The following is a 129,817-nucleotide window of genomic DNA, read 5'->3' as shown; positions in this document are numbered from 1 at the left end:
GTGAACCAAGGACTGGTTCTGGCTTCTCCACACCTTTGTTTGAACCAAGGACTGGTTCTGGGTTCTCTACACCTTTGTGTGAACCAAGGACTGGTTCTGGCTTCTCTACACCTTTGTGTGAACGAAGGACTGGTTCTGGCTTCTCCATACCTTTGTGTGAACCAAGGACTGGTTCTGGCTTCTCCACACCTTTGTGTGAACCAAGGACTGGTTCTGGCTTCTCTACACCTTTCTGTGAACCAAGGACTGGTTCTGGCTTCTCCGCACCTTTGTGTGAACCAAGGACTGGTTCTGGGTGAACCAAGGACTGGTTCTGGCTTCTCTACACCTTTGTGTGAACCAAGGACTGGTTCTCGCTTCTCTACACCTTTGTGTGAACCAAGGACTGGTTCTGGCTTCTCCGCACCTTTGTGTGAACCAAGGACTGGTTCTGGCTTCTCCACACCTTTGTGTGAACCAAGGACTGGTTCTCGCTTCTCTACACCTTTGTGTGAACCAAGGACTGGTTCTGGCTTCTCCGCACCTTTGTGTGAACCAAGGACTGGTTCTGGCTTCTCCGCACCTTTGTGTGAACCAAGGACTGGTTCTGGCTTCTCCGCACCTTTGTGTGAACCAAGGACTGGTTCTGGCTTCTCTACACCTTTGTGTGAACCAAGGACTGGTTCTCGCTTCTCTACACCTTTGTGTGAACCAAGGACTGGTTCTGGCTTCTCTACACCTTTGTGTGAACGAAGGACTGGTTCTGGCTTCTCCACACCTTTGTGTGAACCAAGGACTGGTTCTGGCTTCTCCACACCTTTGTGTGAACCAAGGACTGGTTCTGGCTTCTCCACACCTTTGTGTGAACCAAGGACTGGTTCTGGCTTCTCCACACCTTTGTGTGAACCAAGGACTGGTTCTAGTCTTACCATTGCTTGTGTTGACCTTGGTTATGAACCTCTCCTCTGTCTTCTTGCATTCTGTGGTCACATATTCCATCATTTACTGTTGTTCCCACCAGTTCTCTTTACCACTGTACCTTATGTAGGAATATCTTCATGTCTGTGTAGTTCCCTCTCTTGTAGTTTACCTTCTGCCATCCTACTGTTCCTGCTACACTCTACAGTGTCTGTGTAGTTCCCTCTCTTGTAGTTTACCTTCTGCCATCCTACTGTTCCTGCTACACTCTACAGTGTCTGTGTAGTTCCCTCTCTTGTAGTTTACCTTGTGTCATCCTACTGTTCCTGCTACACTCTACAGTGTCTGTGTAGTTCCCTCTCTTGTAGTTTACCTTCTGTCATCCTACTGTTCCTGCTACACTCTACAGTGTCTGTGTAGTTCCCTCTCTTGTAGTTTACCTTCTGCCATCCTACTGTTCCTGCTACACTCTACAGTGTCTGTGTAGTTCCCTCTCTTGTAGTGTGTGTGTGTGTGTGTGTGTGTGTGTGTGTGTGTGTGTGTGTGTGTGTGTGTGTGTGTGTGTGTGTGTGTGTGTGTGTGTGTGTGTGTGTGTGTGTTTGTGTGTGTGTTTGTGTTGTGTGTGTGTGTGTTGTGTGTGTGTGTGTGTGTGTGTGTGTGTGTGTGTGTGTGTGTGTGTGTGTGTGTGTGTGTGTGTGTGTGTGTGTGTGTGTGTGTGTGTGTGTGTGTGTGTGTGCGTGTGTGTGTGTGTGTGTGTGTGTGTGTGTGTGTGTGTGTGTGTGTGTGTGTGTGCGTCTGTACTCACCTAGTTGTGGTTACAGGGGTAGAGTCACAGCTCCTGGCCCCACCTCTTCACTGGTCACTACTAGGTCCACTCTCTCCCTTCTCCATGAGCTTTATCATACCTCTTCTTAAAGCTATGTATGGATCCTGCCTCCACTACATCACTCTCCAGATTGTTCCACTTCCTGACAACTCTGTGACTGAAGAAATACTTCCTAACATCCCTGTGGCTCATCTGAGTCTTCAACTTCCAATTGTGACCCCTTGTTGCTGTGTCACATCTCTGGAACATCTTGTCTCTGTCCACCTTGTCTATTCCACGCAGTATTTTATATGTCGTTATCATGTCTCCCATATCCCTCCTGTCCTCCAGTGTCGTCAGGCAGATTTCCCTCAACCTTACCTCGTAGGACATTCCCCTTAGCTCTGGAACTAACCTTGTCGCAAACCTTTGCACTTTCTCTAGTTTCTTGGCGTGCTTTATCAAGTGCGGGTTCCAAACAGGTGCTGCATACTCCAGTATGGGCCTGACATACACGGTGTACAGTGTCTTGAACGATTCCATACTAAGGTATCGGAACGCTGTTCTCGGGTTTGCCAGGCGCCCATATGCTGCAGCAGTTATCTGATTGATGTGTGCCTCAGGAGACATGCTCGGTGTTATACTCACCCCAAGATCTTTCTCCTTGAGTGAGGTTTGCAGTCTTTGGCCACCTAGCCTATACTCTGTCTGTGGTCTTCTGTGCCCTTCCCCTATCTTCATGACTTTGCATTTGGCAGGATTAAATTCGAGAAGCCATTTGCTGGACCAGGTGTCCAGTCTGTCCAGGTCTCTTTGAAGTCCTGCCTGGTCCTCATCAGATTTAATTCTCCTCATTAACTTCACATCATCTGCAAACAGGGACACTTCTGAGTCTAACCCTTCCATCATGTCGTTCACATATACCAAAAATAGCACTGGTCCTAGGACCGACCCCTGTGGGACCCCGCTCGTCACAGGTGCCCACTGTGATACATCATTACGTACCATGACTCGTTGTTGCCTCCCTGTCAGGTATTCTCTGATCCATTGCAGTGCCCTTCCTGTTATATGCGCCTGATGCTCTAGCTTCTGCACTAATCTCTTGTGAGGAACTGTGTCAAAGGCCTTCGTGTGTGTGTGTGTGTGTGTGTGTGTGTGTGTGTGTGTGTGTGTGTGTGTGTGTGTGTGTGTGTGTGTGTGTGTGTGTGTGTATGTGTGTATGTGTGTGTGTGTGTGTGTGTATGTATGTGTGTATGTATGCATAGTCACCTACATTTGGTTACAGCTCCTGGCCCCGCCTCTTAACTGGTCACTACTAGATCCACTCCTTTCTCCAAAAGCCTTCTCATACCTCTTCTTAAAGCTATGTAAGCATCATATATACTCACCTATTTGTGGTTGCAGGGGTCGATTCATAGCTCCCGTGTATGTATACACCAACTTAACCTCCCACACACACAATATACACCCAGATATACACAGTATACATATCACCTAACATCACCACACACACACACAGTCACAATTTACGACAATATAACCCGTAAATACCCGAATATTTATCAAATATTCTTCTCCACATATACATTATTTTCCGTTAAATATATTTTATTGTCCAGGGGAACAATAAAAGATTATTCAGAATAAATCTTGTGATTTTAACTTAAATAGCAACACTCTTCTTGCCGAATAAATCAAGCAAAAATTTATGTATGCCATAATTTCCCCAAAAAACCATTCTGAACCTAACCCCAAAAAAATATATATTACCTTTATTGATTACTAAAATATTATAAACTTACCTAAAATAGATTTACACGGATTAAACTAAATTACGCGTGTTATAATAAGGTCAGGTAAGTTTCCTAAGGTGCTTTTGGTACAAAATTAATAATAATATAGACGAGTTCTTAATAAATAACCAGTTTTACCTATTCGGCACGACATACATACATATATATATATATATACATATATATATATATATATATATATATATATATATATATATATATATATATATATATATATATATATATATATATATATATATATATATATATATATTGTTTCTGTTCCTTGAACAAAGACATAATATTTTAGGGGGATTTAGGTCAGGTCAAGTGACCTTTAGAGTCGTACCATCTTCTCTGTGACCTTCAGGAAGGTCATAAATTTTGATTTCTCGTCTTTTGTGGCCAGAATTTGCCTTTTGTCAGGCGGGAAGCTCTCTTCTGGAGCTCTATGTGTGTGTGTGTGTTCAGCTCTCTTTAGAGCTCTGTATGCTGTCACTCCTCTTATAAAGATCCTTGATATAGAGTCAGCTGTCTTATGAAGCTTTATATGGCGTCACGAGAGAGCTTTATAAGAGAGCTGACTCTATCAAGAGCTTTATAAGGAAGCTGACTCTATCTAGAGCTTTATAACAAAGCTGACTCTATCTAGAGCTTTATAAGAGAGCTGACTCTATCTAGAGCTTTATAAGAGAGCTGACTCTATCAAGAGCTTTATAAGAGAGCTGACTATCAAGAGCTTTATAAGAAAGCTGACTCTATCTAGAGCTTTATAAGAAAGCTGACTCTATCTAGAGCTTTATAAGAGAGCTGACTCTATCTAGAGCTTTATAAGAGAGCTGACTCTATCTAGAGCTTTATAAGAAAGCTGACTCTATCTAGAGCTTTATAAGAGAGCTGACTCTATCTAGAGCTTTATAAGAGAACTGACTGTATCTAGAGCTTTATAAGAGAGCTGACTCTGTCTAGAGCTTTATAAGAGAGCTGACTCTGTCTAGAGCTTTATAAGAAAACTGACTCTATCTAGAGCTTTATAAGAAAGCTGACTGTATATAGAGCTTCATAAGAAAGCTGACTCTAGAGCTTTATAAGAGAGCTTTACCGCTCTTCAAGGCAGGGATTCTCAGAGTCATCTAATGAAGCAACGTTACCACGGGCACATAGAGCTTTGATCTAATACGCAGCTTCGAGTCTGGAGGATATGATAACGGGGCGGGAAGCGCAGCAGTTGAAGGTGCAGCCATATGTGGGCGGGGACTCACCCCCCCCTCTCCTCTCACATCAATAGTAAGGGACTGATCACCTTGTATCTACTGCCTAAAGTGTTGCATTCACCTAGACATTATTATTATTATTATTATTATTATTATTATTATTATTGGTTCGTTATCCTCTGGATATTTATTTCACGGTTTTAAGTGGAAGCCGGTTACTGTACTCAGGTTAAGTGTGTATTCACCTATATGTGTTTGCAGGGGTTGATTCACAGCTCCTGGCACCGCTCTGCTGGGTGCTTGGCGAGGCTATCTATCCCATCTACTCTGGGAAATTCTTGTTCTTGTTACTGTTGTAAAGGAAAATCCAATTTTTTTCCATTTATCTCCCCTGTCCAGCTTTGGGGAATTTTGTGACCTTTTTGCTGGGTTGAGAAATTTGGGATCTCCATCTGGATTATTATAATATTAATAATATTAATGTTTATTACTACCAGTACGTGATATAACTTATACAGACCATTGAAATAAATATTGATGATAACTAACTAAATATTGATGATAATTAAATATTGATGATAACTAACTAAATATTGATGATAATAACTAAATATTGATGATAATAACTAAATATTGATGATAATAACTAAATATTGATGATAACTAACTAAATATTGATGATAATAACTAAATATTGATGATAACTAACTAAATATTGATGATACCTAACTAAATATTGATGATAACTAACTAAATATTGATGATACCTAACTAAATATTGATGATAATAACTAAATATTGATGATAACTAACTAAATATTGATGATACCTAACTAAATATTGATGATAACTAACTAAATATTGATGATAACTAACTAAATATTGATGATAACTAACTAAATATTGATGATAACTAAATATTGATGATAATAACTAAATATTGATGATAATAACTAAATATTGATGATAACTAAATATTGATGATAACTAACTAAATATTGATGATAACTAACTAAATATTGATGATACCTAACTAAATATTGATGATAACTAACTAAATATTGATGATAATAACTAAATATTGATGATAACTAACTAAATATTGATGATAACTAACTAAATATTGATGATACCTAACTAAATATTGATGATAACTAACTAAATATTGATGATAACTAACTAAATATTGATGATACCTTACTAAATATTGATGATAATAACTAAATATTGATGATAACTAACTAAATATTGATGATACCTAACTAAATATTGATGATAATAACTAAATATTGATGATAATAACTAAATATTGATGATAACTAACTAAATATTGATGATAACTAACTAAATATTGATGATAATAACTAAATATTGATGATAACTAACTAAATATTGATGATAACTAAATATTGATGATAACTAAATATTGATGATAACTAACTAAATATTGATGATACCTAACTAAATATTGATGATAACTAACTAAATATTGATGATAACTAACTAAATATTGATGATACCTAACTAAATATTGATGATAACTAACTAAATATTGATGATACCTAACTAAATATTGATGATAACTAAATATTGATGATAACTAACTAAATATTGATGATAACTAACTAAATATTGATGATAATAACTAAATATTGATGATAACTAACTAAATATTGACAATAACTAACTAAATATTGATGATAACTAAATATTGATGATAACTAAATATTGATGATAACTAACTAAATATTGATGATACCTAACTAAATATTGATGATAACTAACTAAATATTGATGATAACTAACTAAATATTGATGATACCTAACTAAATATTGATGATAACTAACTAAATATTGATGATACCTAACTAAATATTGATGATAACTAAATATTGATGATAACTAACTAAATATTGATGATACCTAACTAAATATTGATGATAACTAACTAAATATTGATGATAACTAAATATTGATGATAACTAACTAAATATTGATGATACCTAACTAAATATTGATGATAACTAACTAAATATTGATGATAACTAAATATTGATGATAACTAAATATTGATGATAACTAACTAAATATTGATGATACCTAACTAAATATTGATGATAACTAACTAAATATTGATGATAACTAACTAAATATTGATGATACCTAACTAAATATTGATGATAACTAAATATTGATGATAACTAAATATTGATGATAACTAACTAAATATTGATGATTACTAACTAAATATTGATGATAACTAACTAAATATTGATGATTACTAACTAAATATTGATGATTACTAACTAAATATTGATGATAATAACTAAATATTGATGATAACTAACTAAATATTGATGATAACTAACTAAATATTGATGATAATAACTAAATATTGATGATAACTAACTAAATATTGATGATAACTAACTAAATATTGATGATAACTAACTAAATATTGATGATAACTAACTAAATATTGATGATAACTAACTAAATATTGATGATACCTAACTAAATATTGATGATAACTAACTAAATATTGATGATACCTAACTAAATATTGATGATAACTAACTAAATATTGATGATAACTAAATATTGATGATAACTAAATATTGATGATAACTAACTAAATATTGATGATACCTAACTAAATATTGATAATAACTAACTAAATATTGATGATAACTAACTAAATATTGATGATACCTAACTAAATATTGATGATAATAACTAAATATTGATGATAACTAACTAAATATTGATGATACCTAACTAAATATTGATGATAATAACTAAATATTGATGATAATAACTAAATATTGATGATAACTAACTAAATATTGATGATAACTAACTAAATATTGATGATAATAACTAAATATTGATGATAACTAACTAAATATTGATGATAACTAACTAAATATTGATGATAACTAAATATTGATGATAACTAAATATTGATGATAACTAACTAAATATTGATGATACCTAACTAAATATTGATGATAACTAACTAAATATTGATGATAACTAACTAAATATTGATGATACCTAACTAAATATTGATGATAACTAACTAAATATTGATGATAACTAACTAAATATTGATGATACCTAACTAAATATTGATGATAACTAACTAAATATTGATGATACCTAACTAAATATTGATGATAACTAAATATTGATGATAACTAACTAAATATTGATGATAACTAACTAAATATTGATGATAATAACTAAATATTGATGATAACTAACTAAATATTGATGATAACTAACTAAATATTGATGATAACTAAATATTGATGATAACTAAATATTGATGATAACTAACTAAATATTGATGATACCTAACTAAATATTGATGATAACTAACTAAATATTGATGATAACTAACTAAATATTGATGATACCTAACTAAATATTGATGATAACTAACTAAATATTGATGATACCTAACTAAATATTGATGATAACTAAATATTGATAATAACTAACTAAATATTGATGATACCTAACTAAATATTGATGATAACTAACTAAATATTGATGATAACTAAATATTGATGATAACTAACTAAATATTGATGATACCTAACTAAATATTGATGATAACTAACTAAATATTGATGATAACTAAATATTGATGATAACTAACTAAATATTGATGATACCTAACTAAATATTGATGATAACTAACTAAATATTGATGATAACTAACTAAATATTGATGATAATAACTAAATATTGATGATAACTAACTAAATATTGATGATAATAACTAAATATTGATGATAACTAACTAAATATTGATGATAATAACTAAATATTGATAATAACTACCTAAATATTGACAATAACTACCTAAATATTGATAATAACTAAATATTGATGATAACTAACTGAATATTGATGATAAATATTGACAATAACTACCTAAATATTGACAATAACTACCTAAATATTGATAATAACTTCCTAAATATTGACAATAACTACCTAAATATTAACAATAACTACCTAAATATTGATAATAACTACCTAAATATTAACAATAACTACCTAAATATTGACAATAACTACCTAAATATTAACAATAACTACCTAAATATTGATAATAACTACCTAAATATTAACAATAACTACCTAAATATTGACAATAACTACCTAAATATTGACAATAACTACCTAAATATTGATAATAACTACCTAAATATTGACAATAACTACCTAAATATTGACAATAACTACCTAAATATTGACAATAACTACCTAAATATTGATAATAACTTCCTAAATATTGACAATAACTACCTAAATATTGACAATAACTACCTAAATATTGACAATAACTACCTAAATATTGACAATAACTACCTAAATATTGATAATAACTCCCTAAATATTGATAATAACTACCTAAATATTGACAATAACTACCTAAATATTGACAATAACTACCTAAATATTGACAATAACTACCTAAATATTGATAACTCCCTAAATATTTATACTAACTTCCTAAATAAGGCAGGAGAGAGTGAGTCGTCACTCGCCCTTAAAAACCCCAACAACAACAAATTTCGAAGTAACTCTCATATTTTGCAAATTTTACCCTATTTATGGCGCATTTTAGGACGTCATCTTATTTCAGGGTGTATATAAGGGTGTCCTCTCACCCAAGTGTGTCCTCTCTAGGGTGTCCTCTCGCCCTAGGGTGTCCTCTCTAGGGTGTCCTCGCCCTAGGGTGTCCTCACTCAGGTGTCCTCGCCCTAGGGTGTCCTCTCGCCCTAGGGTGTCCTCTCGCCCTAGGGTGTCCTCTCACCCTAGGGTGTCCTCTCACCCTAGGGTGTCCTCTCGCCCTAGGGTGTCCTCTCACTCGGGTGCCCTCTCGCCCTAGTGTCCTCTCACCCTAGGGTATCCTCTCACTCGGGTGTCCTCTCACCCTAGTGTCCTCTCACCCTAGGGTGCCCTCTCGCCCTAGTGTCCTCTCTAGGGTGTCCTCTCACCCTAGGGTGTCCTCTCGCCCTAGGGTGTCCTCACTCGGGTGTCCTCTCTAGGGTGTCCTCTCACCCTAGGGTATCCTCTCACCCTAGGGTGTCCTCTCTAGGGTGTCCTCTCACCCTAGGGTGTCCTCTCACCCTAGTGTTCTCTCACCCTAGGGTGTCCTCTCACTCGGGTGTCCTCTCACCCTAGTGTCCTCTCACCCTAGGGTGTCCTCTCACCCTAGGGTGTCCTCTCACCCTAGTGTCCTCTCACCCTAGGGTGTCCTCTCTAGGGTGTCCTCACCCTAGGGTGTCCTTTCGCCCTAGGGTGTCCTCTCGCCCTAGGGTGTCCTCTCGCCCTAGGGTGTCCTCTCACCCTAGGGTGTCCTCTCGCCCTAGGGTGTCCTCTCGCCCTAGGGTGTCCTCTCACCCTAGGGTGTCCTCTCACCCTTGGGTGTCTTACTGTGTAGGGGGACCCTTTTTAAAGGGGGATTTAGGGGGGAGATACTAGGGGGAGTCAGGGGTTGCTAAACTAGTGAAGGAGATACTGTAGATACTAAATGGGGAATACTAATTTTTAAATTATTATTATTATACTATGGGAGATATAGTTGTGTCAGGGGTTGCTAAACTAGTGAAGAAATTTGTAATTAAATGTAATTATGTAATTTTTAAATTATTATTATTATCTTCCATGAAAATATGTTGTGTAAATTACCTTATATTGTGTAAATTATCTTATTATTTATGTGTGTATATTACCTATGTGTGTATATTGACTTCCCATATGTGTATGTTACTGGTGTGTACATATATGTATTTTACCAGGTCACGAGGCCTGGTCTGAGACTGATCCATGGGGGCGTTGACCCCCAAAACTCTCTCCAGGTATCCACGGTTTTTATATCCACGGCAGATCCTTGGAACATATCCCCCACGGGTACGGGGCTCCTACTGTCTTGTATGGGTACAGACGCTCCTTGACTTACAACGGTGTGACTTACAATATTTCTACATTACGATGGTGCGGCAGCAATTACTTTGGAGATGAACCTTAAGATAATTACCCAACATGAAGGCTGTTAGTCTGTAACTTGTATTCATTTATTGACTTGTCATTGCTGGTATTTAGTTAGTTACAGTAATTATTTGTTAATGTACTTATTCAGTGGCAGTAGTTATTTGACTCACGAAGTCGTAATGACACAACTGCCAGCAAACCATACCACAGGTGGGGTTAGAAACCGCGAACAGAGAGTCGCAAAACTCTAGACCGATGCGTTAGCCATAGTAGTTATTTGTTTACTTGTTTAGCATATCATATTCATATTGGACATACAGTACAGTGGACCCCCGGTTTACGATATTATTTCATTCCAGAAGTATGTTCAGGTGCCAGTACTGAACGAATTTGTTCACATAAGGAATATTGTGAATTAGATTAGTCTATTTCAGACCCCCAAACATACACATACTAATGCACTTACATAAATACACTTACATAATTGGTTGCATTGGGAGCTGATCATAAACCGGGGGTCCACTGTAATTTCAACTTACGATATTAACAACTTATGATATTTTCAGCTTACAATATTAACAACCTGTGATGGGGTCATGGGAAGGCAACCCCATTGCAAGTGGAGCACCATAGTCATGAATTACATTCCTATAACACCATAGAAATATTTTTATCTGTGATTTCTAACATTCCAGAGTGCAGCGAGAGAGAAGATTTAACCCAGACGGGGGGATTGTCTTCCATTTCAAGTCTTGTAGGAAGCCGTGTAGGGCCGGCAAGATCTGGAAAATATGCCTCTTGCTTGTCTCTCTCAGGATTAATAAGGTAACTGCAATAAGGGACAGGGGGAAGGAGGTAAAGGAGGTTTTTGTGAGTGAGGGGCTTGGACTTCCAGCAAGCGTGTGTGTGTGTGTGTACTCACCTATTTGTACTCACCTATTTGTGGCCCCGCCTCTTCACTGAATGCTACTAGGTCCTCTCTCTCCCTGCCTCATGAGCTTTATCATACCTCGCCTTAAAACTATGTATGGTTCCCGCCTCCACTACTTCACTTTCTAGGCTATTCCACGGCCTGACCACTCTATGACTGAAGAAATACTTTCTAACATCCCTTTGATTCATCTGAGTCTTCAACTTCCAATTGTGACCTCTTGTGTCTGTGTCCCATCTCTGGAACATCCCATCTTTGTCCACCTTGTCTATTCCGCGCAGTATTTTATATGTCGTTATCATGTCTCCCCTGACCCTCCTGTCCTCCAGTGTCGTCAGGCCGATTTCCCTCAACCTTTCTTCGTAGGACAATCCCCGTAGCTCTGGGACTAGTCTTGTTGCAAACCTTTGCACCTTCTCTAATTTCTTGACGTGCTTGACTAGGTGTGGGTTCCAAACTGGTGCTGCGTACTCCAGTATGGGCCTGACGTAAATGGTATACAGAGTCTTAAACGAATCCTTGCTGAGGTATCGGAACGCTATCCGTAGGTTTGCCAGGCACCCGTATGCTCCAGCAGTTATCTGATTGATGTGCACCTCAGGAGATATGCTCGGTGTGTGTGTGTGTGTGTGTGTGTGTGTGTGTTAGGATTGAGTGGAGGCAGCCCATCAGGGGAGGTTCCTTGATGCTGGTGAGGGGCTTTTGATCTAGGGAATTGGATCTGTGCTCCAGTTTCCTGAATTAAGCCTGAATACCTTCCACATCCCCCCACAGGCACTGTATAATCCTATGGGTTTAGCCCTTCCCCATGCTCATAATACTAACAATGAGTGGAGGCAAATGGTTTTTATGACTTGATGTGCTGTTGGAGTGCAAGTAAGGTAACATGAAGGGATCCAGGGAAACCGGTTAGTCAGACTTGAGTCCTGGAGGTGGGAAGTACAGTACCTGGACTCTGAAGGTGTGGGGATATATTACAGCCCGGTGGCCTGGTGCCCAAAGCTCCCGCTTCACACACGGAGGGCCCGGGTTCGATTCCCGGCGGGTGGAAACATTTCGACACGTTTCCTTACACCTGTTGTCCTGTTCACCTAGCAGCAAATAGGTACCTGGGTGTTAGTCGACTGGTGTGGGTCGCATCCTGGGGGACGCACTGACTTTCTTGGGTTATCCTGGGTGGCTAACCCCCCGGGTTTAAAAATCCGAACGAAATCTTATCTTATCTTATCTTAACTATAGTGTAGGTACGCCTCTGGCAAGACAGTGATGGAGTGAGTGATGATGAAAGTGTTTCTTCTTCATCGGGTCACCCTGCCTTGGTGGGAAACAGCCGATGTGTTAATAAAAACCATCAATAAAGTCACTGACTTTATTTTTATTGGGGTTTGGCAACTGATTCACACCCACCTCAGGAGACATTATTATAGGGGGAAGTGCTGAACCCGTAGGGGCCACAAAGCACCTAGGGACATGGGAAGTAATCAGGGTTGATCCAAGGAAGGGGAATATTAGGTCCAGTTCTCCACTGTAAACCAACACTGGCGTTCTTGACAAATTAAACATCACCGACCCTCACAGTGCCCTAGAGCAATAAGTTTGATCCCATGGGAAAGGAGGCCTCCACTCCCTTGGATCAAGAGACCCTCACCAGCATGCCTTCCCAAATTCCTCCACCAACCTTTGCAACTTCTCTTCAGAATCTCCCAAGAGATCCATCCGTCATTATCACAGAACAAGTGTGACAACTTTCACTCTTGTATAAGATTCATTATCTTCTAATTCACACAGGCTTAAAAACTTAATAATAATAATCATAATTAATAATAATAATGATAATATTGGCAGACGATGAACCATCCCCCCAATGAAAAGCAGGGGTGTCACTAGCACGTTAAGAGACCATACAATAAGTGTCAGGGGCCCGAGACTGTTCAACTGCCTCCCAGCACACATAAGGGGGATTACCAACAGACCCCTGGCAGTCTTCAAGCTGGCACTGGACAAGCACCTAAAGTCAGTTCCTGATCAGCCGGGCTGTGGCTCGTACGTTGGTTTGCGTGCAGCCAGCAGCAACAGCCTGGTTGATCAGGCGCTGATCCACCAGGAGGCCTGGTCACAGACCGGGCCGCAGGGGCGTTGACCCCCGAAACTCTCTCCAGGTAAACTCCAGGTAAACAATATTTGTACAGTGACGGGTGACATTTAGTTATACGTCCAGAAAGCCCATAGTTATTTAGAGTATTTTCTTGATGGGAGAGAAAGCAATACGAAGTGTTTCCTTAGATGATGTTTGAAGTCTCACCCTACATTTGAAGTCTCACCCTACATTTGAAGTCTCACCCTACATTTGAAGTCTCACCCTAAATTTGAAGTCTCACCCTAAATTTGAAGTCTCACCCTACATTTGAAGTCTCACCCTACATTTGAAGTCTCACCCTACATTTGAAGTCTCACCCTACATTTGAAGTCTCACCCTACATTTGAAGTCTCACCCTAAATTTGAAGTCTCACCCTAAATTTGAAGTCTCACCCTAAATTTGAAGTCTCACCCTAAATTTGAAGTCTCACCCTAAATTTGAAGTCTCACCCTACATTTGAAGTCTCACCCTACATTTGAAGTCTCACCCTACACTGATACGCTTATGTTTAATAATAATCAGAGAGAGACAGGTTTACTTCTGCCTTGTCGCTTCCTAATTTTTTTGAGGTAGCAAGTGTGTTGAAAAAATAAACACATCGGTTGTTTCTCACCCAGGCAGGATGACTGAAAGAAGAAAAAAACGCTTTCATCATTATTTGCTCCGTCACTGTTTTGCCAGAGGTATACCAACACTACAGTTCAAGAACCGCAACAATAACACCCCTCCTAAAGAGTGCAGGCACTGTACTTTCCACCTCCAGGACTCAAGTCCAGCTAACCAGTTTCCCTGAATGCCTTCATGTTACCTTACACTCCAACAGTACATCAAGTCATAAAAACCATTTGTCTCCACTCGCTCCTATCTAACACTCACACGTGCTTGCTGGAAGTCCAAGCCCCTCGCACACAAAACCTCCTTTACCAACCCCTATCCCTGCCTTCCTTCTGCTATAGATTTATATGCCTTCCATGTCATTGTATTTTGTTAGATCATCTCTAAATGTCTGGACCACCTCAACAAACCTTTCTCAACCCTCTAGATAATACCTTTAGAAACCCTGCACCTCCTTCTAATGGAAATATAAACACATAAGCAGTATAATGTGATCCTTTATTGCCAATAAAGGATCACATTATGTTAGGGGTGTTAATGTTGCAGTTTAAAAACTGTTGTGTAAAGCACCCTTCTGGCAAGACAGTGATGGAGTGAATGATGGTGAAAGCTTTTCTTTTTCGGGCCACCCTGCCTTGGTGGGAATCGGTCAGTGTGTTAATTAATAAATAATAATAAATTACACTGTTTATGTGTTTATATTTCCACTGTGTCGGTATTTTATACCATTTATTTCCACCTTCTAATATCCAAACTACAGACTCTCTGCATTATATTCACACCACACATTGCCCTCAGACATGACATCTCCACTGCCTCCAGCCTCCTCCACTCCACTGCCTCCAGCTTCCTCCACCCCACTGGCTCCAGCTTCCTCCACTCCACTGCCTCCTGCTTCCTCCACTCCACTGCCTCCAACCTCCTCCACTCCACTGCCTCCAACCTCCTCCACCCCACTGCCTCCAGCCTCCTCCACCCCACTGCCTCCAACCTCCTCCACCCCACTGCCTTCAACCTCCTCCACTCCACTGCCTCCAGCCTCCTCCACCCCACTGCCTCCAACCTCCTCCACTCCACTGCCTTCAACCTCCTCCACTCCACTGCCTCCAGCCTCCTCCACCCCACTGCCTCCAACCTCCTCCACTCCACTGCCTTCAACCTCCTCCACTCCACTGCCTCCAGCCTCCTCCACTCCACTGCCTCCAGCCTCCTCCACTCCACTGCCTCCAGCTTCCTCCACCCCACTGCCTCCAACCTCCTCCACTCCACTGCCTCCAACCTCCTCCACTCCACTGCCTCCAACCTCCTCCACTCCACTGCCTCCAACCTCCTCCACTCCACTGCCTCCAACCTCCTCCACTCCACTGCCTTCAGCTTCCTCCACTCCACTGCCTCCAGCCTCCTCCTCCACCACTGCCTCCAGCCTCCTCCACCACTACCTCCAGCCTCCTCCACCACTACCTCCAGCCTCCTCCACCACTACCTCCAGCCTCCTCCACCACTACCTCCAGCCTCCTCCACCACTACCTCTGGCCTCCTCTACCACTGCCTCCAGCCTTCTCCTTGTTACAACATTCACCACCCATGCTTCACACCCATATAAGAGCCTTGGTATAACTATACTCTCATACATTCCCATCTTTGCTCCCATGGATAAAGCTCTGTATCTCCACAGACTCCTCAGTGCATCACTCACCTTTTTCCCCTCATTACTTCTATGATTCACATAGTCTTTCGTAGATCCATCTGCTGATAAGCATGTTAAAAAAATGACAAAATATCGTAGATGCTCTACGTTAATGTGATATTTCTTCACTTTTGGAAATTCCCTCTCCCCCCCTTTTTTTTTTAAATAAACTTTTATGTGTGTATGATACTTTTTTCAGTATATTTGCTGTAAAGTATTTTTTTCAGTAATTTTCCTACTGTACTGGTATTTTAAAAAAGGTTATCAGAGTATTTTGTCATGTGATTTTATTTTTTTGTGTAAAATTATTAAAAAATTTTGCCATTTAAATTTTTCTTCATAGGACGTGAGAAAATTTGCAGTTAGGACATTCACCAAAGTAACAAAATACGATGAATGTTTTGGTGAAAGTCAGTCACCATTGTGACCGATTGTATTTTATGACTTTAATAAATGGACTCGGAAATTGTAAGTTTTTTCACCTGCTATGAAGTAGTATTCTTTAAGGTCTTTTAGTATTAATTTCAATACATTTTGCAGGAAGAGTTGTGCAGAGAGGAACTTGTGAAGTATGAAGGTACTTGCGTTACAGAAGCTGTCGTGGGATGTCGTCATTGAGTGGTTGCACTCGTTCCAGCTGGAAGACAAGGCTAAGGTCCTCGCAGTGTATCAGTACCTGTTGCCAGCTGCCCCACTCTTGGCAAAGTTGGCCGCTTCCTGCCAGTACTACGATAACCCTCACCTCACCCAGCTCTTTCTACCGATCCTAGTACTCAAGGGGAAAATCCACGTCACTACTTACAACATTAAACAGGTTCTGAGCTACTGGGAGGATTCCCTACATAACAGTGGTGTGTCTCATATTACTCACCTCAAGGTGGAAGATATTACCAGTCAACAGTACTTATCATTCCTGCCTTTATTGGGGCACTTAACCAACCTACAAGTGTTGGTTATTGGATCTTTTGTGGGAGATGACCTCCTAGCTGTTTTAGGAATGAACTGTCACCATCTGGTGATTTTCGATGTCCGGGAGGAGGATATGGGAAATCTTATTACTGACGTGGGGCTGGCTTTTCTGGCTCACTGCAGGAAGCTGAGGCGGGTGTACTTCTCGGAATTTGCCGACGAATACGATTGCAGTGATGAACAGTTGAGGTTCACGGGAAAGGGAGTGTCCCTGTTGCTCTTGTTACCAGAGATAGAGCACATTCAGTGTTCTGAGTATATTCTGCGGGACGCTCTGCACTTCCTCTATCAAGCCACCTACAATAAGCAGACTATTGCTGTCCAACACTTGATGCTTGATCACGAAGAGGTTACTGTCAACACTCTGCAGACACTGCCAATTCTCTGCCCTAAGTTGGAAGTGCTGGCACTGCGCTCAGACCCAGGTAACGAAACAACCATTGGAAGGTCGCTTAAACTGCTCCCGCATTTGAAAATGCTCATCATGACAGTGGGAAGCGTGTGCAGGTTTCAAGATTTGATGTTCTCTAGCTATGGACCCCAGTTGACATTCCTGTACCTTACCAGTTACCTTCTAGAGAGTCAGGACTTGATAATTCTCAGCCAATCCTGTACTCAACTCAAAACGTTCGTTTTGAAGATGCACAGCTTTGGTTTTGATATATCCAATTCCAACAGTATAGATTCTTTATTCCCAACAGTTGAAAAGTTGGAACTCATGCAAAACATTTCTGTTCGGCTCTTCAAGATTTTAAACGCTAAAATGAAAAATTTGCAAGAGGTTCACTGCATGTGGGCTACAATATACAACTTGAATGAAGCCTTGGAGGTGGTAATTGAAGGTGGTGGCTGGAGAAACGTACAATTACTTGTGCTTCCAGTGTCTTGTGAAATCAAACTCCAGACTGCACAGATGGTCGCCACTGCTCTTCCGAACCTCAAAAGTTTGGCCGTCAGTGTGCACCAGCCCGATGAACGCAAATTCTGGAACTTTGTCGAAAAGAATTTTCCCAACCTGGAACGCATCAACCTCTATCCCGTATTGCCGCCCAGCTCAACTGGAATATTCTCACAGGATCCCTGGAACTCATCTTGGGTTGATAATATCGGCAAGAGGAGCTGAAGGCGTTCTTGTATGTTCAGATTCAAAACTCATTTTATACATAATATACAATGTGTGATTTACATATTATAAAGTATTGCTAAGCACAAAGAACTCCATGGGGAATTTGGAACAGAATTCTTCCTTTGTAAGCCATGCGTGTTGTAAGAGGCGACTAAAATGGCAGGAGCAATGGGCTAGAAATCCCTTCTCCTGTATACATTACTAAATTTAAAGAGAGAAACTTTAGTTTTCCTTTTTGGGTCACCCTGCCTTGGTGGGATATGGCCAGTTTGTTACAAAAAAAAAAAAAAAAAAGCCACTAACATGGCTGAGCATTTCAGGTAGACTAATATTACTGCTTATACATTAAAACTAGACAGGTTATGGAGGAGCAAATTTTAATTTTTCATTATTGTACATTATTACCTTGTCTTCAATACTGTATACAGTACAGCTCCTCTATATAATGTGATTTTTTTGTAAATATAATATGTAAAAGGAGAAACTTTTGTTTTTCCTTTTGGGCCGCCCCGCCTCGGTGGGCCACCCCGCCTCGGTGGGCCACCCCGCCTCGGTGGGATACGGCCGGTGTGTTGAAAGAAAGGAAAGAATAATAATAATGATAATTTCATCACGATACAATGTTTGTATGGGGACGGGTGACATATAGTTGTACATACATAAAGCCCATACTTATTCACAGCATTTTGGGCAAACGTAAGCCTAACTTCAGACTACAATGACAATAACTAATTGCTTATATTTAAAAACATTAAGGGCTGATAAACAGTAAATTTAGAAGTTACAAGGAGAACAAACAAGCAGACAGTTATTATAGAATTATGGTTACAAGTAATGAGAATAAGAATGTATTGTTCCTCACTTGTTTGTGATTGAGACAATTGTTTAGCATATTTAATACATTTAAAGTATTTAACCCGTAAACGGTCCAAACGTATATACAGTGGACCCCCGCTTTACGATCACCTCCTAATGCGACCAATTATGTAAGTGTATTTATGTAAGTACGTTTGTATGTGTATGTTTGGGGGTCTGAAATGGACTAATCTACTTCACAATATTCCTTATGGGAACAAATTCGTTCAGTACTGGCACCTGAACATACTTCTGGAGTGAAAAAATATCGTAAACCGGGGGTCCACTTTATACGTTTTTTCAACATTTGAAAGTACAGTGGACCCCCGGTTAACGATATTTTTTCACTCCAGAAGTATGTTCAGGTGCCAGTACTGACCGAATTTGTTCCCATAAGAAATATTGTGAAGTAGATTAGTCCATTTCAGACCCCCAAACATACATGTACAAACGCACTTACATAAATACACTTACATAATTGGTCACATTCGGAGGTAATCGTTATGCGCGGGTCCACTGTATGTAAAAAAAAGTAGATTTTTTTTTTTTTACATTTGAAAACGTGTAAAAAACTTTGATCTCCGTTTTTTGTTGTATTTGAAAATATGTAAAAAAAACGTAGGTCTACTTTTGTAGCACTACACATGTGAACGTAGATCTGCTTGGACCGTTTACGGGTTAATTGTTTGTTAGGATATATTACGAAAATGAGGTGTTTTCTGCAGTAGTATTGAGGACACTGGCAGATACTGAGTCTCTGGAGATTTCTAGCAGAGAGTTCCAGATTTTTGGGTCCTTTATGCACATTGAGTTTTTACATATGTTAAGTCAGACACTGGGTAGGTCATAGAGATTTTTATTTCTAGTACAGTGGACCCCCGGTTTACGATATTTTTTCATTCCGAATTTGTTCCCATAAGGAATATTGTGAATTAGATTAGTCTATTTCAGACCCCCAAACATACACGTACAAGCGCACTTACATAAATACACTTACATAATTCGTCGCATTGGGAGGTGATCGTAAAGCGGGGGTCCACTGTACTATGTCTATGGGTTCTGTTGCAACTGTCAGGGAAGCACTTCAGGTCAGGATTAATATTAGAATTTATTGTTCTGTAAATGAAGGTTGCACGGTAGAAGAGTGAATGTTTGATATAGTAAGTAGATTTAGGTCTTTGAAGAGTGGGGGCGTGTGTTGTCTAGCAGTGGACTGTGTGATTACTCGTACTGTAGCGTCTTGTTGAGTTATTAATGGCTTAATTTGCTGTTGTAGATCTCCAGGTACATTCAGCATAGGTGAAGTAATGGTAGATCACTTGGCATGCTGCTCGTACCTGTATTTTTTGTACCTCTGTTTGTATGCTTAAATTACTAAATAAATAAATAGTATAGTGTAAGTAGTGCTGTTTGTGGTATATAATAATGTATGTTTGAAAGGATGTCAGCTGTTTTGGACACTTTTTTTGTTATGTGGTGGATATTGGTGTTGAATTTCAAGTTGTTGTCAAGGTGCAGAGCCAGAAATTTTTCCTGGTTATGTTTAGCAATAAGAGTACAGTGGACCCCCACTTTATGATCACCTCCCAATGCGACTAATTATGTAAGTGTATTTATGTAAGTGCATTTGTAAGTGTATGTTTGGGGGTCTGAAATGGACTAATCTGATTCACAATATTCCTTATGGGAACAAATTCGTTCAGTACTGGCACCTGAACGTACTTCTGGAATGAAATAATATCGTAAACCGGGGGTCCACTGTATTGTTAATCACAGTGTTTAGTTGGACATCACTTGCTGTGTTCACAAACATAATATAGAAGGTTTGTCACTGTTAAGTGTAAGTTTATTGGTAGTCATCCAGGCTGGTATTTTCATGAGCTCTTCATAAACAATGTTGTTGAGTGATGCTAGATTTGGGTGGGAGATGACGAAAGATGGGTCATCAGCAAATAGAATAGGTCTAAGGTGTGATACATTTGGAAGGTCATTGATGTATAAAAGGAGAAGCAGAGGGCCAAGGACGCTTTCCTGTGGAACGCCAATGTCCAAAGGTCTTGTTGAGGAGGTTGTGTCTTTAATAGAGACGTATTGCTGTCTATTATTAAGGTAAGACTTTATACACCTACCATCCGACTTACGACCGAGTTCGGTTCCGAGAAACCGGTCGTAAGTCGAAATGGTTGTAAGTCGAACTTTACTACTGAATATCAGCAAAACATTTTTGTAATGACTTTATTTTATTGTTTTATTTTGGTATTTCATGTTTTACTTTACTTTTTATGTTGTTAGTACTGTGTTTTATACTGTAAGGTTTAGGATAAACACTGTGTACAACACAAATACTGGTTTATTTCCCAGAAATTTGGCATAAAAAATACGGTCGTAAGTCGAGTGGTCGTAAATCAGATGGTAGGTGTATATGCAAGTGCATGGCCTCTGATACCATAATGATCAACTTTATAAAGTAGGATGCTGTGATCTGCTGTATCAAAATCTTTCCTTGGTTGACAAAGAGGCCTAGTCAATATTCATTATTTTCAAGAGCTATGTAAAGGAAGTCTATTATTTTTATGATTGCATCATTTGTGTTTTTGTTTGATCTGAAGCCGAACTGGCAGAAGTTGAGAATATTTTGTGATGTTATAAAGGAGTATATCTTGCGTATTAGTTTTTCAAATTTTTTAGATATCATTGGTAAGTTTGATATTGGCCTATAATTACTTACATCAGTTGGGTCTCCACCTTTGTGTGTTGGTGTAACTCTTGCCGTCTTGACTAATGTCAGCAAAGTGCTGGTTTCTAGTGATTTCTTAAAAAGTAATGTGGTGGTGGGTGAGAGGACATACCTGGAGTGTACCTGGAGGGTGTTTTGGGGGTCAACGCTTTCATGGCCCAGTCCATGACCAGGCTTTGTGGTGGATCAGGACCTGATCAATCAAGCTGTTATTGCTGGCTGCATGTAAACCAAAGTAGGAACCACAGCCCAGCTTGTCAGGTACCGACTTTAGGTGTCGAGCTCGTAACATAGATGTACATGAGCGACACTGGCGTCAATGATGTAGAGAGAAAGTGAAAGGGGTTAACCAGTGTGGGGTAGTAATAAGACCATTTTGCAGTTTTTTAAACGGAGTCCCACATTTCTGCTTTATGTATATGATGGCATTTTGCTTGTATGGGTTAGCCCTTGGCCCCTTGATGAGTTTGTGTATTCACTCATCTGTATTCACTCCATTAATACCGAAAATATATTTCAGATTGGAAACTGCTGGAGAACATGGTGACCTTTGTGTGTGACTCGTGTGGAGCATGTCTGAAGAAGAACCAAATGGATACTCGCTGGAATAGAAGATGCTTCAATAGAACCGTCTCACGTATGGACTGTGGCAAAACATTTAGGTTAGTAGTGTTAATTTTTTGCTCTATACACAAAATATGCTAATCATACATGGGATGTTTAATGTTTATTTTAATAATGTTAAACAAGTATTTTGTTTACAGCTTTTAATGTGGTGTAGCATCGCTAAGCTATCTTAAGTATGTATAAGTGCTGTATTTCGTGGCTTTTAAGATGCGGCTTATAAAATGTAGCTTATAAGACGTGGCTTATAAGACTTGTTTTAGTTTTAATGGCTCAGCATTGATCGTAACTTGGAGAGCTGCAACCCACGTCACACCCCAAACTTATAGCTCCCGTCACTGACCTTCAGTTTATAGGACGCAGGCTGGTTTTTGGAGACATTTTATAGAAAAAAAAAATATGTCTTATAAGCCGCAAAATACAGTAATTATTTTGGGTATACAGTGGACCCCCGGTTAACGATATTTTTTCATTCCAGAAGTATGCTCAGATGCCAGTACTGACCGAATTTGTTCCCATAAGGAATATTGTGACGTAGATTAGTCCATTTCAGACCCCCAAACATACACGTACAAATGCACTTACATAAATACACTTACATAATTGGTCGCATTGGGAGCTGATCGTTATGCGGGGGTCCACTGTATTGCCGAGTGACATTTTCATCTTATAGTAGTTAAAATGTTGTTGTTCAGTTTTACATTTTATGTTTATGATATATGATATATGATATATGATATATGATATATTGTATTGCATCTGTTTACAACTTTTAGATGCTAGGCAGCTAACAAGTGATCATAACTCATCCTACACCACAAGAATAGAGGTAATCCAAGCTATTATCTTAATTTCAAGATGCCTATAATATCCTTAAAATTTTGAAATAGAAATGAAACCTAGAATCAACATGTACGTGTATTGTTTTCTTGCGAGAATTTATACGCTATATAATACGTTTGTATATGCTTCATAGTGCTATGCTTTCCAGCCTTATTATGTTGGCCCTTTATTATAAATGCCATTATTCCATTGACTGGGTGTTTAGAAGGGTCAGTTGTCCAGAAAATTAGTACAGTATAAGCAGTAATCTGGTAAATGGTCAGCTCTTTAAATTTCCTGATACAGTGGACCCCCGGTTAACGAACTTTTTTCACTCCAGAAGTATGTTCAGGTGCCAGTACTGACCGAATTTGTTCCCATAAGGAATACAGTGGACCCCCGGTTAACGATATTTTTTCACTCCAGAAGTATGTTCAGGTGCCAGTACTGACCGAATTTGTTCCCTTAAGGAATATTGTGAAGTAGATTAGTCCATTTCAGACCCCCAAACATACACGTACAAACGCACTTACATAAATACACTTACATAATTGGTCGCATTTGGAGGTGATCGTTAAGCGGGGGTCCATTGTACTTTTAACCCATAAACGGTCCCAGCAGATCTACGTTCACATGTGTAGAGCTACAAAAGTAGATCTACGTTTTTTTTACATATTTTCAAATATAACAAAAAAAAAAGTAGATCAAAGTTTTTTTTACACATTTTCAAATGTAAAAAAACAAAAAAAAGATCTACTTTTTTACATACTTTCAAATGTTGAAAAAACGTATATATACGTTTGGACCGTTTACGGGTTAAATAACTGAGTCTTTTGTCTATGTCCATGTTAGTACATTGTACTTAGAAAGTGCAGATATCCAACATTATTTGTCAAACAAATCTTGTACTGTGTTTATTGTTTAGATACAGTGTTTATCTGTACTGCTGTGGTACCGCTACATGTATATTAGTAATGATAAGTACAATAATAATAATACAGTGGACCCCCGCATAACGATCAGCTCCCAATGCGACCAATTATGTAAGTGTATTTATGTAAGTGCGTTTGTACGTGTATGTTTGGGGGTCTGAAATGGACTAATCTACTTCACAATATTCCTTATGGGAACAAATTCGGTCAGTACTGGCACCTGAACATACTGCTGGAGTGAAAAAATATCGTTAACCGGGGGTCCACTGTATAATATCTTTATTTACTTCAAGTACATGTACAAGGTATACAGACCATAGTTGACATCAGTGACATACTGCTATATAGAAAGTACCTTGTTATGCTGAGTATTTCCTGCAAATCAGGTCCTTGTCTCAGGATGTGAACCACACCAGTTCACTAACACCCAGGATGTGACCCACACCAGTTCACTAACACCCAGGATGTGAACCACACTAGTTCACTAACACCCAGGATGTGAACCACACTAGTTCACTAACACCCAGGATGTGACCCACACCAGTTCACTAACACCCAGGATGTGAACCACACCAGTTCACTAACACCCAGGATGTGAACCACACCAGTTCACTAACACTCAGGATGTGACCCACACCAGTTCACTAACACTCAGGATTTGAACCACACCAGTTCACTAACACTCAGGATGTGACCCACACCAGTTCACTAACACCCAGGATGTGACCCACACCAGTTCACTAACACCCAGGATGTGAACCACACCAGTTCACTAACACCCAGGATGTGAACCACACCAGTTCACTAACACCCAGGATGTGAACCTCACCAGTTCACTAACACCCAGGATGTGAACCACACCAGTTCACTAACACCCAGGATGTGACCCACACCAGTTCACTAACACCCAGGATGTGACCCACACCAGTCCACTAACACCCAGGATGTGACCCACACCAGTTCACTAACACCCAGGATGTGAACCACACCAGTTCACTAACACCCAGGATGTGACCCACACCAGTTCACTAACACCCAGGATGTGACCCACACCAGTTCACTAACACCCAGGATGTGACCCACACCAGTCCACTAACACCCAGGATGTGACCCACACCAGTCCACTAACACCCAGCATGTGACCCACACCAGTCCACTAACACCCAGGATGTGACCCACACCAGTCCACTAACACCCAGGATGTGACCCACACCAGTTCACTAACACCCAGGATGTGAACCACACCAGTTCACTAACACCCAGGATGTGACCCACACCAGTTCACTAACACCCAGGATGTGACCCACACCAGTTCACTAACACCCAGGATGTGACCCACACCAGTCCACTAACACCCAGGATGTGACCCACACCAGTCCACTAACACCCAGCATGTGACCCACACCAGTCCACTAACACCCAGGATGTGACCCACACCAGTTCACTAACACCCAGGATGTGACCCACACCAGTTCACTAACACCCAGGATGTGACCCACACCAGTTCACTAACACCCAGGATGTGAACCACACCAGTTCACTAACACCCAGGATGTGACCCACACCAGTTCACTAACACCCAGGATGTGACCCACACCAGTTCACTAACACCCAGGATGTGACCCACACCAGTCCACTAACACCCAGGATGCCACCCACACCAGTTCACTAACACCCAGGTACTCATTTTACTGATGGGTTAACATAGACAACTGGTGTGAAGAAACATGCCCAGTGTTTCTACCCACGCTGAGAATCGAATGCAGACCCATGTGAAGCGAGAGGTTTAGTGACCAGCCCACAGGGCACCGTGGGGATGTGTTGTTATATGTTAAAAAAAAGGGAGACTGTATGATGGTAGTAACATATTTGTAAAGTGTGAAGCATAAGTGGAGGCCGGTGGTAGTGGAAATGTTATGTCTGAGTTCAGTGTGTAATGTGAATACAGTGGACCCCCGGTTTACGATATTATTTCATTCCAGAAGTATGTTCAGGTGCCATTACTGACCGAATTTGTTCCCATAAGGAATATTGTGAATTAGATTAGTCCATTTCAGACCCCCAAACATACACGTACAAACACACTTACATAAATACACTTACATAATTGGTCGCATTGGGAGGTGATCATAAAGTGGGGGTCCACTGTATTGTACTGAGAATAAATTAGGAGATTAGAAGACTTGTGGTAGTATACAAGGTATAATTCAAAGAGCATAGAAAGGGTTGTTAAGAAAGTTTGGTCATTTAAGATGATGTGTGAAGGGATTTAGGGAAACTGGTTGGCCAGAATAGAGTTTTGGGAGTGATTACAGAGCCTGTACTCTGAAAGATGGGTGGGAATGGTGATGTCTGCATATTTGTGGCAAAGCAGCTTTTGAGCGAACGATGGGCTCTGGTGGCCTGGTGGCTAAACCTCCCGCTTCACACACGGAGGGCCCGGGTTCGATTCCCAGCCAGGGTAGAAACATTGGGCATCTTTCTTTACACCGGTTGTCTATGTTCCCTATCAGTAAAATGGGTACCTGGGGCTTAGTGGGCTGGTGTGGGTCGCATCCTGGGACAAAATGACCTAATTTGTAGGAAATGCTCAGCATAATAAGTGACTTTCTATATAGTAGTATGTCATAGATGTCAGCCATGGTCTGTATACTTTATACATGTTTTTTTTTTTTTTCAACAAGTCGGCCGTCTCCCACCGAGGCAGGGTGACCCAAAAAAGAAAGAAAATCCCCAAAAAGAAAATGCTTTCATCATCATTAAACACTTTCACCACTCACACATTGTCACTGTTTTTGCAGAGGCGCTCAGAACACAACAGTTTAGAAGCATATACGTATAAAGATACACAACATTTACATGTACTTGTAGTAAATAAAGATACGTATTAATGTGTTTCCTGTTTTGACTCTTCCTATCTTGGTGGGAAATGACCGATGTTGTGAAAAAGAATTAGTCAGCAAATTTTTGCCACTGTCTTCATTTAAAATGTCATATATTTATGCCCATAGGGGACAGGAGTATGCAAGTCATTTGAAAGGTATAACTGAAGCTGAGAAATGTGGTGGGAGCCGGTATATGGCCAAAGAGATGAAGGACAAGAAGAAACAAGAAACCTGGATAGCAAAAGTCAGAGAGAAAGTGACCAAAACTCACAACATGGAGCCACATCTGAAGGAACTCCTCGACCACATCACTACCTTTAACCCTTAAACTGTCCAAACGTAGATCTACGTTTGCGCACGTAGCGCTCCGACATTAATTTTCTCCATAAGAAACAATGTAAAAAAAACATAGATCTACGTTTGGAGTGCTACGCGAGCAAACGTAGATCTACGTTTGGACAGTTTAAGGGTCAAAATATTCCTCACAAGAAGCCAGAATTCAGGGTAAGAAACGGACGAAAGTCTTTCCATTATAAACCCTGGACGGAGTATTCCTGAAGGGTGTTTCGGGGGTCAGCGCCCCAGTTGCCTGGTCCATGACCAGCCCTACAGTATTTCTATAGATAACTCCTAAACACTCATCAGCATGGTCAAAGTCCCACTTGTACAAGACAATATGTATGAGAAATGACTCACAAAATCATATAACACAATTGTAAACAAACCATGGTACAGGTGGGGGTTAGAATCCATGGCAAGTGAGTCATATAACTACAGGCCAGTGTGTAAGCAACTAGGCCAGCTGGCTATAGTAAGTTTCATCCAGCTAGGGAGGTTAGCATGGCCCACCACTGTAACCACAAATAAGGAATAAATTTATTGTGTATATACACTGTTAAATACATTTTGGTTTAGATTTACCATCTTTATACATGTAGTTTGAAAACAAAGAAAGATGGAGATGAATGGTACAAAATACAAACACAATGGAAAAGTAGACATAAATACAGTGGAACCCCGCTTTACGATCAGCTTCCAATGCGACCAATTATGTAAGTGTATTTATGTAAGTGCTTTTGTTCGTCTATTTTTGGGGGTCTGAAATGGACTAATCTAATTCACAATGTTCCTTATGGGAACAAATTCGTTTGGTAACGGCACCTGAACATACTTCTGGAATGAAATTATATCGTAAGGCGGGGGTCCACTGTACAGTCACAACCAGATCTGTTTAAAACTGACAGGTTGAAGATTGAGACACTTATGCAACATATGGGAATCTTTATTAAAGAAATGCTTTGCCACACAGTGGCTTCATCAGTCCAATACAAAGTAGAAAGGTGTAAGGAGTTTGAGGTAATCAATCCCTCAGCCTGGAGTCGAGTGATGGACTGAACACATCGACTCCAGGCTAAGGGACTGATTACTTCAAACTCCTCCTCTCCTTACATCTTTCTGCTTTGTATCAGACTGATGAAGCCACTGTGTGGTTTATCTGGAGTTTATCTGGAGAGAGTTCCGGGGGTCAACGCCCCCGCGGCCCGGTCTGTGACCAGGCCTCCTTAGGTCAGTGTCCCAGGATGCGACCCACACCAGTCGACTAACACCCAGGTACCCATTTTACTGATGGGGAACATAGACAACAGGTGGAAAGAAACACGTCCAATGTTTCTACTCTGGCTGGGAATCGAAACCAGGCCCTCACCGTGTGAAGCGAGAGCGTTAACCACCAGGCCACCAGAGCCTTTGGTGGTGAAACGTTTCTTCAATAAAGATTCCCATATGTTGCATAAGTGTCCCAATCTTCAACAAACAGATGTGTTTGTGACTTGACAAAGCCCACTGTGTGAGGCGGAACATTGTTAATAAAGACTCGCATTATACTGCATTTGTGTCTACGAAAAGAGATAAATAAGTAATGAAACACTGTAAGCCGTTTATACTAGGATAATGTGGCCAGTACTAATGGCTAAATACAGTGGACCCTCGCCTAACGAACGCATTGCATAACGTTAAATTCGCCTAACGATACATTTTAACGCTAACATTTTGCCTCGGCTAACGCTAAAAAACTCGCCTAACGATATTCGTTCTCAGGTACCAATTAATATCGTTAGGTGAGGGTCCACTGTATTGTAGTATTTAAAACTCCTTTATAGTGAAGACTGTCAAATGAAAGATAAAAATATTCTTGACATTTTTTAGTTAACATTGAATTATTTTTTCATCATCTAACATTAGAGCTTTGATTCACAAAATCATAATAACACTATTGTGAAGAGCTCACTGAATGAACAAGATTCAAACCCGTGGCAAGCTTGTCCTAAAATTGACAGGCCACCACTATAACGACTCCACTGTGCTGGCCTATTAAGGTTCATCCTAACATAAGATAAGATAAGAATTGATGAGGGAAAAAGGGTGAGTGGTGCACTTAGGAGTCTGTGGAGACAAAGAACTTTGTCCTTGGAGGCAAAGAGGGGAATGTATGAGAGTATAGTTTTACCAACGCTCTTATATGGGTGTGAAGCATGGGTGATGAATATTGCAGCGAGGAGAAGGCTGGAGGCAGTGGAGATGTCATGTCTGAGAGCAATGTGTGGTGTGAATATAATGCAGAGAATTCGTAGTTTGGAAGTTAGGAGGAGGTGCGGGATTACCAAAACTGTTGTCCAGAGGGCTGAGGAAGGGTTGTTGAGGTGGTTCGGACATGTAGAGAGAATGGAGCGAAACAGAATGACTTCAAGAGTGTATCAGTCTGTAGTGGAAGGAAAGCGGGGTAGGGGTCGGCCTAGGAAAGGTTGGAGAGAGGGGGTAAAGGAGGTTTTATGTGCGAGGGGCTTGGACTTCCAGCAGGTATGCGTGAGCGTGTTTGATAGGAGTGAATGGAGACAAATGGTTTTTAATACTTGACGTGCTGTTGGAGTGTGAGCAAAGTAACATTTATGAAGGGGTTCAGGGAAACCGGCAGGCCGGACTTGAGTCCTGGAGATGGGAAGTACAGTGCCTGCACTCTGAAGGAGGGGTGTTAATGTTGCAGTTTAAAAACTGTAGTGTAAAGCACCCTTCTGGCAAGACAGTGATGGAGTGAATGATGGTGAAAGTTTTTCTTTTTCGGGCCACCCTGCCTTGGTGGGAATCGGCCAGTGTGATAATAATAAAATAATAAGATTTCGTTCAGATTTTTAACCCTGGAGGGTTAGCCACCCAGGATAACCCAAGAAAGTCAGTGCGTCATCGAGGACTGTCTAACCTATTTCCATTGGGGTCCTTAATCTTGTCCCCCAGGATGCGACCCACACCAGTCGACTAACACCCAGGTACCTATTTGCTGCTAGGTGAACAGGACAACAGGTGTAAGGAAACGTGTCGAAATGTTTCCACCCGCCGGGAATCGAACCCGGGCCCTCCATGTGTGAAGCGGCAGCTTTAGCCACCGGGCCACCGGGCCACACTTAGGTCACTTGAGTGCTAATTTTAGGTCTAGCTCGCCATGGGTTAGAATCCTGTCCATTTCATTAGAACTTAATATTATTCTTTGGTTGAGCTACAGCTACAGGATATAAACTAGTGCACTCCCACTATCTTAAATTTAGTGAGATAAAAAATGCATTACTTTTGTGGATATAAAATTATATAACACCTATACAGTGGACCCCTGGTTTACGATCACCTCCCAATGTGACCAATTATGTAAGTGTATTTATGTAAGTGCGTTTTTACGTGTATGTTTGGGGGTCTGAAATGGACTAATCTAATTCACAATATTCCTTATGGGAACAAATTCGGTCAGTACTGGCACCTGAACATACTTCTGGAATGAAATAATATCGTAAACTGGGGGTCCACTGTATTAAGTTATTCTGCATGTGTATTTTGTTCATCATAATTTAATACGGAACTTCAATTTTTGTTTCACCTACCAGCTACAGTATAAAGGATTAATATTTTCCAAAGTATTTTTTATATAGATATACACCAGGACCCAGTTTTCTTTTCTGTGATAATACGTTTAATTTTGGTGTTCAAGAAGTTCCTGTTCAACAGCGCCAAGATCCATAGTGGCGTCCTTGTGGATAAAGCTTGGGAAGTATTCCAGTCTGTGAACAACACCTGGAGTTGGAATGCTAAGAACCAGGAAGCTGAGGAACCTTCTACAACTGCACCACAGAACAGCGATAACCCTGAACCCTGTACAGTGGATTGCAATGTTTAAGTTAGTTTAATATGTTTATTATGCACCCCATACCCATCCTGTGGGCGGTAGTCAAAAGATTACAGAGGTACATAATTGGTCCAGGGACTGGACTTCAGAGTTTTGATAGCTGAGCAAGTTACAGAGGTAATGAACTCACAATTTACAAAGGTAATGAACTCCAGGTAGGTCTGGTCACAATCATGACAAGTGGCAACAGCAAGATAAACAAGAGAGAGAAAAAGACAGAAAGGCAAAAAAAGCAGAAAAAAAAGAAAGGATAAATCTGTAGAGAGTACCGGAGAAGCAAGTAAACCACCTGAAAGGAAATCCGAGGAAGATGAAGTTATGGAAGAAGGAGAAGACAGAAAAAGAGAATTGCAAAGGTGTCAGCATCTCAAGATATTCAAAAAAAGATGAAAAATGAGGTTTCCAGCTCACTGGAGATCACATTCAAAATGGAGAAGATAAAAATTATAAATTAGAGAGTACAGTGGACCCCCGGTTAACGAACTTTTTTCATTCCAGCAGTATGTTCAGGTGCCAGTACTGACCGAATTTGTTCCCATAAGGAATATTGTGAAGTAGATTAGTCCATTTCAGACCCCCAAACATACACGTACAAACGCACTTACATAAATACACTTACATAATTGGTCGCATTTGGAGGTGATCGTAAACCGGGGGTCCACTGTATAGCAAAGCCTTCAGGTGTTTTCAAGTGGAAGTTGGCAATCTCGCAGGTATTGGAAGATGCCGCAGAAAAGGGCATGAAAATCACAAAATTGCAGAGGACAGTACCGTCTCTTTTATACAGCCAATAGTGACACAACTCGTGTGAAATTGGAAAATGAAGTAGCTGCTATACTGAAAAAAAAAATGGAAACAAGAAATGACAGATATATAGTTTGTAATGATTGAGGCACGCCGAGGACTGTGACTTAGAGCATTGTCTTGATGTTTTTATCATGAAATGTATAATATTACTCTGAATAAAACTATACAGTAGTCAATTTAAGGACTACCATCAAGGACGTTGCAGTCCTCCTGCAATAGATAATGGCTTTGCATTTTCAAATTAAACGAGTTAATGGTTTTGAGTGGTCAAATAATGGCTTCTATAAATTTACACAATTTATGAGGTTTTTTAAGATGAATTTATTTGCTTTCAAATATGGTAATGTATTTTTTGTAATAAACCTTAAAACTTTACAAGTTTCACAGTTAATGATTTCGGCAGCGTCACAACCACTCCTGGGTGAACGAGTATGTCCATATATACTGATAAGGTATATATAGGTTTTTGATCATATACATATCTGCTACATAAAGGATAAAGGGATGGCTACCCCCTCCCCTTCTCTGATAGTCTGGTCATGGACAAAATTTCCTAAATTTGAAAGCAAATTTTACAAGAATAAGAATTTCCTTTTAACACACTGGCCAACTTCTACCAAGGTACAGGAACCTGAAAATAAAGAAACACTATCACCATGTTTCACTCCATCACCATCTTGCCAGAGGGGCATCGACATCACAGTTCTGATGACCCTCCAGACTGCAATATCTCCAGCCTTCCTTCAGAGTGCAAGCACTGCTTCCCACCTCTAGCACTCAGGTCTAGCTAGCCGGTTTCCCTGAATCTCTTAATAAACTAATCCAAAAATTTGGAATGGAAAGTCGGTGACATTATGGCTTCATTCTGGACGATTGTCCAGATGCAAGTGAAAAAGAAATGGGAAGAGAGCAAATACAGTGGACCCCCGGTTAACGATATTTTTTCACTCCAGAAGTATGTTCAGGTGCCAGTACTGACCGAATTTGTTCCCATAAGGAATATTGTGAAGTAGATTAGTCCATTTCAGACCCCCAAACATACACGTACAAACGCACTTACATAAATACACTTACATAATTGGTCGCATTGGGAGGTGATCGTTATTCGGGGGTCCACTGTAATTCAGGTCTGGACAGAAAGATGAGGCAGTTAAGATAAGTAAAGTTACACGTTCTTAAGAAAAGAGCATTTTACTGTGTATTTTACTGGTAGTAGTAAGCATCTACAGAAACAAAATTGGAGCCAAAATTCAGAGATATGTTGTGTATAAGGTCCAATTCAACAAGACAGTATCTGTGAAGGCTTGGGAAGGATAATTAATTTTGGAAAAGGATCAGCTGTTGCATGACATTGGCCGTTAAAATGACAAATTTGTTCCAGCCATGGTATTGCAACTTGTCTTGATGCTAAGGTACATTTTCATTTTCATTTTAAGCTCATTTCTCTAATTTGTTATTCAGTTTAGATTATCTGCTAACAAAACCAAATCAGTTATAAAAATACAATGATACAAATATAGTGGACCCCGGTTTACGATCACCTCCGAATGCGACCAATTATGTAAGTGTATTTATGTAAGTGCGTTTGTACGTGTATGTTTGGGGGTCTGAAATGGACTAATCTAATTCACAATATTCCTTATGGGAACAAATTCGTTCAGTACTGGCACCTGAACATACTTCTGGAATGAAATAATATCGTAAACCGGGGCTCCACTGTAAATGGGTTAGTACATAACGGCATAAGTGATTACCTGTTTGAATAGATGATCTACCAAGTGAACTGTAAAATAAGGTACATTATTACATTATCACATCTACATTTTAGTGTACAATGTTTACTTTAGAGGATAGGCTGGGTATCGAGGTTTTGCAGTCATGTTACTAAATTGGCTATTTAGTAGTCACTCATATTAAAGACGACTTCATGTGAACATTTATTTATAACATGTAATAAACTCGTGATTTACTGCCCATCAAAACTGAAATGCTGCTTTTCTTGTGATAATTTGCAACTGCTTCATAGAACTGTCTTCACCTGTTAGCGCTGACACCTTGATAATTCAAATTATTACTGGACTGAAAGTTAATATCCTGGAATATTTTAGGATTAATGAACTGCATCTTTACACCAGAAAGAATGTGAAAGCCTACATAAGCCTTGGTACGTGTCAGTATTTTGTGGTGAGTACCAATGCAGGGCTGGTAGGAAAAACATATACTTACAGCAAAAGCCCTTTTATTTAATACAACTCACCTATAAGGAGGCCTGTTATAGGTGGAATGTTGCATTTAAGAAAAGATCTGCTTTTGTTGTGTGTGTTTGCTTTTTTCAGCACTTGTTAGTGTACCGCCTTACTACAACTACCCAGACTCACAAAATCATAATGACACAATTGCAAACAAACCATACCAAATGTGGGAATAGAACCCTCAATCAGTGACTCATAAAACTCCAGACTGATGTGCTAGTCACTGGCCCAGTGGCTAGTGTGTTGGTCTGGAGTTTTATGACTGACCGCGGGTTCTATCCCCGCCTGTAGTATGCTTTTTTTTACAACTACCCAGCACTGCACGATGCTGTCTCATAATTATATATATTTACAAAGTAAAGCACCCGCAAGTGTATACACCTGTGAATAATTATCCATCCATACATCACCTGCCTTAACCCTTTCAGGGTCCAAGGCCCAAATCTGGAGTCACTCACCAGTGTCCAAGAATTTTCAAAAAAAAAATTTGTTATTTTTTCTTATGAAATCGTAGAGAATCTTTTTGTGAAGGTAATAAAACAAAAAGTACGAAATTTGGTGGAAAATTGACGAAATTATGCTCTCGCGAATTTTGATGTGTCAGCGATATTTACGAATCGGCGATTTTGCCGACTTTGACTCCCATTTTAGGCCAATTACATTATTCCAATCAACCAAATTCTTAGCTATTTCACTAGTATTACTTCTATCGATTGAGCACAAGAAATCGCCAAGTCAACTGTTTCAACTACAAAATAAAGTGATCGGAAATTGTTAATTTGGCCAATTTAACACAAAGTTCAAAATATTCCAATTTCAAAATAGGGTCCAGAATGAACAATGTAGGCATTCCTGGCACTAAACTAACATTTCCTCTGTTCATTAGTTATGTTTTGAGGCTTTACAAATAAATTCCATTTTGATTTTTTATTCACATAATGAATTTTTATTCACACCAAAAAATAGAAGATTTACTGTTATGCAATACTGTAATAATTGTATAAATATCATCACCATATTTGTGAATGTATATTACACCCACCAGCTGATGTGTATTAGACGTGTGAGGTCGTTTGTTTACTCTTGAATATCGGCAAAAATTTAACATTTCTGCTACTTTGAGCTCAGTTTCAAGTCATTTCCAGTGCTAAAACCAATCAAAATCATCTCTATTTCTGTAATATGTCTTCCATTCTATCAAATGAGACCAAGAAATCGCAAATACAACTATAAAAAACATACGAAAAAACACTGCAGAGTTGCTGTTTTAATCGAAAAATCATGATTTCATTTTTTTTCTCTCATTATACACAGTGTGCTGCAGGATCTGTTTTATGTGGTGCACACATACCACATAGATGTATTCTCTCATATCTAGGCCCAAATGTACCACTCACAGTTTATCAGAGTGAGCTGAGCTCATGGCGTAGATCTACGGTTTGGACCCTGAACGTAAAGCCGTAGATCTACGGGACGGACCCTGAAAGGGTTAAACTACACTTGTTATCAGCATATGATAACTTTATTATAGTTAACATTGTTAAACATTTGCTATTGATACAGCTGTATTCTGTTTTTCATTATTCTTAAATTTGTGGGAAAGTGCGAGACCCATAGGAATGGGAGGTGATCAGGTTTGATCTGAGGAAAGGGAGAGTAGCTCCAAGTCCTTGGATCAATAGCCCTTCATTCCCCCTCCTTGAAGGGATTATAGATATAACAAAATGTGACAGGTTACCATGATAACCTGGAATATTACTACTGAGAACCTAACTTCTTGTTGTCTCCACTCAGTGTACCAGTGAAGGGCTCTTGATCCAAGGGATTTGTGCTAATCCTCCTGTTCACAGATTTAATCTAATTACCTTTGATTCTGTAAGCACTGTATGGCCCATACAGATTTACCTCTTCCTTGTGAATATCACTATTATTATTATACTGCATATCCATATTAAAGTTCTAAATCCACAAGGGTCGTACAGCACCTGGTGAATGGGGGTAATCAGATGTGTTCGGAGGAAAGGAGGAGTAGATCCAAATCTTTGGATCAGAAGCCTTTTATTTATTTATTTATTTTTATTTATTACCAATTTGAGCACACATACAGAGGTACAAAAAAATACAGATAAGAGCAGCATGCCAAAGCCACTTATACTATGCATAGCATTACGGGCTGGCTTAAAATTAACTTAAGATTAACTAAGCAATGATGAAATCAGTGATAAAACATTAATGTAAACAGATAACTATAAAGCACAAGTGAGTATTACAAAGACAGGTCATATGGTTGCATTCAGTCATATGAAGGATTCTGTTAGGTAGTGTATTTAAGGCACCTCATTTGAAAGGCATGTTTCTGTTGGTTCCAAATCTTTTTGCTTCCTGGCACTGAGCTGCTGGAACAGAAAACTAGCTGTCCTGGGATCCTTAGTTACCCTGGAGTATACCTGGAGAGGGTTTTAGGGGTCAGTGCCCCTGCAGTGTGGTCTGTGTCCAGGCCTTGCATTGGATCAAGGCCTGATCAACCAGGCTTTTACTGTTAGCTTCACGCAAACTGACGTACGAACCACAGCCCAGCTAGTCAGGTACTGACTTTGGGTGCCTGTCCAGCACCTTCTTAAAGACAACCAGGGGTCTGATGAGTCCTTTTGCCAGGCTCCTCGAGGAACTTGGATATGTACACACTTTCTCCATGGGCCGAGGGCATCTGAACCTGCAGAAACAAACATCTGATTGGAAAGTTTGCCATATTTTCTAGACTTTTGTGACTAAAACAGCATTGCCGCATTGGAGTGTACATTTTGTTTTGTATTTCCGTTGATTGCACTTTTCTGGATCCATCTATAATAGATTTGTAGTTAATACTGTAAATATACAGTGGACCCCCGGTTAACGAACTTTTTTCATTCCAGTAGTATGTTCAGGTGCCAGTACTGACCGAATTTGTTCCCTTAAGGAATATTGTGAAGTAGATTAGTCCATTTCAGACCCCCAAACATACACGTACAAACGCACTTACATAAATACACTTACATAATTGGTCGCATTTGGAGGTGATCGTTAAGCGGGGGTCCACTGTATACCTTATTCTGATATGAAGGGCAATTCACATTTTCTTTAAGATTTTACATAAAATTTTGTGGAATAGATAATTGTATAATGATTTGGTTAATGCTGAGGTTATTCAGCCTTCATTTCTAATTACAACATAAGGAAAAGTAGTTACGTATTTATTACCTACATACATGTATGCAGAATTATGCTTAGATGGTACAATGGTGATCCTTAGTCATGCAGCTTGAGTCTTGATCAAGTTATTTGTTAAAACAAAATTAAAAAGATTAAAAAATATCCAGAAATCTGCCTCCATCTTGCAAGTAATGTTGCAGCCGGAGTGGTGACTGATATTTGTATCTGTTAAAAGCTCCGCAGATTACTGCCTCTGCTTGTGGGGGTAAGTGATGTGTGCTGACCAGTTTTACTGGTACTGTGCTCTTCATATGATATACGTACGTATATTTATTACTGGTATAGTACTTTCATAAGATATACTTAGTGTGATGTAATACGTCTTTATACATATATACATTCTGATGGTAACTGTGAAAATGCTGAATGTGGAACATAAACATGTTTAATTAAATGGCGAACCATTTTAATGTACTGCGCCTGGAGAACAAGAGGTAATAAGAATAGATCCAAAAGGAGGGATTGCTCCAATTCCTTGGATAAAGAGCCACTCTTGAGAGGCTGAAGAATCAGTTACGATCCCATTCCCCCAAGTGCTATATGATCATTAAAAGTCATTATTCCAGGTGTTGTATAACCCCTGTGGGTTTAGCACCTCTTATGAATGTTAAGTGCTGTATAGGTTAAGCATTTATCTGTTGGGTTTGGTGCTTTTCCATCAATATTATCATTATATGCCAGACATATTTTGTATTACCAGACACAAACATTACTTCTGTCGGAGGTTTTATTATCACAAGTAACTCTCATTAACCCTTACAGCTTTAGCTCTTATGTGGATTATATTATTCTTCGACCCTTGTGGGTTTAACACTTAGTTTTGATTATAATAATCCCCTCACGGAAGGTTAGTTGATGTTAGTGAGGGGCTCTTGATTTAGGGAATTGGATCTGTGTTCTAGTTCCCAGAATTAAGCCTGAATACCTTCCACATCCAACCTCCATAAAGGCACTGTATAATCCTACGGGTTCAGTGCTTCCCCTTGATTATAATAACCTCCCATTATTAAAGTGCTGCATGATCCTAAGAGTTTAGCACTCTCCTTTGCAGGCACTCCTTTTGCCAAGAAATGCCAGGAAGGGCTCATGGTCCAAGGAATTGGAGCAATCCTTCCCTTGTACTCGACCTGATTCCCTTTCTAGGAAATATTCCTTCAAGGGAGGTTCCTTGATGCTGGTGAGGACTCTTGATCTAGGGGCCCTCAAGGGAGGTTCCTTGATGCTGCTGAGGGCTCTTGATCTAGGGGCCCTCAAGGGAGGTTCCTTGATGCTGCTGAGGGCTCTTGAGCTAGGGGCCCCTTGAGGGAGGTTCCTGAATGCATTTGAGGGGCTCTTGATATAGGGGCCCTCAATGAAGGTTCCTTGATGCTGCTGAGAGGCTCTTGATCTAGGGGCCCTCAAGGGAGGTTCCTTGATGCTGCTGAGAGGATCTTGATCTAGGGGCCCTCAAGGGAGGTTCCTTGATGCTGGTGAGGGCTCTTGATCTAGGGAATTGGATCTGTGTTCCAGTTCCCTAAATTAAGCCTGAATACCTTCCATAACCCCCTCACATGCGCTGTATAATCCTACGGGCTTAGCGCTCCCTCATGATTATAATTAACAAAGGTTATTACCTTGATGTTGAAGGATCTTGATCAAAAAAAGTGAATTATCTAATAGATTATTTACTCTTATTGAAATAATTTATTGGTTGATCGTCTTATAAATAAAAAAAAATTAAAGTTGTGATGATAATCTTTACCGCCATAAACCCCATCAACTATGTTTATGTTATCAAAACCAACCAATCAGCAGTCAGGTTACAAGACTTTCAGGCATTCACGTGACTGTCATACAATGACTGTGATTGGTTGTTCTGCTTTGTTTATAAATAGTTTCTACCAATGAGCTGCGAGATCTTGAATGACGTCACTTGGAAGTTGGTTACCATAGCAACCTTCTCTTATGAGTTGCTGTTGACAACTTCTTACTTATATTAATGCCAATAGATGGCGCTGAATGTTTATTATACAGAAAGTGTCCAGCAGCAAAATAATATTCAGCGCCATCTATTGGCATTAATATAAGTAAGAAGTTGTCAACAGCAACTCATAAGAGAAGGTTGCTATGGTGACCAACGCACTAGCAGCTCATTGGTAGAAACTATTTATAAACATAAGCAGAACAACCAATCAGCATTCATGTTACAAGTCCTACAGGCATTCATGCATCTGTCATACAATGACTGTGATTGGTTGTTCTGCTTTGTTTATAAATAGTTTCTACCAATGAGCTGCGAGATCTTGAATGACGTCACTTGGAAGTTGGTTACTATAGCAACCTTCTCTTATGAGTTGCTGTTGACAACTTCTTACTTATATTAATGCCAATAGATGGCGCTGATTATTATTTTGCTGCTGGACACTTTCTGTATAATAAACATTCAGCGCCATCTATTGGCATTAATATAAGTAAGAAGTTGTCAACAGCAACTCATAAGAGAAGGTTGCTATGGTAACCAACTTCCAAGTGACGTCATTCAAGATCTCGCAGCTCATTGGTACAAACTATTTATAAACAAAGCAGAACAACCAATCACAGTCATTGTATGACAGATGCATGAATGCCTGAAGGACTTGTAACGTGACTGCTGATTGGTTGTTCTGCTTATGTTTATAAAGTTTCTACCAATGAGCTGCTAGTGCGTTGGTCACCATAGCAACCTTCTCTTATGAGTTGCTGTTGACAACTTCTTACTTATATTAATGCCAATAGATGGCGCTGAATATTATTTTGCTGCTGGACACTTTCTGTATAATAAACATTCAGCGCCATCTATTGGCATTAATATAAGTAAGAAGTTGTCAACAGCAACTCATAAGAGAAGGTTGCTATGGTAACCAACTTCCAAGTGACGTCATTCAAGATCTCGCAGCTCATTGGTAGAAACTATTTATAAACAAAGCAGAACAACCAATCACAGTCATTGTATGACAGTCACGTGAATGCCTGAAAGTCTTGTAACCTGACTGCTGATTGGTTGGTTTTGATAACATAAACATAGTTGATGGGGTTTATGGCGGTAAAGATTATCATCACAACTTTAATTTTTTTTTATTTATAAGACGATCAACCAATAAATTATTTCAATAAGAGTAAATAATCTATTAGATAATTCACTTTTTTTGATCAAGATCCTTCAACATCAAGGTAATAACCTTTGTTAATTATAATCATGAGGGAGCGCTAAGCCCGTAGGATTATACAGCGCATGTGAGGGAGTTATGGAAGGTATTCAGGCTTAATTTAGGGAACTGGAACACAGATCCAATTCCCTAGATCAAGAGCCCTCAGCAGCATCAAGGAACCTCCCTTGAGGGCCCCTAGATCAAGATCCTAAGCAGCATCAAGGAACCTCCCTTGAGGGCCCCTAGATCAAGAGCCCTCACCAGCATCAAGGAACCTCCCTTGAGGGCCCCTAGATCAAGAGCCCTCACCAGCATCAAGGAACCTCCCTTGAGGGCCCCTAGATCAAGATCCTCAGCAGCATCACGGAACCTCCCTTGAGGGCCCCTAGATCAAGAGCCCTCACCAGCATCAAGGAACCTCCCTTGAGGGCCCCTAGATCAAGATCCTCAGCAGCATCAAGGAACCTCCCTTGAGGGCCCCTAGATCAAGAGCCCTCACCAGCATCAAGGAACCTCTCTGGATGGGATAATGACAAGTAATCGGGTTTGATACAAGGAGAGGACACCTCCAATTGCTTAGATCAAGAGCCTGTCACCAGACGATACATTATTAGATATACCCAATAGTTACTCATGTGTTGTTGTTTGCTACTCTCCCTGATTCCCTGCTACTCTCCCTGATTCCCTGCTACTCTCCCTGATTCCCTGCTACTCTCCCTGATTCCCTGCTACTCCCTGATTCCCTGCTACTCTCCCTGATTCCCTGCTACTCTCCCTGATTCCCTGCTACTCTCCCTGATTCCCTGCTACTCTCCCTGATTCCCTGCTACTCTCCCTGATTCCCTGCTACTCTCTCTGATTCCCTGCTACTCTCCCTGATTCCCTGCTAATCTCCCTGATTCCCTGCTATTCTCCCTGATTCCCTGCTACTCTCCCTGATTCCCTGCTACTCTCCCTGATTCCCTGCTACTCTCCCTGATTCCCTGCTACTCTCCCTGATTCCCTGCTACTCTCTCTGATTCCCTGCTACTCTCCCTGATTCCCTGCTACTCTCTCCGATTCCCTGCTACTCTCCCTGATTCCATGCTACCATCCCTGATTCCCTGCTACTCTCCCTGATTCCCTGCTACTCTCCCTGATTCCCTGCTACTCTCCCTGATTACATGCTACCATCCCTGATTCCCTGCTACTCTCCCTGATTCCCTGCTACTCTCCCTGATTACATGCTACCGTCCCTGATTCCCTGCTATTCTCCCTGATTCCCTGCTACTCTCCCTGATTCCTTGCTACTCTCCCTGATTCCCTGCTACTCTCCCTGATTCCCTGCTACTCTCCCTGATTACATGCTACTCTCCCTGATTCCCTGCTACTCTCCCTGATTACATGCTACTATCTCTGATTCCCTGCTACTCTCCCTGATTACATGCTACTCTCCCTGATTACATGCTACTCTCCCTGATTCCCTGCTACTCTCCCTGATTCCCTGCTACTCTCCCTGATTCCCTGCTACTCTCCCTGATTCCCTGCTACTCTCCCTGATTCCCTGCTACTCTGATTCCCTGCTACTCTCCCTGATTCCCTGCTACTCTCCCTGATTCCCTGCTACTCTGATTCCCTGCTACTCTCTCTGATTCCCTGCTACTCTCCCTGATTCCCTGCTACTCTCCCTGATTCCCTGCTACTCTCCCTGATTCCCTGCTACTCTCTCTGATTCCCTGCTACTCTCTCTGATTCCCTGCTAGTCTCCCTGATTCCCTGCTACTCTCCCTGATTCCCTGCTACTCTCCCTGATTCCCTGCTACTCTCTCTGATTCCCTGCTACTCTCTCTGATTCCCTGCTACTCTCTCTGATTCCCTGCTACTCTCTCTGATTCCCTGCTACTCTCCCTGATTCCCTGCTACTCTCTCTGATTCCCTGCTACTCTCCCTGATTCCCTGCTACTCTCTCTGATTCCCTGCTACTCTCCCTGATTCCCTGCTACTCTCCCTGATTCCCTGCTACTCTCCCTGATTCCCTGCTACTCTCTCTGATTCCCTGCTACTCTCTCTGATTCCCTGCTACTCTCTCTGATTCCCTGCTACTCTCCCTGATTCCCTGCTACTCTCTCTGATTCCCTGCTACTCTCTCTGATTCCCTGCTACTCTCCCTGATTCCCTGCTACTCTCTCTGATTCCCTGCTACTCTCCCTGATTCCCTGCTACTCTCTCTGATTCCCTGCTACTCTCTCTGATTCCCTGCTACTCTCCCTGATTCCCTGCTACTCTCTCTGATTCCCTGCTACTCTCTCTGATTCCCTGCTACTCTCTCTGATTCCCTGCTACTCTCCCTGATTCCCTGCTACTCTCTCTGATTCCCTGCTACTCTCCCTGATTCCCTGCTACTCTCTCTGATTCCCTGCTACTCTCTCTGATTCCCTGCTACTCTCCCTGATTCCCTGCTACTCTCTCTGATTCCCTGCTACTCTCCCTGATTCCCTGCTACTCTCTCTGATTCCCTGCTACTCTCTCTGATTCCCTGCTACTCTCTCTGATTCCCTGCTACTCTCTCTGATTCCCTGCTACTCTCCCTGATTCCCTGCTACTCTCTCTGATTCCCTGCTACTCTCTCTGATTCCATGCTACTCTCCCTGATTACATGCTACTCTCCCTGATTACATGCTACTCTCCCTGATTCCATGCTACTCTCCCTGATTCCCTGCTACTCTCCCTGATTACATGCTACCGTCCCTGATTACATGCTACTCTCCCTGATTCCCTGCTACTCTCCCTGATTACATGCTACTCTCCCTGATTCCCTGCTACTCTCCCTGATTACATGCTACCGTCCCTGATTACATGCTACTCTCCCTGATTCCCTGCTACTCTCCCTGATTACATGCTACTCTCTCTGATTCCCTGCTACTCTCCCTGATTCCCTGCTACTCTCCCTGGTTCTCTGCTACTCTCCCTGCCTCCCTGCTAATCTCCCTGATTCCTTGCTACTCTCCCTGCCTCCCTACTATTCTCCCTGATTCCATGCTGCTCTCCCTGCATCCCTGATGCTCTCCCTGCCTCCCTGCTACTCTCCCTGGTTCCCTGCTACTCTCCCTGATTCCCTGCTATTCTCCCTGATTCCATGCTGCTCTCCCTGCTACTCTCCCTGATTCCATGCTACTCTGATTCCCTGCTACTCTCTGATTCCCTGCTACTCTCCCTGATTCCCTGCTACTCTCCCTGATTCCATGCTACTCTCCCTGATTCCCTGCTACTCTCCCTGATTCCCTGCTACTCTCCCTGATTTCCTACTACTCTCCCTGATTCCCTGCTACTCTCCCTGATTCCCTGCTACTCTCACTGATTCCCTGCTACTCTCCCTGATTTCCTACTACTCTCCCTGATTCCCTGCTACTCTCCCTGATTCCCTGCTACTCTCCCTGATTCCCTGCTCCTCTCCCTGATTCCCTGCAACTCTCCCTGATTCCCTGCTACTCTCCCTGATTCCCTGCTACTCTCCCTGAATTCTTTTTACTCTCCCAGATTCCGTTACTCTCCCTGACTCCCTGCTACTAAATTCTGTGCTACCCTCCCTGATTCCCTGTTACTCTCCCTGATTCCCCGTTACCCTCCATGATTCTCTGCTACCCTCCCTGATTCCTTGTTACTCTCCCTGATTCCCTGCTATTCTCCCTGATCCTGTTATTCTCCCTTATTCTGTTACCCTCTCCGATTCTGTTACTCTCCCTGATTCCCTGCTTCTCTCCCTGATTCCCTAAGTTTAGAAGTCGAAGTTTATTTCACAAGTTCATAAATTTATAATGATAACGAAGTGCTAAACCCAGAAGGGTCATACAATGCTGCCCAAATTCCTGCAAAGGAGGTTCCTTGATGCCAGAGAGGTTCTTGATCTATGGAATTCAAATAGTGGGTTGCAATGCTTGCCATTCCCCCAGATGCTGTAATGCTTGCCATTCCCCCAGATGCTGTGACCCCTACAGGTTTAGCACCCTCTTCCCCATGAATGTAAACTAATAATCATTTCTCCGGTTCAATAATTATTTTTTTTTGTATCTTGAAAAGGCTTCACCAGATCAACTTTGTAAATTTTAATCCTGGTATACTGTAATGTTTGTAGGCCATTATTATTACATTCATGGGGATTATAATGATCAAAATTAAGCATTAAACCCATAAGGGTCATACATTATTATAATCAAAGAGAAACACTAAACCTACAAGGATCGTACAATGCAGCGGGGCAAGGGACAGTGTGGAATAATGAAGTAGCAAGGGTGGAAATAAGGGTCATACAGTGCTGACATTCATGGGGAGTGTTAAACCCATATGGGGCCATAGAGCACCTAGGGGAATGGAAGACGTGAAGAACTGATGGAAACAATTGAAGTACTGGTCCACCGAGATGAAGAGTTCCTCACCAGCATCACGGAACCTCTCTTGAGGGGTACAGTAGGACAACACTCGTACAGCTATTATGTCCCCTATGGTTTTTTATCGTAAAACCCACTCCAAGATTTGGAATGGATCCATTAATTTTCAAAAGTCAAATCTGCTTGACTTCAAACATTAACACGAGGGTATCCAACCAAGATGGAGAGTGTAACTTAAATGTGTAGCTGCACGTACGCCAACTTTGTGTGAAACTGTTCTTACTGTTATATTTACGAGGGGAATAATTATTATTACAATAAAAAATAAGTGCTAAACCCAAAAGGGTCATAACAAGCTGCTCAGGAGGAAGAGGTAAACATACAGCACCAGGGAGAATGAGAGGCACTAAGGTTTGCTTCAAGACAGGAAGCATAGATGCAATCCCTTACCTCAAGAGCCCCTTGAAAGGATTAAGGAACCTCTTGTCAGGAATTTAAATCATTAAATATATTTGAGTGTACCTCTTCTGAATGTTTCAATACTGAATGGTTGATGCGCCATAGGAACAGGATAATACCCGATTAAATTAGTCCGTCAACAAACATTTGTTAATTTTTTTTAATATGCTGGCTGTCTCTCACAAAGGTAGTGTGACCCAAAACAAATGAAACACTTTCATCATCATTCACACTATCACCATCTTGCCAGTAACACGCAGATACAACAGTTCAGATGTCCCTCCAAAACAGCAAATATTGCAAACCCCTCCTTTAGAATGCAGGCACTGTACTTCCCACCACCTCTAGCTAAAGAACACTGCTTCTGTCTGGCTTCAAACCTTCAACACTGATGCACTTGATACAAATGTTACCCTATAAGTTTGGGCTATATAGGTGTAAATTTGGTAATATTAAAATTTTTAAAAGTCTGGACTCCTTGAATTCAGTGATAACTGGAAAATTATTTCTGATCTGCATTTCAACGTGCAACATTAATATGATTACTGGCTGTCAAGCTAAAAAATTCAACACGCCTTTTTTTGTTATTATTACTGCATGCATTGGGCAGAAGGGAAAGGAAGCACTAAACCCATACAGGTCATACAGTACCTGGGAAAAATGGAAAGCATTCAGGTTTAATTCAAGGAACTGGAGAGCATCTGATCAGCATCAAGGAAACTTTTAAATAACAATAATAATACAATCCGAACCAAGAGTTAGACCCACAAGGATCACAAACCGCTTCACAAACCTTGAGAACATTTTACGCTACGTAAATTTTTACACAATTCCATTAAGCCATTAAGGGATTTATGTCTATTGTTGGTCTTTTTTTTAGTAAAGCAACTTACATGTTTGATTAAGATCAGTCTATTAGTTTCCACGACAAATGGGACAAAAAACCCCCTGAAAAACTTTTTAAACAATATTACTACTCAGAATAACAGAATAACTTCAAGAGTGTATCAGTCTGTAGTGGAAGGAAGGCGGGGTAGGGGTCGGCCTAGGAAAGGTTGGAGGGAGGGGGTAAAGGAGGTTTTGTGTGCGAGGGGCTTGGACTTCCAGCAGGCATGCGTGAGCGTGTTTGATAGGAGTGAATGGAGACAAATGGTTTTTAATACTTGACGTGCTGTTGGAGTGTGAGCAAAGTAACATTTATGAAGGGGTTCAGGGAAACCGGCAGGCCGGACTTGAGTCCTGGAGATGGGAAGTACAGTGCCTGCACTCTGAAGGAGGGGTGTTAATGTTGCAGTTTAAAAACTGTAGTGTAAAGCACCCTTCTGGCAAGACAGTGATGGAGTGAATGATGGTGAAAGTTTTTCTTTTTCGGGCCACCCTGCCTCGGTGGGAATCGGCCAGTGTGATAATAAAAATAAAATCAAATTACAGTACTACTCAGCATGTATACTATACAACACTATGGGAAATGCCTGCCATGTATAGCTGAAAAATTCTCATTAAATAATTAATAATAATAATAATATTTAAATTCCAACGAATCTTGATAAAATATGAGTTAATATAAATAATCCTGAATATAAACTAAGTTGTTATATTTGTTGTGAATTAATTCATGTCTGTATAAATAATGCATTAAAACTGTCCCTTGTTTATAATAATAATAATAATAATAATAATGATAATAATAATAATAATCTAGACAAAGTGCTATACTGTGCCTGTAGATATAAGGCATAATAAGCATGACTTAAAAGTACAGTGGACCCCCGGTTAACGATATTTTTTCACTCCAGAAGTATGTTCAGGTGCCAGTACTGACCGAATTTGTTCCCATAAGAAATATTGTGAAGTAGATTAGTCCATTTCAGACCCCCAAACATACACGTACAAACGCACTTACATAAATACACTTACATAATTGGTCACATTCAGAGGTAATCGTTATGCGGGGGTCCACTGTACTACACTGTACTACACTTGTTCAGAGATCAGATGTGACGACTCTGCATCATTATACCAGTTGGTTAATGAGTGGTGCTCTCTCCGAGACAGAAAGAGAGACAAGCAGAGACACACACAGGCAGACAGAAAGACAGATAAGCAGAGACAGAGCTAGACAGAAAGACAAACAGATACACTGATAGATAGACAGACATGTTTATATGTAAGAGTGAAAACAAGCAAAGCCAAGGCAGTGCACGATCATTAAGTGTCACTCCACTTGTGAGGCCTGGTCTCAGACTGAGCCGCGGGGGCGTTGACCCCCAAAACCCTCTCCAGGTAAACTGCTGCACCGACAGCAGTGGCGTGACATTCGTCTTACACCATGCTTCAAGGAGTTTCATATATACTCCAGCATGTCTAAAACATTTCTGGGACATATAAATACTCTATATATATTTCTAGATAATAATAAATAACCAAAGTAGGTGAGAATGTACACCTGTAGTTGTGTTTGTAACTATCTAAGTGCTATTTCAGTACCTAATATTAGTGTCAGAACAAAGATTGGCTATGAAATCACAAGAACTATTATAAATTGTAATTATCAGACATAAAAATTATATAAATTAATATAAAAACAAGAAAAAAGGTATATTGGCAACACTTCTGCAAGCAGTAGGACTCCATGTTGCCGTCAGGTGAGCATACAGCGCCAACTTCAGTCTTATACCTCAGTAAGTACAGATCCTAAAAAAATTTTTTGGTCTTATTACACACAGAAAATTCTTTCTTCTTTAATTAAAAAAAATCAATATTCGGAGCGCTGGCAATGAAAACGTAAATCAACGTTTGGACAGTTTAAGAGTTAAAGTTGACAATTGTTGCCTGTGTGTCTTATCAGCTACAATAAAACAATACTTGAAGTAAGTTACAAGATCTAAAATATATAAATTTCCATCACAGAAGAAACTGGTCAGATTTATGGTGGGATCAAAATTTTCTGATCTCCAACTAATCAACGTCGTTAATTACGACACTAATCAACTGGCTTTGACCTCACTGCTGTTAAATCGAGTATCGTAGATAAGAATATAATAATGTTGGTAGAATTACCGACAATATGTAAAGTAAAAGGACACAAGTGCAACTAATGTGACATTTTATTGTGGCAACGTTTCGCTCTCCAGGAGCTTTATCAAAGCTTGATAAAGCTCCTGGAGAGCGAAACATTGCCACAATAAATGTCACATTAGTTGCACTTGTGTCCTTTTACTTTACATAGATAAGGATAGTTGTGTTGACAGATATAGTAATATACAGAGCAGTGGTAACACTTGCATTGATACCAATCATTGTGTTGCTGTAAAGTAAGTTATCCTAGCTAATAACTATCATCCACAAATACCAATTATGTTGCTTTAACATACAAGTTATCCTTCCTCAGGTAATATCTATCCTTTTAACAAGTTATCTTAGCTGAAATAATACCTATCCTTTTAACAAGTTATCCTTCCTCAGGTAATACCTATCCTTTTAACAAGTTATCTTAGCTGAAATAATACCTATCCTTTTAACAAGTTATCCTTCCTCAGGTAATACCTATCCTTTTAACAAGTTATCCTTGTGTAGATAATACTTATCCACAAATACCAATCATTATGATACCAATCATAGGTATTATTAGACTTAGGATAACTTACGTCATCCACAAATACCAATCATTATTATATTAAAATTCTTATAAAATTCAGATCTTATTCACTACATTATGAAAGATCAATAATATCTGAAATTAAAACCTAAATGTACAGGAATTTTTAATAAACGTACGCTTAAAAAATAACTAATTTCAATCATACAATTGCAGAAATATTGCCACGGTTGTTCATGGATAATTTGCACCATTCTTCAGATATTGCTGCAAGCCTCATGCACAGATATTGCCACAGTTTCAAGGTAGTCTTAGTTTAAATTTTTTTGGTTTTCAAATGACCATGGTTACAAAATCCAAAATTCATCGATAAAAGTTCAAAGTGTTATATACAGTGGTACCCCGAATTTTGGCCGAAATTCGTTCCAGAAGGCTGTTCGAGTGCCGTTACCTAACGAATTTGTTCCCATATGGAATAATGTAAATTAGATAAGTCCATTTCAGACCCCAAAAAACATATTTACAAAAGCACTTACAAAAATACACTTACATACTTGTTCGAGTTGGGAGCTGTTTGAAATTCGAGGTACCACTGCATTCATGTTCATTACCCTCTAGTAAATTTTTTTTTCGAGATCACATCGCTATCGTGTATCGATACATAATACATTAAATCACTTGTTTCAAAAGATATTACAAAACACTGATTTATATAAGAAATTTGAAATACAAATCAGAAATGCCCACCAAGCCTTTAACAATGTCCATTATTACTATTATTACACTCAAAACTAAGCGCTAAGCCCACAAGGGCCAAACAGCGCTGGAACAGTTTCCATTAAGTTGTTTCAATAAATTAACAAAAGCTACAGTATTGTATATACAATTTAAGTTATTTCTTACATTCTATGAAGACTGTATGGCATATAAAATTTGTGTATACTTAACATTACAAGAATCTCTTGGTATAATTACCTGCTCTGTAATTATGAATTTTTAATTACCTATCTGTAGCTACAGGATTATTAATATACAGTAGGACCCCTTGTATCCACGGGGAATAAGTTCCAAGGACCTGGCGTGGACACCAAGGCCGTGGATAGTAGGAAACTCTACGTATAAGTCCTATACATACTTGTTAAAAAGTTTGATAAATTATGCACAATAAGTAGTGAATTTTCACGTTTTCAGTGATGGGAAGCACTTCACAGCTTCTCTTAGGCTTGGAAGAGCTGCCAACTTCTCTACTTTTGTGCTCTGGGGCCATTATTATGCAAAATTAGTTATTTTTGGGCCAGAGTTAACTGTAGATAACTGAAACTGCGGATACTGAATCAGTGGATACAGGGATTCTACTATATAACAATTAAGAAAAGTAAAAATTGCAGTGACAGAGATTCCAAGTGAACTGACATCATGATACAAACCATACCCCCGGCCGGGATTGAACCCGCGGTCATAGAGTCTCAAAACTCCAGCCCGGGGGTATGGTTTGTTTGCAATCGTGTCATTACGATTTCTTGAGTCATCATGATACAAGAATCAGGTTATAGCAAGTTGATAAATAAAGATAAACTATGACAATGTCAAAAATACAAATAAATATAAAGAAAAAATAAACTATGGAAATCTTGCCAAAATATTAATAAAAATATGAATACAAAGCCAGATGATGAGAGGGTTAAGTGTGATGTCCTCGGAGCGATTATTTTACACGTGGAAAATTTGAGAGGTTTGGTCATGGACCAGGTTGTGGGGGGCATTGACCCCCACAACAACCTCCAGGCATATCCTACAATGAGATCTTGAAGTTTCGACAAGATCGACTGGTCAAACTGATGAAGACCTGGGTCATGTGACCACAAGCCACACCAAGTAGCTCACCATATTAGATCCATGCCAGGATTTTTTTATATTTTTGGCAAAAAAAACAAAAAAAAACTGGTACTTATCAACCATGGTATAGGTGGGGTTAGAAATCATGGCAAGTGAGTTGTAAAACTCTAGGCCAGTGCAATCATGTTATTATGATTTCGTGAGTCGTGACCGACTTACTCTTGCAGTGCTAAAAATTTAAATTTCCCGACACCCCACTCTCATACCAGGTTTCCTAGGTTGTAACATGTTAATAGTTCTGGTAATATTAACTTCCCCAGTGCCCAATCTCAGACTAGAAAAGAAATGTTACAGGATTACAAAATCATGAAATGTTAAAGATTAAGATATTGTGCAACATTTCGGAATGTTTAGTGAGGAAACATTTCACCAGCCAGTCGCTTCTTCAGTCCAATGCAGAGAATAGTGGAAGATGAGGAGGACTTTGAGGTAATCAGTCCTTCAGCTTGTAGTTATGTGCTCAATCCATCGATCTTTTCTGAAGATTGATGGACGGAACACATCAACTCCAGGCTGAGGGACTGATTCCCTCAAAGTCCTTTTTTTCCACCATTCTTTTCTATATTAAACTGAAGAAGTCACTGGCGGACAAAACATTTCCTCAATAAAAACTCGAAAATGCTGCACGAGTGTGTCATTCTTCAACATTAATTTCATTTCTCTAAACATTTTCACATTTTTGACAGACTTTAGCACTGTTAAAAACTATAGATTAACATCTCGCTAACCAACTTACAATAATTGTAACACGGAAGAATTGGAATTATTTAAAAGCTATATGAGACTTTTTTTTTCATTACCCAGTAAATATATGCTCTAAAAACTAAGAAGCTTTCAAGAAAGAAGTTTTGCGGTCAGTAACTAGCCACTGTTAAATTACCTGCTCACAGAACCTGACTCGCAATACAATGACATCGGTAATCTCATCGCTCGCATAATATTAGACACCATAGAACTCAAGTAACCTCATCACTCACACAACACTCAACACTACAGAACCCAACTCATAACACCAACTCCAGTAGCCTCATCACTCACGCAACACTACAGAACCCAACTCATAACACCAACTCCAGTAGCCTCATCACTCACGCAACACTCAACACTACAGAACCCAACTCATAACACCAACTCCAGTAGCCTCATCACTCACGGAACACTGCAGAATTCAACTCATAATACCAACCCCAGTAGCCTCATCTCTCTCATAACACTAAACCAGTTAGCAAAATTCTTTGGTATACAATATATCAATACAAAAAGTCATTTTTTGACCAGGTTCACTAACACTGCATAACATACTAAGTATATCTCACTAGAAGTGTATGCACCTAGAGCAGCAATACACATGGTGGACGTATATCTCTCAGTGTGTATATGTTGTGTTTGCTGTAATCTCTATTTTGACGAATCAAGACAAAAAGATGACCCAGGATTTTTTTTTTTCGAGTTAGGAGACTCCACACACCACCCTGTTGCAGAATGTGGATAATGGTACACAATACTCTAATAAAGCTCCTTTATATACAGTCAGTTCTTTTATAAAGTTCCTCTATAAATAGACCCCTGGTTGCCTTCAAGAGGGAGCTGGACAGATGCAAAATCAGTACCTGATCAGCCGGGCTGTGGTTCCTATGTCGGTTTACGTGCAGCCAGTAGTGACAACCTGATTGATCAGGGCTTGATCCACCACGAGGCCTGGTCATTAACTGGGCCACGGGGGCGTTGATCCCCAAAACACCCTCCAAGTATACTCCAAATCTAAGTAATGACCGGATAGGCCTACACATCACGTGATATTCAATTATGAATTAACCCTTGCAATCCCGTTTGTGCTACATAGTGGAGCTTCATAACAGAATTGACCCTATGCATAGATAGATATATTAATAACTTATTTAAATCACAATGAACACCTAAAAAATTCATTATAAAATGTGAACATCAATATATCTACAGTACAGGAAGCTGAAACAGTGAAAATATTAAATGACGTAGTTTGGAATAGTATTCAGAGGTGACTATCAGGTGTTTGCAGGATAATTTTGAACAGTATTCAGAGGAGACTATCAACTGTTTGCACCATAGTTTGGAATAGTATTCAGACACTATCAAATATCTGAAGGATACTTTTGGATAGTATTCAGAGGACACTATCAAATATTTACAGGATAGTTGTGAATAGTATTCAGAGTAGACTATCAAATGTCTGCACAATATCCCCTAAAACATTATATACCTTGTCAATGGTGTCTTCCCTCTTTAGTGGCTTCTCTGACGGTCTTGGCGTACTGTCTCCAGAAGATGTGCAGCTCCTGTTGTCCGTCCTGGAGGTTGTGGGGAGGAGAGGTGGCGGAAGGGGGAGCTGGGGGCCTTCCAGCGGAGGCGAGAGTGGATCAGGTGGAGTGGAGAACAGGTGCATGTTGCCAGTGTCGCACGGAATGCTGGGGATTCGACCGCCCTGGATGGTGAACCCAGAGTATGATTGAGGGCAGGGACGGGGAGGTGGTCGAGACGTGTGGGCTGTATCACGGGTCGATGCAGCGCCACTAGCCCGAGTGACGATGGGTGGTTGGCCGACGTGATGTCTGGGGGGTAATGGAGGTGGCGCTGTCGAACTGCTAGGCTGGATGAAGGGATTTGTGAGTGACACTGTCGAGTCGAGGGCCGGCGGAACGTGCACAGGGCTCCTCTTTGATCCATCACCTTCCAGCGGACTGAATGAATCTAACAGATCAGGCAGAGATGACAAGTTGAAGGGTGGGGAATCATCCAGGAGGGTCTTATTTTCTTCGGGTTTTGGCGCTTCTATGCTGGCAGTGCCTTGCTCGCTGCCTTTATCATTACTGTCTAAAGATGACAGCAGCCCAGAGTCCAGTGCTGACAGTCCCTGCAGGAATGACAGACTCTGCTGGGCAGCCAATATGTCTGGGCTGAGAGGGACTTCCAAGGTTGGAGGAGCACTCAGGCTGGCATCTTCTACCTGATTGTTTCCATCAGCAACTTGCGGCTTTCCACTTTCCATCGTCTGTGTAAAGTAAACAAATATGAAATCTATCCCGAATTTAATTGATCAAATTATAATTTTTTTAACACATCGACTATCTCCCACCAAGACAGGGTGACCCAAAAAAGAAGAAATGCTTTCATCTCTCACTTCATCACTGTCTTGCCAGAGAAGTGCCAACATTACAATTCAAAATTGCAACATACAGTGGTACCCCGAGTTTTGAACCCCTCCAACTCGAACAATTATGTAAGTTTATTAATGTAAGTGCCTTTGTAAGTGTATTTTTGGGGGTCTGAAATGGACTAACCTAATTTACATTATTTCTCATGGGAACAAATTCGTCCAGTAACGCCACTTGAACAGTCTTCTGGAACAAATAAAGTTCGAAACTCGGGATACCACTGTATTTCCACTCCTTCAGAGTGCAAGCACTGTACTTCTCACCTCCAGGACTTAAGTCTGGCTAACTGGACTTGAGTCTGGTTAGTCGGACTGGTGGTGATGGTGACGATGATGTGAAAATGAGTAAAAATGACTAGGAAAACATCAAACTACCAGTGATAATGACTAATAATGATTGATGGTGACAATAATGAGGAAGACATCAAACTACCAGTAATAATGACTGATAATGATTGATGGTGACAATAACCAGGAAAATATCAGACTAACAGTGATGACAGAGGAGACGACACCCTACGCCAGGTCACACACCTGCGGCGTCAGGGGCGGCGGCAACAGCTCCGACGCCGGAACTTCCTCGTCGATATCCGCTTTCCGTGGGCGGATGGTCAGAGGTGTCCGCTCAATAACGCCAGCTACCTCTTTACTCACATTCTCCTGCCGTAAATTATTATTATTATTTTTTTAACACGCTGGCCATTCCCCATAGAGGCAGAGTGACCCAAAAAAGAAAAAACACTTTCATCATCACTCACTCCATCACTGTCACTACAGTTCAAAACTGCAACGTATCTCCACTGCACCTCCCACCTCCAGGACGGAACCCCTTCATAAATGTCACCTTGTTCACACTCCAACAGCACATCAAGTCATTCAAACCACTTGCCTCCATTCACTCCTAACACTCAAGCATGCTTGCTAGATGTACAATATACTGTATAATACTTAGACTCTTGGAAGCAAGGGGCTGGCTAGTAACCCCTTCTAATGTATATACAGTGGACCCCCGCTTAACGATCACCTCGAAATGCGACCAATTATGTAAGTGTATTTATGTAAGTGCGTTTGTACGTGTATGTTTGGGGGTCTGAAATGGACTAATCTACTTCACAATATTCCTTATGGGAAAAAAATTCGGTCAGTACTGGCACCTGAACATACTACTGGAATGAAAAAAGTTTGTTAACCGGGGGTCCACTGTATTACTAAAGTCTTCAAAACATTTTGACAAGCTTTTATATCATTATAGATTATTATACACAATTCTGGAGGTCCCCAAGTGTTTGTTAATTGAAGAATTCCTGTATTATGAATTTTTTTTTTTCAACAAGTCGGCCGTCTCCCACCGAGGCAGGGTGACCCAAAAAAGAAAGAAAATCCCCAAAAAGAAAATACTTTCATCATCATTCAACACTTTCACCACACTCGCACATTATCACTGTTTTTGCAGAGGTGCTCAGAATACAACAGTCTAGAAGCATACACATATAAAGATACACAACATATCCCTCCAAACTGCCAATATCCCAAACCCCTCCTTTAAAGTGCAGGCATTGTACTTCCCATTTCCAGGACTCAAGTCCGACTATATGAAAATAACCGGTTTCCCTGAATCCCTTCACTAAATATTACCCTGCTCACACTCCAACAGATCGTCAGGTCCCAAGTACCATTCGTCTCCATTCACTCCTATCTAACACGCTCACGCACGCTTGCTGGAAGTCCAAGCCCCTTACCCACAAAACCTCCTTTACCCCCTCTCTCCAACCCTTTTGAGGACGACCCCTACCCCGCTTTCCTTCCCCTATAGATTTATATGCTTTCCATGTCGTTCTACTTTGATCCATTCTCTCTAAATGACCAAACCACCTCAACAACCCCTCTTCTGCCCTCTGACTAATACTTTTATTAACTCCACACCTTCTCCTAATTTCCACACTCCGAATTTATATACAATTCCAGAGGTTCCCAATGTGCAAATTGAGGACTTGGGAATAAATGATATAAAATACCGACACAAAGGAAATAAAACACATAAGCAGTATAATGTGATCCTTTATTGACAATGTTTTGCCCACACAGTGGGCTTTTTCAAGTCACAAACAGATCTGTTTGTGACTTGAAAAAGCCCACTGTGTGGGCAAAACGTTGTCAATAAAGGATCACATTATACTGCATATGTGTTTATATTTCCAAATTGAGGACTTACTGTAAATGTGAAAATTTTTATAAGGTTTTCTTATTTTTTGAGTCATTCAGCCTCAGTGGGTATTACCCCACAACAAAATTATGTACAGCAAAAATCCCCACTAGATTTGAAAGTCCACAGGATCAGGGAAAGACAGTGAGCATTCAAATTTAAAATAGTTTATTGAATCCATTTCTATGGAGAATACAGTCAAACAAGCTGGAAAGTATTTATTATATGTGATAAAGCAACTTTAACCCTTTGACTGTTTCAGGCCCCTCTCTGAAACTGTCATTCTATGTCGCTCAATTTTTGAAAAAAAAAAATTATTTTTTCTTATGAAATGATAGAGAATCTTTTCCCGATGGTAATGACACCAAAAGTTCGAAATTTGGTCGAAAACTCGTGGAATTATGCTCCCGCGAAGTTAGCGGTCTCGGCGACATATGCGTATCGGCGATTTTGCCGACTTTGAGCCCTATTTTCAGCCAATTCCATTGTTCCAGTTGACCAAACTCGTAGCTATTTCTTTAGAACTCCATTTTATCTATCAGCGGAGTACAAGAAACCTCCCATTTACTAATTTGGACTACCCAATATGGTGGTCAGAAATTGGCAATTTGGCCAATTTCATGCAAAATAAAAAAGATGCCAATTTCAAAATAGGGTCCAGAATAAACAAGGTAGACATTCGTGGCACTAAAATAACATATGCTCTGTTCATTAGTCACATCTCTAGGCCCCTCTTATATTATTATTGCTTTCTATTTTGATTTTTTATTCATACAAAAAAATACAAAATTTACTGTTATGCAGACGACTGCATTATTGTAAAAATGGTATAAATAATATCAGTGCACTAGTGAAAGAATATTAGACTCCCCAGTTGACGTGTATTGGACGTGTGGTGTGATTTATTTACTCTTGAACATTGGTAAAAATCGAACATTTCCGCTACTTTGAGCTCAGTTTCAAGGTCGTTTTCATCGTAAAAGTAATGAAAATCATCTCTATTTCTGTAATATGTTTTCCATTTTATCACCTAAGACCATGAAAACGCGAATACAACGATAAATACTATACGAAAATACACCTCAAAGTCAGCGTTTTATTCCAAAAAAACGATCAGTTTTTTTTTTCTCATTACTCAATGTGTGCTGCAGGATTTTTTTTATGTGGTGCACACTGACCACACAGACCCATTCTCTCACATGTGGGCCTACCAGCTTTCTCCCACTTGATTTGAAGCCGCTAGAATTATTGAGTATATATACGTCAGAAACATTGGCTCGTAAGACGTATTTATACGTCGAAAACAGTCAAAGGGTTAAAAAATAAAACACAAAATTAACAAATAAAATGAAAAATAAAGCATGAAATAAAAAAAATAGAGAAATTTAATAAACACCTTATTAGGGAATTAAATAATGTCAGTGAAAAATTTTTCACTTCAAGTTTTTGAGATATGATTTTTGATACATCACAATTATGGTTTTTTGACGATTATTTTTGCCTCGCTTAATAAATAATAAATTTTGTGCAATTTTATTTATGTTTTCTGAGCATTTATTACCCCTGAGATTCTCGTTGTTACCCCATTTTGGGTAATTTACCGTGATTCCCTGACCTCTGCTTTAGGAGTGAGGCTGCAGGATAAGACTCACCTGGACATCATCCATCTCCTTCATAAGAGCATCCGACTCAGTCAGAAGGCGATCCATGCGTGACTGGAGGTCATCCAGAGTCTTCAGGTTCTGTTGCATTATCCGCATCCCCTGCGGAGAGGAAAATACACTGATACGATATTGAACCTGGAGTGTGGTTTGCTTGCAGGTTCGAATCCTGCTGTGGAATGACAGATAATGTTTATAAATAATTCCGTCTGTGCATTTCTAAGTACATATACAGTAGTCCCCATGAATCCATGGGGATACGTTCCAAGACCTGCTGTGGAAACCCAAAACCACAGCCCAGCTGGTCAGTACCTGACCAGCTGGGATGTGGTTTGTACATCAGTTTGCGTGCAACCAGCAGTAACTGCCTGGTTGATCAGACCCTGATCCAGCATGAGGCCTGGTCTCAGACCGTGCCGCAGGGACACTGACCCTCAAAACCCTCTCCAGGTATACTCCAGGCATACTTGAAACCGTGGATAGCAGCTACCTCTATTTGTAAGTCATTTTTCGTTTACATACAAACCTACGATAAAGCTTAATTGATAAATTAAACAAAATAAGTCTAGAATTAGCACTTTTTCACTGATAAGAAGCACTTCACACTTTGTCATCACTACTTTTGCACTTTGGGTCATTATCAAGCAAAATTAAGGGTTATTTTCAGGCCACAGTAAATCGTGGATACCAAATCCGTATCCACGTGGGATGGACATCCTCAGTTCATCCTGCATTAAGATCGTTGCTCCAATGAACCCATCTTGGGTAGAAAATATCATAAGCTGAATATCAAAGTGATCTTTCTTTCTTTCAACAAACCGGCTGTATCCCACTGAGGCGGGGCGGCCCAAAAAGAAAAACAAAAGTTTCTCTTTTCAAATTTAGTAATTTATACAGGAGAAGGGGTTAATAGCACCTTGCTCCCGGCATTTTAGTCAGCTCTTACAACACGCATGGCTTACGGAGGAAGAATTCTGTTCCACTTCCCCATGGAGATAAGAGGAAATAAACAAGAACAAGAACTAGAAAGAAAATAGTAGAAAACCCAGAGGGGTGTGTATATAAATGCTTGTACATGTATACATGTATGTGCAGTGTGACCTAAGTGTAAGTAGAAGTAGCAAGACATACCTGAAATCTTGCATGTTTATGAGTCAGAAAAAAAAGACAGCAATCCTCCCATCATGTAAAACAATTACAGGTTTTCGTTTTACACTCACTTGGCAGTACGGTAGTACCTCCCTGGGTGGTTGCTGTCTACCAACCTACTACCTAGAAAGTGATATGATAAATAAATAATTACTGTCAATGAATAAATAAATAAACAAATAATTACTTTAACTAAATACCAGTATTGAAAAGTAAACAAATGAATACAAGTTATGGACTTGTTACCTTCATGCTGGGTAATTATCTTAAGTTTCATCTCCAAAGTAATTTCTGCCACACCATCGTAAAGTCAAACTATTGTAAGTCGAACCATCACAAAGTCAAAATATTGTAAGTCATAATACTGTATGTCAAAATATCATGAGTCAAAATAATGTAAGTTAAGGAGCACTGGTATAATAGTTTGAAAGGAGGATAGATTATTTCAAGTTGTAATAATGACCAGAAATGAATCTGCTCACCTCACACAACCAGACACCGCCGTCCAGGGCGTTGGGCGGCAGTGCCACGCCCGACATGTAGCGCTCGAATTCGTCTGCCGTCAATCCCAGACTCTCTGCTGTCATCTTCTCAATGAAGGCGACCGCACAGCACTGCAAGAAAAATAATGATTGTAAACTGCCCAGTACCACTGAGGTGACACCTCACTCAGAAAAGGTGGGGTTTGAGAAAGACCTGCCTAGTATGGGCCAATAAAAAGCACAAATTTAACATGATATCAGACAAACGTGTGTGTGAGTTAGCTTTGTGTGGGGTGAAGATATGTTGCAGTTTTTTAACTGTAGTATAGTTGCACTTCTGGCAAGACAGTGATGGAGTGAATGATGATGAAGAATGTTTCTTCAGTTATGGGTCACCTTGCCTCGGTAGGAAATGGTTGATGTGTTAATGATAAAAAAGAAATATTTGAATAAGCAAAGATCTTTTTTCTTCATGCTTAAAACTTACCAGGTTGGTGAAGAAATAGCCGGCCTCTCCACTCTGGAGACTGCTTTGCTGCGCAAAGTTTGTGATGTAAGCAATGTTACTGTGGAGGAGCGGTGGACTGGCCTGCAGCACGCAGTAGATGAGTGCTGGCAGGAAGTCGTCCGCCGAGGCTGGGGAGCCACCCCTCGACTGCTTCAGCAGATTGAGCACGTGGTGGCTGGAAGACACCAGGCACTTCAATTTGTCGGACGGAACGCGCCTGCTGTTCATTTCTATCAACTCTGTGAGGAGGGCAATGTTTAGACATCTTACTAACTCTGTGTGGAGGGGCAATGTTCAGACATATTCAGACATCTTAATAATACATGTACAACACCAGCCAGTGACTATATTAGTTCAATACAGAAAACACATTCAACGAGAGTAGAAGATAATGTTATGTAGAAGATAATGAAGACAAAAATACAGTGGACCCCCGCATAACGATTACCTCCGAATGTGACCAATTATGTAAGTGTATTTATGTAAGTGCGTTTGTACGTGTATGTTTGGGGGTCTGAAATGGACTAATCTACTTCACAATATTCCTTATGGGAACAAATTCGGTCAGTACTGGCACCTGAACATACTTCTGGAGTGAAAAAATATCGTTAACCGGGGGTCCACTGTAATCTTACTTTCTACTCTCATTGTATATTATCTCTCTAGTGAACTAATACTGCCACAGGTTGGCAAAACACCTTCAAAACATGACACCCAGGTGTTGCACACATGTCTAATTCCTCATTCTATCAGTATTTTGCACCATAACTGTCACGAACCCTATTACTGCTCTCTAAGATCCGTACCAATGAGAATTTATACAGTTTTCCTGCCACACATTGCTATGATGTCCACTTCAACTTGCATAATTGTAAACCGTACTAAATTTGATATTTCCTAAATCTCTTTATAATAATAATAATAATAATAATAATAATAATAATAATAATAATAATAATAGTGATAATAATAATAATAGTAATAATAATAGTAATAATAATAATAATAATAATAATAATAATAATAATGATATCTATTTCTATAAGTACATGTACAAGGTATACAGACCATAGTTGACATCAATGACATACTACTATACAGAAAGTCCCTTGTTATGCTGAGCATTTCCTGCAAATTATGTCAGTTTTGTCCCCAAGATGCCACCCACACCAGTCCACTAACACCTGGGTTCAACCCCCAGTATGGCTGGAAACACTAGGATGTTTCCTTAAGACACCTGCTGTCCATGTTCACCTAGCAGTAAAATAGGTACCTGGGTGTTAGTGGACTGGTGTGGGTCACATCCTGGGGACAAAGAACAAGAACTAGTAAGAAAACCCAGAGGGGTGTGTGTATATATGCTTGTACATGCATGTGTAGTGTGACCTAAGTGTAAGTAGAAGTAGCAAGACGTACCTGAAATCTTGCATGTTTATGAGACAGAAAAAAAAGACACCAGGAATCCTACCATCATGTAAAACAATTACAGGCTTCCATTTTACACTCACTGGCAGGACAGTAGTACCTCCCTGGGCGGCTGCTGTCTACCAACCTACTACCACAGGATGGTAGTACCTCCCTGGGCATTTGTTGTCTACCAACCTACTACCACAGGATGGTAGTACCTCCTTGGGTGGTTGCTGTTTACAAGCCTACTACCTAGGAAAAATAAAAAAATTTTGATTATTATTGTTACATGTATACCTGGAGTATACCCAGAGGGGGTTTCAGGTGTCAACTACACTTTGCATGCTACACAATATTGTTTGTTTGTAAAATGTGTTTCAAAAGTTCAACGCCAGTAAAAGATGTGATGAATGGTTTGAAAAACCGACAGTGGCTTCATCAGTCCAATACAAAGAGGAAGGCGTAAGGAGATTGATTGATGGACTGAACACATCGACTCCAGGTTGAGGGACTGATTACCTCATTCTCCTCCTCTCCTTACGCCTTCCTCTTTGTATTGGACTGATGAAGCCACTGTGTGGCGAAACGTTTCCTGAATAAAGATTTCCATATGCTGCATAAGTGTCTCAATCTTCAGCCAGTAAAAGACTCACGGAATCATAATGTCGTGATTTCGAACAACTCATGGAATGGATGGGATCTGAACCTATAGTGAGTGAGTGGTAAAACTCACAGGAGAATATGCAGACAAAAGATAATGGAGAACATAAGAAAGGAGGAACAGGAGGCCTACTGGCCCATACTAGGAAGGTCCTTCTCAAACCCAAACCCACTAAAAAACATTGGCCCAACCCATTATCAGTGTTACCCAAGGAATAAGCTTTGATAACATTACTTACTCATGTGCAAGTCCCACTCTAATCCAACCCTTCTCACTCATGTACAAATCCTACTCCACTCCAACCCTTCTCACTCATGTACAAATCCCACTCTAATCCAACCCCTCTCATGTATTTATCTAACCTATATTTGAAGCTAGCCAAGGTTTTAGCTTCTCTGACCCCACTCCCTATACTAGTAAGTAATAGAAGTGCATACTAGCACCAAGCATAGGATCGACTAGCATGATACACTAAGTCCTCAACTGACAAACACGTTGGTGAGCTTCTAAATTGTGCATAATAATATATAGCAATATTAACTATTTTTCATCCACAAAGTGGGTTTTATTAAGTCACAAACAGGTCTTATGATGTTTTGGTCTGACTTTGACCATTGGCCAGTTGCAGAGGTCCAAGTTGAGCCGAAATTCATCACACATTTCTCTCTCCTATTGTGGGCTATTTGTGTACTGTTCCAGTCATGGTATTATTTATTTTTGTTCTTTATATACTGTTAAAATGGTGAAATATAGCCTAGCCTGGTCAACTACGGTGAAGCACAGCCTAGCCTGGTCAACTACGGTGAAGCACAGCCTAGCCTGGTCAACTATGGTGAAGCACAGCCTAGCCTGGTCAACTATGGTGAAGCACAGCCTAGCCTGGTCAACTATGGTGAAGCACAGCCTAGCCTGGTCAACTACGGTGAAGCACAGCCTAGCCTGGTCAACTATGGTGAAGCACAGCCTAGCCTGGTCAACTATGGTGAAGCACAGCCTAGCCTGGTCAACTAGGGTGAACATCCATGACACTCACCAGTTATAACCAGGTCCAATGTTTCTCTTACTTCTTCACAGGAGTCCTTAACTCCGCACTCCAGGTGCTGACTGCTCACCCATGCCAAACTCCGGATTCTGAAAGAGAAAAATGGAGTATTTGTGAAGCGATTCAGGGAAACTGGATGGCTGGACTTGAGTCCTGGAGGAGGGAAGTACAGTGCTTGTGCCCTGAAGGTTGGGTGGGACTGTTACAGTTCTGGAGGTGGGAAGTACAGTGCCTGCACTCTGAAGAGTGAGTGAGGATGTTACACACCAACATAATCACTATACACACCAACATAATCACTATACACACCAACATAATCACTATACACACAACATAATCACTATACACACCAACATAATCACTATACACACCAACATAATCACTATACACACCAACATAATCACTATACACACAACATAATCACTATACATACCAACATAATCACCAAACACATCAGCCTTGAATCAGGAATAACAAGAGGCCACAGTTGGAAATTCAGAAAAACAAAAATGAAGCCAACGGATAACCAAAATTTATATTCCACGGGACAGTTGACCAATGGAACAATTGAAAAGTTGTAGTAGTATTAACTACTACAACCGCTGGGAATGTTAAAAACTACACAGAAAACAAATTACTGAAGATGGGATAAAAAAAGCCTAGAAATTGGCATTTTTTTACAAAAAGGTATTTACAAAAAGATATTTAAAGAAAAGTTACTACAAATCAGTTACCCCAAGCAATGTAACTGAGATCCAGGAGTACCTAATATTCTCCAGTTTTGACTGGTGTTACCTGTTTTGACTGTAGTGTTACCAGTTTTGACTGTAGTGTTACCAGTTTTGACTGTAGTGTTACCAGTTTTGACTGTAGTGTTACCAGTTTTGACTGTAGTGTTACCAGTTTTGACTGTAGTGTTACCAGTTTTGACTGTAGTGTTACCAGTTTTGACTGTAGTGTTACCAGTTTTGACTGTAGTGTTACCAGTTTTGACTGTAGTGTTACCAGTTTTGACTGTAGTGTTACCAGTTTTGACTGTAGTGTTACCTGTTTTGACTGTAGTGTTACCAGTTTTGACTGTAGTGTTACCAGTTTTGACTGTAGTGTTACCAGTTTTGACTGTAGTGTTACCAGTTTTGACTGAAGTGTTACCTGTTTTGAATGGCCAGATCCTTCTCCTCGTTGACGGCATTTACGGCGCTGATAAGCGCTTTGTAGAGTCGTGTTGTCACATAGCGCTCGGTCAGCTCATTGATCTTGTCCACTTGTTCTTGAGTTAAGTCTGGGCAAAGTCAGCATAAAATACAAGTATATTAAACAATATATACTACAGCCTCTCCTCACTTAACGAGTTCCGTTCCTAAGTCTACATCGGTAAACGAATCTGTCGCTAAGTGAACATAAGAACATAAGAATGTAGGAACACTGCAGAAGGCCTACTGGCCCATGCGAGGCAGGTCCTTATCAAAACGACCTCTACCTAAAGCTATCCAAGAAATAACTCCCGTACACCAATGGCATCATTCTCCTCCTGCTCTTCAAGTCTCTCCCCTTCATGGACCGATGAAGCCACTGTGTGGCGAATCATTTCCTCAGTGGTTCTATGAATGTTAGTGGGTTTGTGTCATCTTTGATGCTGTTTTAATGTCACCTCTGCACCATTTATAACCTTTCTGGTATATTTTTAAATGTTTATACAGCAGTGTACTGTATATTGCAATAAAAAAAATAAGAGGAAATCAGCTCTAATATACATTATTCAGGTATGTATACTGGTCAGAGAGCCCGTCGTAAGCCCGAGTTGTTGGTAAATGAGTACGTTGCCGAGTTGTATTTTTTCACTCCAGAAGTACATTCAGGTGAGTACGACAGAATTGCTAAGAAATATTGAAGGCTTTCAGTATAAAACGGATTCGGAACATGCGGGGGTCCACTGTATAAGGAAACACACCCAATGTTTCCACCCGTGCCAAAGATCAAACCATGAACACTCGGTGTGTGAAGCGAGAGCATCAGGAACCTAAGAACCACACAAACGGGGCTCTTCTGTATTATTAATAATAACACCAAGGCTGGGTGACCCAAAGAAGAAAGCATTCGCTCTACGATTATTATAATTCTTGTTATTATTATTATTATGATATAGGATAGACAAGTTGTAAATAGTGAAATATATAGCACAAATACAGTATTAAGATAATGTTTAGTTGATAGCATTTTACTGAGATGTTGCTTAATGTAATGCCATAGAGCACATAGTAACACTACCAAGCAACCCATGTGTACAAGACACACGTGTACATGTGTACAAGACACACGTGTACATGTGTACAAGACACACGTGTACATGTGTACAAGACACGTGTACATGTGTACAAGACACACGTGTACATGTGTACAAGACACACGTGTACATGTGTACAAGACACATGTGTACAAGACACACGTGTACATGTGTACAAGACACACATGTACATGTGTACAAGACACACGTGTACATGTGTACAAGACACACGTGTACATGTGTACAAGACACGTGGGTAGCTTGTTAAGGAATGGGTTGATTAGGAGTTATGGTGGAGGGAAGTATAGGGAGAATGAGTGGGAGGGTAAGACAGAGAGAATGAGTGGGAGGGTAAGACAGGGAGAATGAGTGGAAGGGTAAGACAGGGAGAATGAGTGGAAGGGTAAGACAGGGAGAATGAGTGGGAGGGTAAGACAGGGAGAATGAGTGGGAGGGTAAGACAGGGAGAATGAGTGGGAGGGTAAGACAGGGAGAATGAGTGGGAGGGTAAGACAGGGAGAATGAGTGGAAGGGTAAGACAGGGAGAATGAGTGGAAGGGTAAGACAGGGAGAATGAGTGGGAGGGTAAGACAGGGAGAATGAGTGGGAGGGTAAGACAGGGAGAATGAGTGGGAGGGTAAGACAGGGAGAATGAGTGGGAGGGTAAGACAGGGAGAATGAGTGGGAGGGTAAGACAGGGAGAATGAGTGGGAGGGTAAGACAGGGAGAATGAGTGGGAGGGTAAGACAGGGAGAATGAGTGGGAGGGTAAGACAGGGAGAATGAGTGGGAGGGTAAGACAGGGAGAATGAGTGGGAGGGTAAGACAGGGAGAATGAGTGGGAGGGTAAGACAGGGAGAATGAGTGGGAGGGTAAGACAGGGAGAATGAGTGGGAGGGTAAGACAGGGAGAATGAGTGAGGGTAAGACAGGGAGAATGAGTGGGAGGGTAAGACAGGGAGAATGAGTGGGAGGGTAAGACAGGGAGAATGAGTGGGAGGGTAAGACAGGGAGAATGAGTGGGAGGGTAAGACAGGGAGAATGAGTGGGAGGGTAAGACAGGGAGAATGAGTGGAAGGGTAAGACAGGGAGAGAGTGAGTGGGGAGAATGAGTAAGACAGTGAGAATGAGTGGGAGGGTAAGACAGGGAGAATGAGTGGGAGGGTAAGACGGAGAATGAGTGGGAGGGTAAGACAGGGAGAATGAGTGGAAGGGTAAGACAGGGAGAATGAGTGGAAGGGTAAGACGGAGAATGAGTGGGAGGGTAAGACAGGGAGAATGAGTGGGAGGGTAAGACAGGGAGAATGAGTGGGAGGGAGGCAGAGATGAAGTAGGGAAGAAGGAAAGGGGAGAGAGATAGAGTAAGGAAAGAAAGGAAGGAGGCAGGAAGAGTATAAAGGATGTACAAGCAGTACAATACAACACCTGCAAGAGTCAATGGTTCAAGATTTCATTTGGTGGACTAATAAGAGGTAATTTGGTGGACTAATAAGAGGTAATTTGGTGGACTAATAAGAGGTAATTTGGTGGACTAATAAGAGGTAATTTGGTGGACTAATAAGAGGTAATTTGGTGGACTAATAAGAGGTAATTTGGTGGACTAATAAGAGGTAATTTGGTGGACTAATAAGAGACAATGGACTGCAGGTAATAGTGACTGTGGAAGACAGAAATAAGATTTCCATGACTGTAACAATAGAGGACAATTCTATAACCAATGGACTTGTCTGCTGTTTCCAAATCAACCAAGTGGACTTTATCCTGTGTTTCCATGGGGATTCAAGGTAGCCAGTCAGTGGGACTTGAGTCCTGGAGGTGTATATTAGTGCCTGTACTCTGAAGGTGGTGTGGGGGAGGCTGCAATTATAGGGTCATCTCAACTGTGATATCAGTGCCCTTCTGGCAAGATAGTGATCATGTGACAGTGAAGGTGTTTCCTCTTTTCTGGGTCACCAATGTTGGTGGGAGATGTCCAATGAGGTCAAAATAAAATTACAAAGTCCGTCAAATCGAGATTTTACTCCTGCAAGGCTACTCTGGTCTCTTACATCAGCAGGTAAAACAAATGCCAAAGAATTTACCATGATAGGCGCTCTGCATTGAGACCATTTCGTTCATGGTGTTGTAGAAGTCGTGGACCTGCTCGCCGGACTCGTCCACAGACTGGAACTCCACGCACCGCAGCATCTTGTCCACGAACATGTTGATCTGCTTGCTCACACGCACTTGCACGTCCTTGCTCAGAGTCTGCAAGTACCACAATTCTGATTTGTGTCAATGTGGGAGAGAAGCGCCAAACTTGTCTGTTGTCCGGTGCGAAGAGTGGTAGATACACTGTACAGCCTGGACAATGGTTCAGCCTAGACAATGGTCCAGCCTGAACAATGGTCCACCCTGAACAATGGTCCAACCTGGACACAGGGCCAGCTTAAGCTTAACTTCAGACCAGTTCTTAAGCAGTATGTAAGCCCTGAATGCACTGCCTGTTAATGGCTTTCTTTATGCCTATCAATATTTTAATACAGTGGACCCCCGGTTAACGATTTTAATCCGTGCAAGAGGGATAATTGTTATGCGAAATAATCGTTATGCGAATGAATTTTCCCCATAAGAAATAATGGAAATAAAATTAATCCGTGCAAGACGCCCAAAAGTATGAAAAAAATTTTTTTTTACCACATGAAATGTTAATTTTAATACACACAAACTGAAAAAGGCATGCACAATTACATGACACTTACTTTTATTGAAGATCTGGTGATGATTGATGGGATGGGAGGAGGGGAGAGCATTATCTTCTTACTGTTTAGAAGGGGAATCCCCTTCCATTACGACTTGAGGTAGCAAGTCCTTTTCCGGGGTTACTTCCCTTCTTCTTTTAATGCCACTAGGACCAGCTTGAGAGTCATTGGACCTCTGTCGCACAACAAATCTGTCCATAGAGCTCTGTACCTCCCGTTCCTTTACGATTTGTCTAAAATGGGCCACAACATTGTCATTGAAATAGTCACCAGCACGGCTTGCAACAGCTGTGTCAGGGTGATTTTCATCTATGCAAACTACATTACCTATATGCTGCAGAAAAGAAAGAAATGAACCATACCCCCGGCCGGGATTGAACCCGCGGTCATAGAGTCCCGGCCGGGGGTATGGTTTGTTTGCAATCGTGTCATTACGATTTCTTGAGTCAAGAAAGAAATGATCTGTAATCGTACGGAAGAAATCACAATAAAACACCAGAGTGCAAATATAAAGAAATCAGGCTGGGCCTTTTATGTCCAAGGTCAAGGGTTGGTTTTGTCCTAAACTTTAGCAGTTTACTACTGTTACATTACAACTGCTTGGAAACATTGTCTTATGTGCCACAAAATACGGTAATTCACAATTTTGTAAATTTGCACACACACACAAGATTAATCCCAGAGTTAAGGGCTATGCCCTATGAGGAGAAGTTAAGGGAACTCAACCTGACAACAATGGAGGACAGGAGAAATAGGAAGACATGGCAATGACACATAAAATCCCGAGAGGAATTAACAAGATGGATATGGACAGGATGTTTCAGAGATGGGACACAACATTGGGACACAGCAACGAGGGGACAGCAACAAGGGGACAGAGCAACAAGGGGACAGAGCAACAAGGGGACAGAGCAACAAGGGGACAGAGCAACAAGGGGACAGAGCAACAAGGAGACACAGCAACAAGGGGACACAGCAACATGGGCACACAGCAACAAGGGGACAGAGCAACATGGAGACACAGCAACAAGGGGACACAGCAACAAAGGAACACAGCAACAAGGGGACACAGCAACAAGGGGACAGCAACAAGGGGACACAACTGGAAGTTGAAAACTTATATGGGTACAGGGATGTTAAGAAGTATTTCTTCAGTCACAGAGTTGTCTGGAAGTGGAACAATCTGGAGAGTGAAGTAATGGAGGCAGGATCCATACATAGCTTTTAAAAATGTATGATAAATTTCATGGAGCAGGGAGAGAGACTGGACCTAGTAGCAACCAGCGAAGAGGCAGGGCCAGGAGAAGTGACTTGATCCCTACAATCACAAGTATGTGAGTACAAAAAGGTGAGTATATATATACACACAAAAAACAAAACAAAAACAACAAAAAAAAAAAATTCCCCATTAATACAAGTCAGATCAAGGTTCAGCATTGTATGAGTGTAATGCCAACTGTAGAATGAGTCACATTACCTTCAGAAAGTCATTAAACTCTTGTCCAACACACTGCGATTCGATGCTGAGTTGTCGGTTTGGCTTAGGGTGTTCCACTTTGTTGACGTCTGCAATATTATCATTTTTATTAATTGTTAACATCTTCAATATTATTATTAGTTAAAGAATTAAACGCCATGATTTTGGGCAGGATCATCTCAGAATAAAATGCCACACGCACCTTTGCTCTGCGACTTGCGGAAGATGGACTTGACCGCCTTGGTCCGCTTGTCGAGCTGCTGCCGCCGCTTCTCCTCGAAGCGGTCGAACTTGCGACTCATCATGGAGGTAGCGGTGGAGGTGAGTTCTGACACATCGCTCACCGAACGACTCACCTTGCTGCAATGTAAACATTACAATGTAAACAATTTAATGAGTACAATGACCAAGCCTCGTTTCTCTGGGGCCTATTCTCAAAGCAGGCCTGCTGGTGGATCAAGGCCTGATCAACCAGGCTGTTACTGCTGGCCACTGCTATCATATGGTAATGTATCCCCTATACACTTTTTAAATGGTATTACCATACACACACACATACAAAAATACATTCATGTATACATACATGCACATATATGAAATATAAACAAATACATGGATGTGTAGTAACCTGTACATGCATACATATACACACACATACAAATGTATACATATATATTTTTATATTTTGGTGGGTGATATCAAACATACATATACATAGTACGTATTAAGATAAAATAAAGATTTATTAAAATGTTAACCACTCTTATCTTGTCTAGACTTAAGTACAGCCTCTCCTCACTTAGCGACGTACTTGTTTACCAAAGTCTCGGACTCATGACGGGCTCTCTGACCAGTATGCATACCTAAATACAGTGGAACCTCAAAAATCGAACGTATCACATATCAAACGTTTCGAAAATAAGACCATTTTTTCGGACAAACTGTGTCCCTATTATCGAACGCTCCCCTATTTTCGGACCGCCGGGTACGGGACCTGTCCGCTGGCCCGCTCTGTCCGCGTCCCCGCGCAGGCGCCGTGAGCAGTCTAGCTTTGTTTATGCTTGAGTGAACACTAACCTGCAATCTCATTCACACATTTTACGATTATTTAAATGTGTTTAATGCTTGTGGGGCTGTGAAATAAGCTGCCATGGGCCCAAAGAAACTTGCTAGCGGTACCCTTGTGGTAAAGAAAGTGAGAAACACCATAGATGTGAAGAAGGAAAAAATACAGAAGTATGAGATTGGAGTGAGACTTGTTGAGCTTGCCAGGATGTACAGAGGACTGTGGGCAGTTATTTTGTGAGACAGAAACAGACGACTGTGGACAATTATTTTGTGAGACAGAAACAGACGACTGTGGACAGTTATTTTGTGGGACAGAAACAGACAACTGTGGACAATTATTTTGTGGGACAGAAACAGACAACTGTGGACAATTATTTTGTGGGACAGAAACAGACGACTGTGGACAGTTATTTTGTGAGACAAACAGACGATTGTGGACAGTTATTTTGTGAGACAAACAGACGACTGTGGACAGTTATTTTGTGAGACAAACAGATGACTGTGGACAGTTATTTTGTGAGACAGAAACAGACAACTGTGGAGTTATTTTGTGAGACAAACAGACGATTGCCCATCACCTCCCGCCCTCACCCACCCGAGGACTACACACGCCCACGCAGCCTAGCGCATTCCACGGAAGGGCGCATTCCACGGAAGGGACACGGAGACACGCCGGTCCGAGCTCGGTTCGGGAGGCAGCCGCAGCAGCAGCAGCAGCAGGAGCAGCAGAAGCTGTTGTGACACACACCTCTGACTGGCTGACTGACTAACTGACTGACTGAAGACTGCCTGATGTTCCTTCGCCTCGCCCAGTCCTGCGCCCGAGCCCAGGCCCGCTTCCTGCACAGGCCCGACTGGCCCGACCCTCAGAGCCAATCCTTATCCCGAAGTGATAAGGCACCTAAAATGGAGAAATATAGCAAATAATATTGTTGCAGTAATAACACCAGGAGGCAGCTCTGATGAAAACTCACACTCACACGAGCTTTTAAATCTCTGCACAAAATTCAATTTAAACCAGCAAATAATAGAGCCTACTAGACTGGAGAATACACTAGACCTCATCTTCACTAACAATGATGATCTGATAAAAAATGTCACCATATCAAAAACAATATACTCAGATCACAACATAATTGAGGTTCAGACATGTATGCGCGGAGCCCCAGACCGACATAATGAGATTAGTCACGAGGGTGCATTCACCAAATTCAACTTCAATAACAAAAACATAAAGTGGGACCAAGTAAACCAAGTCCTAACCGATATAAGCTGGGAAGATACACTAAGCAACACAGACCCCAACTTATGCCTAGAACAGATTAACTTGGTGGCACTCGATGTATGCACAAGGCTTATTCCTCTAAGAAAAAGGAGGAGTAGATGTAAAATAGAAAGAGACAGGCGCTCCCTTTACAGGCGACGGAAAAGAATAACAGAGTGGCTAAAAGAGGTCAATATATCTGAAATGCGTAGGGAGACACTGGTCAGAGAAATAGCAAGCATCGAACTTAAGCTAAAGGAATCTTATAGGAGTCAGGAATCACGGGAAGAACTAAAAGCCATAAATGAAATCGAAAGAAACCCAAAGTATTTCTTCTCCTATGCCAAATCAAAGTCGAGAACAACGTCCAGTATTGGGCCCCTACTTAAACAAGATGGGTCCTACACAGATGACAGCAAGGAAATGAGTGAGCTACTCAAGTCCCAATATGACTCAGTTTTTAGCAAGCCGCTAACCAGACTGAGAGTCGAAGATCAAAATGAATTTTTTATGAGAGAGCCTGCACTCTGAAGGAGGGGTGTTAATGTTGCAGTTTAAAAACTGTAGTGTAAAGCACCCTTCTGGCAAGACAGTGATGGAGTGAATGATGGTGAAAGTTTTTCTTTTTCGGGCCACCCTGCCTTGGTGGGAATCGGCCAGTGTGATAATAAAATAAATAATAAAGCCTATCCGATGTTATCCTGACGCCAAATGACTTCGAACAGGCGATAAATGACATGCCCATGCACTCTGCCCCAGGGCCAGACTCATGGAACTCCGTGTTCATCAAGAACTGCAAGAAGCCCCTATCACGAGCCTTTACCATCCTATGGAGAGGGAGCATGGACACGGGGGTCGTCCCACAGTTACTAAAAACAACAGACATTGCCCCACTCCACAAAGGGGGCAGTAAAGCAACAGCAAAGAACTACAGACCGATAGCACTAACATCCCATATCATAAAAATCTTTGAAAGGGTCCTAAGAAGCAAGATCACCACCCATCTAGAAACCCATCAGTTACAAAACCCAGGGCAACATGGGTTTAGAACAGGTCGCTCCTGTCTGTCTCAACTATTGGATCACTACGACAAGGTCCTAGATGCACTAGAAGACAAAAAGAATGCAGATGTAATATATACAGACTTTGCAAAAGCCTTCGACAAGTGTGACCATGGCGTAATAGCGCACAAAATGCGTGCTAAAGGAATAACAGGAAAAGTCGGTCGATGTATCTATAATTTCCTCACTAACAGAACACAGAGTAGTAGTAGTCAACAGAGTAAAGTCCGAGGCAGCTACGGTGAAAAGCTCCGTTCCACAAGGCACAGTACTCGCTCCCATCTTGTTCCTCATCCTCATATCTGACATAGACAAGGATGCCAGCCACAGCACCGTGTCTTCCTTTGCAGATGACACCCGAATCTGCATGACAGTGTCTTCCATTGCAGACACTGAAAGGCTCCAGGCGGACATCAACCAGATCTTTCAGTGGGCTGCAGAAAACTATATTAAGTTCAACGATGAGAAATTTCAATTACTAAGATATGGTAAACACGAGGAAATTAAATCTTCATCAGAGTACAAAACAAATTCTGGCCACAAAATAGAGCGAAACACCAACGTCAAAGACCTGGGAGTGATCATGTCGGAGGATCTCACCTTCAAGGACCATAACATTGTATCAATCGCATCTGCTAGAAAAATGACAGGATGGATAATGAGAACCTTCAAAACTAGGGATGCCAAGCCCATGATGACACTCTTCAGGTCACTTGTTCTATCTAGGCTGGAATATTGCTGCACACTAACAGCACCTTTCAAGGCAGGTGAAATTGCTGACCTAGAAAATGTACAGAGAACCTTCACGGCGCGCATAACGGAGATAAAACACCTCAATTACTGGGAGCGCTTGAGGTTCCTAAACCTGTATTCCCTGAAATGCAGGCGGGAGAGATACATGATTATATACACCTGGAAAATCCTAGAGGGACTAGTACCGAACTTGCACACGAAAATCACTCACTACGAAAGCAAAAGACTTGGCAGACGATGCAACATCCCCCCAATGAAAAGCAGGGGTGTCACTAGCACGTTAAGAGACCATACAATAAGTGTCATGGGCCCCGAGACTGTTCAACTGCCTCCTAGCACACATAAGGGGGAATACCAACAGACCCCTGGCAGTCTTCAAGCTGGCACTGGACAAGCACCTAAAGTCGGTTCCTGACCAGCCAAGCTGTGGCTCGTACGTTGGTTTGCGTGCAGCCAGCAGTAACAGCCTGGTTGATCAGGCTCTGATCCACCAGGAGGCCTGGTCACAGACCAGGCCGCGGGGGCGTGACCCCCGGAACTCTCTCCAGGTAAACCATTATAGTATGCTCCTCACTTAGCGATGAATTCGTTTAATGGTGTGGCCTTACGAACAGAACTCCGTCGTTAAGTGAGGAGAGGCTGTAATTATTATGTATACTAGGATTAGTCTGCCTGAAATCCCCCAGCATGATAGTGGCTTTCTTTGTATTTAAGAAATTAAAATTGTAATTACACATTGTAACCTTTGCAAATAAACAAAGTTTTTATTCTTTTATTCTATTATACAAATACAGTGGACCCCCGCATAACGTTATTATTTCAATCCAGAAGTCTGTTTGGGTGCCATTATAGACCAAATTTGTTCCCATAAGAAATAGTGTGAATTAGATTAGTCCGTTTCAGACCCCCAAAAATACACCTACAAAAGCACTTACAAAAATACACTTACATAATTGGTCGAGTTGGGAGCTGATCGTTATGCAGGGGTCCACTGTACATGGGTAAGCAGGAACTCGTGTGAATAAGCAGGTAGTGATACAGGTACAATAGATACAAATGTAGTTAGCAAGAGAAGTGAGAACATAGGCAAGAATACAAGTACAGTGGTACCTCAAATTTCGGCTGAAATTCGTTCCAGAAGGCTGTTCGAGTGCCGTTTCCAAACGAATCTGTTCCCATAAGGAATAATGTAAATTAGATAAGTCTGTTTCAGACCACCAAAAATACACTTACATAACTGTTCGAGCTGGGAACTGTTAGAAATTTGAGGTACCACTGTAGAAGGGATAAGACAATACCAAAATGTTTGCCGATATTAATGATCAGTTTCAGGCCGGTACCAATACCATCAGAACTACCTGATACCCGTGCCTTGGCACGTCCCTAATAAGTAGGTAAGCAGGCAGAGAGGGACACAGGAAAGCAGGCAAATAAGACAGATGAGTAGGTACAGACAAGAGATCTAATAATAATAATAATAATCAGGCAAGAGAAATAATAATAATGATATTAATAACCCCCCCAAACACAAACGGGGCTAACTACCGGTACTGAACAATGTCAACATCCATAATGAGGGCGGTCGATGTGCTTGTCAGTGGCTCAGTGACTGCTTCGACGATGGCCAGTGACAGGTCAAAATTTCTGTTTGAAAACTGCTAACAAAGATTTTAAGATTACAGTTAGGCCTTTTATAACTTGTGTACAGTTAGGCCTTTTATGAAACTTCTGTACAGTTAGGCCTTTTATAACTTCTGTTCAGTTAGGCCTTTTATAACTTCTGTACAGCTAGGCCTTTTATAACTTCTGTACAGTTAGGCCTTTTATAACTTCTGTACAATTAGGTCTTTTATAACTTTGTGCAGTTAGGCCTTTTATAACTTCTGTAGTCAGGCCTTTTATAAAAATTCTGTAGTCAAGCTTTTCATAACTTCTGTAGTCAGGCCTTTTATAAATTCTGTAGTCAGGCCTTTTATAAAAATTCTGTAGTCAGGCCTTTTATAAATTCTGTAGTCAGGCCTTTTATAACTTCTGCAATCAGGCCTTTTATAACTTCTGTAGTCAGGCCTTTCATAACTTCTGTAGTCAGGCCTTTTATAAATTCTGTAGTCAGGCCTTTTATAAAAATTCTGTAGTCAGGCCTTTTATAACTTCTGTAGTCAGGCCTTTTATAACTTCTGTAGTCAGGCCTTTTATAAAAATTCTGTAGTCAGGCCTTTCATAACTTTTGTAGTCAGGCCTTTTATAACTTCTGTAGTCAGGCCTTTTATAACTTCTGTAGTCAGGCCTTTTATAACTTCTGTAGTCAGGCCTTTTATAACTTCTGTAGTCAGGCCTTTTATAAAAATTCTGTAGTCAGGCCTTTTATAAAAATTCTGTAGTCAGGCCTTTTATAACTTCTGTAGTCAGGCCTTTTATAACTTCTGTAGTCAGGCCTTTTATAAAAATTCTGTAGTCAGGCCTTTCATAACTTTTGTAGTCAGGCCTTTTATAACTTCTGTAGTCAGGCCTTTTATAAAAATTCTGTAGTCAGGCCTTTCATAACTTTTGTAGTCAGGCCTTTTATAAAACTCTTCTGTCTTGTGTTTTCATGAAAGAAATTGAAAAACTGCATCCAAAATTGATCAGCCCATAGTATTAAAGGCCTTCTCATAAGGTGTTAAAGAGAAGAACTTGACACAAGAATTGAGTGTTCATGGAGGTACCAGTTGAGTGTATGTTTGCTGCCACCGTGGTTGAATACACTGAGAGCAACGTCAACTTAGCGGTGCTTGTGTTCAGGAGCGTATCCCAACTATTGTTCTGTGGGTTATCTGTAAGCACAATGGACAGGTTTAGATAAGAAAAAGATACCTAGTTACGACCCACTGGCTGATATCCAGACACGGAAGCAGTGTTCAAACGACTGTCCTGTCCACTGTCTGTCTACCTAGAGACTATCTGGATTCCACCTGGAGTCAACTTGGAGTCTAACTGGAGTCTACATTGAACTAAGCCCCGGAACACCTGGAGGATGCTCCGGGGGTAGATGCCCCCTCATGGCCCGGTCCACGACTAGGCCTCGACCCCCTAGTGTGGAAATAAGAATAGAGGAGCACTACAGTAAGCCTACTGGCCTATACTATGCACATTCTTCTCAAATTCAACTCTCAAGAACATAAAAGACAAATGAATACAATGAACTTCTCTATAAAGTGCAAATTCTCTGTGAATAACAAAAAAAGGCACAATACCGTGACTGGAACGATACACAAATAACCCGCACATAGAAGAGAGGAGCTTACGACGACGTTTCGGTCCAACTTGGACTTTGCAAATGGTCCAAGTTGGACCGAAACGTCGTCGTAAGCTCCTCTCTTTTATGTGTGGGTTATTTGTGTATCTTTGTGAACGAGATTGAAAAATTATAGATCCCAAATTGAATAAGGTGTAGAATACCCTTCAATGTTTGTGCTATTCAATTTTTAATGCATTTTTTGAACCACATCTATGAAAAAAACACTAAAAACAGGAGATTTATAAGAGTGAAGGTACTGGTGGCCTGGTTGATAGTGTCCTCAGCTCTCACACACAGTGTCCAGGATCAATCCTGGGCACGGGTGAAATGCTGGGTGTGTTTCCTTACACCTGCTGTCACTGTTCTCCTAGCAGTAAGTAGGTACCTGGGTGTTAGTTCCCTTACACCTGCTGTCACTGTTCACCTAGCAGTAAGTAGGTACCTGGGTGTTAGTTCCCTTACACCTGCTGTCACTGTTCACCTAGCAGTAAGTAGGTACCTGGGTGTTAGTTCCCTTACACCTGCTGTCACTTTTCACCTAGCAGTAAGTAGGTACCTGGGTGTTAGTTCCCTTATACCTGCTGTCACTTTTCACCTAGCAGTAAGCAGGTACCTGGGTGTGTTTCCTTACACCTGCTGTCACTGTTCACCTAGCAGTAAGTAGGTACCTGGGTGTTAGTTCCCTTACACCTGCTGTCACTGTTCACCTAGCAGTAAGTAGGTACCTGGGTGTTAGTTACCTTACACCTGCTGTCACTTTTCACCTAGCAGTAAGCAGGTACCTGGTTGTTAGTTCCCTTACACCTGCTGTCACTTTTTACCTAGCAGTAAGTAGGTACCTGGGTGTTAGTTACCTTACACCTGCTGTCACTTTTCACCTAGCAGTAAGTAGGTACCTGGGTGTTAGTTACCTTACACCTGCTGTCACTTTTCACCTAGCAGTAAGTAGGTACCTGGGTGTTAGTTACCTTACACCTGCTGTCACTGTTCACCTAGCAGTAAGTAGGTACCTGGGTGTTAGTTACCTTACACCTGCTGTCACTTTTCACCTAGCAGTAAGTAGGTACCTGGGTGTTAGTTACCTTACACCTGCTGTCACTTTTCACCTAGCAGTAAGTAGGTACCTGAGTGTTAGTTCCCTTACACCTGCTGTCACTTTTCACCTAGCAATAAGTAGGTACCTGGGTGTTAGTTACCTTACACCTGTTGTCACTGTTCACCTAGCAGTAAGTAGGTACCTGGGTGTTAGTTACCTTACACCTGCTGTCACTGTTCACCTAGCAGTAAGTAGGTACCAGGGTGTTAGTTGTTCACCTAGCAGTAAGTAGGTACCTGGGTGTTAGTTGTTCACCTAGCAGTAAATAGGTTATGTAATCACCTATTTGTGGTCATGGAGGTTGAGTCACAGCTCCTGGCCCTACCTCTACCTCTGTACTTAGTCTTAGGATGACAAAGGAAAAAAAAAATGTGTGAGGGTCCACTTACTTGCGTATTTTTTGTGTGGGGTCGAAGACGGTTTTACGTTGTTGTGTTTTCTGGACCATTTCTTTGTAGCATTTGGAGCAGTGGCCGTCCCAGGCCGGGTTCCCATAGTATCCGCAACCCGTACGGCACATCAGCTCTGACTCATTGATGTGCAGCCGCGCCCCCGTCCAGGCCGAGTTTGAAGACATGGTTAAATGGTCTAAAATAAATGGGTGTTAGTTCGAAGACATGGTTAAATGGTCTAAAATAAATGGGTGTTAGTTCAAAGACATGGTTAAATGGTCTAAAATAAATGGGTGTTAGTTCGAAGACATGGTTAAATGGTCTAAATGGGTGTTAGTTCGAAGACATGGTTAAATGGTCTAAAATAAATGGGTGTTAGTTCGAAGACATGGTTAAATGGTCTAAAATAAATGGGTGTTAGTTCGAAGACATGGTTAAAAGGTCTAAAATAAATGGCTACATATTTTACACAATAATCATTGCCTATAATTCCACAAATCAACATCAATCATAAAAATTCAGAGAATTATCACAAGTCATTTGTCATCGAACTTAGAATTTGTTCTCGTCTTCATAACTGTCACAACACTTAGGGGTTGCTGCGTGGCCCTTGTGGGTTTAGTGCTTACTTTTAATTACAATAATAATAATTATAATAATAGTAATAATAATAATTAGTAATGAGCAAGAAGAAAGAAAGAAGAGGAAAGAGGAAGAAAGAAGAAATAAGAAAGAAATAAGAAGAAAGAAGAAGAAATAATAATAATAATAATAATAATAATAATAAATAATAAATAATAATAATAATAATAATAAATAATAATAATAATAATAATAATAATAATAATAATAATAATAAGAGTAATAATAATAATAATAATATAATAGTAATAATAATTATTATTATAATCAAGGGGAAGCGCTAAACCCGGAGGATTATACAGAATAATAATAATAATAATAATAATAATAATAATAGAGCTTTTCCATGTTTTCTTTTTTTTTTTATTATCACACTGGCCGATTCCCACCAAGGCAGGGTGGCCCGAAAAAGAAAAACTTTCACCATCATTCACTCCATCACTGTCTTGCCAGAAGGGTGCTTTACACTACAGTTTTTAAACTGCAACATTAACACCCCTCCTTCAGAGTGCAGGCACTGTACTTCCCATCTCCAGGACTCAAGTCCGGCCTGCCGGTTTCCCTGAACCCCTTCATAAATGTTACTTTGCTCACACTCCAACAGCACGTCAAGTATTAAAAACCATTTGTCTCCATTCACTCCTATCAAACACGCTCACGCATGCCTGCTGGAAGTCCAAGCCCCTCGCACACAAAACCTCCTTTACCCCCTCCCTCCAACCTTTCCTAGGCCGACCCCTACCCCGCCTTCCTTCCACTACAGACTGATACACTCTTGAAGTCATTCTGTTTCGCTCCATTCTCTCTAGATGTCCGAACCACCTCAACAACCCTTCCTCAGCCCTCTGGACAACAGTTTTGGTAATCCCGCACCTCCTCCTAACTTCCAAACTACGAATTCTCTGCATTATATTCACACCACACATTGCTCTCAGACATGACATCTCCACTGCCTCCAGCCTTCTCCTCACTGCAACATTCATCACCCACGCTTCACACCCATATAAGAGCGTTGGTAAAACTATACTCTCATACATTCCCCTCTTTGCCTCCAAGGACAAAGTTCTTTGTCTCCACAGACTCCTAAGTGCACCACTCACCCTTTTCCCCTCATCAATTCTATGATTCACCTCATCTTTCATAGACCCATCCGCTGACACGTCCACTCCCAAATATCTGAATACATTCACCTCCTCCATACTCTCTCCCTCCAATCTGATATCCAATCTTTCATCACCTAATCTTTTTGTTATCCTCATAACCTTACTCTTTCCTGTATTCACTTTTAATTTTCTTCTTTTGCACACCCTACCAAATTCATCCACCAATCTCTGCAACTTCTCTTCAGAATCTCCCAAGAGCACAGTGTCATCAGCAAAGAGCAACTGTGACAACTCCCACTTTATGTGTGATTCTTTATCTTTTAACTCCACACCTCTTGCCAAGACCCTCGCATTTACTTCTCTTACAACCCCATCTATAAATATATTAAACAACCACGGTGACATCACACATCCTTGTCTAAGGCCTACTTTTACTGGGAAATAATTTCCCTCTTTCCTACATACTCTAACTTGAGTCTCACTATCCTCGTAAAAACTCTTCACTGCTTTCAGTAACCTACCTCCTACACCATACACCTGCAACATCTGCCACATTGCCCCCCTATCCACCCTGTCATATGCCTTTTCCAAATCTAAATACTGTTCACTTATATGTTTCACTGTAAACACCTGGTCCACACACCCCCTACCTTTCCTAAAGCCTCCTTGTTCATCTGCTATCCTATTCTCCATCTTACTCTTAATTCTTTCAATAATAACTCTACCATACACTTTGCCAGGTATACTCAACAGACTTATCCCCCTATAATTTTTGCACTCTCTTTTATCCCCTTTGCCTTTATACAAAGGAACTATGCATGCTCTCTGCCAATCCCTAGGTACCTTACCCTCTTCCATACATTTATTAAATAATTGCACCAACCACTCCAAAACTATATCCCCACCTGCTTTTAACATTTCTATCTTTATCCCATCAATCCCGGCTGCCTTACCCCCTTTCATTTTACCTACTGCCTCACGAACTTCCCCCACACTCACAATTGGCTCTTCCTCACTCCTACAAGATGTTGTTCCTCCTTGCCCTATACACGAAATCACAGCTTCCCTATCTTCATCAACATTTAACAATTCCTCAAAATATTCCCTCCATCTTCCCAATACCTCTAACTCTCCATTTAATAACTCTCCTCTCCTATTTTTAACTGACAAATCCATTTGTTCTCTAGGCTTTCTTAACTTGTTAATCTCACTCCAAAACTTTTTCTTATTTTCAACAAAATTTGTTGATAACATCTCACCCACTCTCTCATTTGCTCTCTTTTTACATTGCTTCACCACTCTCTTAACTTCTCTCTTTTTCTCCATATACTCTTCCCTCCTTGCATCACTTCTACTTTGTAAAAACTTTTCATATGCTAACTTTTTCTCCCTTACTACTCTCTTTACATCATCATTCCACCAATCGCTCCTCTTCCCTCCTGCACCCACTTTCCTGTAACCACAAACTTCTGCTGAACACTCTAACACTACATTTTTAAACCTACCCCATACCTCTTCGACCCCATTGCCTATGCTCTCGTTAAAGGACCCCAATGGAAATAAGTCACTCTGTCTGACTTTTTTGGATTATCCCAGGTTCTCTACACATATGCTGCTATGTATGATAATTCTATGTAACTGTATTTGTGTATACCTGAATAAACTTACTTACTTAGCCCATCTATCCTCCAATAGCTGTTTATATCTTACCCTAACTGCCTCCTCTTTTAGTTTATAAACCTTCACCTCTCTCCTCCCTGATGCTTCTATTCTCCTTGTATCCCATCTACCTTTTACTCTCAGTGTAGCTACTTTTTCTCCCTTACTTCTCTTCTCTTCTCTCTTCTCTACACATGTATGAATCATAATTATAATTAAGCACTAAACCCATAAGGGTCAGAATGACATATAAAGTAATACAATTTAAAGCCACAGAAAACTTTACTTATGGAGATTATTATTATAGTCAAAAAGAAGCGCTAAACCACAAGGGCTATACAGCGCTTATGGAGAATAACTCAATAAAATCAAGCAAATGTAACACTAACACTGGAAGGTGTGATCCATGGATCACTCCATTCCCCTGGATCAAAAGCTCTCACCAGCATCAAGGAACTACTCATTTAAAGGCAAATTGACTTAAAAAAATCTTCAAAAAGTAGTCAGGGAAAATCCTTACGTTAAAAAATCGCGGATTTCACTGAATTACGAGACGAATTGGATATATATGGCGCCTCTAGGTGACTCTCAGCAACCCTGAGGTGTTCCAGGGTGATAATTCACCTAAATTGAGCTGAGACAAGGACGCTGAGGTGAAATAATTAGGTGAAAATAGAGGGAGTTATGACTGAGTCAGCTGAGTTTGTTGTTGTTGGCGGCCATCTTGACAATCGTCTCTGGCGCCCAAACTATCGTTTCACTATTTTTTCGTTATTTTACCCCCAAAAAGCATTAATCCCCCAATTACCATATTATACACTATGAAAAACTACTCAGTAAATCCATATATATATCAAATATAACTCAAAAGCTATATTATTATGAGTATTTACTTAATTTGACACTGGCCAATAAAATGATATTATCACATTTTCCTATAACTAGCTACTGAAATTATATAATAAAGTAAAATGTCCTCATTATCGCTGTCTTTATTATGAGGGTGTATAATAAAGAAGACAGGCATTAAGCGGAGAAACAGGATTGGAGAGATAGGAATTATCATACCCTGGTGTGTGCCATAACAGTGGGACCCCCTCAATAGTGCTATTATCACCTCAATGGCACCATTGACGGCACCACCATGACTGCCCAAGTGCCAACCATTTCCTCAATGAAAGACGTATTCATTCAGTATTCACTCACTTCCTTCATACCCACAATAAACATCAATGAAAATAAGACGATATTTGATACTTTGACCCCAGTGGAAATCCCAAGGACCCTAATGGAAATTCCAAGGACCCTAATGGAAATTCCAGGGACCCTAATGGAAATTCCAAGGACCCTAATGGAAATTCCAGGGACCCTAATGGAAATTCCAAGGACCCTAATGGAAATTCCAGGGACCCTAATGGAAATTCCAAGGACCCTAATGGAAATTCCAGGGACCCTAATGGAAATTCCATGGACCCTAATTGAAATTCCAAGGACCCTAATGGAAATTCCAAGGACCCTAATGGAAATTCCAAGGGCCCTAATGGAAATTCCAGGGACCCTAATGGAAATTCCAAGGACCCTAATGGAAATTCCAAGGACCCTAATGGAAATTCCAGGGACCCTAATGGAAATTCCAAGGACCCTAATGGAAATTCCAGGGACCCTAATGGAAATTCCAAGGGCCCTAATTGAAATTCCAAGGACCCTAATGGAAATTCCAAGGACCCTAATGGAAATTCCAGGGACCCTAATGGAAATTCCAAGGACCCTAATGGAAATTCCAGGGACCCTAATGGAAATTCCAAGGACCCTAATGGAAATTCCAAGAACCCTAATGGAAATTCCAAGGACCCTAATGGAAATTCCAGGGACCCTAATGGAAATTCCAAGGACCATAATGGAAATTCCAAGGATCCTAATGGAAATTCCAAGGACCCTAATTGAAACTCCAAGGACCCTAATGGAAATTCCAAGGACCCTAATGGAAATTCCAAGGACCCCAATGGAAATTCCAGGGACCCTAATGGTAATTCCAGGGACCCTAATTGAAATTCCAAGGACCCTAATGGAAATTCCAAGGACCCTAATGGAAATTCCAGGGACCCTAATGGAAATTCCAAGGACCCTAATGGAAATTCCAGGGACCCTAATGGAAATTCCAAGGACCCTAATGGAAATTCCAAGGACCCTAATGGAAATTCCAAGGACCCTAGTGGAAATTCCAGGGACCCTAATGGAAATTCCAAGGACCATAATGGAAATTCCAAGGATCCTAATGGAAATTCCAAGGACCCTAATTGAAATTCCAAGGACCCTAATGGAAATTCCAAGGACCCTAATGGAAATTCCAAGGACCCCAATGGAAATTCCAGGGACCCTAATGGTAATTCCAGGGACCCTAATTGAAATTCCAAGGACCCTAATGGAAATTCCAAGGACCCTAATGGAAATTCCAGGGACCCTAATGGAAATTCTGAGGACCCTAATGGAAATTCCAAGGACCCTAATGGAAATTCCAGGGACCCTAATGGAAATTCCAAGGACCCTAATGGAAATTCCAGGGACCCTAATGGAAATTCCAAGGACCATAATGGAAATTCCAAGGACCCTAATGGTAATTCCAAGGACCCTAATGGAAATCCCAAGGACCCTAATGGAAATTCCAAGGACCCTAATGGAAATCCCAAGGACTCTAATGGAAATTCCAAGGACCCTAATGGAAATCCCAAGGACCCTAATGGAAATTCCAAGGACCCCAATGGGCATTCCAAGGACCCCAATGGGCATCTCAAGGACCCCAGTGAAATATATCACAGAGCAGTCTCAACCCCTGCCAGTTTGGTTTTGCAAGAAACAAAAGCACAAATGATGCAATTATAAAAATGCTAGACCACTTTACAAAGCACTTGAAAAAAAAAATGAATATCCACTATCCTGTATTGCCCCAAGGAAAGCTTCTGATACAGTAGACCACAGTATCCTACTCGACAAACTTGATCATTATGGTATCAGAGGCCATGCACTTATATATGGTACCTTACTAACAGACAGCATTATGTCTTTATTAAACCCTGGTATGGTTTGTTTGCAATCGTGTCATTACGATTTCATGATTCATGTCTTTATTAAGGACACAACCTCCTCAACAAGACCTCTGGACATTGGTGTTCCACAGGAAAGCATCCTTGGCCCCCTACTTTTCCTTTTATACATCAATGACCTTCCAAATGTATCACAACAACTTAGACCTATTCTATTTGCTGATGACCCATCTTTCGTCATCTCCCACCCAAATCTAGCATCACTCAACAACATTGTTTATGAAGAGCTCATGAAAATACCAGCCTGGATGACTACCAATAAACTTACACTTAACATTGACAAACCTTCTATATTATGTTTGTGAGCACAGCAAGTGATGTCCAACTAAACACTGTGATTAACAATACAGTGGACCCCCGGTTTACGATATTATTTCATTCCAGAAGTACGTTCAGGTGCCAGTACTGAACGAATTTGTTCCCATAAGGAATATTGTGAATCAGATTAGTCCATTTCAGACCCCCAAACATACACTTACAAATGCACTTACATAAATACACTTACATAATTAGTCGCATTGGGAGGTGATCATAAAGTGGGGGTCCACTGTACTCTTATTGCTAAACATAACCAGGAAAAATTTCTGGGTCTGCACCTTGGCAAAACTTGAAATTCAACACCAATATCCACCACATAACAAAAAAAGTGTCCAAAACAGCTGACATCCTTTCAAAGATACATTATTATATACCACAAACAGCACTACTTTTTTTTTCTTTTTTTTTCAAAAGTCGGCCGTCTCCCACCGAGGCAGGGTGACCCAAAATGAAAGAAAATCCCCAAAAAGAAAATACTTTCATCATCATTCAACACTTTCACCTCACTCACACATAATCACTGTTTTTGTAGAGGTGCTCGGAACACAACAGTTTAGAAGCATATACGTATAAAGATACACAACATATCCCTCCAAACTGCATTATATTATTCAGTGATCTACCCCCCTACTTCCCTACTTCACCTACACAATTTATGCCTGGGGATCTACAACAGCAAATTAAGCCAATAATAACTCAACAAAAAGCTACAGTACAAATGAATGATGACACAGTCCACAGCTAGACAACACCCCCTCCCCCTCTCCAAACATTCACTCTTCTACTGAGCAACCTTCATTTACAGAACAATAAATTATAATAGCAATCCTGACCTGAAGTATTTCCTCAATAGTTGCAACAGAACCCAAAGACATAATACAAAACACAAAAATCTCTATGATATGTCCTGTGACCAGCTAAATCTCTGTAAAAATTCAATGTACATGACTCAAGAAATCGTAATGACACGATTGCAAACAAACCATACCCCCGGCTGGGATTCGTCTGTAAAAACTTGCATTTGTGGTCACAGTGGTGCCTGTGCTAACCTTCCTATGGTGTAGAAATATACCTAGTTGGATGAATCTTATTGTGGCTAGCTGGTCTAGTGGCTAACGCGACGGGCTGGAGTTTTGAGACTCTATGACCGCGGGTTCAATCCCGGCCGGGGGGTATGGTTTCAATGTACATAACAGAACTCAAAATCTGGAATTCTGTTGGAAATCTCCAGAGCCACTGTGGCTTCAAAACTATCATTAAATGATAGCTTCAAAACTATCACTAGCTTCAAAACTATCATTAAAAAAACCTTCTCTCGCTAACATACATCCGCCAAATATGTGAAAATTATACATCTATATTCTGATTGTCGCTAACATATGGTAAAAACATAATCTTATTCTCAATATGTGTAATCCTCACAACATTAAAACATTGATTGTGTTTCCATTATATTAATGTCTAGTTTTAGAAGGCCTGGGTCATCATCTAAGACCTGCGTCGGGACACAATTGATCTGTTTCCTGATTGACCTTACTTAACCTAGTGTGTAAGAAGTTGTATTTGTGCCAGAAATACTCAGGCATGTTAGTGGCTTTACTTATAATTAACAATATACTTTAAAAACATGTCAACCACACATTGCAATCTTTCCAAAGAAATAAAAATTTTAATTTTAATTTTAAAAAATACATTTTTTAGTGCAGTGAAGAAGAGATATACACAACTCAATGCATTACTTCTGCTTTCATTGCATATACTCTCTTCAAATACAAACTGATGATGAATACATATATTCATAATGTCAGTGAAGAAAGGGAGGCAGTAATTTCATGCACTGGCCAGGGAGGTATACCACCTTTTAGGAGTGAAGAAGAACAGGATGTGAGTGTGGGAGAGGTACGTGAGGCATTACATAGAATGAAAGGGGGTAAATCAGCTGGAACTGACAGGATCATGACAGAAATGTTAAAAGCAGGGGGGGGGGGGTTACAGTGTTGGAGTGGTTGGTATTTTTGTTTAATAAATGTATGAAAGAATGAAAGAGGGGAAGGTACCTAGGGATTGGCAGAGAGCATGTATAGTCCCTTTATATAAAGGGAAGGGGACAAAAGAGATTGTAAAAATTATAGAGGAATAAGTTTACTGAGTATACCAAGAAAAGTGTACGGTAGTGTTATTATTGAAAGAATTAGAGGTAAGACAGAATGTAGGATTGTGGATGAGCAAGGAGGCTTCAGAGTGGGTAGGGGATGTGTAGATCAAGTGTTTACATTGAAACATATATGTGAACAGTATTTAGATAAAGGTAGGGAAGTTTTTATTGCATTTATGGATTTAGAAAAGGCATATGATAGAGTGGATAGGGGAGCAATGTGGCAGATGTTGCAAGTATATGGAATAGGTGGTAAGTTACTAAATGCTGCTAAGAGTTTTTATGAGGATAGTGAGGCTCAGGTTAGGGTATGTAGAAGAGAGGGAGACTACTTCCCGGTAAAAGTAGGTCTTAGACAGGGATGTGTAATGTCACCATGGTTGTTTAATATATTTATAGATGGGGCTGTAAAAGAAGTAAATGCTAGGGTGTTCGGGAGAGGGGTGGGATTAAATTATGGGGAATTAAATACAAAATGGGAAGTGACACAGTTACTTTTCGCTGATGATACTGTGCTTATGGGAGATTCTAAAGAAAAATTGCAGAGGTTAGTGGATGAATGTGGGAGTGTGTGTGTAAAGGTAGAAAGTTGAAAGTGAACATAGAAAAGAGTAAGGTAATGAGGGTGTCAAATGATTTAGATAAAGAAAAACTGGATATCAAATTGGGGAGCAGGACTATGGAAGAAGTGAATGTTTTCAGATACGTATTTGGAAGTTGACGTGTCAGCGGATGGATTTATGAAGGATAAGGTTAATCATAGAATTGATGAAGGAAAAAAGGCGAGTGGTGCGATGAGGTACATGTGGAGACAAAAAATGTTATCTATGGAGTCAAAGAAGGGACTGTATGAAAGTATAGAAGTACCAACACTCTTATATGGGTGTGAAGCTTGGGTTGTGAATGGAGCAGGGAGGAGGTGGTTGGAGGCAGTGGAGATGTCCTGTCTAAGGGCAATGTGTGGTGTAAATATTAAGCAGAAAATTCAGAGTGTGGAAATTAGGAAAAGTATTAGTCAGAGGGCTGAAGAGGGGTTGTTGAGGTGGTTTGGTCATTTAGAGAGAATGGATCAAAGTAGAATAAATACAAATACCAACAACAACAATAATAATAATAATAATAATAATAATAATAACCATCATCACCTGGGAGGATGAATTATCCTGGCAGGATTCTTTCATCTCCTTGAGGAGAATCTCCAGCTCCTCAACATCCTTGCTGGCTTGGTACAATCTAAAGATGATTCCCAGAACAGGCCAGGAGTTTGGTGCCCACCAAGAGCTCACCTGCCTTCCATGGAGCTGTAAGGGGGTATAATTATCACTATTAAATATTATCCCCATCCCAGGGATCCCACAAATTTTCTGGGAAAATGATTCACAAGCCCAGGAGGCTTCCTGGACCTCCATTTGGAGTCGCATCCGGTCCTCTTCCAGCTCCTGGGCCCACTCATCAAAATAACAATATAGTCCGACAAAAATCATGATAACGTCCAACACCATGACGAGATACATCAATTTCTTGTAAAATTCCATAGTTAAGGATTTCTTTTTTAGTGTAAACTAGGAAAGAAGATAATAATAATTTATAATATCTCCAGCCACAATAATGGTCAAAATATAATATATGAGAAATATAGTGACCCTCGAATGTTGTTGTTCTGTCCTTGTGTATAGTGGTGGTGATATATGTGATGAATAGTGATAGTGAAAGATGTATAATGATGGTGATAGATGTGGTGAATAGTGATAGTGAAACATGTATAGTGAGGATAACAGACATAGTGAATAGTGAGATGTATAGTGATAGATTTAGTGAATAGTGATGGTGATATATGTGGTGACACTGGGAGATGCTCAAGTCCTTGTTTATATACTGACATTTACATAAAATAATAATAATAATAGATAATAATAATAATAATAATAATAATAATAATAATAATAATAATAATAATAATAATAATAATAATCACTAATTGTCCTCTTATAACTCTTACGAGTTTAATGCTCTGATATCGAAAAATAAAACTAATTTTTGACCAACAAAAAAAAAACACTTGACTTAAAGGGTATAAGGTCCTAGGAATCAACCAAAGTTCTATGGGACTTGTGTCTTTGATGTTGACTTTGATCTTGGTAGCTGGGAGGCCTAGACTTGGAGGTAGCATGAACTTGGTAGCTGGGAGGCCTAGACTTGGAGGTAGCATGAACTTTGTAGCTGGGAGGCCTAGACTTGGAGGTAGCATGAACTTGGTAGCTGGGAGGCCTAGGGAGCAGGAACTTGGTAGCTGGGAGGCCTGGTCTTGGAGGGAGCAGGAACATGGTAGCTGGGAGGCCTGGTCTTGGAGGGAGACTTGGAGGGTAGCTGGGAACTAGCTGGGAGGCCTAGACTTGGAGGTAGCATGAACTTGGTAGCTGGGAAGCCTGGTCTTGGAGGGAGCAGCAAGGGTGTTCACACTACCCAATACCCTTTAGTATTATAATGTTTTAAAACACACTTCTTATTACCCAGAATTTGTGGTTTTCCATGTTGTTGTGCATTCTGGACTGGTGGTTTTACTTTGGGTTTTGCATCATTATGAATATTTGCTTGTATGCTGGCTCAACTTCTATTTTCTGTGGGGTCTCACCTGTTGGACCAGTCAACACAGGGCCGTTCAGCATCAGTGCTCGTCTTTCGTAATCCTTATTTTTAAAAATTGCAAAGCCATACCCACGATGACCTCTGAGTCTTCGTGGCATCATGAATTTGATTAAACCGCCGGATTTTTTCAGAAGCTGTTTCACAGTCCTGTACCTGCACAAAGTGGGTACATTGGCTACAAAAACTCCATACCCTGTAGGGTTGGGGATGGTGGGTTTGGGGATGGTTATGGGTTTGGGGATGGTGATGGGTTTGGGGATGGTGATGGGGTTGGGGAGGGTGATGGGGTTGGGGAGGGGTGTTGAGGTACCAGCATCATCAGTGGTAGCAGGTACTATCTCACCACTCACCACTGTGTCACTGGTGCTGGTATGTGTTAGTGGCTTGAGAAGTCTGGTACGGAAGAATCGCCAGGTGTAGTACGAAACTCCTAACACTGTCACAACGACCCACAGATGAACCAGCATCACTTGGGAGGATGAATTATCCTGGCAGGATTCTTTCATCTCCTTGAGGAGAATCTCCAGCTCCTCAACATCCTTGCTGGCTTGGTACAATCTAAAGATGATTCCCAGAAGAGGCCGGGAGTTTGGTGCCCACCAAGGGCTCACCTGCCTTCCAGGGAGCTATAAGGGGGTATAATTATCACAATTAAATATTATCCCCATCCCAGGGATCCCACAAATTTTCTGGGAAAATGATTCACAAGCCCAGGAGGCTTCCTGGACCTCCATTTGGAGTCGCATCCGGTCCTCTTCCAGCTCCTGGGCCCACTCATCAAAATAACAATATAGCCCGACAAAAATGGTGATAACGTCCAACACCACGACGAGATACATCAATTTCCTGTAAAATTCCATATTTAGATATTTCTTTTTTAGTGGAAACTAGGAAAGAAGAGAATAATAATTTATAATATCTCCAGCCACAATAATGGTCAAAATATAATATATGAGAAATATAGTGACCCTAGAATGTTGTTGTTCTGTCCTTGTGTATAGTGATGGTGATATATGTGATGAATAGTGATAGTGAAAGATGTATAATGATGGTGATAGATATTGTGAATAGTGATGGTGACAGATGTGGTGAATAGTGATGTGAATAGTGATTGATGTATAGTGATAGATTTAGTGAATAGTGATGGTGATATATGTGATGACACTGGGAGATGCTCAAGTCCTGTAATGAATAGTTTGATATACTGGTGACACTGGGAGATGAACAAGTCTTGGTGTTTGTACACTTTCATGTAATAATAATAATAATAATAATAATAATAATAATAATAATAATAATAATAATAATAATAATAATAATAATAATAATAATCACTAATTGTCCTCTTATAACTCTTACGAGTTTAATGCTCTGATACGAAAAATAAAACTAATTTTTGACCAACAAAAAAAAAACTTGACTTAAAGGGTATAAGGTTCTAGGAATCAACCAAAGTTCTATGGGACTTGTGTCTTTGATGTTGACTTTGATCTTGGTAGCTGGGAGGCCTAGACTTGGAGGTAGCATGAACTTGGTAGCTGGGAGGCCTAGACTTGGAGGTAGCATGATCTTGGTAGCTGGGAGGCCTAGACTTGGAGGTAGCATGAACTTGGTAGCTGGGAGGCCTAGACTTGGAGGTAGCATAAACATGGTAGCTGGGAGGCCTAGACTTGGAGGTAGCAGGCCTAGAAGGGAGCATGGTAGCTGGGAAGCCTGGTCTTGGAGGGAGCAGCAATGGTGTTCACACTACCCAATACCCTTTAGTATTATAATGTTTTAAAACACACTTCTTATTACCCAGAATTTGTGGTTTTCCATGTTGTTGTGCATTCTGGACTGGTGGTTTTACTTTGGGTTTTGCATCATCAATGAATATTTGCTTGTATGCTGGCTCAACTACTATTTTCTGTGGGGTCTCACCTTTGGACCAGTCAACACATGGCCGTTCAGCATCAGTGCTCGTCTTTCGTAATCTTATTTTTAAAAATTGCAAAGCCATATCTACGATGACCTCTGACGTCTTCGTGGCATTATGAATTTGATTAAACCGCCGGATTTTTTCAGAAGCTGTTTTACAGTCCTGTACCTGCACAAAGTGGGTACATTGGCTACAAAAACTCCATACCCTGTAGGGTTGGGGATGGTGGGTGTGGGGATGGTGATGGGTTTGGGGATGGTGATGGGTTTGGGGATGGTGATGGGGTTTGGGAGGGTATTGGGGTTGGGGAGGGGTGTTGAGCTACCAGCATCATCAGTGGTAGCAGGTACTAACTCACCACTCACCACTGTGTCACTGGTGCTGGTATGTGTAAGTGACTTGAGAAGTCTGGTACGGAAGAATCGCCAGGTGTAGTACAACACTCCTAACACTGTCACAACAACCCACAGATGAACCAGCATCACTTGGGAGGATGAATTATCCTGGCAGGATTCTTTCATCTCCTTGAGGAGAATCTCCAGCTCCTCAACATCCTTGCTGGCTTGGTACAATCTAAAGATGATTCCCAGAAGAGGCCAGGAGCTTGGTGCCCACCAAGAGCTCACCTGCCTTCCAGGGAGATATAAGGGGGTATAATTATCACAATTAAATATTATCCCCATCCCAGGGATCCTACAAATTCTCTGGGAAAATGATTCACAAGCCCAGGAGGCTTCCTGGACCTCCATTTGGAGTCGCATCCGGTCCTCTTCCAGCTCCTGGGCCCACTCATCAAAATAACAATATAGCCCAACAAAAATGGTCATAACGTCCAACACCACGACGAGATACATCAATTTCCTGTAGATTTCCATATTTAGATATTTCTTCTATAGTGGAAGCTAGGAGAGAAGAGAATAATAATTTATAATATCTCCAGCCACAATAATGGTCAAAATATAATATATGAGAAATATAGTTAACCTCGAATTTTGTTGTTCTGCCCTTGTATATAGTGATGGTGATATATGTGATGAATAGTGATAGTGAAAGATGTATAATGATGGTGAATAGATAGTTGTGATAGTGATGGTGACAGATGTGGTGAATAGTGAATAGTGATGATGATATAGTGATGTAATGATGATAGTGAATAGTGATGGTGATATATGTGGTGACACTGGGAGATGCTCAAGTCTTAGAGTTTGGTGATATACTGAGTGACATAAAGATGTACAATAGATGTATAATAATGAATAATAATAATAATTTCATGTATAATAATAATAATAATAATAATAATAATAATAATAATAATAATAATAATAATAATAATAATAATAATAATACTAACTGTCCTCTTATAACTCTTACGAGTTTAATGCTCTGATACAAAAAAAAAACTCATTTTTGATCAACAAAAAGGACTTGACTTAAAGTGTACAAGGTCCTAGGAATCAACCAAAGTTCTATGGGACTTGTGTCTTTGATGTTGACTTTGATCTTGGTAGCTGGGAGGCCTAGACTTGGAGGTAGCATGAACTTGGTAGCTGGGAGGCCTAGACTTGGAGGTAGCATGAACTTGGTAGCTGGGAGGCCTAGACTTGGAGGTAGCATGAACTTTGTAGCAGGGAGGCCTAGACTTGGAGGTAGCATGAACATGGTAGCTGGGAGGCCTAGACTTGGAGGTAGCATGAACATGGTAGCTGGGAGGCCTAGACTAGCCTTGGTGGGAGCAGCAATGGTGTTCACACTACCCAATACCCTTTAGTATTATAATGTTTTAAAACACACTTCTTATTACCCAGAATTTGTGGTTTTCCATGTTGTTGTGCATTCTGGACTGGTGGTTTTACTTTGGGTTTTGCATCATCAATTAATACTTGCTTGTATGCTGGCTCAACTACCATTTTCTGTGGGGTCTCACCTCTTGGACCAGTCAACACATGGCCGTTCAGCATCAGTGCTCGTCTTTCGTAATCCTTATTTTTAAAAATTGCAAAGCCATATCTACGATGACCTCTGCGTCTTCGTGGCATTATGAATTTGATTAAACCGCCGGATTTTTTCAGAAGCTGGTTTACAGTCCTGTACCTGCACAAAGTGGGTACATTGGCTACAAAAACTCCATACCCTGTAGGGTTGGGGATGGTGGGTTTGGGGATGGTCATGGGTTTGGGGATGGTGATGGGTTTGGGGATGGTGATGGGGTTGGGGAGGGTATTGGCGTTGGGGAGGGGTGTTGAGCTACCAGCATCATCAGTGGTAGCAGGTACTAACTCACCACTCACCACTGTGTCACTGGTGCTGGTATGTGTAAGTGACTTGAGAAGTCTGGTACGGAAGAATCGCCAGGTGTAGTACAACACTCCTAACACTGTCACAACAACCCACAGATGAACCAGCATCACTTGGGAGGATGAATTATCCTGGCAGGATTCTTTCATCTCCTTGAGGAGAATCTCCAGCTCCTCAACATCCTTGCTGGCTTGGTACAATCTAAAGATGATTCCCAGAAGAGGCCAGGAGCTTGGTGCCCACCAAGGGCTCACCTGCCTTCCAGGGAGATATAAGGGGGTATAATTATCACAATTAAATATTATCCCCATCCCAGGGATCCTACAAATTCTCTGGGAAAATGATTCACAAGCCCAGGAGGCTTCCTGGACCTCCATTTGGAGTCGCATCCGGTCCTCTTCCAGCTCCTGGGCCCACTCATCAAAATAACAATATAGCCCAACAAAAATGGTCATAACGTCCAACACCACGACGAGATACATCAATTTCCTGTAGATTTCCATATTTAGATATTTCTTCTATAGTGGAAGCTAGGAAAGAAGAGAATAATAATTTATAATATCTCCAGCCACAATAATGGTCAAAATATAATATATGAGAAATATAGTTAACCTCGAATTTTGTTGTTCTGCCCTTGTATATAGTGATGGTGATATATGTGATGAATAGTGATAGTGAAAGATGTATAATGATGGTAATAGATGTCGTGAATAGTGATAGTGACAGATGTGGTGAATAGTGATAACATATATGATAGTGATAGTGAAAGATGTAATGTATAATGATAGATGGTGAATAGTGATGGTGATATATGTGGTGACACTGGGAGATGAACAAGTCTTGGTGTTTGTACACTTTCATGTAAAAACAATAATAATAATAGTAATAATAATAATAATAATAATAATAATAATAATAATAGTAATAATAATAATAATAAAATAATCACTAATTGTCCTGTTATAACTCTTACAAGTTTAATGCTCTAATTCAAAACAAAAAACTCATTTTTGATCAACAAAAAGGACTTGACTTAAAGTGTACAAGGTCCTAGGAATCAACCAAAGTTCTATGGGACTTCTGTCTTTGATGTTGACTTTGATCTTGGTAGCTGGGAGGCCTAGACTTGGAGGTAGCATGAACTTTGTAGCAGGGAGGCCTAGACTTGGAGGTAGCATGATCTTGGTAGCTGGGAGGCCTAGACTTGGAGGTAGCATGAACTTTGAGTTTGAGCTTTGAAGCATTGGCAGGGAGGCCTAGACTTGGGAGGCCTAGACTTGGAGGTAGCATGAACATGATAGCTGGGAAGTCTAGCCTTGGTGGGAGCAGCAATGGTGTTCACACTACCCAATACCCTTTAGTATTATAATGTTTTAAAACACACTTCTTATTACCCAGAATTTGTGGTTTTCCATGTTGTTGTGCATTCTGGACTGGTGGTTTTACTTTGGGTTTTGCATCATCAATTAATACTTGCTTGTATGCTGGCTCAACTACCATTTTCTGTGGGGTCTCACCTCTTGGACCAGTCAACACATGGCCGTTCAGCATCAGTGCTCGTCTTTCGTAATCCTTATTTTTAAAAATTGCAAAGCCATATCTACGATGACCTCTGCGTCTTCGTGGCATTATGAATTTGATTAAACCGCCGGATTTTTTCAGAAGCTGGTTTACAGTCCTGTACCTGCACAAAGTGGGTACATTGGCTACAAAAACTCCATACCCTGTAGGGTTGGGGATGGTGGGTTTGGGGATGGTTATGGGTTTGGGGATGGTGATGGGTTTGGGGATGGTGATGGGGTTGGGGAGGGTATTGGGGTTGGGGAGGGGTGTTGAGCTACCAGCATCATCAGTGGTAGCAGGTACTAACTCACCACTCACCACTGTGTCACTGGTGCTGGTATGTGTAAGTGACTTGAGAAGTCTGGTACGGAAGAATCGCCAGGTGTAGTACAACACTCCTAACACTGTCACAACAACCCACAGATGAACCAGCATCACTTGGGAGGATGAATTATCCTGGCAGGATTCTTTCATCTCCTTGAGGAGAATCTCCAGCTCCTCAACATCCTTGCTGGCTTGGTACAATCTAAAGATGATTCCCAGAAGAGGCCAGGAGCTTGGTGCCCACCAAGGGCTCACCTGCCTTCCAGGGAGATATAAGGGGGTATAATTATCACAATTAAATATTATCCCCATCCCAGGGATCCTACAAATTTTCTGGGAAAATGATTCACAAGCCCAGGAGGCTTCCTGGACCTCCATTTGGAGTCGCATCCGGTCCTCTTCCAGCTCCTGGGCCCACTCATCAAAATAACAATATAGCCCAACAAAAATGGTCATAACGTCCAACACCACGACGAGATACATCAATTTCCTGTAGATTTCCATATTTAGATATTTCTTCTATAGTGGAAGCTAGGAAAGAAGAGAATAATAATTTATAATATCTCCAGCCACAATAATGGTCAAAATATAATATATGAGAAATATAGTTAACCTCGAATTTTGTTGTTCTGCCCTTGTATATAGTGATGGTGATATATGTGATGAATAGTGATAGTGAAAGATGTATAATGATGGTGATAGATGTGATTAGTGATGGTGACAGATGTGTGATGGTGATGAATAGTGATAGTGAAAGATGTATAGTGATAGTTAGTGATAGTGAATAGTGATGGTGATATATGTGATGAATGACACTGGGAGATGCACGAATAGTGAAGTGTAGTGAATAGTGTTTATATGTGATGAACTGACATAGTGAAAGATGTAATGTATAATGATAGATGTAATGAATAGTGATGGTGATATAATGGGAGATAATAATAATAATAATAATAATAATAATAATAATAATAATAATAATAATAATAATAATAATAATAATAATAATAATCATTAATTGTCCTCTTATAACTCTTACGAGTTTAATGCTCTGATACGAAAAAAAAACTAATTTTTGACCAACAAAAAACACTTGACTTAAAGGGTACAAGGTCCTAGGAATCAACCAAAGTTCTATGGGACTTGTGTCTTTGATGTTGACTTTGATCTTGGTAGCTGGGAGGCCTAGACTTGGAGGTAGCATGAACTTGGTAGCTGGGAGGCCTAGCACTTGGAGGTAGCATGAACTTGGTAGCTGGGAGGCCTAGACTTGGAGGTAGCATGAACTGGTAGCTGGGAGGCCTAGACTTGGAGGTAGCATGAACTTGGTAGCTGGGAGGCCTAGACTTGGAGGTAGCATGAACTTGGTAGCTTGGGAGGCCTAGACTTGGAGGTAGCATTGGTAGCTGGGAAGTCTAGCCTTGGTGGGAGCAGCAATGGTGTTCACACTACCCAATACCCTTTAGTATTATAATGTTTTAAAACACACTTCTTATTACCCAGAATTTGTGGTTTTCCATGTTGTTGTGCATTCTGGACTGGTGGTTTTACTTTGGGTTTTGCATCATCAATTAATACTTGCTTGTATGCTGGCTCAACTACCATTTTCTGTGGGGTCTCACCTCTTGGACCAGTCAACACATGGCCGTTCAGCATCAGTGCTCGTCTTTCGTAATCCTTATTTTTAAAAATTGCAAAGCCATATCTACGATGACCTCTGCGTCTTCGTGGCATTATGAATTTGATTAAACCGCCGGATTTTTTCAGAAGCTGTTTTACAGTCCTGTACCTGCACAAAGTGGGTACATTGGCTACAAAAACTCCATACCCTGTAGGGTTGGGGATGGTGGGTTTGGGGATGGTTATGGGTTTGGGGATGGTGATGGGTTTGGGGATGGTGATGGGGTTGGGGAGGGTATTGGGGTTGGAGAGGGGTGTTGAGCTACCAGCATCATCAGTGGTAGCAGGTACTAACTCACCACTCACCACTGTGTCACTGGTGCTGGTATGTGTAAGTGACTTGAGAAGTCTGGTACGGAAGAATCGCCAGGTGTAGTACAACACTCCTAACACTGTCACAACAACCCACAGATGAACCAGCATCACTTGGGAGGATGAATTATCCTGGCAGGATTCTTTCATCTCCTTGAGGAGAATCTCCAGCTCCTCAACATCCTTGCTGGCTTGGTACAATCTAAAGATGATTCCCAGAAGAGGCCAGGAGCTTGGTGCCCACCAAGGGCTCACCTGCCTTCCAGGGAGATATAAGGGGGTATAATTATCACAATTAAATATTATCCCCATCCCAGGGATCCTACAAATTCTCTGGGAAAATGATTCACAAGCCCAGGAGGCTTCCTGGACCTCCATTTGGAGTCGCATCCGGTCCTCTTCCAGCTCCTGGGCCCACTCATCAAAATAACAATATAGCCCAACAAAAATGGTCATAACGTCCAACACCACGACGAGATACATCAATTTCCTGTAGATTTCCATATTTAGATATTTCTTCTATAGTGGAAGCTAGGAAAGAAGAGAATAATAATTTATAATATCTCCAGCCACAATAATGGTCAAAATATAATATATGAGAAATATAGTTAACCTCGAATTTTGTTGTTCTGACCTTGTATATAGTGATGGTGATATATGTGATGAATAGTGATAGTGAAAGATGTATAATGATGGTGATATATGTGATGAATAGTGATAGTGAAAGATGTATAGTGATAGGTGATAACATGACATAGTGATATGAGATGAGATGTGATAGTGATGGTGATAGATGTAGTGAATAGTGATGGTGATATATGTGGTGACACTGGGAGATGCTGAAGTCCTTAAGATGTTTGTATACTGATAGATGTACAAATGATAATAATGTAATAATAATAATAATAATAATAATAATAATAATAATAATAATAATAATAATAATAATAATAATCACTAATTGTCCTCTTATAACTCTTACGAGTTTAATGCTCTGATACGAAAAATAAAACTAATTTTTGACCAACAAAAAAAAAACACTTGACTTAAAGGGTATAAGGTCCTAGGAATCAACCAAAGTTCTATGGGACTTGTGTCTTTGATGTTGACTTTGATCTTGGTAGCTGGGAGGCCTAGACTTGGAGGTAGCATGAACTTGGTAGCTGGGAGGCCTAGACTTGGAGGTAGCATTTGGTAGCTGGGAGGCCTAGACTTGGAGGTAGCATGAACTTGGTAGCTGGGAGGCCTAGACTTGGAGGTAGCATGAACTTGGTAGCTGGGAAGGAGACTTGGAGGTAGCTGGTGGTAGCTTGGAGGGAGCAGCAAGGGTGTTCACACTACCCAATACCCTTTAGTATTATAATGTTTTAAAACACACTTCTTATTACCCAGAATTTGTGGTTTTCCATGTTGTTGTGCATTCTGGACTGGTGGTTTTACTTTGGGTTTTGCATCATTATGAATATTTGCTTGTATGCTGGCTCAACTTCTATTTTCTGTGGGGTCTCACCTTTTGGACCAGTCAACACATGGCCGTTCAGCATCAGTGCTCGTCTTTCGTAATCCTTATTTTTAAAAATTGCAAAGCCATACCCACGATGACCTCTGAGTCTTCGTGGCATCATGAATTTGATTAAACCGCCGGATTTTTTCAGAAGCTGTTTCACAGTCCTGTACCTGCACAAAGTGGGTACATTGGCTACAAAAACTCCATACCCTGTAGGGTTGGGGATGGTGGGTTTGGGGATGGTGATGGGTTTGGGGATGGTGATGGGGTTGGGGAGGGTATTGGGGTTGGGGAGGGGTGTTGAGCTACCAGCATCATCAGTGGTAGCAGGTACTAACTCACCACTCACCACTGTGTTACTGGTGCTGGTATGTGTTAGTGGCTTGAGAAGTCTGGTACGGAAGAATCGCCAGGTGTAGTACAACACTCCTAACACTGTCACAACAACCCACAGATGAACCAGCATCACTTGGGAGGATGAATTATCCTGGCAGGATTCTTTCATCTCCTTGAGGAGAATCTCCAGCTCCTCAACATCCTTGCTGGCTTGGTACAATCTAAAGATGATTCCCAGAAGAGGCCGGGAGTTTGGTGCCCACCAAGGGCTCACCTGCCTTCCAGGGAGCTATAAGGGGGTATAATTATCACAATTAAATATTATCCCCATCCCAGGGATCCCACAAATTTTCTGGGAAAATGATTCACAAGCCCAGGAGGCTTCCTGGACCTCCATTTGGAGTCGCATCCGGTCCTCTTCCAGCTCCTGGGCCCACTCATCAAAATAACAATATAGCCCGACAAAAATGGTGATAACGTCCAACACCACGACGAGATACATCAATTTCCTGTAAAATTCCATATTTAGATATTTCTTTTTTAGTGGAAACTAGGAAAGAAGAGAATAATAATTTATAATATCTCCAGCCACAATAATGGTCAAAATATAATATATGAGAAATATAGTGACCCTCGAATGTTGTTGTTCTGTCCTTGTGTATAGTGATGGTGACAGATGTGGTGAATAGTGATAGTGAAAGATGTATAATGATGGTGAAAGATGTTGTGAATAGTGATGGTGACAGATGTGGTGAATAGTGATAGTGATAGTGATGTGATGAATAGTGTATGTAGTGTATGGTGATGGTGGTTTATGTAGTGTATAGTGATGGTGATATATGTAGTGTATAGTGATGGTGATATATGTAGTGTATAGTGATGGTGGTGTATGTAGTGTATAGTGATGGTGATATATGTAAGATAAGATTTCGTTCGGATTTTTAACCCCGGAGGGTTAGCCACCCAGGATAACCCAAGAAAGTCAGTGCGTCATCGAGGACTGTCTAACTTATTTCCATTGGGGTCCTTAATCTTGTCCCCCAGGATGCGACCCACACCAGTCGACTAACACCCAGGTACCTATTTGCTGCTAGGTGAACAGGACAACAGGTGTAAGGAAACGTGTCGAAATGTTTCCACCCGCCGGGAATCGAACCCGGGCCCTCCGTGTGTGAAGCGGGAGCTTTAGCCACCAGGCCACCGGGCCTGTAGTGTATAGTGATGGTGGTGTATGTAGTGTATGACGAGGAATTATTGGGGCTGTGACTGAGGTGTATAAATGGAAAACAGGAATAAAGGGGATATAAATAATGTGATCAAAGTACGTGGCCCGGTGGCCCGGTGGCCTGGTGGCTAAAACTCCCGCTTCACACACGGAGGGCCCGGGTTCGATTCCGGGCGGGTGGAAACATTTCGACACGTTTCCTTACACCTGTTATCCTATTCACCTAGCAGCAAATAGGTACCTGGGTGTTAGTCGACTGGTGTGGGTCGCATGCTGGGGGACAAGATTAAGGACCCCAATGGAAATAAGTTAGACAGTCCTCGATGACGCACTGACTTTCTTGGGTTATCCTGGGTGGTTAACCCTCCGGGGTTAAAAATTCGAACGAAATCTTATCTTATCTTAACCAGGACAGGGCTCGCAGCCATGGTATCAAGTTGGAAATATTTAGATTCAGAAAGGTTAAAGGACAGCAATGGTTTGGTAACAGAGTTGTTAATGAGTGGAACAAACTCCAGAGCACCGTCATCGAAGCTAAAACCTTGTGTAGTTTTAAAAATAGGTTAGATAAATATATGAGTGGGTGTGTGTGGGTGTGAGTTCGACCTGACTATCTTGTGCTAGTAGGACTGCAGTAGTGATGGTTTTTCCTTATGTTCTTAAATTCCAAGGACGCTAATGGACATCCCAAGGACCCTAATGGAAATCTCAAGCACTAATGTACATCCTCAAGGCCACCATATCCTAGGATCATAGTGACCCAACAACTTAAGGGTTCAACCAGACGGTCCTAGGACCGTGGTGGCCCCACAATGTAAGTGTTCAACCAAACGGTCCTAGGACCGTGGTGGCCCCACAACATTAGTGTTCAACCAGACGGTCCTAGGACCGTGTTGACCCCACAACATAAGTGTTCAACCAAACGGTCCTAGGACCATAGGGTCCCACAACATAAGTGTTCAACCAGACGGTCCTAGGACCATGGTGACCATACAACATAAGTGTTCAACCAGACGGTCCTAGGACACTTGTGACCACACAATATTAATGTTCTACCAGACGGTCCTAGTACCGTGGTGACCCCACAACATAAGTGTTCAACCAGACAGTCCTAGGACCGTGGTGACCCCACATTAGTGTTCAACCAGACGGTCCTAGGACCGTGGTGGCCCCACAACGTTAGTGTTCAACCAGACGGTCCTAGGACCATGGGGCCCCACATTAGTGTTCAACGATACAGTCCTAGGACCATAGTGGCCCCACAACATAAGGGTTCAAGAAGACGGTCCTAGGACCGTGGTAGCCCCACAACAAAACTGTTCAACCAGACGGTCCTAGGACTGTGGTGACTACACAACATAAGGGACCGGCCAGACGGTCCTAGGACCGTAGTGACCACACAACACAAGTGACAAGACGGACAGCGCTGTATAGCAGCGCTTCTTTTTTATTATAATAAAATCAGCAAGACGGTCCTAACCATAGTGACCCCACAACATAAAGGACCAACCAGACGGCCGTAGGACCGTTTAGACGACACAACATAAGTGTTCAACCAGCCGGTAGGACTAGTGACGTGTTCAACCAGACGGCCCTAGACCGTAGTGACCACACAACATAATGGTTCAGCCAGACAGTCCTAGGACCGTGGTGATCCTTCAACCCAACAATAACAACAACAAAGACTCACGAGGGAGGTTGTCCATTACGGCGTATGCCGCAATCAACATTTGCACCAATAACTCACTACAGTTGTGACCGGGTGTGGAAGTGTGAATTGCTCATTACTCTAAAATTTGTTCATGATTGCAGCCATGTATACACGTAAGTAACCATTCTTACAGTATTCATTACCTTTGTAACTTGTGAGTTCATTACCTTTGTAACTTGTGAGTTCATTACCTTGTACCTAGTTCAGCCATCAAAACTTTGGAGCCCGGTCTCTGGACCCATTGTGTACCTCTGTAATCTGTAAATACCTTTGTAACTTGTAATGATTGTGACTAGACCTACCTGGAGTTCATTACCTTTGTAAATTGTGAGTTCATTACCTTTGTAAATTGTGAATTCATTACCTCTGTAACTTGCTCAGCTATCGTCATCGAAACTTTGAGTCCCCCAGGATGCGACCCACACCAGTCGACTAACACCCAGGTACCTATTTGCTGCTAGGTGAACAGGACAACAGGTGTAAGGAAACGTGTCGAAATGTTTCCACCCGCCGGGAATCGAACCCGGGCCCTCCGTGTGTGAAGCGGGAGCTTTAGCCACCAGGCCACCGGGCCACTTGCTCAGCTATCAAAACTTTGAGGCCCAGTCCCTGGACCAATTATGTACCTCTGTAATCTTTTGACTACCGCCCACAGGATGGGTATGGGGTGCATAATAAACATATTAAACTAAACTAACTGCTGTCAGTCGCCCTGAAACCCAACAGAAGAAGAAGAGGTTGTTCATCTTCACTAAATCACCTCACTCGTTGCAATCTTTGCATGATAGCTGTGATCATGTACTAGCAGGAACTTGAGACAACTGCAGCTGCAACACAGTGAAACATTGCAAGTGTTGTGTTGAAAATTGAGTGGAAAGCTGACATAAATAAGGGCCCAGAGGGAATTTTTTTTTTTTTTGGGCTGGTGGTAACAGTAGCCTCATTCTCATACTGTAAACTACTATCAACAACGCTCAATGTTATACATATTTCCATAATATAATTTAAATATTTACTATTGATATACACAACCTATAAAATACTTTCAACTTGTCCAAATGTAATATCCCCAGATTGTAATTTGAGTAAACTTAATGTCTACTATAAATAAAAACAGATGTACAACTTAAAAAAAACTATGATCAATTTATCTAGTATTAAGTAGTCTGTAAGCCATTAAATATAATCTGCCCATAATGCCATGGAATGATAGTGGCTCTCTCTGCATTGCAACTCATTATTGTAATTACATAATCTCAATGTAAACTTGCAAGGAAATAAAAATTTTGTAATTTTTTTTTTGTATGTCATTGATGTCAGCTAGACCTGTATACCTTGTACATGTACTTGTAGAAACAAAGATACAATGTACTGTATTATTATATTTGTCTGACTTTTTTGGGGTTATCCTAGGTAACTACACTTGTGCTGCTGTGTATGATAATTTATGTAACTATTTATGTGTACATGTACCTGAATAAGCTTACTAGTTACATCAACCCTCCTGACTTCTACCTTTAACACACTCCCCCCCCCGCACTTGATGTACAGCATTAAATGACCCACATGGGTTTAGCTTTTTAGTTTGAATATAACACCACATTAAGCTTCAATAATATCTTTATTTACTACAAGTACATGTACACGCCTAACTGACATCAGTGACATGCTACTATACAGCCTGTCCTCACTTAACGATGGAGTTCTGTTCCTAATACCACATTAGTAAATGAATTCGTCGCTAAGTGAGGTGCATACTATAATGGTAGTGGGTTTGTGTCATCTGTCTTTCATATTGTTTCAGTGTCACCTTTGCACCATTTATAACATGCCTGGTATATTTTTAAATGTTTATACAGTAGTGTACTGTATATTGTAATAAACAGAATAGAGGAAATCAGCTCTAACATACATTATTTCGGCATGCATACTGGTCAGAGAGCCTGTGGTAACTCCGAGGTGTCGGTGAACAAGTACGTTGCTAAGTGAGTAGAGGCTGTATAGAAAGCCGCTTGTTATGCTGAGCATTTTGGGCAAGTTAGGTCAGTTTTGTCTCAGGATGCGACCCACACCAGTTGACTAACACCCAGGTACCCATTTTACTGATGGGTGAACATGGACAACCGGTGTAAGGAAACATGTCCAATGTCTCCACCCCTTCACCGGGACTCGAACCCAGACCCTCAGTGTGTTTAGTAGTTTAATATGTATGTTTATTATGCACCCCATACCCATCCTATGGGCGGTAGTCAAATGATTACAAAGGTACATAATGGGTCCAAGGAGTGTGAAGCAAGAGCTTTTGCCACCAGGCCATGGGGCACGTTAGCTAGGTTAACATAACTGGATTTGATGTGGAAGAGTATTATTAACTTTGAGTATGACAAAGGAAGAAAGCAGCTGTGATTTATTTATCTAATTTTGGTAATTCTACCATTATTACTAAAGGTAATACAGTCTAGATAATCAAGTGTCCCATAGCTTGGTTGGTAGCATGCTCAGCTCACATATTGAGGTCCATAGCTCAATTCCTGGTATGATTGGAAACATTAGTTTGTGTTTCCTTAAGACACCTGCTGTCCCTATTCACCCAACAGTAAAATAGGTGTTAGTCAGCTGGTGTGGTTTGCTTCCTGGGGACAGAATTAACCTAATATGCCCAAAGTGCTCTGCATAACAAGGAGCTTTCTATATAGTATGTCATTGATGTCAGCTAGGTCTGTATACATTGTACATGTACTTGTAGAAATAAAGATTACCCTTTTTATTGTAAGTAGTAGATGCAGTTACAGGGTAATGTGAATAATAGGTAATGTTAGATACTTCTATAGTGTGATCAGAGAAAGACTCCTTTTCTTCATAAATCTGTATTTGTGACACTCACAATTCAGTATGATAATAAGGTAATATAGTATTACATTTTAACTGGAGAAATTTGGAAAAATCTGGTACAGGTATACATACAGTTATTAAAATAATAAATCATAATATAATATCTGCATGTATTTACTGTAAATAAACAGAAGAGGCCTTGCAGAGAAATAATCAATAAACTGTATACATGTATTAACATTCAAATATAACACTAATGAGAAAATAAAAAGAACTTATAAATATTATTTAAATGGAGCCCTTCAAGGAGAAGTTTTGTGTGTCAGATTCTTTGTTACATCAAACCACTGTACTATAATTGAAAGAAAATATAGTGACCATTCTGCTTTATGTGAAAAACATACATGAAGTGAATTTACATTGTTGATATATCATTTCTTCATTAATCTGTATGTATGTATCTTCTGTCCTTCTGGGCAGTGTAAACATATACATGTATACCAGAGGTCCAAACTTTACAGTGCTTCTCTTTACAGCATTTTGTTAATTCAGTGGTTTTCAATTATACCCATTCTTCCAACAATAAATGTATTCATCACTCAGTATAAGTTAAGGATGAAAATATTTTAATGTAAACAGTGTGAAGGTATATGCATTTTTTAGGCCTGGCACTCTTGCTCACTTAATATGGGATAGTAAAAAAAAAAAAAGGCTCTGTCTCGCTTTACAGCGGTAGCTGGACCCTAACCTGCTGTATAAGGGAAGCCCTCCTGTAGTATTGTACTGTATATCTGAACATTAATCTTACCAAATACCTGTCCTCTGAAAAACTAATGTGCAAGAATCTGAGTTAACAAAACTATGGCGGTACATGTATATGTGCAAGTATAAACCTGTTTTTTTAAATCACATGCACTGATTTAGAGCTTTAACCCATTAACGGTCCAGACGTATATATACGTTTTTTCAACATTTGAAAGTATGTAAAAAAGTAGATCTTTTTGTTTTTCTACATTTGAAAATGTGCAAAAAACTTTGATCTACTTTTTTTTTGTTATATTTGAAAATATGTAAAAAAACTTAGATCTACTTTTGTAGCACTACACATGTGAACGTAGATCTGCTTGGACCGTTTACGGGTTAATGACCTAGTCCCACTAAGATTATTAAAATCACCATTGTCTATACTGATATATTTCCAAAACAATAATTGATTGATTTGGAGGGCATCTCAAAAGTAAAGATCCTTAAAATCAAAGAAATGCATTTTTAACGTCAGTTTTATATATTTTATTAAAATACCCTGATAGCTCACTATATCAATCATTAGAAGGTGGAACTGGCACTCATATATATATTTTAGAAAGAACTAAGAGGAAGATGTACAAATTATTTAAAAAATATACATACCAAGAAGCCAAAAGTGGCCGATTGAGTCATCACAAAGATGATGTTTGCATTCAGTATGTATGCTCTCACCTTAAGGCTTTTTGCCTTAAACATTAAAAGAGATTTTTGTTCAAAAATTTATTTTTAATATCACTTAATTTAAATAACTCATGTTTAAAGAAAAATACATGGGTCCAGACTTATGGGACATCCTATATAATATAGTTCCTAAGCACAAGGATCAATATAGTATTTCATGCTAACGTCAAGGTTTCGAGCTCTGGATACTAGTAATATTGATTTCAATGTTACTGCCCTTTTTAAGAATATATTGATGCTGTTTAGAAAAAACTGAATCTATTTGCAATAGGTTATTAATTTTTTTCTTGAATATTGTATTGTAATAGCAGTGGTTAATTATCTTAGCTTTTACTTAATATTCTAACCAGAAGTTTAGCACCTGGCTGAATTGAGTAGCTTAATATAGATGAGATATCATTATATTCATGGGACAGCATTAAACCCATAGAGGTCATGCAGTGCCTGGGAAATGAGACTTAATCAAGCATGATGTTAAGAAGGTGAGGGCAGCTTTAATTCATTGGATCAAGAGCTTTTCTACAGCATCAAGCCACAATCTCAAAAGAATTAAAATGGAGAATCATGAAACATTGTAATAAGATTGACTATTATCCTGTTGGCATAGTTGGTTTATTGCTTATGTAACAACCCTCTTTCACAGCCTGTGAAGTGTCCTTCCTTCATGGGAAAAGCTGGTTCCATAAGGTGGGGGCCAGAGGTACTAGGTACAGGACAGAACTTTTTTTTTTTTTTTTTTTAACAAGTCGGCCATCTCTCACCAAAGCAGGGTGACCCAAAAAGAAAGAAAATCCCCAAAAGGAAAATACTTTCATCATCATTCAACACTTTCACCTCACTCACAAATAATCACTGTTTTTGCAGAGGTGTTCAGAATACAACAATTTAGAAGCATATACGTATAAAGATACACAACATATCGCTCCAAACTGCCAATATCCCAACCCCCTCCTTTAAAGTGCAGGCATTGTACTTCCCATTTCCAGGACTCAAGTCCGGCTAAATAAAAATAACCGGTTTCCCTGAATCCCTTCACTAAATATTACCCTACTCACACTCCAACAGCTCGTCAGGCCCCAAATACCATTCATCTCCATTTACTCCTATCTAACATACGCACGCTTGCTGGAAGTCCAAGCCTCTCACCCACAAAACCTCCTTTACCCCTCCTTCCAACCTTTTTGAGGACGACCCCTACCCCACCTTCCTTCCCCTACAGATTTATACGCTCTCCATGTCATTCTTCTTTGATCCATTCTCTCTAAACGACCAAACCACCTCAACAACCCCTCTTCAGCTCTCTGACTAATACCTTTATTAACTCCACAGATTCTGCTAATTCCCACACTCCAAAATTTCTGCATAATATTTACACCACACATTGCCCTTAGACAGGACATCTCCACTGCCTCAAACTGTCTCCTCGCTGCAGCATTTACAACCCAAGCTTCACACCCATAAAAGTGTGTTGGTACCACTATAGTACTTTCATACATTCCCTTCTTTGCCTCCATAGATAACGTTTTTTGTCTCCACATATACCTCAACGCACCACTCACCTTTCTTCCTTCATCAGTTCTATGATTAACCTCATCCTTCATAAATCCATCCGCTGACACGTCAACTCTCAAATATCTCAGAACATTCACTTCTTCCATACTCCTCCTCCCCAATTTGATATCCAATTTTTCTTTATCTAAATCATATGATACCCTCATCACCTTACTCTTTTCTATGTTCACTTTCAACTTTTTACCTTTACACACTCTTCCAAACTCGTCCACTAACCTTTGCAGTTTTTCTTTAGAAACTCCCATAAGCACAGTATCATCAGCAAAAAGTAACTGTGTCAATTCCCATTTTGTATTTGATTCCCCATAATTTAATCCCACCCCTCTCCCAAACACCCTAACATTTACTTCTTTTACAACCCCATCTACAAATATATTAACCCTTTCAGGGTCGACAGGCCCTCTCCGAGACTTGTTCTCAGGGTCGGCCAAATTTAAAAAAAAAAAAAAAAATTCTTATGAAAAGAGAGAATCTTTTCCCGATCATAATGACACCAAAAGTATGAAATTTGATGGAAAACTTACGGAATTATGCTGTCGCAAAGTTAGCGGTCTCGATGATGTTTATGCATCGGCGATTTTGTCCACTTTGAGCCCTATTTTCGGCCAATTCCTGTGTACGAGTCGACAGAAATCATAACTATTTCTCTAGAACTCCATTTTTTCTATTGAATGAGTACAAGAAACCACCCATTTACTGATTTCAACTATCCAATACAGTGGTCAGAATTTAGCAATTTTGCCAATTTCACACAAATTTCAAAAGATGCCAATTTCCAAATAGGGTCCAAAATAAATAAGAAAGACATTCCTGGCACTAAAATAACATTTCCTCTGTTCGTTAGTCACATCCCCAGGCCCCTCTTATATTTCTTTAGCTTTCCACTTTTAATTTTTATTCTTACAAAAAATAGAAGATTTACTGTTATGCAGACTACTGCATTAGTGTAGAAATGGTATACATAATATCAGCGCACTTGTGAAAGAATATTAGAATCACCAGTTAACGTGTATTGGACGCATGGCATGATTTGTTTAGTTTTGAACTTTGGTAAAAATCAAACATTTCTGCTACTTTGAGCTCAATTTCAAGGTACTTTTCATTGTAAAACCAGTCAAAATCATCTCAATTTCTGTAATATGTCTTCCATTCTATAAAATGAGACCAAGAAAACTAGAATACAATAACAAATACCATACGAAAATACAGTGCAAAGTTGCTGCTTTATTCCAAAAACACGGTCAAAGTTTTTTTTTTTCTCATTATGCACTGTGTGCTGCAGGATTTTTTTTATACTGTGCACACTGACCACATAGACCCATTCTTTCATATATATGCCTACCAGCTTTCTCCCACTAGATTTGAGGGCGCTAGAATTTAGGTGTACTAGTACGTCAAAAACCCTGGGTCGTAAGCCGTACTAGTTCGACCGAAACCCTCAAAGGGTTAAACAACCATGGTGACATTACACATCCCTGTCTAAGACCTACTTTTACCGGGAAGTAGTCCCCCTCTCTTCTACACACCCTAACCTGAGCCTCACTGTCCTCATAAAAACTCTTTACAGCATTTAGCAGTTTACTACCTATTCCATATACGTACATGTACTTGCAACATCTGCCACATTGCTCCCCTATCCACTCTATCATATGCCTTTTCTAAATCCATAAATGCAATGAAAACTTCCCTACCCTTATCTAAATACTGTTCACATATATGCTTCAATGTAAACACTTGATCTACACATCCCCTACCCATTCTAAAACCTTGCTCATCCGCAATCCTACATTCTGTCTTACCTCTAATTCTTTCAATAATAACCCTACTGTACACTTTTCCTGGTATACTCATTAAACTAATTCCTCTATAATTTTTACAATCTCTTTTGTCCCCTTTCCCTTTATATAAAGGAACTATACATGCTCTCTGCCAATCCGTAGGTACCTTCCCCTCTTTCATACATTTATTAAACAAAAGTACCAACCACTCCAACACTATATCCCCCCCTGCTTTTAACATTTCTGTCATGATCCTGTCAGTTCCAGCTGCTTTACCCCCTTTCATTCTACGTAATGCCTCACGCACCTCCCCCACACTCACATCCTGCTCTTCTTCACTCCTAAAAGATGGTATACCTTCCTGGCATCAATTGGTTGGCTATAGGTAGTTCTGGGTTCTGAGGGTCTATAGCTATTTTGGATCAGAAGAGGGTGTTAAAATTACTAAAAATCCAGGAGAATGTCTCAGTCATTTAGTAATAAATAGGAGACATTTCTGAGAGTAAAAAGAAACCAAGCATCTCCCCTGAACCATGGTCACTTCCGCTGACAGGTACTGCTGCTGTTCCTGGAAGCCACCTCTTATTCTACTTGTACAACACCAGGATGGCACCTCCATAACGGGAGGCTACCTGGAGGTTATTTTGAGGATCAACGCCCCCGCGGCCCAGTCCATGACCAGGCCTCCCAATGGATCAGGGTCTGATCAACTAGGCTGTTACTGCTGGCTGCACGCAGTCCAACGTACGAGCCACAGCCCGGCTGATCCGGCACTGACTTTAGGTATCTGTCCAGCTCTCTCTTGAAGGCAGCCAGGGGTTTATTGGCAATTTCCCTAATGCTTGATGGGAGGCTGTTGAACAGTCTTGGGCCCAGGACACTTATGGTGTTTTCCCTTAGTGTACCAATGGCGCCCCTACTTTTAATCGGGGGCATTTTCCATCGCCTGCTCAGTCTTTTACTTTCATAGGGAGTGATTTCTGTGTGCAAATTTGGGACCATTCCTTCCAGGATTTTCCAAGTGTAGATTACGATATATCTCTCCCTCCTGCGTTCCAACGAGTACAAGTCGAGTGCTTCTAAACGTTCCCAGTAGTTAAGGTGCTTGACAGAACTTATACGTGCAGTAAAGGATCTCTGTACACTCTCTAGATCTGCGATTTCACCTGCTTTGAATGGAGATGTTAATGTACAGCAGTATTCCAGCCTAGAGAGAACAAGTGATTTGAAAAGGATCATCATTGGCTTGGCATCTCTCATTTTGAATGTTCTCATTATCCATCCTATAATTTTCTTTGCACATGCGATTGTGGCACTGTTGTGATCCTTGAAAGTGAGATCTTCAGACATTACTACTCCCGGGTCCCTTACATTATTTTTCCGCTCTATTGTATGGCCAGAGTAAAGCTTAACAAAACTTCTTGTTTAGATCATAGTACTAACTGTACAATGATCTTTCAGCTGATAATGGTAGCGTAAGAACTGACAAGAATGCCAGGAGTCTTTCACCTTCTATTTGCTACTCCTAGATCCAAAGATAACCTTCACCCATGGTTCTGCTAGATTGCCACCTGATGTCTCATTGGAGGGTCACCAAACATTCCCCTAAGATAACCCACTACAGCACCACCAACAAAAGCTACTTTAAAACCAACCCAATAATGATTCCTTTCCCTTCTGTCTAGGAGCTGAACCACTAAAATTTCTCTACTAATGAGACCAAAAGAAGAGGAAGGGTTGGGGGATGTTTAAATTTAATCAGAGGTGGTTCATATCCTCTTATCAAGAACTCCTTTGCCATGATAACAGATCCCACTTTGAAGGAGCTTGACTTCAGTTACAAGACAAAAGTAATTTTTTCCAGGTCCACATGAGACCTTGACAAGAAATTTGAAAAAAAGGACACTACTTATGGATGTTCTTGTAATACAATCTCTCTCTGATGATCTAACTTTCCATGCAGACTCTGCCTTTGCTTTGCTACATTTCCTACTCTAACATCCCCACTTCTTCCACTCTGGAAGCTCTTTTCATCTCAGATGTGTGGTACTGTGTGACCCTTATGAATTTAACATTTTCCCTTGAATATACTACTAGATATCTGTAGCTATCTAATGAGTTTCTTGAGGGAATACAAAATTTACCATTAAAAAAGTCTAATATTTAAATATTGAATGTGCAGGTGGACAAATTTATTTAACTTCATTGTAGAACACATCAAAGTACAATAATAATTTTTTTTAAGTTTTTATTAAAGACCAGCAATCAAGAAAATGCTTTTAACATCAAAATAGTTTCTTTAAGTCAAAAGATGGTTTATACTATCATACAAAGGGTGACCAATTTATGAAGTTATGGTTTGTATTAATGTTACCTCTAAAGGTACATTCTACCCTAAAGTTACAGTTATACAAATGCCAGCCATTATTAAGATTATTATAAGGCAAGACCATTTATTTCAGTAGTTTCACTATGCAGAAAAAACAATAGAGAATGATGACAAAAAGGTCCCTGTAATGTTTAAGAGTATGCTAAATCTAAACTAATGAGAACACTAACAGGTACACAATCTGTGAAGTAAAGAGTTTCACTTTATTTTGTATGAGAGGTTTCTTGATACCAGTGAAAGGCTTTTCATTCAAGGAATTGAACGTGATTACCTCATATTTCCCTAGGCGTTGTATAGCCTCTACTGATTTAGCACTTCCCTTCTTCCTCACTCCCATGAATGTAGTTAATAATAATTCACTATTTACATGACAAAATTTCTGAAGAAAGTTTATTTTAAATACAAGTGATGACACAGCATTTCAGTATCTACAACCTATCTTCATTTTCTGTACAAAACTAAAGTCTCTAGTTAAGGATGTAAAATATAATGAACACTCAAGTCAGTTATGTTCTGGTAATGAAAGCTCATAATTTAGCTGAAAAGAATTCAGCCATCAATGCAAGAAACAATGTATTTAACATGATTATCTTGGATATGATTAAAAATATCAACTTATAGTAGAACATCAACTGACATGTGATTGAGCAGTGTATAACATGGTTGAAAATTAAAGATATAATTTCAAATAGCACTAACTAAATTTAGGAGAAAATATGCAGTCCTGTGGGATCTTTCCTCTTTGCCTAGTCTTGCTTTTCGTGTACAAAACTTCATACACCACCAATTCACCGTGCATACATTTCCCATATGTTACTCAGTTATGTGTTAGTGAATTGATTTTGATTTTCAGCATTTGACCACCGCATTTCTGTAGTCGGTATGGCAATCAACAGAAATATTAGTGATGCTGGAGGTGCCAAGAACAAGTGCTCATGACCTTCAATTTTGTGCCTGCATAATTCCATAATTATCACATCATATTTCCTGCTATTTGGAAAATGCAGGGAACTACTCAGGACCCTGACACATCTAGAAGCATTACATTACTTTGAAATGAGGTCTGGAATAGATGATGTTATCTTACTGTCTGCTGCAGGGTAAAACAGACCAGAAATGCACTACAGAATACCTGAGCACTCTGGTACAATCATCTAATGACAATTCTGCATTAGTATTGGTTTAAGATCTCAACCATCCATCTCAGTGCAGTAGGGCCACACTATCCTTTTCAAGATCATTGATATACACCAGAATTTAAGACAAGAAAAAATTGCAGTAATTTATGCAATTTTTCAACTTCATATATTGCATTTTAATTATGGACACCTCACTATATCCAAATATAATTACATTTTTTTTTTTTAGAATAACAAGACCTGGAGATACTTTAAGAAATTTGTTTGGCTTTTTTTGAGGGGCCCAAGAACAGCCCTATTTTTTCGATGTGTTCTCCACTTTGTTTAATATGATATTCAGGAACGCGACTACCGTGTTATTCAAAGGTCAACTGTACATATAAGAAATCTAAATCCTTTTCATGTATTACTGACCCATCCTATGCCAGCTTTCCTAATACGATATCAATAAATATCGGTACTTTGAAATTAATAAAAGCGGCAAACTCTTTAGCATTTAATTCTAGATCTGCTGACTCTTTGGGAAGACTTGTACATAATGTGCATGTGTATGTTTGTGTATATGTTATACAAACTGTCAGTGAGAAAAGATGGCACAAAATTATACAACTAATTGTTTTATTAAACTTTTTTTTTTTTTAGAAAATGTTAACAAACAGATCCTTCAATAATACTGAAGATGACTCTTAGAAGTCTCCTGACAGACCAGTTTATGCATGGAACATGGGTTTTTCTTGCATAAATTTTTATTAATCACAGTAATATTTAATTTTATATTAGTACCTTAAACCAACATCAATTTTTTCTGAATGTACAACAAAATTCTTTATCACAGCATTTTAATTTTTAAGGGAAAAAAAAATTAAGTGTCAAGCCATGCACTAAAGGACTTAAATTTGGATGCTGCTGCAATTTATTTAGCAAATATAGTCCCCTCAAATCTAAGGAAATAATAGAGTAGACTCTAACGTTCACTACTACATACCTCATTTTCAATAAATTTAAAAAAAGGAATACTATTATTATTATAATCAAAAAGAAGCGCTAAGCCACAAAAGGAATACTAGTGATGCTGAAATTGCAAAAAGTGTAACCATGAAACTGACTGTTTTGAAAACTGGAGGTTATAGTTAAGCTTAAAAATGGTGCATATGTGATGAAGATGGTGCTCGCCTTTGGTGTTAGAGAATCAACAGTTCCTTCGGTTTAAGACAGTGAGATGAGAAGAGCTTTTGCAATGAGTAACCCAAAATGCAGAATGCTGAAAAAAATATCAGACAATACTGCTAAAACAAAAGTTTATTATTATTACAATCAGAACTCAGCCTTAAATCCACAAGGGTCATACAACGCTGACAAAAGTTTGAATGCATTGATTGAGCATAAAACAAAGAAAGGCGTTTCACTTAGTGCCCTTATGATAAATATATTATATTGTATTATAAAATAATTTGTGAGCAGGAAGATAAGTCTGAAATGATTCAACAGTTTAAGCTTGCAAGTGGCTAAATAATTATCGAGCTTAGTGTGGAAAGTTCATCTGCTGGCTACACTGCTACAGGAAACTTCCCTACAGAGCTGGAGAAATTTATTTCTGAGAGTGGGTAAAAGCTTGAGTGTTTAATGTCGAAACAGCATTATGTGCATTGATGTAGCAGGCAGTTTTGAGTGCAAGCTGATACTTATTTACCACTCCCAGTGTCTTCATGTTTACAAATGTAGACAAACACTGCCTGATATTTGGCTGTCCAACAAGACAGCATGGATGAATGAGGCATTGTTTGGCGAGCAATTCAAGCATTGTTTTATTTCTTCAGTCATGATGTACTTGTTCTAAAAGAACTTCTCACTCAAGGTTCTCCCTCTTGATAATTCCCATAGCCATCTTCTGCTTTTGCAGTTCGTGCACTTACATGTGAATTTTTTTTTTTTACCACCAAATTCAACATTTGATACAACCACTGGATGGAAGAGTGATTAAGACACTTAGGTGCCACTAGACACAAAAGATATGGAAACTCCTTGCAGCAGTAGATGACAATAAAGACACTAGTGTTAGTGTTCTGGCATAAATTTAAAATTGCAGATTCAATAGCCTACATACAAGTTACATGGGCTAAGTGCCTCAAACAACAGATGCATGCTAAAGAAAATTATGGACTAGTGTGGTGAAGAATTTCACAGATTTTTTCATCAATATAAAGTCCAGGAAACTGTGGATCTGGCAAGATAAATGCCGGGTGAGGATTTTGAAGATATGGAGGCAGAAGACATAAATGAATTCTTAGAAAATGAAAAAAAAAAAAAAGCTACAAGAAAATGATAAAAGTACTCGATTCCCAGATAGATGGGAGGCAAATAACAGATTATTATTATAATAATAACTAAGTACTAAATAAATAACAAAAATGTACAATATTGCGACTTTAACAATCTGCAGTCACAACGAGTGTGACTTTGTAAATGGTCCAAGTCGGACTAAAACATCGTCGTAATTATTTGTGTAAGTGCTAAACCCACAAGGGTCATACACCATAAGATAATAGAAAAGGATGAGGAAGAACCTGAAGCTAAACAGTTGACACTCAAAAGATATATATACATGAGACAATGCATGCTATTGGTAAAGCTGCAGACTGTTTGACTGAGGAACCCTGACTTGTCTACAAGCACTGCTGTGAATCAGGGTCTGGAGTACTGATGCCTCATCATAAGCTGTCTAAAGTACTGCAGGATAAAACACAGCCAGGATGCCTTACAGAATATCCGAGTACAACTGTCAAGTAACAATGCTGTGTCGATCTCAGCCCAAGAACCACAGCCATCTACCTCAATCCAGTATGACCACAGCAACCCTGTCCAACAAGGTCAAAATCAACCTACATCAGCAGTCAGAATTTAAGGTAGAGCAACATTAATCATAAAATTTAAGGTAGAGCAACATTAATCCTCTCCACACATTTTTAGAACAAGCAATGATATCTACAATTTAAGGTATCAGAAACTATTATTTTTGACAAATTAAGAAATTTAAATGAAATTACTGATTAATTTTTTTTGGCATGATAGAGCCTGATATATTAAATTTGAAAACTTAAATACTTACCAGTAAATGTCTGCTACTTTTTTTTTTATTAACACATCAGCCGTCTCCCACCAGGGCAGGGTGGCCCGAAAAAGAAAAACTCTCATCATTCACTCCATCACTGCCTTGCCAGAGGCGCACTGACACTATAGTTATAAAACTGCAACATTAACACCCCTCCTTGAGTGCAGACACTGTACTTCCCATCTCCAGGACTCAAGTCGCGCCTGCCAGTTTCCCCAAATCACTTCATAAATGTTACCTTGCTCACACTCCAACAACACATCAAGTACTAAAAACCATTTGACTCCATTCACTCCTATGAAACACGCTCACGCATGCCTGCTGGAAGTCCAAGCCCCTCGCACACAAAACCTCCTTTATCCCCTCTCTCCAACCTTTCCTAGGCCGACCCCTACCGCGCCTTCCCTCCACTACATATACTCTTATCTCTTTAAGCATGGATTATAAAACTGATATCTATTTTTCACTATAGATACGAAATTTTGTAGAATTCTGATCAGTCAGATGAAGGAATAATGGCCTACAGGTTTAGTGCTTCAGTTTTTTAATATGGTAAAAGATCTATTGGGTTTAGTACTTTTTGTGAATACAATAATAGTAATTGCTCCAATTTTCTAAAATTATTTTTATTACATATTTGACACAGAAACATTTGATTAAAATAGTAAATTAACAGCATCATTTAGTATTTACCTTTATAATAATTTGTTTTTCCAATTTATATCCTCTTAATACAAGATAATGAGTGACTGTCAATGAATACATGGAACAATGGACTAGGACTCGAAACCTACTGTACACTCTATGGCTGAGAATTACAGTTTTGGACCTGCTACATGCACAAACCTTGGTTTGAGTTCCAGTCCATCCTAGCTCTACACTTTTAATAAAATCACTGCAAATTTAAATGGATAATGTTAACACTTATGACATGTTAAAAATTCTTGTTTGAAAGTCCCTTTTCGAGTATTTTGTTAGCATGCAGTACCCAATGACCCATTCATACTCAGCTACTAAATTATTAAGTCCTTTTTCCATCTTTGCCTCACCCATAAAATTTAAAACATTACAAAGTCACTACTTCATAGTACCAGTAGTAATCCATAATAATTTTTAAATAAAAATTATACAAAAAATACAATGAAACCATTAGGGACTAACAATGAAGTATTAATAAAAGTTTTTTTATAATCTTTGTAAAATACAGATTTATATATTATATATATGTATATATTTACAAAATGTCAGATCTTGAGAGAGAGAGAACATCTAACAGTTACTTAAGGATAACTTATAATTAAGATTTTAATTATGCATGGGTATGACAAATCCCCATTTTCACTAAAATGAATGGTAAATAGGAAAATGTATAAAAAAATTGTGAATATACAGTACTATATCTATAGTTATTGTACTCCATGCTTAGGTTTCACTGATTAACCCACAGTATATTTATAAAGTTGCTGACCTTTATTATAAAGGCTCAAATTAATGTTGGCTGAATAGAATTATTTTATATAAAACAAAATCATTTGCCAGAATAGTATAGGTATATACCAAAGGATACAGATCTACTTACAAACTTTTACTACACAGAGTGTAGATTATCACAGGCCTTACATCTGAAAGATAATACTCAAGGCTAAAGCAGCACTTGTTATTCTATACAAGTGAACAAGCACCACCTTATTCAGATTAAAGCCTAAGTTAAACATGACCTACGTGCAACAGTAAATAACAGCACTACAAAAACCTTATCTACTATTCTTCCCTGCACTTACCCCGTGGTCTAAACTTCTGCAATTTTAGGGAAAAAAATATGAGCTTCTGATAAATGATCATTTGCATAACAATCCGAGGCAACGTTGCAGATGCACAACAACGTTTTCAGATGCACAACATCACAGACTATAATATGACATGGTCGCATTACCAATACAGAGATGCATCACTTTCCCAAGTTTCACCATGGTACAACAATAATATACCTAGCAAAAATTTAATTCAGTACCGGTTATTGTAAATAAATTGATCATAATATGCAAAAATATTTTTGTGTACGGCACTGCACTTATAACAACAGAACAACTGATAATGTATATCTATAAAATTCCAAGTGTTCTATGAGTGACAGTATCATGAATGATGGAAAAACAAAAAATCGTGAAACTGAGTATCTCAAATGTGACAAGTTTTGACAATCTACTCTTGAAGCCTGGAATGAGGCCACACCATTGTTAATTTCAGTTCAATCAGATTATTGCTGCCAGCAGCTTGCAGGCCAACACAGTCATTACAACCTAACCGATCTCACAGCTGTTCCTACTGAATTTTCCATTCACTTCAATTCAATATTACTATCATTTTTTCTGGTCATGTAGTGTTCAATCATAAATTTCTTTATCAAGAGAAGTACACACATGACTACTTGTGCTGGTACATGAATACTAAAGCTTAATAAAAGATTTGCCAAGATGCTTATAGTGTCACATTAATATCTATTATAAATATGCCAGAACACTTTTGGCATTTTTTAGTGATTTACAACAAAACTTTAGCAAATGAATGACTGAGGAAGCTCAAAATCCCAGACGTGCCAGAGCCATCTGGCGTCGAAGCTTCACTATCTCCCAGTACACATCGTGAACTGAGGGGAAAAAAATAATAAATTAGTCTTATTTAAAGATGTGCTATTGCACAAAGTAAAACCTATGATACTATCTGGGTTTAACACACTATTAGTAATTGTTAGGAAGAAAAATAGCACTGAACCCCTTTTTATTACAATATTTTTTTTTTTAACATACTGGCTGTCTCCCACCGAAGCAGAGTGACCCAAAAAAGAAGAAAACTATAAAGGTTATCTTATTTTTACATTTAGTAGTTTATAAAGGAGAAGGGATTACTAGCCCTTTGCTCCCATATATACAGTACATAAAAGTAAAAAAACTATGTGCTACTGAGTGAACAGGCCGAGTTGGTCCTCTCCTACTAAAGTAAGGGGACCACAAAAAAAGTAAACATTCATTTAAAAACTGTTCTGATAGATATGCACAATAAAATTCAGTATATGTCTTTCCCCACCCAAACACAGTCATAATAGCAAACACAGTCAATGCCGAATTGCAGAAAATATCTGCCTGGATGATGACTAACAAGCTTACCCTGAACACTGATAAAACCTATTTCATTCAGTTTGGAAACAAAGCTGCAAATGATCCAATTAACATAACGCTGAACGGATCATCAGTCACAAAACTCACAGAGGGAAAATTCCTAGGTATCCACCTTGACAGTAGCCTTAAGTTCCGGACACACAACAAATCACCAAGAAAATCTCCAAGACTGTAGGCATACTATCAAAGATAAGGTACTACATTCCACAATCAACTCTCCTGACACTGTACCATTCACTCATATACCCTTATCTTACATATGGAATTTGTGCATGGGGATCAACAACATCCAATCACCTAAAACCCCTAATAACCCAGCAAAAGGCAGCAGTAAGAATGATAACAAATTCTCACTCCCGCCAGCATACTCCACCAATTTTCAAAAGTCTGAATCTGCTCACCATTAAGAACATCCATACTTATTCATGTGCCTACTACATACACAGAACAATTCATGCAAATATAAACCCTCCACTCAAACTTCTCCTCACCAACCCAAACAGGACACATGATGACAACACAAGACACAGATCTCTTTTTGATATACCTCGTGTCCATATCACACTGTGTAAAAACTCTATGCACATAAAGGGCCCCAAAATATGGAATTCATTACCAGAAGATATTAAAGTAACCCGGTCTGAAAATCAATTTAGGACTCTTCTCAAAAGCCACTTAATCACCCTAGACTAAACGCTAGTACTCAGTACACACATACTCACTTATGTTCTCCCACATTATAACTTCAACAATCACTTTGAACCTTTTATCCATTGTTGACAGAAATATAATTAAATCATTGTTTTCACAGAAAGCATTTTTGAATAAATGAATTTATATTTTGTCTTACACAAATTTTTATTCACTTATAATTAATAATCAACTGTTCAACTATGAAATAATTATTATCCTACTGTGCGACTATGATATAATTCTTAGTGTTAAGTAGTCTGTAAGCCAATAATGTTAAGTTGGCCCATAATGTCTAGGCATAATAGAGGCTCTCTTTGCATTGCATCCCACTATTGTAAATACAGAATCTCAATGTACTGTTTGCAAAGACATAAAATAAATAAATAAATAAATAAATATGAAAGAGATTAATCTTTAATATGACCCAGCATGGTGAATTTGCAAAGAAATTATTAATAAGACTGAAATTACAGTAAAATGTTATATACAATCCTTGGAACAGTTATTTACAAGATGAAATTATACTGAAGTTCAGATTTAAAAATTCAAGAAAATCAAAAGATTACAGATGCAAAACCATGAATCTATGCTTGCATACTCACTCGAACTCTTGACTAGACCAAGTTTAATGTATCGTAAATAGTTGAGAAAGTCACAGATGGCAATGATCTGAAAAAAAAAGTTACATTAAGTACTGCACATATACTTATTATATGGTGCTGTAATGTGTTACTTAATCTACATTTCATTCAGAGTTGCAATCAACATTATTTATGCTAAATGTCTTGCACAATGCATTTCAAGTTTTGTGCATAACTCTACACATCTCACAAAAGTTAATAAAACAAAAGATACATACAGTGGAACCTCTACTTGCGAGTGTGTCCATGTGCGAGTTTTTCCAAATATGAGCAGTCGATGGGTCAATTTTTTGCTTCCATGCATGAGCAAAATTTCCATAAGCGAGCAGACCTCAAGGCAGCTTCCTTGACACTGTTGAGGGGCTCTTGCTCTTGATCTCGGGAATTGTATCTCATTTGTTTGTTGGACTATCTTATTGAAACTTGGGCAATGTATGATGGAAAGATACTTCTTAACGTACACCAAAAATGAAAGAAATCTCAGCATAAATAATGGAGTTCACTTCTCAGCAATTAGCCACCCCTTAGCAGTAATTTCGAATGGTTTTTATGGTTGTATTCTTATTTTTTTAGTCTCATTTGATAGAATGGAAGATATACATATACATGTATATACGTATTACAGAAACAGATATGATTTTGATTGCTTTCACGGCGAAAAGTACCTCGAAATTGACCTCAACAAAGGAGAAATGGTCCATTGCTTGGCTATGTTTCAGAGTAAACAAATGACATCACTGTCCATTCCAATATGCAGTCGTGAACGGGTTGACATTATTTATACAATTATTGCAATAAGGAATAACAGTAAATCTTATATTTTTGTGTGAATAAAAATTACAAGGATGTGTGATGTCACCGTGGTTATTTAATATATTTATAGATGGGGTTGTAAGAGAAGTAAATGCGAGGGTCTTGGCAAGAGGCGTGGAGTTAAAAGATAAAGAATCACACAAAGTGGGAGTTGTCACAGTTGCTCTTCGCTGATGACACTGTGCTCTTGGGAGATTCTGAAGAGAAGTTGCAGAGATTGGTGGATGAATTTGGTAGGGTGTGCAAAAGAAGAAAATTAAAAGTGAATACAGGAAAGAGTAAGGTTATGAGGATAACAAAAAGATTAGGTGATGAAAGATTGGATATCAGATTGGAAGGAGAGAGTATGGAGGAGGTGAATGTTTTCAGATATTTGGGAGTGGACGTGTCAGCGGATGGGTCTATGAAAGATGAGGTGAATCATAGAATTGATAAGGGGAAAAGGGTGAGTGGTGCACTTAGGAGTCTGTGGAGACAAAGAACTTTGTCCTTGGAGGCAAAGAGGGGAATGTATGAGAGTATAGTTTTACCAACGCTCTTATATGGGTGTAAAGCATGGGTGATGAATGTTGCAGCGAGGAGAAGGCTGGAGGCAGTGGAGATGTCATGTCTGAGAGCAATGTGTGGTGTGAATATAATGCAGAGAATTCGTAGTTTGGAAGTTAGGAGGAGGTGCGGGATTACCAAAACTGTTGTCCAGAGGGCTGAGGAAGGGTTGTTGAGGTGTTTCAGACATGTAGAGAGAATGGAGCGAAACAGAATGACTTCAAGAGTGTATCAGTCTGTAGTGGAAGGAACGCGGGGTAGGGGTCGGCCTAGGAAAGGTTGGAGGGAGGGGGTAAAGGAGGTTTTGTGTGCGAGGGGCTTGGACTTCCAGCAGGCATGCGTGAGCGTGTTTGATAGGAGCGAATGGAGACAAATGGTTTTTAATACTTGACGTGCTGTTGGAGTGTGAGCAAAATAACATTTATGAAGGGGTTCAGGGAAACCGGCAGGCCGGACTTGAGTCCTGGAGATGGGAAGTACAGTGTCTGCACTCTGAAGGAGGGGTGTTAATGTTGCAGTTTAAAAATTGTAGTGTAAAGCACCCTTCTGGCAAGACAGTGATGGAGTGAATGATGGTGAAAGTTTTTCTTTTTCGGGCCACCCTGCCTTGGTGGGAATCGGCCAGTGTGATAATAAATAAAATAATAATAATAATATGTATAATAATATGTATAATAATAATATTTTTTTTTTTCAACAAGTCGGCCATCTCCCACCGAGGCAGGGTGACCCAAAAAAGAAAGAAAATCCCCAAAAAGAAAATACTTTCATCATCATTCAACACTTTCACCACACTCGCACATTATCACTGTTTTTGCAGAGGTGCTCAGAATACAACAGTTTAGAAGCATACACATATAAAGATACACAACATATCCCTCCAAACTGCCAATATCCCAAACCCCTCCTTTAAAGTGCAATCACTGTACTTCCCATTTCCAGGACTCAAGTCCGTCTCCATTCACTCCTATCTAACACGCTCACGCACGCTTGCTGGAAGTCCAAGCCCCTTGCGCACAAAACCTCCTTTACCCCCTCTTTCCAACCCTTTCGAGGACGACCCCTACCCCGCCTTCCTTTCCCTATAGATTTATATGCTTTCTTCCATGTCATTCTACTTTGATCCATTCTCTCTAAATGACCAAACCACCTCAACAACCCCTCTTCTGCCCTCTGACTAATACTTTTATTAACTCCACACCTTCTCCTAATTTCCACACTCCGAATTTTCTGCATAATATTTACACCACACATTGCCCTTAAACAGGACATCTCCACTGCCTCCAACCGTCTCCTCGCTGCTGCATTTACCACCCAAGCTTCACACCCATATAAGAGTGTTGGTACTACTATACTTTCATACATTCCCTTCTTTGCCTCCATAGATAACGTTTTTTGACTCCACATATACCTCAACGCACCACTCACCTTTTTTCCCTCATCAATTCTATGATTAACCTCATCCTTCATAAATCCATCCGCCGACACGTCAACTCCCAAGTATCTGAAAACATTCACTTCTTCCATACTCCTCCTCCCCAATTTGATATCCAATTTTTCTTTATCTAAATCATTTGACACCCTCATCACCTTACTCTTTTTTATGTTCACTTTCAACTTTCTGCCTTTACACATATTCCCAAACTCATCCACTAACCTTTGCAATTTTTCTTTAGAATCTCCCATAAGCACAGTATCATCAGCAAAAAGTAACTGTGTCAATTCCCATTTTGAATTTGATTCCCCAAAATTTAATCCCATCCCTCTCCCGAACACCCTAGCATTTACTTCCTTTACAACCCCATCTATAAATATATTAAACAACCATGGTGACATTACACATCCCTGTCTAAGACCTACTTTTACCGGGAAGTAGTCTCCCTCTCTTCTACACACCCTAACTTGAGCCTCACTATCCTCATAAAAACTCTTTACAGCATTTAATAACTTACCACCTATTCCATATACTTGCAACATCTGCCACATTGCTCCTCTATCCACTCTATCATATGCCTTTTCTAAATCCATAAATGCAATAAAAACTTCCCTACCTTTATCTAAATACTGTTCAGATATATGCTTCAATGTAAACACTTGATCTACACATCCCCTACCCACTCTGAAACCTCCTTGCTCATCCGCAATCCTACATTCTGTCTTACCTCTAATTCTTTCAATTATAACCCTACCGTACACTTTTCCTGGTATACTCAGTAAACTTATTCCTCTATAATTTTTACAGTCTCTTTCGTCCCCTTTCCCTTTATATAAAGGGACTATACATGCTCTCCGCCAATCCCTAGGTACCTTCCCCTCTTTCATACATTTATTAAACAAAAGTACCAACCACTCCAACACTATATCCCCCCCCCTGCTTTTAACATTTCTGTCATGATCCCATCAGTTCCAGCTGCTTTACCCCCTTTCATTTTACGTAATGCCTCACGTACCTCCCCCACACTTACATTCTGCTCTTCTTCACTCCTAAAAGATGGTATACCTCCCTGACCAGTGCATGAAATTACTGCCTCTGTTTCTTCCTTAACATTTAAAAGTAAATCAAAATATTCTCGCCATCTACCTAATACCTCCATCTCCCCATCTACTAACTCCCCTACTCTGTTTTTAACTGACAAATCCATACTTTCCCTAGGCTTTCTTAACTTGTTTAACTCACTCCAAAATTTTTTCTTATTTTCATTAAAATTTCTTGACAGTGCCTCTCCCACTCTATCATCTGCTCTCCTTTTGTACTCTCTCACCACTCTCTTCACCTTTCTTTTACTCTCCATATACTCTGCTCTTCTTATAACACTTCTGCTTTGTAAAAACCTCTCATAAGCTAACTTTTTCTCTTTTATCACACCCTTTACTTCATCATTCCACCAATCACTCCTCTTTCCTCCTACCCCCACCCTCCTATAACCACAAACTTCTGCCCCACATTCTAATACTGCATTTTTAAAACTATTCCAACCCTCTTCAACCCCCCCACTACTCATCTTTGCACTAGCCCACCTTTCTGCCAATAGTCGCTTATATCTCACCCGAACTTCCTCCTCCCTTAGTTTATACACTTTCACCTCCCTCTTACTTGTTGTTGCCACCTTCCTCTTTTCCCATCTACCTCTTACTCTAACTGTAGCTACAACTAAATAATGATCCGATATATCAGTTGCCCCTCTGGAGCCTACCCATCAATCTTTTATCCACCAATACATAATCTAATAAACTACTTTCATTACGTGCTACATCATACCTTGTACATTTATTTATCCTCTTTTTCATAAAATATGTATTACTTATTACCAAATCTCTTTCTACACATAGCTCAATTAAAGGCTCTCCATTTACATTTACCCCTGGCACCCCAAATTTACCTACTACTCCCTCCATAACATTTTTACCCACTTTAGCATTGAAATCCCCAACCACCATTACTCTCACACTTGATTCAAAACTCCCCACGCATTCACTCAACATTTCCCAAAATCTCTCTCTCTCCTCTACACTTCTCTCTTCTCCAGGTGCATACACGCTTATTATAACCCACTTTTCACATCCAATCTTTATTTTACTCCACATAATCCTTGAATTAATACATTTATAGTCCCTCTTTTCCTGCCATAGCTTATCCTTCAACATTATTGCTACTCCTTCTTTAGTTCTAACTCTATTTGAAACCCCTAACCTAATCCCATTTATTCCTCTATTATTATTCTACGTATAATAATATGTACACCTACCATTTGACTTACGACCTGCCGACTTACGACAACTCAACTTACGGCCATGTTTTTTATGCCAAATTTCTGGGAAATAAACAACTATTTGTGTTGTACACAATGTTTATCCTAAACCTTACAGTATAAAATACTGTACTAACAGCATAAAAAGTAAAGTAAAACATGAAATACCAAAATAAAACAATAAAATAAAGTCATTACAAAAATGTTTTGTTGATATTCAGTAGTAAAGTTCGACTTACGACCATTTCGACTTACGACTGGTTTCTCGGAACCGAACTCAGCCGTAAGTCGGATGGTAGGTGTATATTAATAATAGTATAATAATATAATACAATAATAATAATATGTATAATAATAATACATATATAATAATAATGTACTACATACAATAATTATAATAATAGCATCAAAAGGCCGTCACTAGATGGCAGTGTTTACCACAACAAAGAGGGAGCGGTTGTGGCCACCTCCACCTGTTACATAATGACGTATATTTTATTCTTTCTAGAGTATATATCATGTTTCTATGTTATTTATATTGTTTGTTATGTCATATTAGATGAACTGTGATAGATAAATAAGCCATATAGAGTGTGAGGGAAAAGTTCAATAGATAGGAGTAGCAATATAGTAACAATAGTTTCATTACCGGCTACTAGTTAAGGTAGGGTAAGTCACGCTCCCGCCTTTCTTCCCCCTCTTTTGAGTAATGTACACTGCCATGGAGAGTGATTATTTAAGCAGTGGGTAACCTGTCTATCTTTTCAGCTTGGATGACAGTGAGGGTCACCTGTCAATCAACGAGCAGAACAGGAGAAGGACTAACGTCCAGAGACTTCTCCATTTTGGATCTCATTACCTGTGCACCTGTATGAAATTGCAGGACGTAACCCCACATCATTGCAGCGGTAAAGAACCTGCTTTCCTGTCATCGGGATACTACTCACGGCGTTAATCTGTGAAGAACTAGCCAGTGGTGGTCACCAACACCTGCGACCCCCCCCCCAATCACCAGCAACGGCTACGATTTCAACAAGCAGTGTCACCAACACCAGACACCCAAGTGTTAAATTAGCATTGAGTTCAGTTATCCTTTATATTTTTCCTTTTTCATTTTCTTTAATGTAGGATTAATATTTCATATTTAAGTGTTTTATATTTTATATTTTCTACATAATAAAGTGTTTATGTTTGTCTGTTATTTCTTTTTCTATTCACTAATTTTCCTGAGGAGGAGCCAGCCTGGGTAATACTTTCTGAAGTTGTTACAGGGCTGAGTAAGCCTTCACATAGAGGATATTAGCGAAATTGTTCATGAAGTATTTTGCCTGGTGTCTAGACAAACTCGCGTCCACCGCCGAGACCGCCCATACCACTACGTGAATGACATATTTTATTCATTTTAGAGTATATATCAGGTTTCTATGTTATTTATATTGTTTATTATGTCATATTAGATGAAGTGAGATAGATAAATAAGCCATAGAATTGATATTTGCGAAATTATTGAAGTACAGAATTCCACTGGAACGGATTAATTGCATTTCAATTAATTTAAATGAGGAAAATTGACTCTGCTAACGAGCAAATCCAGTTGCAAGCAAGGTCATGGAACAGATTCAACTCGCAAGTTGAGGTTCCATTATACTGGCATGCTAACAACTGGATAAAATAACACACATTGGAAAAGTAATATGCTCCATAAAGCATAACAAATAAACATATATTTGTAGGAACAAAAGATTTTGATTCTACATTCACTGATGCCCCATTCTTTCTTAAGCTATCAAATAGGTGGATAAAAATTGCAAGGGGAGGGGAAACAGGACAAAAATGGAAAATGAACACTTTAAAAGAGTCACAGAGATAAGGAAGTAACTTCTTGACAAAGTGGACCCCAAGATGATCACTATCCAATGAATTTGCTCATAGACCAGGCCTCCTGACTTTAAAAAGGAATATTACAGGAATAATATTTAACCCTTTCACTGACATGAAAGGGTTAACTTAAAAAAAAAAAATTATATATATTTTTTTTTTCAACAAGTCGGCCGTCTCCCACCGAGGCAGGGTGACCCAAAAAAGAAAGAAAATCCCCAAAAAGAAAATACTTTCATCATCATTCAACACTTTCACCACACTCACACATTATCACTGTTTTTGCAGAGGAATGTCTACTTCAACGACCTTCTTCATCTCATCCCAGAATCACATGCATATGCAGACGACTGTACACTGACATTCACTTATCCAAGAGAAGAAATGCCAGCTGCTCTAAGCTACATCAATCACCAGCTGAGAGCTATATCAGCTTGGGAAAATAGATGGCAAGTAACATTTGCACCTGAGAAAACGCAAATGATGATCGTCTCTAGGCACCATGATGGTAATGCTGGTGCAGTAGTAAGGATGAATGGGAGGATGTTGGCACCTGGAGAAGAAGTTGATATCCTTGGGGTGAAATTTGACTCCAAACTAACCATGAAGAACCACGTTGTAAATCTTGCAAACAAGGCAGCCAGGAAGCTTACAGCACTTCGCCATATCACCCATCTGCTTGACAGTAGGGGTTGCAAGATCCTGTACGAGGCACAAGTACGCTCACACCTTGAGTATGC

The 129,817-nt window shown here is 40.0% G+C and overlaps 3 protein-coding genes across 10 annotated transcripts in view; 1 reads left to right on the top strand and 2 right to left on the bottom strand.

Moving 5' to 3' along the window:
• The first annotated feature begins 9,258 nt into the window (after window positions 1-9,258).
• On the top strand, window positions 9,259-33,920 carry LOC128702472 (uncharacterized). 3 transcript variants are annotated; one of them, XR_011394771.1, is made up of 6 exons: window positions 9,259-9,306; window positions 11,420-11,549; window positions 16,636-17,489; window positions 22,303-22,444; window positions 27,172-27,549; window positions 31,093-33,920. XR_011394771.1 is itself a non-coding variant. In XM_070105384.1 (5 exons), the coding sequence occupies exons 3-5, from the start codon at window positions 16,667-16,669 to the stop codon at window positions 27,371-27,373; spliced, it is 1,167 nt and encodes a 388-aa protein (XP_069961485.1). In that variant the 5' UTR covers window positions 9,259-9,306; window positions 11,420-11,549; window positions 16,636-16,666; the 3' UTR covers window positions 27,374-29,234. The 3 variants fall into 3 exon arrangements, 2 of the variants coding, with proteins under 2 accessions (XP_069961485.1, XP_069961484.1); XM_070105384.1 differs by lacking the exon at window positions 31,093-33,920 and having other exon boundaries at window positions 27,172-29,234; XM_070105383.1 differs by lacking the exons at window positions 27,172-27,549; window positions 31,093-33,920 and having other exon boundaries at window positions 16,636-18,197.
• Window positions 33,921-36,912: 2,992 nt separating this feature from the next.
• On the bottom strand, window positions 36,913-83,366 carry Rabex-5 (Rabaptin-5-associated exchange factor for Rab5). Of its 3 annotated transcripts, none has more exons than XM_070105382.1 (13): window positions 82,805-83,366; window positions 78,774-78,972; window positions 70,068-70,225; window positions 69,866-69,954; window positions 67,729-67,894; window positions 64,518-64,647; window positions 63,357-63,454; window positions 60,235-60,494; window positions 59,748-59,879; window positions 58,108-58,218; window positions 54,787-54,912; window positions 53,302-54,090; window positions 36,913-37,042 (listed from the first exon to the last, which is right to left on the bottom strand). In XM_070105382.1, exons 2-13 carry the CDS (start codon window positions 78,959-78,961, stop codon window positions 36,947-36,949), a joined length of 2,343 nt encoding a protein of 780 aa, XP_069961483.1. In that variant the 5' UTR covers window positions 78,962-78,972; window positions 82,805-83,366; the 3' UTR covers window positions 36,913-36,946. The 3 variants fall into 3 exon arrangements, with proteins under 3 accessions (XP_069961483.1, XP_069961482.1, XP_053652682.1); XM_070105381.1 differs by having other exon boundaries at window positions 82,701-83,364; XM_053796707.2 differs by lacking the exon at window positions 36,913-37,042 and having other exon boundaries at window positions 48,099-54,090; window positions 82,701-83,362.
• Window positions 83,367-118,186: 34,820 nt separating this feature from the next.
• The window catches only part of LOC138850979 (guanine nucleotide exchange factor for Rab-3A-like), a 90,709-nt gene continuing 79,078 nt past the window's right edge, over window positions 118,187-129,817 (bottom strand). For all 4 annotated transcript variants that reach the window (XM_070105380.1, XM_070105377.1, XM_070105378.1 and 1 more), the window contains 2 exons: window positions 122,053-122,119; window positions 118,187-120,228 (listed from right to left, as the gene is read on the bottom strand). In XM_070105380.1, coding sequence (XP_069961481.1) covers window positions 120,161-120,228; window positions 122,053-122,119 — 135 coding nt within the window. In that variant the 3' untranslated portion in view covers window positions 118,187-120,160. The remainder of the gene's footprint in view (window positions 120,229-122,052; window positions 122,120-129,817) is intronic.

This window comes from Cherax quadricarinatus, chromosome 98, assembly GCF_038502225.1.
Source record: "Cherax quadricarinatus isolate ZL_2023a chromosome 98, ASM3850222v1, whole genome shotgun sequence".
NCBI classification, from domain to species: Eukaryota; Metazoa; Arthropoda; class Malacostraca; order Decapoda; family Parastacidae; genus Cherax; species Cherax quadricarinatus.
Note: the sequence above shows the minus strand (reverse complement) of the source record. Positions and strands in the feature narration are given on the sequence as shown.

Excerpts from the sequence above, each read along its gene's own strand:
- LOC128702472 (XM_070105383.1), top strand. The coding sequence starts at position 16,667 with ATGAAGGTACTTGCGTTACAGAAGCTGTCGTGGGATGTCGTCATTGAG.
- Rabex-5 (XM_070105382.1), bottom strand. The coding sequence starts at position 78,961 with ATGTCTTCAAACTCGGCCTGGACGGGGGCGCGGCTGCACATCAATGAG. Across the intron at positions 64,648-67,728 it reads AATGCAGAGCGCCTATCATG|ACTTAACTCAAGAACAAGTG; the intron begins GTAAATTCTTTG and ends GACTTTGCCCAG. Across the intron at positions 54,091-54,786 it reads CGCCGCCCCTGACGCCGCAG|ACGATGGAAAGTGGAAAGCC; the intron begins GTGTGTGACCTG and ends TACTTTACACAG.